We start from the raw sequence: 144,179 nt of genomic DNA, 5'->3' as shown, positions 1-144,179 counted from the left end.
GTGTCTAATTCTGGCCACCTAAGCATGTCTTATCAGGTGCTGGGTCAGTGCTAAATCTTTAAAACTTGAAGGGCTACTATCTACTTGATCAGTAAATTTTAAAATAATGATAACTATTTATTGCCTCTAATATTACAATGATGACTCATATTTCATAGCACTTAAGGGGTCACTGCCTTTTCTCATAATGCCCCTGAGAGGTAAACAGGGAATGAATTATTTTCCCCATTTAACAGTTAAGTAAAATGAGGCTCAGAAAAGTTTAATTGGTTTGTGACCACACAGCTAGTATCAGAGCTAAGATTCCAACTCAATCTCCTATCTACCACATCCATTATTCTTTACAATAATAATAATGGTAATTATAATAATGATGGTGATAGTAGTAGTATCAGTAAGCATTTCTATATTGCTTTATGTTTTACCAAGAACTTTGTATAGTTTCTGTCATTTGAAGCTGAAAACAACCTTGGGAGATAGGATCTATTATTATCTCCATTTTTTATGTGAGAAAATTGAGACTGAGAGATATTAAATGATTTCCCTAGTGTTATATAGCTAATTTCTGAGGTTTAATTTGAATTCAAATCTTCCAAACTTTAATCCAGTATACTATCCAGTTTATGAAAAGTCTATACTTTACCAATTTAATTTGAAGTTTACAACAGTGGCTATAAAATTATAAATTCTGTCACTTCAAATTCATAGCACAAAGATCACATTCATCCTTTTCTTTAAAAAAAGTAAACATTAACTGTGGAGCAATTTTTGAAATTTTATAATAAATTGATTTGATGTTAAAGCTATTTTTCTGCTCTTTGAGAGTGTCTCATATCTTGGGTTATGCTCACTTTAGGACACTACAAAGACACTAGTTTTGTCTAATGATTTATTGAAAGTAAATTTTCAGTGGGGAGACTACTCTAATGTAACATAGACTCCTTGCTTTGCACATAAAGCTAGAAACCATGTTAGTTCTATCTGCATAACTAGTTAATTTGATGTCTACTCTGAAGTCTTTTTTTGTACACTTGTCTATCCTAGTCATATGACACTTATAACATATTCTCAGGATCTGTTTTTTAGAGCATGCTTGTGAAACCAGCCAAAACAAGATTCTATGTAGATGGAGCCTAAAACAAAAAAAAATATTTCATGATAGGTAGATTGTTGCCCTTTCTGACCCATAATATTAAGTAGAGTCACTGCTCTAAGGAATCCTAGTGGTAAGGGGAAATGACAAAGGTTCAGGGATATTGCTTCTCTTCTAAATCATCAAAAGAAGACTGACTTAGCTTTATTCTGCCCCAAAATGTGTGAGGCAACAACTAGAACAATTTGGGTTTGAATCAAAAAGACCATAATAGTACCTATGGCATTGCTAATATTAATTCTAGCTTGAAAATTTCTTGACTAAAAGCTGATTGAAGATTTTAATATATTTCCTACTAAGAGTACTACTCAAATGGGATTATACTGTAAAATAGAAGACTAAATGGAACCTTGAATATTATGTCATTTAAACCCTCATTTTACAAATAAGGAACCAAAAAGACCAGGGAGAAAAATGATCTATTTAGGGTCCCACATGTAGTAAGTAGCAGAATCAATGTGAACACATGTCCATGGGATGAAAGAAGATGTTTGAGTCTTTTATGTAGATTTTTTTTTCCTGACAAATTTTTTTTTGCACTGGAAATTATGAATACTCAGGCTGGTGTCATCACTGTAGTAGAGAAAGAGAATGGGACCTTACTCCTCCAAAGAAGATCAATGATCTGCTTAGAACATAATCTTCCATGAGTGCATACAGAATGGAATATCTTTTGACTTGACCACATTCACATTTTAATGAAAATAAGAACTTAAATATAACACTCCCTTAATTCAATATTAGCCTGCAATACTAAACTGTATTTTATGGTAGAAAGTCATATATAAACTTATGCAAACCTTAGATGATCAAGTTTCATTCTGGTACAAATTTAAATGGATTAAGGATTGCTTTTAGCTATGAAACAAAACAACTTTTATGAATAAAAATTAAGTTTGGACTCTCTGTGTAAAGCTTAGAGATATATGCATACATCAGTTCAGCAACTGAATATTTCTATTCTTATGTTTATGAAGCAAAAAATACTAATTCCTTAGTTAATTTGATGCCAGGAGGTAGAAAGCTTGTTTTCAACTTCTATCACTTCATCTACTGCTGGAGAGTAATCAATTGACTATGGCAAGGAGAGAATACAGATGATGCTCACTATGCCTCCAATGAGGCAAACATTTTTGTTTCAATTCCATTTTCCATGCTGATTAAATGAAGGCTCTAGCCAGCAAAGGTTTTTTCATCAGGATTGCTCAGATTTATTAAAGGATCCACCATAATTAGTTCATTAGATGTCACTGAGGCCTCTATGTCAGTTGCTTACCATAGTAGAGTAAATCCAATCTAATTTGGATTTTCATTAGATTAAAATTGAAAGGCTCACAAATCATCATCTTTTGATTTGGCCTTTGATGATCCTCCAGTTTTGTCCTTCTGAAATTGGGGAACCATTAAGTCCAGTCAGCCAATAAGTAACAAACTTTGAATTCAAAATATGGGGATACTCAGTTCTCTAGGGGAGGGGCCTGGAAGGAGAGCCACCAAATATAATTAATAAGAAGAAAGAGCAACAGAGATTTGATAACTTGTAAAAATTACTTGCCATAATATGTGCCAACTTCCTATAGCAAAACAAATATTCCAAGGGAGGAAGATTTAGAATATTCCTTAAAAAGCATTCCTAGTTGCCTGGGTCAGTCATAACTGAAAGCTTCAGCAAATAGCTCCCAATTTAGCTCTGACATTGCTTTCTGCAGACAACCCTGTTTGGGGTGTGTGTTTGTGTGTGTGTGGGGGGGGATCTTCACATTCTCTGAATGTTTAAAATAAACACATATAATAAAAGAGTGCAATTGCTGGGCAGAATTTTGGCTGTGGAACAAAAATTTTATCAACATGGGATCTGCATATGACAGCCAGAACTCTCTGAGTTTGTCACTGCACGGAAGATTTATTTATTTTCTCTGTGGGTGTCTCGGAATGCAATAGACCCTCACTGGCAGGGGAGTCAGAGGAAGGTACATTTCCTCCCCTTCCCTATCTTTATTGCTTGGTTCCAAAGTGTTTCAATTAACTGAGTTCTTTCAAACTGCAGTAGGGATATCAGAAGTGCCATCTTTTAAAACACAAGTTAAAATGTCCAATTATATTATATTGCTCATACAAAATGGACTTTAATGACAATATAGATAGAGCAAAATATTTTCTGAATTTTTTGCACCTCCTCCACATACCAAATACAGAGTTGAATCAATAAAAGTAAATCATTATTAAAGATGAAATGATTCCTCTCCCACAAGTTCTTTGTATATTTCATTTAGATTTCATGTGTCCCCTACTCAATAGTGTCTTCTACCTCAAATTGATTTAAGGCAAAAGCTCTTAACTGGTAGACCATAGATTGCTGTGGGATCCATGAAGAGATTTCAATGGGGAGTGGGTTCTGTGAACTTGGAAAGGGAAAAAAAATCTTTATTTTTACTAACCTCTGGTTGAAAATGAGCATTTCTTTGAATAATTTTAAGAATTCCTATTTTAAGAAAGGAATCACAGACTTTATCAGATTTCCAAAAAGATTTGTGACAAGCAAAAATGGTTCAGAACCCAGTGTAAATACCTGAGAAAATACCTGTAAAAAACCCTGAGAAAACTTGTGTGAAGTGATATAGAATGAAATGAGCAGAACCAGGACAATTTATGCAATGACCACTATCATGTAAAGAAAAACAACTTTGAAGACTTTGGACTATGATCAAAGGAGTGAAAAAATATGTATTTAAAAAGAGTTCTTCAGAAGTATGTCTCCCCCATTGTGGCAAAGAGGTGATTGAACAAAGTCACAGAGTGATAGATTCAAATACATGCATGCAGTGATTTGTTTAGCTTGACTATATGTATATTTGTTATGAGGCAAGGCTTCTATAAAGGGCAGCTAATGTGGAATAGTGAATTGTAATATCAATGCAAAAAATTTTGAATTACCCAAGAAAATATTAAAAATACAGAGAAGAAAATAAAAATAAGTTCAGAAGAGGAAAGAAAAACAGGGCAAACTCTTTATCCTGTGTTAAATTTAATATTTGCTTAAAAATTATACAGAACAGTTTCATATACCCTCATCTTATATGTTATTCCTAGCCTATTGAAATGTGTGTATCATTATTATTATTAAATTAATCTGTAGGTGGAGGGAGACAACTAACCTGGGACTTTGCAAAAAACTTTTTAATAGAAAATAGGACTTGGGTTGACCCTAGAAGGGATCCAAGGATTCCAAGAGGTAGAGATAAAAAGAAAAAAATGTTCTGGCCTTGGGAAGGGGCTGGGAAAAGATGCTCTTACTTGCAGCAATATTGTAGAATGGTCTATTGTGATAGACTTGGCTACTTTCAGCAGTTACAATAATCCAGGACAATTATGAAGGACTTATGACAAAGAATGCTCCATCTCTAGAGAAATAACTGTTGGAGTCAGAATACAGATGAAAGCATATGATTTTTTACTTATTTATTTGTTTTTTAATTTGTGTTTTGGTTTTATATAATTATTTACTTACAAAGATTAAAAATATGGAAATATATTTTGCATGATAATAAATGTATAGATGAGATCAAATTGCTTGCCAGTTCTGTTGAGGGCAGGGAAGGGAGAGAGGGAGACTTATGTGGAAATTTGTCATTTCATGTAATTGGTAAAAAATAAACACATAAATGTTTGTTGATTGAATGAATAGACAGAGGCAATTAGTCATTCAAAGAAAAAAGAGATACTCTTACTTGAATGTAACAGTCTATGAAGACAGACACAAAAACTTCTTTTCCTATACTCTCTGCTCCAGATGTTGTGTTTCCTATATGTGACATTGCCTCTCGCTTCTGCATCTTTGTCCAGGCAATCTTCCAGACTAGAATCTTCTTCATCTATACTTCTTCAAACCCTTAACTCCATTATAGTCTCAGTTCAAGTACTATCTCTTACTAGAAACCTTTCTCAATATCATCAGTTGTTATGGTATCCCTCAGCCCACAGATTAGTTTGTTTTGACTCTGTATGTATCCTGTATTTACTTAGCTCTTTACTATGTTATGATGTTTGCCCCAAGTAGAAAGTAAGCTCATTTTAGGCCATAGATAGTCTCATTTATAGCTTCATTTGTTCAGGATCTAGCAAATTTTAAGTTTTTTAAAAATTAATTTCTCCTTTTTTCTACAAAAGAGGAAAAGGAACAATAAAATATCAGAGTTAGAGACCCCCTGCTGTGCACATTGGCAGTTGGTAGCAGTTAGAAGGGTGTGGATGAGGGGACTAATTTAGTTGGAGAGAGTTGTAAAAGGCCTTTGGTCTTTGGCTCTTCTGAGGGAAGGTTGTGTTTCTAGCATTCTCTCTGGTTGGAGACAGAGAATGGAATTAAGGCCTTAATAGCCTTATTGATTATTAATAACTTGGGTAGATAAGGTAGATAGATAGTGCTTATCTTATTAGATAGCCAGAGTAGGATAATAGGCAAAGGCTTTGGCTTAGCAGATGATACTGCCCACTGAGGCAGATAGATTTAGGTTTTGTTTTTTTTTAATAGAAATTTAGTTAGGATTGGGATCTGGGGTATAGTTACAAGCTTTTGTAAGATTACTTTAACTTTCTTCCTTCCTATTTCCTATCCATATTTCCTAATAATAAACTAAGTGTTTTCATTTAATAAATTGAACACTGGTGTTTGTTCAAAATTCTACCCAACAAAATTTAACCCTTCACAGCCTGGCGAGCCAGGTAAGACTTTGATTAATCTATTGATTTTCTGTTCTTTCCAATATTAGGAAAAAGATAGGAATGTAACCATGGTGGTTGATATCATGGTATGGATATTGAAGGAGGTAGTGCCTTTTTACCTCAAATGACTCCCAATGCCTGGGACTTTTATTGAGATTTTACATCTCACAATTTTGGATTGCTTCCAGTTAATACTGCTTATGGGAGTATGTGTTCTGTCAGGATTGTTTCTAAGATACCAATTGTATCAAGTATTTAGTTTAATCCTTACTAAGAAGAGGAAAGAACTGAAAGAGAAATTAATGGGAACTAAAATTTTATATCTTAAGCACTTCATCTCGCAATTGACAAAAACTATTGCTCACCAAACTGAAACTATCTCCAAAGTTGAAGACAGTATGTCTCAAACAACTATAACAATAATGCAGCAAAATGAAACTATCTCGAAAATTGTTCAAATTGAAGATAGCCTCTCTCAAATGACTAAAATTATAATGTGTGAAAATACATCTCCAAACAACTATCTCCAAACAGAATGAAATTTTCCCTCAGTTTACTAAACTTGCCTCTTTATTATTTCTAATTTTCCCACCAAGGTCCCTGAAATTAAAAGCCAAAAGAAAGAAGATACTAACCCTAGCCTATTCACTTTAAGAGATGAACCAACTCCAACCCTAAGAAGAATGAGTTAGCAACTATTAGGCACCACAAACCATTTACCATTCAGGATATAGAGGGATTTAATCACACAATTCCTTCTTTTCAGAAGGAGCCTATAGCTATGATTAAAAAAAAAAAAAAACTAGAGAAGACATGTAGGCAATTTGATCCAACCTGGATTGATTTTGAATATCTTAAAGATTACTTACTAACTAAAAGGGAAATGGATTAATTATCAAGCTTACCAATGGGGGGGGGGAAGTGCAGTTCACTGGCCTGAAAATGACCTTCATTGGGACTTTAATGATGAATCAAACTAGCTAAGATTGTGCCAAGATAGGGAGGCAGTTCTTAATTCAATGAGAGCTTGTTCAGATAGACCTGGAAGCTGGAAAAATTTTTTGAAAGTTTAAGCAAGAAATGGGAGAAAATCCTTCACAGTTCATGGACAAACTTATAGAACTTGGAGGAAGATACATAGACATTGACTTAACAAGAGAAAGGGATATTAGACAATTGAGAAGTCAGTTTGTAAAGAATTGTTGCAAAGTAGTCAAGGATTATTTTAAAACCAATTGCCCTAACTGGATGAATATGGACCTTGGCGAATTAAGGAGAGTGGCAATTTATGTTCATAATGGGCATGAAAAGAAAGATGGTGATGATAGTGATTTATTGGATGCATTAAGAAAGGAAAAATTGAAAGTCTTGAAAAAGGTGATACTATTTTTTGGTTAGCTCTTTGCTCCTGTGCGAGAATATACAACACAAAGAGAATATACAAACCAGAGGCAAATGTGTTACTTCTGAGGAAGAAGTGGACACCTGATGCTGAATTGGAGATGCTGGAATCAAATATTCAGCAATTTTAGAAATAATGGTGGGAACTTTAGGAATAACTTTTCTAGAACCAATAACTATTCTTGAAATTATGATAACAACAGAAATAATTTCAATTTTGGAATTATTGGAATGATAGAAACAGTAACCAAACTGAGGCAAATGACTTGTTACAATATACATACATATATGTGTATATATACATATACATATATACATACATATATGTATATATATATACATATATATATATATATATATAGTACTGCAATGGTGTACATTCACATAGTAGTCAAAATGTAAATCCTCCTCAATGAGAGGAATCTCAGAGGAGTGCAAATGGCCCTTTACCAAGGATTGCCAGGGGAGAAAGGACTCTGCAATCAAATAGTGAAACATTTGATTTTCTAAACCCAGATATAATTTCACTAGTTATCCCAATATATGCTTCCCTAGATTGCCATGAACCACATTGTAACATAGTTCTTTGCTCAAAATGATGTCAAAAATGTTAATGTTATTAATGTTTTCTTTAACACTAATTTCCAGAGTTTTATTTTATGGTCTAGGAACTATAGGTGAAATGTAAAGACTTACAGGTGATACAGTTTATATAAAAAACTTTCAGCAAACAGAAGCAACTCAACCCAACTAGGAAGGTCCATTCCAGATACCTACCATTGAAAATGATTAGCTGCTTACATCAAGGACAAGACTACAGATACAACTGGACACTGTTTTTAAGGACATTTAAATTCAAGAAGATTACAAATGGACAATTGGACAATTAGACAATATTTACAAGAACACTGGATTACTACAAGGATCACTACAAATGGGAATTATTTTAAGGATATTGAACTTTGTGTTTAAATAAAGGTTTCTCCTTACACAAAGGTCACAAATGGAATGGAATGTGTAAGTGTGTAATTTGTTATGCTATATTATCATGTTATTTGTTATATATTATGTTATATGATTTATTTGTTCTATGTAGAAATAATTATAATAATAGTGGTTTTATCAGATTAAAAGTTATAGATATAATATACTTTTATAGAAAAAAAGTTAAAATTAACTAAATGATAAGTAAATGGTAAAATGTTGTAACTTTTGAACAAGATCCATCTCAGAGGGGTATATATTAGATGTATATCTATTAGATGTATTTAAATTGCATATATAAGGTAAATATTAGATGTATATAATGTATGTTTAAGATTATTGTTTATTTTTAGAGGTATATAATGTGTATAGAAGGTTCTTGCTTTTATTTTTATATTTTATATTTCATTAAAAACTCTCTTTACATATGCCCCCTGAGATCTGTTGAGAGACCTGTCTCTCCAATGGATCTTTCAAATAAAACTATCCTATACTCTATATTATAAACAAGGAGAAGTAAAGAAAGTAAAAAGCAAAACAATTATAAAATAAATAAGAACCTTCTATATACATTATATACCTCTAAAATAAACAAGAAGCTATATATACATTATATGCATCTGATATTTACCTTACATACACAATTGATATATATAATATATATATATGTATATATATATATATATATACACACATCTAATACAAAGTATTTGATGTAATTGTCTGCTTAATTGAACTGAATTAAGCCTTTAAAACAGGCTAGTAGATAGTGGTTGTAAATCCCTCATGATAGTTATCCCATTCTTGGTTATTCCTATTACTCATTCAAACAAAATCTAACCTTCCTCAAGTTTCACTAAGTGTGTTAGGGGTTATTCAGAACTGATACTTGCAATCACATGAACACATATACATTAATTACTTGGCACAGTGGAAAGAATGCTAAGCCTAGAGTCAGGAAGACCTGAGTTCTAATTTAGCCTCAGAAACTGGCTATGTTTCTGAGCAAGTCAGTTAACTTCTATATACCCTTGTTTCCTTAACTGCAAAATGAGGATAATAAGTGTCTATTCTCAGGGTCATTGTGAGGATCAAGTGACACAATAATTATTAAGTGCTTTGCACAATGTCTGGCACATACAGGGTGTTTAATATATATTTATTTCATTCATTATTTTTTACTGTGTTTAACAAAGGCTTGCAATTACAAGCTTTAAATTGAATAGCTTTAAGTTCCTTTCTTTAGATACCTTGTGGATGCCTATCATACTAAATCACAATGGTTCTTAAACATTCGCCATCTTGCTATCAGAAACAGTAGAAACAATAAGACCAATAGCTACTAGGTCAAGGGAAATTCCCTCTTTTTTAGGATCTTGTTCTTTAATTTCTCTTTCTGATTCTCATTCCCCTGTGTCCTCAAAACACCACTATATCACTTGAAACCAAAAATCTTACATGTATGCTACTTTAAAAAAAGCAAGCAAGGAAGCATATCTTAGCAACTCTGGTAACTTGTCAGAAAATATTGTTTCAAATCAATAGCTCTCCAACTCACTTAACCTTTGATTCAGGGCAAGAAAGTCTAGAGACTCTCAGTTTCCCAATCTGTAAAATGAAACTAAAAATAACCTCTTAGCTTTCTTTCCTCAAAGGACTGCCATTAGACTCACAGCATATAATTTAAGGGAAGTACTTCGTAAATTATAAAGCACTACATAAATTCTAGTTATATTTATATGTTAATATATTATGTGCTCGCCCCCATCAATTATGAATAAATGTTTCTTTAGCATGAAAATGTCCCCATAAATACCTATCCAAGATGTCAATAATTTAATAGATTTATTTTAAGGATTTGACTGAAACTTAGAGAATGTAAATGACTCGACTATGATCACATAGCTAAGGACCGGGGCTTGATCAAAACCATGTTTTTTGCCCAACATTAGAATTTATTTTGCCATGTTACCTTTATATTGACGTCCTATGCTAATAATAATTGAGATGAACTTTCAAGTTAAAGAGAAAAGAATAGACACCTTAGTATATTGGATTAAATAGATATCAATTAGACACAAAGTTCTATGGCTCAGTAGTGGATTTTGTTAGCCAAAGAAATCTTGGCTGATGTTTTATTTGGACATTTTCCAGAATACTAGCTAGTAACTATATGAGTTGCTCACCTTTAAAAACCTAAAATCACTGGCTCTAGAGATATGAGAAGTGCAATTCAATCCTAGTTCTTCCATTAACTAGTGGCATGATATTGCTCACTCCATTTGCTTTCTTTAGACTTGTTTTCCCTCTAGATAATAATGGAGTTCATTTAACTAGATCAGATGTGTTAAATATACTTTGCAGGGACACCACTTTCAAGTGCAGCTGAAACTAGATTTAAATGTAATTTGGAAATAAATAAAATAGAATAAAACATAGATAATGCTGAATGTAGTAATCTAGAAAGGATTCTTTTGTATAGTTAGTGGCCACATTTCTACTTGAGTTTGACACCACTGAACTAAATGACATGTTATGGTTCTACAAGATCTAAAATTTTATGATTCCATAGAATCATGATGATATTACATACAGACCTGTCAGTACATTTCAAAACAGTGAAATAGCCTTTCCTTCTGAATAATGGCAAATGCCTAGAAACTTTTTAAAGCCTGTTTAATTAATCAATTCAAAATGCTGTTTTAGGAGAAGCATGTTTCAAAACTGCTCCCAAGACATTATATGGTTTATGGATTGTGGCAGAGAAATTGTGTGTGTGTGTGTGTGTGTGTGTGTGTGTGTGTGTGTGTAAAGAATAATGTATCACAAATGTATACTATAAAACAGAGGCAGTTCTTAATGTGAAGAGTTCAGGATCTGTTCCCAAGAGTATTGTTAGACTCATTGCTAAAATCTTCCTGTTGTGTTAGGACCCAGTATAATCAGAGCCATCAGTTAGCTAGAGCCAGAGCTTCTTCTCTTTTAGACTGCTAGCTCCTTGAAACCAGGGAAGGAAATTTGTTGTTCTTTGTATCTTTGCTCTACTTTGATAGTGCCTGGTTGACAGTAAACATTTAATTAATGCCTGTTACTTAACTAATTGACTTTTTTTTAACCCTTACCTTCCTTATTGGAATCAATACTGTGTATTGGCTCTAAGGCAGAAGAGTGGGAAGGGCTAGGCAATGGGGGTTAAGTGACTTGCCCAGGGTCACACAGCTGGGAAGTATCTGCGGTCAAATTTGAACCCAGAACCTCCCATCTCTAGGCCTGGCTTTCAATCCACTGAGCTACCCAGCTGCCCCCTTAACTAAATGACTTTTGAAGTTACACAAGAAGTATTATGATTTTACAGTAGCAAATATTTCTGTAACTTTTTATCTCAGAGATTTGTCCAAAGTTCAAAAATAGTCACATCACTAAGGTCAGAGGCAAGATTTATTCAAGAGTACAAACACTTTAGTTTATCTACTACATTGCTTCCTTATGCATTTATTAAGGGATATTAAATAATATGTACAGTTATTTCATTACTTCTGGCTTTATTTATCACCACTCTCTATTCCTCAGGCTTCTTGCTTGCTTGCTATTTTTCCATTGTTGGAGAAAGCTTTGTGCTGAATTCTATTCCCCTTGCTGGTGGCATCTCTAGCATAGACCATCATTTCAGAAGGGGTCCCAGACATCACTCCTGGCCTCATTCACTTTTCAAACTTCTCTATCTTCTCATTAGTCACTATTTTCTTGCCAACCTTGCCAGACCTTCCAAATCTCCTTTATATGGTATCTTTTCCTCTAATAATGTAAGTTCTTTAAGAATAAGACTGTTTACTTGCTGTTTGTACCCAACACCTGTTGCTGGAAGTTGATAGACATCAAGTCATTTTCCATTCTTTCTAATAAATTTAGTTCCTGCCCTCTATGTTTCTCTGCCCTAACCTTTGTCTTTTTTACACTCCTGGCCTCCCTTTACCTCATCTTCCTCAAACTACTCATCTTTTTCTCCAGTTTCCTTCAATCATATTATGAGGCTAGTTCAACTACTTTTTTTGATCACTGAGTATTAAAGCTGATTGTATTTCATGATCTCAGATGCCAATAATCATTATAGAGCTTCCTTCTCAGTATGAGGCTTCTGTGCAATGTGAGCCTCTGTCCTTTTGTTTTCTAGAGACCGAGACAAAACTTCTCCTGAATTTTTTACAGGCCTAGTGTCTAACCTTGCATCAATATCACCAAATATGAAAGCTGCTTTAATTTGGCAGTGCTTCTTGCATCTTCATATAATTTTTCCATGATTTTTGTTTTCCTTACTGGTGCATGAGTTGCATTATCCTCATGATGGTACTTCTGCATATGTCATCATGAACACTACAAAACCAGATACCAGGGCTCCCATGAAATAATGCTCATTGCCTTTGCATGCACAATAAAACCAACATCATAAACTAATTAACCTCTTCAAGGTGAACTCATGAGTGAGCTTTATGTTGAGCTCTAATTTCCCTATACCTTTTGTGTTCATTTTTAGTGAGAATATAAATACCAACAATAATGAAGTGATTTAGTGTCCCTAATAGTGGAGATTTTTGAATATGACTCTAACTCTTAGAGGACAAAGAGTTGATTTTTATGATTGATCTAAACCAGACATAGTAAACATGCAACCTTTCACACTCCTTTGCTATTCTGAGTTAGACACCATTAGTCTACACATTGTAATTCTTAGCATCTTTTGATCTTTTTTCAGCCACCCTATTGCTGCCCACTTCAGAAGCAGAAAATCTCCAGGTAGGACGGGGATTATCCTGTATTATTCTTTTTTTGTGGGTTGCCATGGATTTTTATCTAATGCCCCACCTACTGGTAATGAATCTCTACTGACTTAGCTAGTGTGGTATAGAGAGAGCAGACATACTCCATTACTAAGATCAGTGTAGAAGACTGATGATTATAAATGGTATACATAATACTTTAATATCTGTGTATTACTTTATTTTCTCTCTCTTACCACATGAATTTTCACCAGAACATGAGGTAATGTTATTCCCATTTTATAAATAAGGAAATTGAGCTTGGAAAGTTAAGTGACTTGTCTTTGGAGATATAACTGATACACAACTAATGCTGGAAATGGGATCTTGTCTGAGTTTTCTTGAAAAATAATATGGTCTTGCTATTTTACTTTTGTTTTGTATATTTAATACTTTATATCTCCATCATGTTATTCATTTGAATACATGTATATTTATGCACACATAATGTACTACAAAATGTGCTCTATCTTTCTCTATTAGATAAAAAGCATGAGACATCATCATTCTTATTCAAATGGTGATGGCATACTACTAAACATTTTAACCCACAACATATCTTGTAAAAACATTGATACTTGGAATCACTGAATTATCTTTCTTACTCATATTATCTTCAGTATTGTTATTCCTAAATAGAATACAATGATGCATCTGTTGGTTTCAAAATATTTTTTAATAAAAGAATTCTACCTCTTCTCTTCCTATACAGTAAAGGAATAGATGCTAAAATAATGATGCCATAAAGATTATGTACATATAAAAGAAACTTTTCCAGTTTAAAGATAATCTATAGTGTGAGATAATGTACTATTGAAGGGAGCAAACATATTAGTCTTCTTGTAAAGCTAAATTCTTGAAGTATACTGAAATTCAATATATTTTACTTTTTTTCCTAACCTATTTCAATATGTTTAAAATTTTGTAACTGAAAAATTATATCTCTTATGAAGGTTGTTGCAGTATAAAATATACTGATTTAGAATTAGGAAGATTGGATTCCTGTCCTACCTACTTGTTACACGTTAACTTTTCTAGACCTAATGCCACTCATTTGTAAAATTAAGAGATGGGTAAAGATAATATTTAAGATTCCTTCTAACTATAACTACCATGGTCCTATTAAGCCTAGTTTAGTACCATGCACTTGGCAGATATTTTATATGGAATTATTGGACTGGATTGAATAAAATAAGGAAGACAATAACCAAAAAGTGTAGAGAGACACCCCCCCCTTTCTTAGTTACTTAATAGAAAGACTGGAAACATAGATAAATGACCTGCATTAATTCAGACTGTCTATATAGATAGGAAGGAAACAAACATTTCTTAAGTGCCCACTATGTGCCAAACACTTTTCAAAAATTATCTCACTTGATGCCTACTCAAGAGATACTTCCTATTATTTTGCTTACTTTTTTACTTGAAGAAGCTTGACATGGGACAGCTGGGTGGCTCAATGGATTGAAAGCCAGGCTTAGAGACAGGAGGTCCTAAGTTAAAATCAATCAAATATGGCCTCAGACTATCAATACTGTGTACTGGTTCCAAGGCGGAACACTAAGGGCTAGGCAAAGGGAGTTAAGTGACTTGCTGAGGGTCACACAGCTAGGAAGTGTCTCAGGACAGATTTGAACCTGGGACCCTCTGTCTCTAGGCCTAGTTCTCAATCTACTGAGCCACCAAGCTGCCTCCAGGTAAGAGTTTAAAAAAAAAAAAAGAAAGAAACTCGAAGTAGACAGTTTATCTGATTTACCTAGGGTTACTGAGTAGTAAATGGCTGAAGCTGGATTTGAACTCTTGTCTTCCTAAATTCAAGCCCCTGGGTTCTGCCTAGCTGTCTCTGTAATAAGAGATTGGAACAGCTTATTAGCTGTGACTTGGGAAAGAGGGACCTGATAGCTCCTCATTAGACAGTAGTGGAAGGCGAGGTAGCGGTCAGCAAAAAGGATCTATTTAAGGAAGTGCTATAGATTCATCAGCATCTGAGATTGCAGAAACTGGGTCCTTGAGTTTGGCTAGAACCACAGGACTGAGGGAAAGCAGTGCTCTGATATTTGACCCTGAACCTTGACTGTATTCCCCAGTTCTCTGGGTTTGGAATCTGATACTCCTCATCCCTTGTTCCTTTTAGCCAATCTTTTGGTTATTTCCCTGGTGCTTTCTGTGTATGTTTGGAACCTCAAGGGGCTAATCTTGACATTGTGTCCCTAGAGGAAAGTAATCTTTAGGGAAACACTTGTCTAGAGTATATGTGAGTTTCAGGAATAGTCTGAACATTTTTTTTTTCTTGCAGCATTGCTTAAAGTCAGGGGAGCTCCTGACACTAAAACACTTGCTTATTATTTGAAGTGTTTTGCATAAATAGCTGGTCCTTTTCAGCATTCATCCTCTCTTGGTTTACTTTAACAGTTCCTCTCAGTGATATCTGAAAAACCTATGTTTTTTTTTCCATTTCACAGAAGGAAGCATTCTAATAGTGATCATCACAGTGGCAGTCCCACTGGGAAATTAAAGCTAGGGGCTTATGAAGCAGTGAATCAGAGATGTAGCTTTTTTCTGATTCTGGTGGTGAAGACCACCTGTGGTTTCCCTGAAATAAGTGCAGGCTTTTTGACAGTTGCTCTTTAAATGCAGGATTGGAAGATCCAAAACAGCTTGAATGGGGCCCTGGAGAGCAGCAATATAGGTGTCTAAGGCCACCAAAGGCCATCCTGACATTAAGAGCCTTACTTCCAGTAAGCCTTGTAGAGCAATCGACCCCCATGCTTGTTTAGGGGCTAAGAGGGCATTTGATAGAAGGGGTTGGAGTGGGTCAATAGAGGAACTGTTAAGAACACTGTGGGTAATTTGGTAGCCTCTATGGACTCAACTGCTATAATGAATCTTGGTTTTCCTTCCTTCTTTATTTCACAACCCAATGAACTTTGTAATCTTTCTGCAGCTACGTTAAGCAAGGAGTTGCCAACTGCAGGTTCAAATATATATTTATTCCTTTAGGCAATGAAATCAGTGCTCAGAAAAAAAAAATATATATATATATATACATCCAGTTAGGCCAGTGGTTCCCTAGGACAGGTAGGTTCCTAAGTTTGATGTAGTTTATTCTTCTACCCTGTAACATTCAACGCACATAGAGAAAGAAAAAAAAATAAATTGTGACTCCTCTTCAGATTACTGAAACTATGTATCTGGCCAGAAGAGAGAGATACATTATTAAAGTAGTTGCAACAATCTACATTTTTATACATCTTCATTCATTTAACAAATATTTTTATTAGAAGAAATAGATGATATCTTATATTCCTATAGAGCTTGATTTGTTTGTGTATGACATAATTTCATTCCTATGGTTAGCCAGTGAATTAGATATTATTATCCCCATTTTATAAGAGAGAAAACTGAGATGTCTAAAAGTCTAAAATGACTTGAAGGCGGTTGAACCAGATCTAGAACTTAGAAATTCACTTGGTTTAGATTTCTTTCACCTACACCACATTGCCTCCAGATATCCCCCTCACCCCCATACATAATTTATTCATGACAACTACATTATGCTGAATAGATGCTGAACTAAAGACTACCTTCTATTATATTTTTCTGAGTCAGAATTGTGCATTAAGAGTCCTTTAAATGAAAATCATTGATGCAAATCATTTATGGAAATTTGGGTGTTAATCACAGTAATTTTTTTTAAAAGTGTGAATGTTTCATAATGGCATAATTAATAATCACAAGAGATCATTACAACATGGGTCTCAGAATGCTGGTCTGTCATCAATAACAGAGTTTAGTATACCCGTCACAGAGAAGCATTTTGTTTGAGTGAAAACTTAACTGCCTGAAGGCAGTTAATTTTTAATGAGTAATGAGCCATCCCCAGAGGACCACTTTTCTCATTAGGTCCCTGGAATCATGACACTGTGAAGGCTTCTTGGGACACCATTTGGGGGTGGTTAGTGATTTTCATGTATATTTTTCCATTGAATGACTTGCTTGATATATGTGAAAAAAACAGTATTAGGAATTTATTTAATCATATCTGAAAACTTTCCCTAAAATTGTAAAGCTTGTGAAATTCATCACTATAGGGTGATAGTGGAAGTTCATCTAGGCATTTTGTCAGGAACAATTTGGTGAGATCTTGAACGGAGTGAATGCTATATTAACATTAACAGTTATAGTAACTGACTTTTGAGATTTTTTGTTATTTCATTTCTGGAGAGGTAACCCTGATGGTGATAGTCTTTTTCCCATTTTAAGATAAATCCATCTATTCAAAAAGGTTCCGGTGACTGGACATGGTGGCTTATGACAACAGTAGCCTCTTTTACAGAGGCCATTTGAGAATTCTTAGCCACATAAGGCTAAAGCAAAATGGGTATCCTCAAAAGGTCAGACACCAATATGGAGACCACAAGGGAACAGAGTGTTACCAGACTATCTAAGGAGTCTCCCTCTCTCTCTCTCTATCTCTAATTCCTTTCTTCCTCCTGTTTGTAATTCTATTGCATTGTTTTGTTTAAGATATAACTTTGTGATTTTTAAGTTCATATATTACTGGATTCAATATTATTCTGCTTGAACTGAAGGTTGATTGAATTTATTTTGAATGTACTGAGTTTTAAAATTCTGTTGTTTTTCCCCTATAACTGTGTTGAACAAATATTGTTGTGAATAAGCCCATATATGAAAAAACAGCTTTTTTCTATTTTGCTGAGGATAGATGGACTTCAGAACTGGTTATAATTGTATTAACAACCTTTGGAAATTTTAATGTGCTAAATACCTCAAATGATTTGATTTTAAGGGTTTTTTAAATATGATTTTTGGAATTTTTTTTAACAATCTGGTTATTTTTGCCTGCCCCTACCACGAGGTAAGGCCCATTAGCTGAAGTGAAATACATTTTATAAACCCCAACCTTCCCACATGTGAATGGAAGTTGGGCAGTTAATCTCAGGGCATTTGTACCCTTAAAAAGCCTCCAAAAGGAGCACCCCTTTATTTATACTCTTCAGCTCACTACCTTACTTGCACCAGAATGATATATAGATTTCTTGATTATGTTCTTAACCGTAGATGAGTTTTACTTTGTTTAAAAAAAAATATATATATATATATATGTTTATTACCAAGGTTGAAAGATTGCTATGTTTGTAAAAATTGTGACAAATGTCCATCAATTCATAGGTTTTAAAAATGTCATACAGCAACTTATGTGAAATATGAAAGTGTGTTTGTTTGCTATTGTAATTAATTGGGCTATTGAGAATTTTGGGGATTTTGATATCTACATATTTGTCCTACTGTATTTTTAAAGATGAAAAAATTGTTAACCTTGTTCAATTCATTTGCCTTCTACTCACAGTGATCATGGCCAGATACAAAGAGGAAATGAATCTCATTTTTTGGTGAGAAAGCCTTGTATTTTATATTTTCTTAACTGACACAGAGTGTCAATGATTGTAAGCTATATTTTTGAATTTTTTAAAGCTCTTTTATTATTATATTTTTCTTGCATGTGCAATATACTTTTTCAGTTTTTTTTTGTATTAATTTTTCTCTCCTTTTTATATTTGAAGCACATGTCACCAGTATTAAGATTTTCTTTAACCTTTTGATTTTTAAGTTTAAGATACATTTGCTAATACGTGCCCTAAAAGGCTTGTGACTATAAAAATGATGCCACTAATTATTTAAATAAATTATGGGACTTTGCTTAATGATTCTGTCTGATTCCAGGACAAGAGATACACACAAGAGCCATTTCATAGGGCCAAAGAAAGGCCAATCTAGGATGGATTGATGCACTTCTAGGCCAATACAAAGGTCTTGAACCTAGTGTGAAGACTTGAGGTTAATATGTTAAACATGTGTTAAGACATAGGCTTTCCTTGTATCCACACTCACCCTGAAGATACTCACAGACAGTATCCCTGAAACCTTGGCTCCTATAATCTGGTCCCCTTTTGTGCCTCTCATAGTGTGGTACCTTTCTGTAGTCCTGGCACTGATTGGGTAAATGCATCATTACTTAGATCATTTTGATTGGGCCCTGATTGAAGGACCTGTTATAGATTTATTTTTCTTCTACTTGGAATTTTTACACATAAGACTTTGATAGTCTATATTTTCATCCAGAAATTTTTCTTTTCTTTTGGATTTTCTGATGTCTTTTTAATATCTCTTGCCAATTGAGTCATATACCGCATACCTCAGCCATGCATCCCTAAGTGATCCTGTTTTTTTTTTTTTGATCACCCTCTTAATGGGGGGAATGTAAAAAAAATCATTATTTAAATTGCAAAGTTTAAATTCCTTTTGAGAAGAATTTTAGGTAAAGAAGATGCTACCTCTCTGAATCCAGAACTGAACTGTTGGAGAAGCCACCATGAAGAAGCCTCCAGCCCACAAGTTGCACAAAATTGAACTTTGGGGGTGTGGTTGATTGAACATTTATTTGTATGTATACTTTTATGCCAAAGGGGACTGCCCCCTAACGGCTTTTTGTCAATGTGTTCAGCAATTATTGGTTTTATTCTTTTTTCTCTTATCCTCACACTATTGTAATCTTTTAAGTTTATTATGTTTTTATGATCCTTTTGGGGAAAAATTAATTTTTCCAAAAATGATCACACAGGGAATGTAAAAATTAGACTCGAATACAGGACTACAATCCCCACGAGCCTTTGCTCCACTTCCCCAGAATGCCTTGTAATCTCACCTGGGCTGAGATCCAGAAGGTATTTATGCTGATTCAAAGGCTTTTGGGGTCTCTCGGCTCTTTTGGACTTCTGTTTTGGAGCAGAGGCGTCTCTTCCATGATGTGAGGTTATTTTGTCTAGGCCTCTAGCCTAGGCACATGTTTCTTACTTGTATATTCTTTAATCTTTAACCTTTAATAAACCTCTAAAAAATATAATACTTCTTGCAGAGAGAAACTAATTTCTACCTGCCTAAGTCTCCCCATATTCCTAAATTTTAATCTTTACAGGAGGGGTAAACAAACCCAGTTCAGAAAAATGGAGCAGGTGCCCATTATTATTACTATTCTTCAATATTGTACTAGAACTACTAGCTAGAGCAAAAACAGAAGAAATTGAAGGAATTAGATTAGACAACAAGAAAATAAAGCTATTGCTCTTTGCAGATGATATGACAGCATATTAGAGAGTCCTAGAGTATCAACCCAAAACTTATGAAATAATGAAGCACTAACAAAGGTACAAGATATAAAATAAACACACATACATTATCAGCATTTCTCTATACTAACACTAGAGTCCAATATCCAAGAGAGGAAGAGAAATCTCATTTAAAATAATTATAGACAATATTAAATATCTAGGAATCTACTTGTCAAGACAAACTCAGGAGTTATATGATCACAACTACAAACACTTTTCACATAAATAAAGTTACCTCTAGACAACTGGAAAAAAAAAACATTAATAGTTCATGGATAGGTTGATCCAATATAATAAAAATAAAAATTCTATATAAGTTAATTTACTTACTTGGTGCCATATCAAACTACTAAAAATATTTCGAAGAGGTTAAAACAAATAATATCAATATTTTTCTGGAAGAACCAAAGGCAAATTATATCAAAGGAATTAATGGGAAAAGAATATGTAGGAAGGTGACTTAGATGTACTGGATCTCAAATTGTATTATAAAAAGTAACCATCAAAGCAATCTGGTACTGACTAAGAAATGGAATAGTGGATCATGGAATAGATTAGGCATTCAACATCTAGTAATAAATGATCATAGTAATGTTGTGTTTGACAAAAACAAAGATCCAAGCTTTTGGAAAAAGAACTCACTATTTAACAAAAACTGCTATGAAAAATGGAAAAGAGTATGGTAGAAACAGGCATAATCTAACATTTTATTCCATATGTCAAGGTAAATTGAAAATAGATAGGTGATTTAGAAATAAAACGTGATATATAAACAAATTATGGGAGCTCAGAATAGTTTATCTGCCAGACCTATTGATAAGGAAAGACATTGTCTAAATAAGACCTAGAGAACATTGTAAGATAAAAAATAGGTAAATTTGACTAAGTCAAATTAAAAAGTTTTATACAAGCAAAACTAATGCAACCAAGATTAAAATGCAAACAAAAAACTGGGGGAAATTTTATAGCAAATGTCTCTGACAAAGGCCACCTTTCTCAAATTTATAGAGAACTGAGACAATTTTAAAAGAATTAAAAGGATTCCCCAATTGGCAAATGGTTATAGCATTTTAACAGGCAATTTTCAGATGAATAAATCAAGATTATATTTAGTTATATGGAAACAAATATTCCAAATCACTAATAATTAGAGAAATGCAAATTAAATAAATTTGAGGGTTGACCTCACATTTATCAGACTGGTCAATATGACAAAGAAAAAAATAAATGTTGCTGAGTATGTGGAAAAATTGGGACACAAATATACTACTGGTGGAGCTGTGAAGTGATCAAATTGTTTTGTAAAGGAATTTGGAACCATGTCCAAATGGCCATAAAGCTGTATGCCCTTTGACTGAGCAATAATACCACTAATAGAGATTAAAGAGAGGGGAAAAGGACCTAGTTGTACAAAAATATCTATAGCAACGCTTTTTCTATAGTGTCAGAGAACAGGAAACTGAAGGGAAGTCCATCAGTTGAGGAATTACTGAACAAATTGTAGTTCATAATTGTGTAACATAATACTAGTGTACCATAAGAAATGATAAACAAAATGGTATCACACCCACAAAAAGCAAAGAAACTTGGAAAGATATATTAAAGGATGCAAAGTTAAGTGAACAGAACTAGAATGTTGTTCACAGTAACAACATGAGTGTACAATGAGCAGCTATGAATAATTATTATCAACAAGGCAAGCATGCATGACAACTCCAAAGGACTGACGACAAAAACCCCCACCCTATGCACTGCCATAGAAGTAACTAATAGAGTCATGAATTTTTCACTAGTGTAAGCAATATATGCTTCTTTCACAACACAATGAACATGGATATACGTATTATATGATAACACATGTACAACCTATGTCATATTACCTGCTTTCTTGGAAAAGGCAGGAGGGTGGAAGGGAGGGACAGAATATGGATTGTAAAATGTCAGTTTGGGATTTGGCCTTTGAGTAGTTGAGAGGCTGGGGGAGACAGAAAGAACCAGTCACACATACACACACACACACACACACACACCCCCCCCCAAATAAATAAAGGGCTAACATGGGGTCCCAGAAAACCACCTTAAAATGACCTTTAATGCTCATAAAATACTTTAGATATATTACAGTTTTTTATTTAAAAGAAAGCCTTAGAAATTAAGCATCATTATTTTATTATCTTACAATCATTACAATTATTTTACAACAACTATATGGCTTAAAGGATAGAGTGCTGGACCTGGAGTCAAGAAGGTCCAAGTTCAAATCCAGCCTCAGTATCTTCTTTGCTGTGTGACCCTGTGCAAATCACTTAACCTCTGATTGCCTGACAAAGGGATCCACTAGATCCACTGGAGAAGGAAATAGCAAACCCTTCCATTATCCTTGCCAAGAAAACACAAATAAAATTTAAAGAAAATTATGTTATTAAAATATTTTTTAAAAAGAACTATAAGTTTTAAGAACTATAAGAATTTCTGAAAAAGGTGGTAAAATTCAGACAACATTTTGATCTAATAAACTATTCTTTTAAAATGGAAAACATTATGGAGAAGTTTGGAGCTATTAAAAGAATATTGCAACTTAAAACAAAATAAAAAGAACCCTGTACTTTGGGTTCATAACGAATCAGACACAACTAAACAAAAACAACAAAGGTAAAGAAAAATTCAGTGACTTACTCAGGATCATAGACTCAGTAAGTGTATGAAACCATAAATCTATGATGACAGCACCTGAGATACTTTTTAGTATTCATTTAAGGCTAGAGTAGAAAAAAAGGCTGAACTTCATCTCAGGTCTTCCTGATTACATGTTGAGCCTTTTATCTAAAATGCCATCTATCAGTCTAAATGAATTTAAAAGGTATCCCTAGTATCGCAGCATCAAGTAAATGCCTCAATATTAAAAACCATTAAATAATGTGTAGCAATAGGAGAGAGAATTTCTTACAGTGACAGATTTGCATTTCAGTTACTTCTGCTCAGTGACAAAAACATGAGATGATATGCAATCTACAATGATTTACAAAGCGGTGCATCATACTCAGTAATGGCTGTAGTGGGGTGAGGATGTCTTGAAATGATTTACAGCCATTTGTCACATTTTGAAACAGTTCCAAAATAGTTTGCTGACATGTACTAAAGAGCTTTCAATGACATCTGAAATGGTTCATTTGTTATGTCAACTGGAAGACATTAAATGATATCTGAAAATCATTTTAAGATTTATTGAAGTGATTGAATATATCCCTTAATGGTAATTTGGCACACTGCATAAGCAATATTATCATTAAGAAAGATAAGAAAATCATTTCATCACATCTTAAAATTATTCCTATCATTCTATGGCTGTAACTCCACCGCTTGAGAAATCTATCACTTTAGGGTGACACTGGAAGTTCAGCTAGACCTCTTGTCAACATCAAATTAGTGAGAGATAACTTAGAGGCATTTAATAGTATATACTTAATTTAATAATGCAGAAAATTCACAGGGCCCTGGAGCTTAGCATAGCTCCCCATAAGCATTTGTAAAGAGCTTGGAAAACTATTAGGAAATATCTAAATTTCAGTTATTAATAGCTACTGTTAATACTTAGTTGGGCAGTGAGGTGGTATAGTGAAAAGAGGGCCAGGCCTAGAGTAGAAAAGACTCTCTTCTTGAGTTCAAATCTAGTCTCTGACATGTTCTATCTAGGAGAACTTGCGAAAGTTACTTAATCTCCTTTGTCTCAATTTCTTCATCTGTAAAATAAGCTGAAAAAGGAAATAACAAGCTGCTCCAATATCTTTGCCCGAATAGGATCACAAAGAATTAGACATGGCTAAAATGACTGAATAACAACAAATTCGTACTGAGCAATTTGGAATTAGAGAATTTACACCTTTATTATAATTTGATTAAAGAACTGAGTAAAGAGCTGCCCTTTTTCTTTGTGTTCTCATTATTTCCCCCTCAAGATAACTATATTGCTTAGTATGGTCCACTTAGTAATTTAACTCAACTTTTACTAAAGAGACGAAAATGCTTGTGACAAAACTTAAGGTAGAAAAGCAGGATGGCATAGTAGAAAGAGTTTTGGAAGTGGAACCAGGAAGCTTTGGGTTCAATTCTCACCTCTGATCTATGCTGACTACATGACCCTGGGTAAGTCCCTGCCCTGGGCAATTATCCAGAACTATAAGATGACTCTTTTCATTGTTAGAGAGACCATTCTTATTTGGAAATTCCCCATACCAATGAAATCCCAGGACTACTCCTTATCCTAACACTTAAGATAATGCATTTTAACATTTTTTGTGCCATGTGGTATTTAATATTATACTCATCTATATTATAGAGAATCTGTGAAAACTTGTGAAAGAAAAACAAATCCATTAACCATGGTGCAGTCTCTATGTCATTTGCTTGGCTTATTTATAGGTGTAAATTTTCTAACAACAGTGTTCATTTTGATGATACCTAGCAGCTATGACAAGCAAATGACAGCTTTTATTGTCATGAAAGTGATCTGCCCTTGGAGTCAGAAAGAGGTGAGGGTAAATACAGCCACACCACACTTACTACCTGTGAGACCCTAAGCAATCTTTCAGCCTCAGTTTCCTCATATGTTAAATAGGAATGGAGCTTAATAAGAAGAATAATAAGGGAGGAAGAATACATAGTGGCTAGAGAGCTGGCCTCAGACTTGGAAAGACCTGTGTTCAAGTTCTGCCTCCAATGTTAATCCACGGACAGTATGTCATTGAGCAAATTGTTTAACTTCTTAGATCTATAGGCAATTTCCCAAGACCTTAAATTGCTGAGAATATGCTAATCTACATTGATAGAAATGGTGTTCTTAACTGGAAATATCCCACACCAATGGATTCCTGTTCAGCCCCAATCTCTATGTCTAATAGTACTCCCTCCTTCTCCCCCATCATATAGAGCTGCTGAAAGGATCAAATGAAGCAACAAAATAAAGTACTTTGAAAAACTTCAGGTGCTTATATGAATATGCTATTATTGTTATTATTGTCTGTTTGAATGCAATAATAGGGAGCTAGCTTCATTCAAACTTTACATATTCTAACCTCATTAGCTCAGGGAAAAATGCACTAATAAATAATTAGCTTCGACAATGCAGTATTAAAAGGCATATCAAGATGTTAATAATCTTTCTTTGCTAACGCTTGCTGTAGACATCAACACTGTTTAGTCTCTAGTGATGATTTCATGAATGCCATATTTCCAGGTGACAATGTGCCTTATGTTGACCCCCATAAATAAGTCTAATTATACCTTACATGTATGTAGCACTTTGTCTTATACTGGCATTTGAAGATAGTGTAAGTATTATAAATTTACAAGGCTCAGATAAGCTATGACTTGACCAGGGTCACTAAGTAAGGGTCTAGAATCCTGCAAATGCAGAACTTTTGAGAGCAGCTTTCTTTCCATCACTTCACACTGCCTCCATTAACTTTATAAGTCAATTTCATATGTGATTATTTTTTTCTCTGAAATGGCATTCTCAAATACCTTGTATTCAGAAGTATAACTAGTAATTCAACTCAGCCACCACATAATTGCTATGCTAGGGTCTGTCATCATGAACCTGGTAGCCTCTGACATATTCTCTGCATTATAGAATGGATGGTATGTGCCTATTTGCTTTGTAATGGAAAGCTTTTGATTTCTTCCTCTATTTTCTATTGAATCTTAGAAATCATTTTCCTTGCCACCACTTGCCTATATTGTTTTTATAGTACTTTCCTTGTTCCCAGTACCTCCACAATATACTCCAGACCACCCATTGCTTCTTTTTGCTTAAATACAGATTAATAATAGTAACAGCTAAATTTATATGGTTCTTAAAGTTTGTAAAACACTTAAATGTAATCTTATTTTGTCCTTATAATAACCTTAGAAAGTAAGTTATATTATATTTTTCCATTTTATAGATGAGTAAACCAAGGTAAGAAACATCTTAGTCATTTCCCCATGTCACACAGCGTGTGAGGGAGGGTTTGAACTCAGGTCTTCCAGACACCATATACACTGTTCTATTCATTCTACCAACTGACTATGTAACTCCCCTGGGGCTCAATAAACTCTAGGAGCTTCTTGTTGCTTCTAGGATAAAGAGAAACTAGATAGTTAGTTAGTTTTTTAATGTTTACCTTACATCTTAGAATCCATACTATGTATTGGTTCCAAAGTTATAAGGGCTAGGCAATGAGGGTTAAGTGACTTGTCCAGGGTCACACAGCTGGGAAGTGTCGGAAGCCAGATTTGAAACTAGGATATCCTGGCCCTAGGCCTTGCTTTTGATCCACTAAGCCACCAGCTCTGTTCAGTTTTAAAAGCTGCATATAATTCATCACAATCATGATTTGTATATTATTTTTCCTTTTTTCCTGTTCCCAAAATATACACTCTGGCCTTTCTATTTTTCCTACTATTCAATATGCCTTTCATTTCTCTCTTACCCCAACTCCCTCTATAGGCTTGGCAGGGATTTATTCTTTACTCTTACCTCATAAGGCACATCTCTTCCTTTAAAATATTGCTCAAGCATCATCTTTCACATGAAATCTCTAGAGATCCCCAAATATGCATGTATTAAAGAATTTTGTATACATTTGTATTCATTTCCTTTATATTCACATTGTATATATTTTTACATGTGCTTCTTGTCTCCCCCTTAGAATATATAAGCTCTTTGCAAGAAGAGATTGTTTCATTTTTAATATTTATATGTCCAATCCATACTGCATTGTAGGTGCTTAATTTAACATATTTTATTAAATATTCTAATTTATTAATATTAACTGTCAAATATGATAATTTTATATCAACTACATTATAACATATTTCAATTCCTATCTTGTTACCTTGCATTTTTGTTCAATGTTTGATGTATTATTATATTGTTTTTATTATGCTTATTCCACCATAAAAATCATGTCGGAAGTTGTAGTAACTTAAAAATTTTTAAAAAAGGAAATGCTCCTGGTCAGCCAGGCATTCTTTATACTGATTACTCTTTTCCTGTGAGAGTTTTAACTTGAGTGTGTCTTTTTCGGTAGTTTTGCTCATAAAATGCATGTAATTATTTAAGGAAAAGTTGGTGTCTGAGTTTTGTGAAATAAACACATTTTTCTGCTGTTGCCGCGTGGCAGATAACACTTGTCAGAGACTTTCTTTTAATGGGCTGTTGTGCTTTAGGGGTTCTTTTAATTTTAACAGGATTAATAAAAATGACTTTAGAGGGGTTTTGATGTAGCTCACAAATGAGAAGGCAGCTGTGATTGAAGCAGAGTCTCAGCAGTAATTAACCAGGCTTACTGCTTAGTTTGTGACAAACAAAGTATGGCATCTTAGATTTCTCTTACTTATATTGGAGGTAAAGCAATATACCTATACCTCTAGCCATACTTAAATATGAAGCTGACTTCAACAGTGATGGAGAAAATACAATCTGGCTCTTGTAGGAAGAACATGTTCTTGGTAGCCCATCATTTGATGACTCTGTCACTGAACATCAAGTGCAGACACCCATATGCTTGACATTTTTACATTTTCAGAAGAATAGATAGCACACGTGGCTCCAAAGGGTACTGAAGTTGAAGGGAACATATGAGAACTAAAAGAATGTGTGAGGATTCATAATTTAAAAAAAAATATAACCCAGTCGAAGTGAGGCCAAAAAAAAAAAAGTCCAAGCACCCAAAAATACACTGCAGGAAATCCAGCAAGGGAGCTTCTACCACTTTATTCTACAATTACTTTAGAATTAATATAAAATAGAACTATTTTATTCTCATACAATTTATGGAGAGATGAATAAAGAGGGATGTAATGAAAATAAAATTCAATGGTTCTCTTTGTGGTGGCACAGAACTGAAAATTGAGCGGTTGCTCATTAATTGGGGAATTCCTAAAGAAGTTGTGGCATATGATTGTGATGGAATATTGCTATGCCATAAGAAATGATGAGCAGATTAATTAAAAAAAACATGGAAATATTTATATAAAGTCATAAAGAGTGAAACTAGCAGAACAAGAGAATATTATGTAAAACAACAGAAATATTTTTGAAGAATGACTGGTGTATGTCCATTTCCACAAAAAGAACTCATAAATAGAAATAAACAAGATATAGTTATTGAATATATACATATATATATATATATAGACATATATGTACATCTTTTGGCAAATGATTCTTTCTCTACTTTGGGAAGGGAGGGAGGATGGGAAGATGGGTGCATTTATCAAAGGCTTTTTATTTGTTTTAATGTAACAAACAAATAAATAAATATAAAATAAAAAATATAAATACAATGAAATTGTTACCAAGTTAGAACTTGATGTTCTAGTTAGGGACTGAATATTGTAATGAGAAGGAACCTTGTCATTAAATTTAGTACTTTGACAGATGTCAAATCTTGTCTGTGACAATTTCTTAATAAGTAACTGACCCTTGTCGAGATTAATTATCTAATTGAAAGAATCCCTTTTCTCAGTTATTTCCCACCCAGTATGATGGTATGACTTTTATTTTGACTCTGAGGAAGATGTAAGATCTTAAGAACCATACTCCAAAATCTAAAATGCAAAATTTACAAATGGTGTAATCATTCACATTAAAAATAAGGACCTGAACAACATTGTGTTTAAGGACATCAACTAAGATGTGTAAAAGATAATTTAATTAAACAACTTCAGTCTATATTCACTATTTTATGCTTTGAATAACTATATTCTTTGCATATAATCCTATTAAGACACTCAGTATTTTAGTGATAAATTAAAAGGAATAATCAATTTTAATTGATTGAATATATGATTAATCAATAATCATATTATGAGTAAAATCTTTGAAATGCCTCGGCAAGATATCTTTGCTGAAGGAAGTTGAGGGCATGCATCCAACATTCAGGAATGTGTCCAAATGTTATATCTCAGTTGCTTTTGAAGCTACAAGAATGACCTTGACTTTTACTATATTGGAATGGATCATTGCTTCATAGAATATACCTTCTTAAAAAAGAGACCTCTGGTTTCCCCTTCTGAGAAGAGATATTCAGAAAATCAGACTCTTTTTAAAAGGGAGGGGGCTTGTGCAATCTGACTTTATACATACCATAGCTTAGCTTGGGTGGGCTTAGCTGGGGTGGGCTTGGACGCTGACATTTTATAATTTAGAACTTTCTAGAATAAATGTCAGTATGCTTCATACTTGCTTCTCAGTATTTATTGTTTTTATAGAAGTGAGGGAAACTATGGTCCAAATCCTTAGCTAATTGGAGGAACAAGTAATGGGCACGTTCAGGGTTCTATTTATCTACATGCAACATCAAGAGAATTCCAAGATCTCTAGCTCATTGGCTGCAAACATTGCTATCTTTCTCTCTAAATCTGTCTATATATATATTTTCTAAGGATAGAAATATATATATATATATACATATATATATATATATATATTTCTCTATTTCTGTTTTGGTTGGTCGCATTTTCATTTTGATTAAGTTGTTATGGCCTGGCCATAAGCACAACATATTTTTCCAGGTATTTAAAACATTATTTCTTCAATGACCATTTTGTAATCCTATCAATATGGGTATTATGTGTGCTCTGACATATTACCATCTCCATTCCTCCAAAATTTATCCCTTTCTCATTTAACTTTCAAGATATCCTCTTTGAACTTATTTTGGATTCATTTGTTTATTTTTAATCTTCATTTTATATAAATTTGGATAATTCATATTATCAAGCAAACAATTTTCCTTTCTTTTACCTTTTTTTTAGTTTCATTCAGGAAATTTTGATATTTTGATATGATACAATTTTCTATCGTACTAGTATTAATAGATTCTAAGATTTTTTTCTTTGACCCAATCATTATTAAAGGTGCAATTTTAAACTTTACATTTTCATTTGTTATTTCTTTCAAATAACTTTTAATATGATGTTCTGTAAGTTATATGTTTAGCATTTGTTTTTACATTTATTTATAATTTCTCCATACCATAGTAAATGCTATTTTTTCATAAAGGTAGCATGAGGTACAGAGAAATATAATATTTCTTAATCCTTTTAGAACATAAAGGTGTCTTTCAATTCTAAACTCTCTCATATTTTGTTAAATTCTGTATTTTCCACTTTGTTTATTACTATCAGATTACCACCTCTAAGAGAGGTTAATATATTATTCACTATTTTTAAGTCCAATTAACTTTTCCTTTATTATTTTAGATGCCATGCCATTTAGTGCACATGTTTAAAATTATTCTAATCCCTAAGCATAATATGGTTTCATTGTAATTTTTTTTGCTTTGTTTGAAAGAATTTATTCAATTCTTACTTTTTTAATTGAATATTTTTAACTGTTTACTATATTTCTATTATAATAATAAGTGCTATAGGAGATATAAGAGAAACAATATACTTCCTTCCACAGAATCTAACAATTTCAGAGTTAGATGAGAGTTTTTATATTATCTGTTCTAACCTGCACAAGAGAATATGCTCTAAAAAGTTCTTGAAAATGATTGAGACTTATTTTTTAAATTTCCACTGATTAATAAGTTATTCCCATCTGATGCTGACCATTTCACATTTAGTTAGCTCTAATTGTTGGAAAGGCTTTCCCTCAAATGAAGTCTCAATTTTCCTTTGTTTGACTTTTATCCATTGCTGCCAACTCTGATCTCTTCCCTTAAGTAGAAGTCTATAACTGCTTCACATATCCTCTTGAAATGAGGTGCTCAGCTTTAGAAGAGACAGACATTATTTGAATTCAGCACAAGTTTTACTGAATTCAAATGTGTTTGTGTCTATATATGCATATATTACACTAATATCCTATTTACCTCCCTTCTCCTACAGAGTAGGCTTCCCTTAATGAATCAAAAGAATAACTTCTTTTTAACTACCATATCACTTTCTGTTGATACATGTGGGATCTTAAGTCCATTAATTCCCTTATATCTTCAATTCTAATGAACAGACATCAATCTATGAATTTTTCATTTGAAGTTTTTAAAAATCAAATGAAAAAGTATAGGACTTTATATTTATATCAAACATGTATTTTTTTCTATTCAGTACAATGCTTTAACTTGTTAAAAATGTTATGCCCTTGAGTTTCTTGCCATCATATTAGGGAAACAAAGGTATGAGCAGTTAAAAACAAAGAAAGTATAAGATAATAACCTAATTTGAACTTTGTTAAGCAACAAAAATCATTCAATTGGCTCAATCTATGGGTTTATTTTCTTCTTTCATGAGAAAACTGGTCTAATTGATTAATTTTTATCAAGTATTAGAAAATATGCTTTATACAAAAATACTTTGGCTGGTGGTGAATCTGGATTCATTTTTCAGTTCATCAACAAGATGGCACTTTGATAAATCATATATCTTTTGGTTCCTAAAAAGGCATATTGTGACAGCTTTCATCACAATGTGATATAAAGAGGCAAATGAAGCATTGCCTCCGATTATGTCAGGGCATGCTAGGTGATGGAGCCTACTGTGTTGTAGAGGACTGAGATGAGCTGTCACTTAGAACAATGTTTTCATTGTTCTCCTCTGATTAACCCATTACTGTAACTTTTTCATCATTCACTTATGAACCAAATGTAATTTATGTCCTACTATTTTCAAAATGGTGGGATAAGTGAGAAGTCATATAGTAAAGGATATAGCCCAGGTAATGAGCATTGCAAGAAGGAAATGAACTGTTTATTTGTGTATATGTGTGGATGACTTGGATTATTGATCATGGAAGAGGAGAATTCCAATTGTGTACGATGGCTAGTCATTAATTTGCTGTGTAAATGAGATAATTCTTTTTAGAGCATATTAGAAATGGAATCAATCAATTCAAATCCCTTCATTTTATAGGTGATGAAGGTAAAAATGAAGTGTTTTAACAAAGGTCAGAGAGTGAACAAGTAGTTGAGCTAGGACTACTAGCTTAACTCAGACCCATGTCACCTTGTGCCTTGATTACTTATAGTAGCCTCCTCATTCTTCTCCTTGCCTCAAGGTTTTTCCTTCTTAAATCAGCTTCATTACAAGTTTGACTGTATCATTTCATTTTTCCGTTAAACTCCAAGTGCTACCTATTGACTATAGGAAAATAGACAAACTAATCTATTTGAAGTTTAAATCACTTTGTAACCCAATTTGAACATATCTCTTCTGGCTTTGTAGTAGTAGCAGTAGTAGTAGTAGTGGTAGTCATAGTAGTCATAGTTGTGGTAGTAGTAGTTGTTGCTGTTGTTGTATTGTGGTACTGGTTGTGGTAATAGTAGTAATAGTATTCATATAATATTTTAAGGTTTGCAAAGTGTTTCATTTCATCCCTACAACAACACTGAAAAGGTTATTATCCCTATTTACAGATGGGTAAACAGAGGCACAAGTTATTGATTTATCTTCTCCTACGTAAAGTTTTTTTTGTTCTTTACTATTGAAGATATATAATTATTTTGTTATTACCATATAGAAATATTTATTTTATAGTTTTACTGAAGCTATTATCTCTACTAGTTTGAGACTATTTATATATGATGTATATATATATATATATGTGTGTGTGTGTGTGTGTGTGTGTGTGTGTATGTATGTGTCACAATGTCAACATGTTGTTTTCCTTAATAAAATGGAAACTCTTTGGTGGAAGGGATTTATTTTTTTATCCCTAGAATTTAGTATAGGGCCTGTCATGTATTAGATGCTTAATGAATGATTGCTATTTAGTTCATGGTTTTGATTCTCAGGGCAGAGCTCTTTGAGTCTACAATATTTTAAGTGTCTATTGTAAATAAGTGACTGAAACATTTAAGGCCATCTATTTCTATGTTAAATCTATAAGATAAGAAATCTGACAATAAGTTTTTAGATGTTGTGGCTAACATCTTGTGTTTGTTCCATAAAATTCCTATTTTTTCCACATCATGTTGCTAGAATATATTTATTACAGGATGTCTCTGAAAAGATAAAGGTGGCATGGTATAATTGGTTTAGAGTGATATGCAAAATCATGAAGATGTACATACAATTTCTGCTTTTGAGAGATACTGGTTGTTGGCTCTGGCAAGTCACTTGGCCTTTCTGTACCACAAGCACCTCCCCAAATTGCAGAGAAAGTATTATTTTGCATTGTTAGTGGAATTTCTTCATCTGGAGTTACTTATGCCAATGAATCATAGTTCCCATCTATCTGTCTTATCTATCCTATCTATGATAAATAGTAGCAATCCTCAAAATGCATGAAGAAAAACATGGGAAGCTCTCTTTTTGAGCTAACTAAAGTATTTAGACAGTTTCTTATTGAAATAGAATATAGTACCTTTGTGTGAGTGGGATTAAAATACTGTTGGTATATTTATGTATACACACAACTGTACACACTTAGGTCTGAATAAATTGGATTATTGACCATGGTAAAGTGGAATTCAGCATGAGTAAAAAAGCTAGTCACTTATTTGCTTCATAAATAGACTAATTCTTTCCAGAGAATATTAGGGTTGGAATTGATCTGTTTTAATCACTTCATTTTCCTAGTGAGGAAGATAAAAATGAAGTGTTTTGCCAAAAATCAAACAATGAACAAGTGGCTGAGTTGGACTACCCAGCTTAATTCAGGCCCAATATCGCTTCTTGCCATAGTCATTTCAATAAACTTCCCATTGGGCTCTATGCCTTAAGTTTTTCTTTCTTAAAGAAAGAAAATTCTGTCTCCTTACAAGTCAGAATAAGTTGAACAAAATGAGGTAGAATTTAAAAATCTTTGTTCTTCTGTCCATTTTTGTTCTTCATCATGTAAAGGCATTAACTTTTCATAACTTCAGAAGAATGAAAATTGTGCAACACCAAAATTTAATGCAAGTACACCAATGTTAGACACCAGCATTGACTTGTGAACATAAGGCAAGAGTCATGAAAAGCTTTGATGTTATGTATGATGAACAAAGGAAGAGGATTTGTCATGGAAGAAGAATAAGGAATAACAGATGACTAGCTTAAGTACTACACAGACATGCACTAAATATTTTAAAAGTTCAAAGGAAGACCTCCAATACATTTCACATTTCCTTAAAGGCAGATGTCTAGAAATACATGAACCAAAAGCACAGAGGGGGAGAAGGTGTGGACAATCTATAGGAATGGGGGATAGTCCCAGATACAAGATCATGGATCCCTCAAAGCATCAAGTCCACTAGGTGATATGAGGAGGATTTTCCCCTTTGCATTGCTTGTTCTAACAAAGATGCTAAAGGTAATGGATGACTTCATACATCCCAGTCTATTTTCCTAGGCCTTGGGCCAATAGATTGAGGCTTATTTCCAATGCTGACATAGTCATTTTCTAGATATTGTATAGACTCAGCTTTCTATAGATGAGGGCATAAAGGATGTGAACCAGGTAAATTGCTTGATTACAGTCTTTTTGCACAAGAATTAATGAGAGAGGCATATATTTACTTTTGAATTAAGAACTATATATATATATATATATATGCATATATATATATATATATATATTTCTCACTATCAGCTGTTAAGTGACCAATTTGGGGGTTATCTTGTACTGTCTTTAGGAGAATTCTCCAATGTTTGGATAAACATACAAGCATAGTATTATCCTAAATACAACATTTTTATTCTCACAGCCAAAACCTCCCTATTTGTTTTTTTTTAATGCAAAAACCATAAAACTTCAGAATTATTTGGACTCCCCCTCCCTACTAACCACCCAATCTTTTGGTCTTTAAAATCAAAAATAAATTTTCTCAGCCATTGCATGAGATGAAGACAAAAGGCTTGTTCTCCCAGTAGCCAAAATGGAATAAACAAAAATTCATTGCAAGTACATGGGCCAGAATAGTTGTGAAGGTGGGAGAAAAGGAAGAATCACTTAGGAAGATAAAATGAGACGCATATTCAAAATTTCATTGTTCTCCCTCCAGTTTCTCACTGAGTGTAAGGAAATATATATTTTAGGAAACTTTGAAAAAATTGTAAATCATTATCCTATACTTAGATTTTTTTGAGTTTCAGAAACAAAAATCAATTATTGTGTAAAAATTATGTAAAAGGAGCCTGTCGGTCATGAACATGGGCCCAAAGAAGTAGAATAGAAAAATATATCCTTCACTTCCATTCATAGACTTGGCTAGATACCAGGATTTCTAAGACTCAGAGAAAGGATGCTTTATTGCTAATACACATTTATATCAATGCCTTTCACGTGAGAAAGAGCACTTAGTAGATATAGCATGCTTTCAAAATAGGAAATGTTATTCTTGGATGTTATTGAATTTTCTGATAATCTATCTTAAGAATAAAATAGCACCTTAGTTCCAGTTTCTAAAATAAAGAACTTGAAAACAGAGGACCTAATTTCAAATTCAGGAACTTCAAAATGACTTATATGTCCTTAGGGAAGTTACATAAATCCTTTAGGCCTCAAGTTCTCTATCTGTAAAATAAGGCTTAGAATTAGAGACATTGTTAAATTCTGATTTCACCCTATCTGCTGTCTTTTTAATAGGTAGTCATACAAAGCCTTGGGTCTCACCTAAATTTCATGAAAAATTATTTAAGTTGTTACCTGATAACCAATATTTTAAGTTGATTCATACCTTCTTTCTTTCCCTTTGTCTTTCCTTTAACTCTTTCTCTTTTCCCTCCTTTCTTTCTCTAGCCTGTCTTTCTGTATCTAGCAATTCAAATGAACAAATATTTTGCAGCTTACATTCATTTAAAAAAAATTCTTACCTTCTGTCTTAGTATCAGTTCAAAGACAGAATTGAGGCAAAAGTCTAGACAATAAGGATTAAATGACTTGTTCAGGGTTATACAGCTAATAAATGTCTGAGGTAAAATTTGAACCCAACTCTTTCCTGTTCTGAGCCTGGTCCTGTATCCACTGTGCTACCTAGTGATCCATGCAGCTTATAGTCTTGGAAGAGTTGTCTGTACCACCAAGAAGCTAAATGACTTACTTAGTATCATATGGCCAGTATGGATCAGAAGCAAGACTTGGACCCAGGCTATCAAACTTTTGAGACTGGGTCTATGCTAGTCTCAAGAGTCAATCTGTGAATAAGCATTTAAATATGTCCCAGATATTAGGCATTATGCTGAATGCTATAGATTACAAAGAAAAAACAAAATAATTGTCTCTGCTCTCAATGGGTTCACATTCTAATAGAGAAGACAACAGGTAAATTATACATTTTGTTTACATATGCACATGTAAGGACATATATTATGAGAGAGAAGGGAGAGGGGAGAGGGACAGGTAGAGGGGGAGAGAGAGACAGAGAGAGAGAGAGAGAGAGAGAGAGAGAGAGAGAGAGAGAGAGAGAGAGAGAGAGAGAGAGAGAGAGAGAAAGACAGAGACAGAGACAGAGAGAGAAGGTAGTTTGATAGGGGAAGTTAGAGTGAAAATCAAAAATCTCCTTCAGAAGATGAAATTTTGACTGTCTTGAAGGAAGTCAGGGAAGTAAAGAATATGAGGAGATTTCAGGTATAGAGGTTGATTATTGGAATATGGGAGATAAAATGTCTGTGAAATTGGATTACAGAATTTGTGGAGAGGATTAAGGTATAAGAAGTCTGCAAAGTTAGGAAGGGACTAAGTTTATAAAGAGCTTAAAATGCCTAACAAGACTTTATATTTGAACATTGGTATGATAGGGAGCCATTGGAATTTTTAAATTGAGGCTAGGAGGTAAGGTAGGGAAGTGACATAATCAGACCTGTGTTTTAGGAAAATCACTTTGGCAACTGAGCAGAGAATTAAGAAGAGGTTTGAGGAGATGAGATCAATTGGAGAACTACTAAAAGAGATCAAGTGAGAGGTGATGAAATTTTGTCCTAGGGTGATAGTTGTGTGAGTTGAGAGAATAGAATTTAGAAGATGTTATTAATGTAAAAACTATAAGAATGGATAAAAGAAAGGGTATGTCGGATGAGTAGAAGAGGGTCAAATAATTAATCAACAAGTATGTATTAAGTTTTCTTTGGAACAGTTGGAGATTGAAATGCCAATAGGGAATCTAGTTAAAGAAATTCAGGAGGAAATTATTGATGTTTGACTGGAGTTCAAGAGAGACACTAGGACTGCAAATAAAGATATGGTGATTATCTGCAAACAATCATGGAATCCATGAAAGTCCATCAATTACTAGGTAAGATTATAGATGGTGAAGGCAAAAGGGTCCTGGATGGAATCATAGGGATACCCATTGCTTGTGTACATGACATGGATGAAGAACTAGTAAATGAGAATGAAGAGAAATAGTTAGGTGGGTTAAAAACAAACAAAAAATAAAGGAGAGAAATGTGTCATGCAAACCCAGAGAGGAGAGGATATCTAGGAAAGGGTAATCAAGTGTGTCAAAGACAGTAGAGAGATCAAGGAGAATGAGGAATGAAGAAGGTATTTGTCAATTAAGAGTTAATTGGTAATATCGGTGAGGTCAGAGGCAGATTATAAAGATTTAAGAAAAGAGAGAAGCGAGGAAATGGCCTGATTTAGTGCAATGGTTTTCTCTTGAGGCAGGACAGTTTTGTTTTTCTTTTTATCCAAAATACCCAGCAGAGTCACTGGCACATAGTAAGTACTTAAGATGTCTTTGTTGACTGAATTTTGCTAATAGTTGTGGAAGAGAGGAAAAATCTCAAAGAAGAGCTAATGTGGATGGCAGGATATATTGTGCGCTGTTTTCAGGTGGGAAAGATATGAATGTGTTTGTGGGTATCAGAGAAGGAACCCATAGCTAGGAAGATGCTGAATAGATACTGACTTATACTAGGTTTGCCCTTCAGAAAATATCATCTAAGAAAGAAGCACTGTTTCATTGTTTGAAAGAGGCTAACATTCTCATTCTCTTCTCATTCTCTTCTACAGGGAGAGAGAACAATGAGGGAACCTGATAAGTTACTTAGTTAAAAGTCCTGGAGAAGTAAAGATAGCCAATGGCTTTTTTGAGTGTTCCACATTTTAAAGTAACTGAATGGACTACCATTTTGATTATGGTCCATACATTTCAAATTATATTAAATAGTGATGATACCGGTCAGGTACTAGGTGCAATAAAATCATAGCTTTACTGGATTACAGGATTGCTATTAAGTACATTTCTAAGTCATCCAAAACTCAGTCTCAATAATTATTATTGAGTAAAAAATTCAAAATAGTCCCAAATGAAATCAGATACTGGTAAAATAATTTACTTACATAGTAGCCAATTCAGATAACATTTTTATTAAAAATCCATTATCTGCATCATCACCCCACCACCAATAACTCTTCTTTCTTCCAAACTTCCTTCATGTTTATCAGGACACCACCATTACCATTCATCCAATTACCCAGGTTCAAAATCTTGCTGTCATCCCTAACTCCTGATCCACATTCACCACACATATAGAGTGAGTTGCCAAATATTATTTTTTAATGTTCATTATGACACCCATATATCACCATGGTCCAGGCCATCATCACCACTGGCCTAGAATGTTGCAAAAGCCTTCTAAACTGGTATTCCTACCTCGTCTCCCTCTACTCCAAAGCATTTTGTACTTAAGTGCCATATGGAATTTTCTAAATGTACATAGAGGAAAGGAACCTTGAAGGAAATATTGAAAATTCATGAGCAGAGGGTAGAGGACTTCAGTAGTCATTTAGATACTCTCACTGAACACTATTTTGATCCCAAAGTCAGCTGGACAAAATAGATTCCTGAAACATTGAGCAGAGTGGCCCTGAGGAAGAAGACTCAGTTATGTTCATTTGGATAACTGTGTCATGTTCTGTAATTTATTTTTTCTTCTTTTTTATATTTCCTGCTTAGATTATTTTTAAAAGCTCAGTAATAAAATTAATATCTTATTGCACTTTATTAAAATGGGACTCATGGTTAGTGATTAAAGTGTCTTTGTGACACTTAAAATTTCCCATCTTTTCATTTATATTCACACAAGATCATTGAAATTTATTAGTAAGGATAGCCAATTAGGAAAGCATAATAAGTCAGCCCGTAAGGTATCAGTTATGTTTGCATTGCCTACCGAAAAAACCTTGCTAAGAAAGTACCAAGGGACCCTGAGGTGCTAATGTCTAAGCCCTCTACTGCAAACCATTCTATTTTAATACTGTACTGTCTTCTATATACACACACCATAATCCTACCATACTAGGTTTGTTGCTATTCCTCAAATACAAGTCTTTTCAATAACTTCCTTTCTTTACTTTGGCTTTCTTCCACATTTGGAATGCTGTTTCTTCAACTCTACCTCTTCAGTGTCTTGGCTTCCTGTAAGACCTAATTCAACTACCTTCAACAGGAGACCATCCTTGATCCCCCCAGGTACTAGTGCCTTCTTCTATAATGTTACCATCCACTTATTCTATCCCTCATTATTTATATCTTTTCTCTTTCCCTCTTTAAAATGTAAGCTTTTTTTAGGATAGAACATAGTTTTTTTTGTTGTTGTTTTATCCCCAGAACTGAGCATAGTGAATGCCTAATAAGAGCTGCTTTATTATTTGATTACATAGTATTAACCTAGGTAGGTTACCTAGGTGTCATAGTAGATAGGCTTTAGGGTCTAGAGTCAGAAAGACTCATCTTCCTAATTTCAAATCTAACCTCAGACACTGGTTGTGTTACCCTGTAGAAGTCACGTAAGCCTGTCTCAGTTACCTCATCTGTATAATGAGCTAGAGAAGGAAATGGCAATCCAGTATTTCTGCCAAGAAAACCTGAACTGGGTTATGAAGCAGAAAAATGAATAAACAACAACATACTAGCCACTCTGGAAATTTAAGAAAAATACAGGACATAGGTTTTGCCCTATTACTTAGAGGTACTCCAAATGAGTAGAAAGTATTAGATTTGGAGATAGCCCCACCTTGAGTTGAAATCCTGGCTCTTCCTCTTCCTACCATGATTCAATGACACTAGAATTAGAAGACCTGCTTATAACCCTTCTTCTGATACTTAACTGGCTGTTTATAGTAAGTCATTTTAGTGTCTTCATCTAAAAGTTGAAAAAGTTTAACTAGGTGGTCATTAAGATTGATTCTAGTTCAATTGTCTCATTCCATGTTCTTCATTAAATAATTTCATTTCATGGCTGTTCTTTTGTCTCATTGGAAACTTAGATAATTTACATATATATATATATTAATGATAATTTTCCTATCAGAACAGTGATGCTATGAGAGTCACTTAAAATAATGCATAGCAAACATTCTGAAAACTAGCTGATACAATAAGATAGTTTTGGATTCCAGGGACATGTGTTCCAATCCAGGTTCTGAAACTTACTCCCTATGTTACCTCTGGTAAGTTATTTCACCTTTGTCACAATTACATCATATGGAATATTAGGGAGTTATATTGATTAATTTCTGAGGATCCTTTTAGTTCAAAATCTATAATATAAGCCAGTGAATTGTCTAAATTGTTTCATCAGGGCATGTAAAAGAATGAAGTAATTATATTAATTTGTTTTTGGAATGGTAGGAGGAAAATTCAGTTATTCTTGCCATACAGAAATATTTAAAGGACTGAAATTCTATGCTGTATCTTAGGGTAGGCATCCCAAGTCTATGAGCAACTCAAAAATTATACATTTTGATTCATTCCCCATGCATCCTTTTCCTGTTATTTGATTTTGGTCATGTTACAGTGTTGCCTTTCTCAAAATTATGCCTTACAGGGCAGATTCCAGAAAGCCATATGCTCTAATAGGAAACAGACAAGAAATGAGAGCAGATCTCATTTCCTTCTACAGTCAAGAAATTAGGAATAATTAAAAATGTGAAACTAGTCTCATCTCCTCTGCCCCAAAGAATCTTTTAAAAAATTTCACCAATGGAGAAACTCTGAAGGAGAAACATTCTTCAAGTTTAAGCTTTTATTATTGACTTTATTAAAATGGGTGCAAAGGTAAAAAGTAGTTTGTGTTTATTGAATGACTTTTTGCATAGATTGTAATGAGGGAATTTTCTTCCATCCTGATATACTGACCTTTCTTGTTGATTGACTTAAGATTCTTGGATTTAATGTCAGATGATGAAACCTGAAGGATTAAGTAGTAACTCTGGGGCTAAACCTGGATGCTCTGTGTCTGTAGATAGATTTCAGGGGTTTGTGAACTTAGATGAGAAAAAAATATAACTTTATTTTCATTAATCTCTAGCTAAAATTGAACATTTCTCTCAATTTTAAATGTAGGCAACACACATTATGCTGAAAAGTGGCCTTTAGCTATCACCAGATTTCCAAAGCTGTCCACTTCACAGAAAGGGTTAGAATTTGGTTAAGGTATTTGGATTTGATTCATAGCCTTCATTTTAGAGAGAAGAAAACTGAAACCCAGAGGCTCACATAGGATAGTTGACTTGCCAAAGGTCACATAGCTTATTTGTCAGGTAGTAAGAGGAATCTTGATTTCTAGGCCAATGACATTCATGCTGTATTGTTACAAAACTTCTAGAACCAACTATTTCTTTCACATATAGTGTTCTATGAATTACTTTGGACAACTGGGTCCTTTGCCTAATACTAAGGTGACTTGGAAGTTCTCAAATTGACTAGATAAAATCAGATTATGCTGCCCCCCCCCACTTTAATTGGTTGTCTGTAAGTGGACTACAATGTTTCATAGTTTGTTTCATAGTATGGATGCATTTTTAATGTTCACTTTTTGTGTTTTTAATTCTATATTTTCAAAGAATTAATACTATTAGGTGTGAGATTTAAAATGGTTGAGGTCTTAAACTGTAGTGAGTTAAAATGGTGGAAGATATAAATTGTGATAGATATAAGAGAGGGTGAGTAAATTTGACCGCAGAAATATGTTTCTCTACAGTGTCTTGGGTTTTAAATCAAATATAAGGTGGTCACCAGGGAAATATTCCCAATTATTCAAATACCCAAGTCAATTGGGTTTTATAGAGATTTTTAATTAATAATACAATGAGTAATCAAAGAAAAGAGAGAGAGAGAGTAAGAAAGGAATAAGTATGAAGGGCCTCAAGCCAATATGGCCTAGACCTGAGTCTTAAAAGAGAAATCAGTCAGTTTTTTAACACTCACCACAAGGTCTGACTAAACAAGGATTCTAGTAACACCAGGCCAGGGTCCTTCCTCAAAGAGTCTTCCAGCCAGAGATTGTTTCAAAGGGCCACTTTCAAGAGCCTCCAGAGCTCCTACCTCAGAGGGACAGAGCCCCTCAGAGGAGCTCCTCAAGGAGCTCTCCTTCAGAATGAGAGTCAGAAATTGAGAACCTGAATGAGATCCAAGCTCTTATTTTTAAGGGCAAAATCTCCTCTGTCACCTCCCCTAAGTCCTTACATCTACCAATCACTGTAGATGTTTCTAAAGGATCACCCATTTTGAATTCACAGCTGAGTAGTTTCAATCTCTTTAGTAAGTCAGGAAAAAATGCTGCTGTGTCCACAAATTTCATTAGAAAAACCTCTGAATAAGTTACCACCCTTTTAGGTTTAAGTAGTTCACAAGTTGCCCCACCTTTATAGGTACTTAGTATCCTATTGTATCAATTCTAAAACAGTCATGACTCAAAGAACTTCCTGTCCCTTCCATAAGCATGGATCAAAGTATTTTCATTGTTTAGCAAGCCGTTTTCTGTCCTAAAGCAGTCTTAAGTATGGTGGAGCAGGGACACTCCCATAACTAGGAGCCCCCACACTCAAGTAGAGTTCTCACCATCTGCTAGGGAATTTTTTAAAGTAGAAGATTCCCCAATGGGGGAAACCCCTAACATTCATAAGTCTGAGAAATTTTGAGGTTTACATAGGAAAGCTAGCTAAGTGGTTCAGTGGAGAGTGCCAGGTCTGCAGATGGGAGATCCTTGGTTCAAATTTGGTCTCAGATACTTACTACTTCTGTGACCCTGGACAAGTCATTTAACCACAGTTGCCTCAGTTGCTTAGGCCTTACTGCTTAAAAATGAATTAATTTTACTCCAAGGAAATATATTTAAAACGTAGATCTTTTTAAAAGCATGCTTTTATTACCCTTAGAAATATTGCAAAAAAAATGTAGAGTATAGTTTAGGGATTTTATTCTTATTTCTAGAGGGCCAGAGTATCTTGTAGCCTATCAGAGCAATGATGAACTCTGATAAATACATAGATATACTTAGAAATAAAGTTTTTCAAGAATAATATGAATTCACAAATGTCAGTCAAAAAAATAACAGTCATTTGTCATGCCATATATCACATTAAAAACCTTATTAAAATTAAAAAATATGTTATCCTTTTGATTACATGTAAAAAATTTAACATTTAAAAATTTGAGTTCCAAATTTAATTTTTTTATTTCTTTCCATTTTTCATCTTCCCCCTCATAGAGAAGGGAAGCAATCTGACATAGATTATACACATGCAGTTATGCAAATTGCATTTTTGTATTAGGTTGCGAAAGAAAATATACATAAAAATACAAAAAAAAGAAAAAAAATTAGATATGCATCAATATGTATTCATCCTTCATCATTTCCTTCTCTGGAGGGAGATAGCATCATCAAGAAAAATTGAGAAATTTATCAGAAATATACCGAGTTAATGGTATAGAACTTGATCAACAAACCCAATGACAAACTTTTGGGTTATAATCAATGTTAATCTTTAGAAAAAAAGGATTATTCATCAAAAGAATACTTGATATACAATTCAATAAAGGTTAGTACCATGATAAAGAATTAAGGAATATCTGTCAAAATTTTGTGAATTCAAAATTAAATAATCTTAAATTGTAACAAAAGGATATATAGTGTATTAGCCTTTTAACTGCCAAAGGTTTTTTGGTTTAATCATATCCCACAAAATTCAGTTTGCTTAAATTAATTCACACACTGTTTCAAGGACTCATTCCTTTCACTGAAGGAGAAGAGTATTACTCTGTGGCTTTTGGTTCTAAGACCAAACCATTTCATTAGCTATTAGTCAATTTTCTGGTGATGTCTCTTCAAACAGGCTAGTTTTCTTTTTGTTTTAATTTATTTAATTAATTAATTTAGAATATTTTTCCATGGTTAAAAGAATCATGTTCTTCCCCTTCCCTACCTTAACCCTTAACCCCCTCTCATAGCCAATGAGCAATTCCACTGGGTTTTACATATATCTTTGATCAAAATCTATTTTCATATTATTCATAATTGCATTGGGGTGAACATTCAGAGTCTACATCCCCAATCATATCCCCATTGACCCATGTGATCAAGCAGTTGCTTTTCTTCTGTGTTTATACTTCTGCAGTTCTTTCTCTGGATGTGAATAGTGTTCTTTCTCCTAAGTCCCTCAGAATTATCCTGGATCATTGAATTGCTGTTAGTCAGGCTAGTTTTCAAATGAAAGATAGAGAAATCACTTTATCTATCTAATGGTAAGACATACAAGAATTTGTACTCTGCTGGCATTACCTTCAAAAATTCAGCATAACCTCTGGCCATAATGAGGCATCAGAATCCAACTTTGGAATTATATTACCTGGATAAAGTAACCAGACTACAAATTATAGCAAGATAGATCAGAGTTAGAATAGAGTGCAAAGTTATTAGTTATATTACTTAATTTTACATTGAGGAAATAAGGTTCAGATATTTAAGTTACTAGACTAAGGTAATATAAAGATAAGAACTGGTAGAGTCCACTTCTTTACCACTACTATCTGCTTCATAGATAGACACTTTTCAACTTTAATCAACTTGATTTTTTGTTTTTATCATTTAAACTCAGTATATCTGACTCCCCATTTAGTATACTCTCTTCAAGACCATGTTTTGGAAATTTTTATATTGTCCTGAAACAGTTCATTTTGTAATATTTTATATTATCATGAAATTAATTAAAAAACAAAACAGTTAATCTCTATTCCTCTTTTCTCCATGTTCTTGATTCAGCAAGAGGCTTGTCTATCTCTCTATCTACCAATCTTTTTAGTTAATCTGTCACCGAGATTTAACATTGGCACAGGCAAGGACTGAACAAATCCTCAACAAAGAGTTGGCAAAAGAAACTTGGGGAAGTAGAAATGGGAGAATGAAGTCCAAAGGGAACAATAGGTGGCTTTAGAAGTCATTTCTAAGAATATAACTACTGTGTAACAACAACAATAACAACCACAACACTAAAAGTCAGAACATTTGGTATATGCTCCAAACAGTTATCTAACACAGGCCACTAAATAGTCCCATTCCTTACTACTATTTTCTCCTTTTTTTTTAATCCAAAAAAAGGTCTAAAATTGCCCCTTGGCTTCTATGTTCAAATGTGCCAGGCCTTTCATGAGAAATATGAGGATAAAAGAGAGAAAGAATTAACAAAAGCCTATACAGATTTCTTTTTAATCCTGAGTATGTGGTGTCTCTAAAATTTTATGGTAGCTACATTTATTTTAATAGGTATGGATATTTCTATTTGTAAATAGAGATATCAAGCATTCTTCTCCTCTCCTGAATACTTGAGTAAATAGCAGCATAATCAGACTAAATGAAACAATGTGTGAAAGGAATAAAGAATGTTGACTGATTGGATCCCCAAGGGGAAGTGTTTTTTGGAAACTACGCCTAATAGAGGACAGCTACATAACATTATAGCCCTAATCTGCACCATCTTTTCATTCAGCGCCCCTAAAACATTTTAAAGCTGTGGAATTCAATGAATACATAGCTAAAATATCACTTATATTCAATACAAGCCAACTGATTGTCATTTAATTTCAAATAAAAACTAAAACATGTTTTATCAAATGTTTGCTTTAATATTATTTTCTGCTTAATTGATAAAATTGCTTTATTCTTTTTTCCTCAGATTGATGTTTCCTTTTCTATATACTTTGTATAGAGTATAGATTTAGAGATGTAATTTTTTCATGAAGTATTTTTTGTGTTAAGAGAAAGTAAAATGGACACAACAGTTCTATTTCTGTAGTCCTAAGAAACCTTTATCAAGAGAGACTGCCATTCATTCATTAATGCACTGTTTTGTCCACTTTATACCATTTAGAACCAGCAAATTTAAGTTACAGTCAAGTGACCCAGAAGGACTGGTAGGTGGCATAGTGGAGAGAGTGTCAGGCTTGGAGTAATGAACACTCATCTTCCTGAGTTCAAATATGTTCATAGACACTTACTAGTAGTGGGACCCTGGACAAGTCCCTTAACCCTCTGTTTCAGTTTCCTAATTTCTAAAATGAACTGGAGAAGGAAATGGCAGCATCTTTACCAAGAAAACCCCAAATGTTGTCACAAAAAATTGGACATTACTGAAATAACTGAACACTAGTGACCCAGAATGGTACAATAGCTTCTCAGGTTTTGATCAAGGACAACTTTGAAAGTAATCACACAAATGTCACAATATTTGACTTAAAATAATTTTTCTCAAAGCTAATATTTGATCCTTTAAATCCCAAGGTCCTCAGTAAGTGAAAGAGAACAATATTAGTTTTAAGACCACTTGAAAAGCTTTGCTCTGGACCTGATAATCCTGAACATGACTTCTCCCTTAGCTTTGACCTCCAAAGATGAACTTCAGCCTTGAGACTGATCTCTTTGGAACTGCTCAGCCATATTATACAGCTGGACCATTGGTCCTTCTATCAACAGACATCTGTTCCCAAAGATAGGGTGAAAAAAACATGAGCCTTTGCATTATACCTGAAGAAGGGAAAAATGAACTTGAAGTCCCCATTTGTTTTTTTTTTTAATTGATATGATATATTGTTAGCATTTTGCACTTGAACTTTTGCAAAATGCTTTACAAACATGATTTCATTTGATCCTCACAATAGCCCTTGGAGGTAGGTTGGTGCTATTATTATACCCCTTTTATAGATGAAGAAATGGAGATAGAAATAGGTTAAATGAATTAACCAGATCACACAGCCACTAAGGATCTGAGGCAAGATTTTAATCTTGGTCTTCTTGACCCAAAGTCCAGCACTCTATCCACTGTACCCCCTAGCTAATGATATCTTTTTCATCCCTATCAGGCAAGGGACCCAAAGACCTCATTGTCAGAACTTTCAGCAAAGCAATTTGTGGATTAACACAAGTTTTGAAGACATCATAAAGTTTTGAACTCCTGTTATATTTTTATGCTTTCAGGAATTTCAAAAAAGCCAAAAACTTCAGGAAATCAGGAGAACTATGTCTACAACCAAGAATCAACTACCCAGCAAAACTGACTATAGTCTTACAGGGGAAAGTATAGTCATTTAACAAAATAGAAGACTTTCAAGCATTCATAAAAAAGACTGGATTCAAATAAAAAAATAATGCAAAAAAACCCAAAACAAAACAAAACAAAACAGAACTCCAGAGAATCATCATAAGGTAATTAAAAAAGGTAAAAAAAACCCCAAACATTTTTAAAGGGACATAATAAGTTCAAATGATTTGTATTCCTATAAGAAAAGATGATATTGGTAACTCTTAAAAATTGTTATTTTCATCAGGGTAGCTAAAGAAGTATACTAGAGTGTGACAGAGGCTGGCACTAAAGAAAAGTGCCAGGCTGAAGAGTATGTGGAACTGATCACCTCGATGGGGGAGGGGGTGAGCCCAGGAGATGGGAATCTGGAGGAGCAGAAGATTCTGGCTGGTAGAGGAGTTGCGCTCTCAGTCTAGAGAAGCTGAAGTGAGAAGGTAGAATAAGACCTCTTCCTGAGGGTTACCTACTTTTCCTGCTTGTGACTAGAAATCCTTCCCCCCAACATTTCCAAATTGAAAAAAGACTATTGAAGAGAAACCTGAGAAAGGCAATTTGAATCTGTCAGACTTTACCTCAGCTCCTGTTGCCTGCATCTGAACTGTGGCCAAGGGGCCAAGGGCCAAACCCAGGGCTAGTCAATCTGACTTTCTCTCAGGGGGCTTAGTCTGCCAAGGCCTGAGTTCCCACCCAAACTTGAGGAGAGAGGAAATGGGTTTTAGATAGAGAAAGGGACCCCCTTTTCCCACTTTCCTTCCTCATTCTTTCCCTGCCAGTTATTCCTTTCTTTACCCTTATTGAGTTGACATTAAAAGTTATCTTTTCCCCAAGCTGTGAATCAAGTGTGAGTGAACAGATCAAGGGGAGACCCTTTGGTCTCCAGTAGTGGAGGGGGGACAAGAGGAACAAGAGCAAATATGGGAGAGCAGCCATAACTAAGGAAGGAAGGCAGAAAGGGGAAAATCTTCAAACCCTCTCTCCTCTCTCTGAGTCAACCCTAAACATCAGCTGACCTCTCTTAGATTCAATTCCATTTACAATCCCCCCAAAATGTTTCTCCATTATATCTGCTGTCTCCCCTGAACCCCACTTTGAGAAAGGGAGCTTTCCTGTCTTTTCCTCTCTATTTTGAAAGAATGAACCCCTCGATTTCAAGAAGGAACAGTGACAGACTGTATAGAATGAAATGTCAAAAGATACGTGTATATGTATATATATATATATGAAATATATATGAATAACTAGGGGTAAAAAGAGGATAATACTAAGATAAATGGGAAATGAGACAAAATGGGACAAATTTATATTTCATAAAGAAGCACATCGGTGGAGTGGGGAAGAATACAATACAATGGAAGGGTGAAAGAGGTTGGAGAGGGGTAATAGTTAATTCTTAGGCACATTAAAATTGACTCAAAGAAGGAAGAAAAATCAGATACATTGAGGCATAGAATTATGTGCCCTATAGAGAAGTAGAAGGTGGGAGAGAAAGTATAAGGGAGGTTGTGTTAACTGAAAAATGTAAAATCTGGAAAATGTAAAAATGATAATGCATTATAAAAAACCCAACAAGGAAAAAAAAAACTGTTTTCAGTCAATGTATAATAAATGCTATCTTTTCCCCACAATTCATATACTTCTCTTATTCCTCCTTCTGAAAACTCTGCTTTATTATTTTCAGGTGACTTTCATCTGACTACACCCTATCACCTAAAGTTATAATGTACTTCTTTCAAATTTAAACTTATTTGCTTTTTGGAAATTAAGGGAGGAGGATTGGAGAGAGGTGGTTAGGAGAGGAAGTGGGTAGTCTAAAATGTGTCAGAAAACCACTCACATTTCGATAGGAATCAGTCTTTTATATTGAAAATGATTATATTTATAATCCTCATAATTTCACATATTTATGTTTCTAGAAGTGGTTAATGAAAGCCCTCAACATGTTTTCAAATCTTTAGACCTGGTTTAGTAGAAAAGGCATGCAACTGATTTCCTGCCTTCTCTCAGAGGAAAAAGAATTAGTGGTCATAAAAGGTAATTTATGAGCTAACCCTTCCTTTTCATTTGTATTGCACTTTTCCTCCTATTTATATTTAATTTGCTGAAGTGTTCACAAAACGGAGAGATGAGAGTGTATGGTTCTCTTTTGGGCACCAGGCCAGGAAGCTCAGCAGGAGAAACTTAATTTTTAAATTTAGTTTTAATTGAAATGTGATGCCAGAGATGCAACAAAATTCAAGTAATGGAAATGAAAAAATCAAATCAAATCCCAGGGGAACACAGTCTTAAAGTTTCAGACAAGAGAACACTAGGGCAAGAATATCAGAGTGTTACATTATTTTCCTCCTCACGTTTCAGTGATAAAGACACAGCTGTACATTGACATCTGTAGCAAAATTATAGATACATCTAAAAGATGTTTGAGATAAATGCATATATACTTATGTATCATATTACTTCTATTTTGAAATAGAAAACATATTAACTATAGAATGACAATATTATTAGATCAGCTACATGCATCTTGCACTTATAATTTTCTAGTCACATATCTAGATTATATTTGATTCAAGTCAGTAGTTGACAGGAGGGACACAAACAACTCATCTTCAAGAAATTTTACCAGTTGTCAAATCTTGCCACCTCTATTTCCATAACATCTTTTCAATTGAGTCATACGCTCTACTTATATACCCACCACCTTATTTTAGAACCACCTCACTTGTCATCAAGACTAGTGTAATTATCTCCCAATTGGTGTCAACATCTCAAGTCTATCCATCCTCTAGTTCATCTTCCTCAAAACTACCAAATGAATTTCCTTAGGTGCAGGTCTATCCATATCACTACCCTTTTCAATAATCTCTAGGATTAACACAAATCCCTGTGTTTTACTTTTTAAATCCTTCATGACCTAGCCCAGTCTACCATTCCAGCCTTATACATTATGACTCCTGTTAGTCTCTACAATCTATTCAAGTTAGGTGCGTATATGTTCTGAACAAATGACATTCTATCTCCTGTGTCCAAGATGTTTTTGCCTTGATTGGATTCCCTGCTTGGAGTACAATCTCTCCCCATCTTTGTTTCACAGAATGCTTCTCTTCTATCAAGATGAAGCATTTCCTTTTACAGGAAATCTGTTCTGTGTTTAATTACACTGTATTTATTATCCATATATTTATTATGTATACACTCAAAAATATTTTCTCCTCTGATAAAAGGTCATTGAGAGTAGGGGTTGTTTTAGTTTTTATATTTGTATCCCTATATAGCAAGGAGATTCTCTTTGCTGAAGGCATTACTGTGTAAATTTTGTAGATTCTTCCTGAGTGAATGGGAACATGTTCCTTCCCAGAAATATTGCCTGGATCCTCTTTTTCGGTTTGGAAAATTCCTTTTATATCCTTCCAGAACACTGGACCATAAAAAGGAAAGTAGGGATGCTAGTAGGTACTCATTCCCTCTTCGAGATCATCTCTCTGCCACTATCACTTTGAGGTTTACTCAATTGTGCTTTATCACATTATTTGTTGCCTTTTGAAGTCCCTATTGGCCCAAGAGTCAGTTCCAAGATTCTCTTAAGGAGTTCAATACTTGTCTATGGTCTTCCTCTCAACTCTAACCCTCTAGCATCATGCAGAGGAACTTCAGTACAAATAGTGAGATTCTCTTGCAAATTCTGGATTATTAATCCCCATCTATTCTCATGATGTGTTATTTCATCTTTTCTATACTACAGCTACAGCCATGGAAAGTCATGCTCTTCATCTGTCAATCACCCATAACTATTTTACCTTTTTAACTTTTACCAAGTTACCCAGAACTTGGAATTTCTTCTCTAAAAGCTATTACCTATCCTTTTTTTGTTTCTGTTTCCTTTATTTTAAACACATTCTTTCACCTCACTGTAACCATTAGTCCCTGTTGCCTCATCTATACTCCTTGTTTATTACTTTTACTCTCATTTTTTTCTCCTTTTACAGTATTGATTCTTTTTAAGGAACAGTTCAAATATACATTATCCCGTAAACCTGAAACATATTGTATATATCTAATTAGAAGAGTATCTTTAAGGATCTATCCAGTCAAAATCCACTCCTAGTCAATAAAACAATTAAAAATGTGGGATCTTGTATCATTTTCATCTTTTAATTAACTCCCCCAGAAAAAGGCAAAGTCTTGGGAGACTGGTTTCATTTTCCTTCTAGTTGATTTGAATTGGGTTGTGTGATAGTTGAAATGAGGTCTCCTTTAGAAAAATACCTTATAAAAGCTTATTTGTACAAACAAAATATTGTACAGAGTATCTTCCTCAGTAAGTCAATGCAATACTATAATATTTTCTTCCTCAGATCAGTTTCAAAGCAAAGTTTCACTGTATTTGGTGCTCCAGTTAGGAAATGAGACTATATTGCCATGTTTATCTCAGATGATCAAAGATTAAGAACTAGTAGAGACTTCAAATTTCATGTAAAAATAAAGATTTACTTATATAGCATAAGAAATTCAAATTCAATTTATTCACTTTCACAAAAACACTGAATGTCAGAGATGGGAGAGGATATAGTACACCCTACTTTATGCACAGATGAGGAATCAGAGATGTAGTATAGGGAGTTAAGACTTAATGCCATGTCTCATACTCTCCACATTTTCATGGTTGCCCTCCTCTCTAGTTCAGATCCTCACCACTTAGACCACTTCAAAAGCCTTATAAATTGCCTCAAATTCTATCACCAACTACACAAATATTGTCTCCTCTGTCTAAACCCTTCTACACAAGTTCAGGAGGCAAAATTGGAGAAATCAACAATATACATCCCAAAGAAAACCATGAGAAACAGTTTAATCTGAAATATAATGATTAATCTTTATAAAAGGCCAATCAAGGGCTTAAGAAGGTAACACTTGAAAGGAAGGGTTCCCAGGTTCCCAAGACCATCAGAAGAAAAAGTGATTGGTTGATATGTTGTTACTTTTCAAGCACTCCAAAAACCTCAGGTTATTTTTATTCTGGAAGTCTAGTAAAGTGAGTCTGTGAAATTATCTGAAAAAATATCTTCAAATTTCACAATTATCCTTGTTTCTATATCTCACACATTAGTCAACTGACTGACAATACCTTTTGGTCATAGGTGCTCAAATCACATCAAAGCATAATTGTCATTTAAGTAATTGTCTATCCTTCTAAAAAGAAAAACTAATATTTAACAAAATGGATATCCCTGCTTTCCCTATTTAAATAGAATGCCCTCCTCCATCTGTTTCTTGGATTCTTTGGATTTCTTTACATTCCAGCTAACATCTCACGTTTTATAGGAATCCTTTTCCAGGCCTCTTAATTCCAAAGCCTTGCTTCTGTCGATTATCAGCAATTTATCCTGTAAATAACACAGTTGAACATAGTTATTTGTATGCTTTTTCTCTCCCTCATCCCATTAGATGTGAACTTCATGAGGTAGAAACTGTCTTTTGCTTTTCTTTGAATCTCCAGATGTTAACCTAGTGCTAGGCACATGACAGGTGCTTAATATGTATTTATTGCCTGCCTGCCTGAATGTTCACAAGGCCATAGACAATTCTGAAAAAGGCCTCAGGGGTATATTCAAATGTCCTCATCATATAGGTGAGGAGTCCAAAACCCTGAGAGGTGATTTAAAAAAAAATTTTTTTTAATTTGAATCCAGGCTCTTTGACCCAAAATCCAGTGAAAAAAAATTTTCACTGCCCCTAGCTGCTTTTACTTAGTACTACACCATAATTATTGAAAAAGAGTAAAATCCATGGAAATTTCTATTTCAATTTGTCACTTATATAATTTCACTATGGCATCTCCAACTTGGTGGAATACGAAAAAATATAGTGAGGAATCTTAATTTTAGTCAAACAGAAACCAAAAAAAAATCTTTGAATTAATCTTTAGTTTGCCTGCTCTTGCTACCTCATTAATCCTAAATGGTGTCAGTCAGTCGAGTCTAATAGCTGTGAGTGTTACTGCCGTGGTCAGTTCTAAATTATAGTATTGATTAATTGATTGTCTTCTTCCAGTTGTGAATTATATTAGTGCTGGCTGAGGCTGCCTGGCTTGGGGCCAGGGCCTAATTTCCTATGGAAGACAACAAGCAAATCTACACTTTCACTGTTGTGGTTAAGTGGCTGTTTAGAAGAGTAAAAGCTCTGGGAAGATTGTCTGACAGAAAGGAATATGCTAAATATAATGAATACCTACTTATTGATGGCCACTTTCCAACACAGAGAAAGCGTGAGGAAGAAAGCTGGTCAGGATTCTGTCTTTCTATTTCCCTACCTCAGGCTTACAAAGCCATCTGAAACAGTTGCTCTGAGATCCAGAAAAGGGAGCAAAGCTAGATGGTTGGGTTTTATAGTGAGCTAGCATATGGAGCTGATGCGTGTCCCTTTGGTCAAACTGTAGTTGGTCAAGGTGCCTTCAAACTAAGAGAGAATTAAGAGTGGGCAAGAGGCTCCTTTAGGCTGTTGGCACTGTGGTCTAGAGAAAATTTCAGCATTCCTCTTGCTCTGTGCTTGGCACCTGCTGGGTTGTGTTTTATTTTTTGGGAATTACTGACAGATTGCAAGGGAAAATGAGGAGAAATGGAATATTTCTTCTTTAATGCTATGCTGGAAGGGACAGAATCTCAGAGTTGGGAGCACTCTGGAGATCACCTTTCCAAATCATTCTAGGCAAGAATTTCCTCTATAATTTATCTGGTTAGTGGTGAAGCAGCTGTTATTTGAAGTCTTGTTAAGGAGGTTGTAGGACAGTTAATGGCCTCTAGGGGAAGCCCATTCTAGTTTTGCATACCTCCTACTCTGAGGATGTGTTCCCTTATATCAAGCCTAGACTTTTCTCCATGTAACTTTCACAAAAAGCTCTTAGCTTTGTGCTTTAGGACCATGCAGAATCATGTTCCCATTTGACAGCCTTTCAAAATCTAAAAACAACAACAAATAAATCCCTACACAACATATTTTCAAGTCTTTTTTCAGTAGATTAAATGTTCCTCTTTTCTTTAGGTGGCCCTCTTTATGTTATACATTTCAAGGTCCTCACCTTCTTGGTCTAGATGCTTTTGAGATTATCAATTTTTTCACTAAAATATAGTATCTTGAACTAAATTGAGTGATCCAGATGTGGTCTTATCAAGGCAGAATTTAGTGTTAGTATTACTTTTCTATTCCTGATCACTATGCCTCTCTAAATATAGCCCAAGATTGCATAAGATTTGTGGGGTGCCATATTACACTGTTGTTCCACATTGAGATTGTAGTATACTAACAATCCCAGAATTTCTCAAACATTACTTCCCAGTTGTCTCATCTATTTTCTATATTTGAAGATTATTTTTGAATCCTTTACTTTCAACCCTATTCAATTTAATCTTATTAGAGGTCTCCAATGTCCTAGCTTATCAAGATCTATTCAAATTTGGGTTCTTTCATCAAATATGTGGACTCTCAATCCCGACATTTAACCATCTAGAATTTGATAAGCTTGCCATCAAAGTCTATATTCATGTCATTGTTTTAAGAAAAATGAATTGGCATTAAACCAAATACATATCCCTAAGGGCACACCATTAGAGACCTCCACTGGAGTTTACACAAAGACATTATTGAATACATTTGGATCTAGTGATTCAACCAGTTCTGATTTCATTCCACTTGAACTGTGTTTAGTTCACTTTTTGTTTCCTTTTCCACAAAATATCATGAAACTTTGTAAATTAGATTTTCCTTCAAAATAAAATCCTTCTTTCTCATTCTAGATGTATTTTACCTTACCTATTACAATCATCTCTTTCTTAAAAATAGTGATTAAGTAGTCATTTCCAATTTCATATGAAATTTCCAGGAACTTTTAACTAAAAGGTAAATAATCTCAAATAATAATCGGATGAAGTGATTATTCTTCCTCTCTCTAAGAAAATCCAACATTAAATAACTGAATAGCAATATTTGTTTGAAAATTTTCATTACATTAACCATTATAAATTAATGATTTTGCTACACATGTGAAACTTTTTTTTTCATAAGCAAGCATTTTTTTTTTCTTTTCTTAGTTTTGCAGTAGCATGCAAGAGTAAGCCCATATTTCCCCCCTTTACAAAGAACCTAACAGTTTTGGCGCTTTTCTGTTTAAGTTTCTTAATCCAACGTAAGAGTAAATCAAGATTAAAATAACTATTTTTATTAGAAAACCTAAAAGTAAGAAGATTGTGAAACTAAATGGCTCAGTGGATATAGCACTGGTTCTGGAGTCATAACTATATAGATGTTTCTTTATGTTGATTTTGTTAAAATAAACAAGTTAACAAGTAATTCAATAATTTCTTGTTCATCACTAACCTTTAATTCTTATGACAGATCAGGATAGTCTACATTTGTCTATTTTTATTGTGAACAAGTACTTTGAGTACACATCTGAAAAAAATTCCTTTTATCATCCTCATCCTGTTGTCAAATATGAATGCCTTTCCATAGGTTCAGGATCCAAGCTATAAATTTAAATTTGACCTCTGAGCCCATACCTCCCATATGGTCCAGGTCTTAGAATCAGATTTATCTGCTAGGTTTTCAATAGTTTATGAGGAAGCAAGACCCATTTTTCCATGATGTATAAAGAAAATGGATTGCCATATCTTTGGACTACTATTTTGTTTCTGGGACCTTATATTAGGTCTAAATTCTTATAAGGGATCAGCATCATCCCAGAATCTAGGAAAAAAAAAGTCTGGAAGAACATATACAAGTGTGGATATAAATCACAGCGTTATAACTATGGTATTTGCCTAAGGTCTTTAGGAACATGTTTATGTTCCTAAAGCAGAAACTAAAGAAGCAGAAACTAAAGTTCCTCCCAGTTCTAAATCTATGCTCCTAACAATCTTCTGGGTAGACCTGCCCTGTGATTCCCCCCAGCCCCTGCTTCCTATGGAATTATATACTTTGAAAATGAATCAATCTTGTGAAATTTACTTTTCCTAAGTCTAGGGAACATTTTGGGATGTGCTTAGCTTACATCTTTTCTATCATAAATTCAAAGATGGATTGCTGTTTCCCCTAAAAGTTTGTACCATTTCCTTTTTTCTCTTACAATTTTATTTCATTTTCTCCCAATCACATAAAAACAGTTTTGAACATTTTAAAAAGAATTTTGAGTTTCTAACTCTCTCTCCCTCCTTCCTTCCTTACCTTTCTGCTGAGATGGTAAGTAATCAGATATAGATTTTATATATGCAATCATGTAAAACATTTTTTATATTAAACCTTTCGTGGAAGGAAACTTGAAGAAAATTTTAGAAAGAAAGTGAAAAAAACATGTTTTGTCTATATTCATACTTCATCAGTTCTCAGGAATCAGATGGCATTTTTTAAATAATGATTCCTTTGGGATTGTTTTTGATCATTGTATTGCTAAGAATAGCTAAGTTGTTCATTGTGCAGTATTCCTGTCACTGTGAACAATGTTCTTCTGGTTCTGCTTATTTCATTTTATTTCTGTTATTTTTTCTTTCCAAGTTTTTCTGAGCTCTTCATTCTTGTCATTTCTTATAGCACAATCATATTCTAATATAATCATGTAACATAATTTTCTCAGCCATTTTCCAATTTATGGTATTCCTTCACTTTCCAATTCTTTGCCCCCTAAAAAGTGCTGCTTTAAACCTTTTTATATTTATAAGTTCTTTCATTTTTTGTTTTTTATCTCTTTGGATTATAAACCTAGTAATGGTATTCCTGAAGCAAAAGATACACATTGTTATATAGCCCTTCGGGCATAGTTCTAAATTGCTCTCCAGGATGAATTGATTCAGTTAATAATTCCCCCAATAGTGAATTAGTGTCCCAGTTTTCCCACATCCTCTCCAAGTTTTGTCATTTTCCTTTTATGTCGTAATAGCCAGTCTAATAGGTGTGGGGTGGTAGCTCAGAGTTGTTTTAATTTCATTTCTCTAATTAACAATGTCTTACAGCATTTTTGGCATCAGTATTCTTTGTCTGAGAGCTGTCTGTTCATATCCTTTAAACATTTTGGAGAATGACTTGTATTCTTATACATCTGAGTCCTTTCTATATGTATTTGAGAAATAGAAATATGTCAGAGAAACAGAACTAAATTTTTCCCACTTTTGAGGTCCATTCTCTATCTACTGTATCATTTTGCTGTACCTCATGTCTGTGTGTATAGGTATGTCTATTTATGCTCATAAAGATAAAATATGTACATACATATTTTATCTTCCTATTCTAAACCAGAAGGTTTCCCAGGGAAAGGAAATCATTCAAATTAATTATATTCTTTGGTCCACATAACATCTAGTTCATAGATAGAGTATATTGTTTATAGTGTTGTTCAGTCAATTTTGAGCTTTGTCTTACTCTTTGAGATCCCATTTGGAGTTTTCTTGGAAAGATTCTGGAGTTTTCTACTTCCTTCACCACCTCATTTTACAGATGAGGAAAGTGAGACAGTGTTATTATGATTAAAATTCTTGAGAAACTATATTAATTTATAATTATTTATTAATGAGAGAAAGAGAAAACTACATGATCATCTGGCTATATCTAATATTATGAGTTCGTCATGCTTTTTTTGCCTCTGTTCACCAGCCAAAAGTGGCCACATCATCAAGAATCTCCAGCACAAGGAAGTTAAGAGCAGAATGCCCCCCAAAGAGACCCTCCTGCTTCCTTAGTCCCCTCTCTTATAAAATCATTGAAATCACTCTTCTGGGTCTCTCTGGTTGTATAGACTTAACCTCCATCTGGGTCATCTTCCAGTGCCAGGAATCATACTGGACTAAATTCAACCTCTTCTGGGAGGCCAGGGAGCAACTAGGCACTCAAAGGGTGGGGCTGATACTGACCAAAATGCATAAAGTTTATATTACATTCAAACAGGGTTACCTGACTTGCAAGTTTTTGGACTCCAGGTTCAGTACTCTTATCTACTACACCACCTAGCCTCCCCCAAAAGATAAGAGAGCCTAGTATAGTATAGTATAGTATAAGAGAGCCTATCTCGGTCAAAAGTCCTAGATCCTCTGTTATTCTTGGGGACTCAGGTATAAGAAAGAAAGAAATAGGAGCTTGCATTGTAATGGAGAAAGACAACACAAAAGGGAGAATAGGAAAGGACTTGCAAAGGTTATTAAGACAGACAACTGGTTGGAAAAGGTGAAGTGACTTAAAAGGTCCAGAGCCAGGTTCTAGGACAGCAAAGAAGAAATCTTTGAACTAAATAGGCAGTTAATTTAAACAATTACTTATTTAAATTAAATATTTTAATGACTGCTACATAGCTAAGTGGATTGAGCCAAGCCTGGAGCATGGACTATCTGAGTTCAAATATGACCTCTCAGACAGGTAGTAACTGGGTGACCTTAGAATAGCCACTTAAGCCTGTTTGCCTCAATTTCCTCATGTTTAAAATTAGTTGGAAAAAGAAATGGCAAGCCTCTTCAATAATCTTGCTAAGATTCTCCAATGGGGTCATGAAGAGCTGGACACAATTGAACAATGGCCACAAAATATTTAAATACTTTAACAATAATCATTTAGAAGTATAGAGCTTAAAGAGACTTCCATCAAAATTCCTTTGGAGATTTAAAAAAAAAAAAAACTTTGGCTGTGAATACAACCAAGGTGGATGGACAGATTGTTCCAACAACTAAGTTATAAGTAAAATGAATTAAGTGTCTATTTAAAAGGTGCTACAGCTATAATGTCATAACTTTGGTCAATCTCTTTGAACCAACACATGTAAGTGTTTGAAGCCAAAGAACTCAGTAAGGATCCCACTGAGTTCGCCACTTCAGGTCTTGGTGTCTGCATACACAATTAACCTTAATTAAATTAACTTGTCCTTTACCTGGGGTTTTCACATTCATGCTGTAATCAAAGATCTCTAATAAAGACCTGGATATGTCACTGCTGTGTATAAGAATGATGATATCACTGCATCAAAATAACTTGAATTGGGCTCACTTAATATGGTGCTTCCTTTAACAAACCTGTCTTATTTCCTAAAATAGTGCCAGGCATAATTTTATAAACAATTCTGAAATACACCTTGAAGGACCTTTAGTAGCTCACTTCCTAATTGACTGAATTCACAAAATTAGCTAAATTCCAGAAGGTTCCCCTAGTTCTGGGGAAACATTTATAGGCACATAGGCATATAGCCTTATGTTTTGAATATACATGAATATCAGATGTTATGTTATACACATAACAAATTAAATGACACTTACCAACATAAGTAAAGGCCTAGAATGATATCTATGGCCTGTGGTTTTCTTGTTTTTTCTCCCCACATATTATCAATTGCCAAAATAAGAAATTACCCACAATTTTTTACATTTACCAGAGAAACCAGTAAGGTAGATATTGAAATTAGGTGAAAAGAGAGCTTACTCAACTCAATTCTATAAGATTAGTCAAGAGCCTTGATGGAAAAATTTTACTTCATCATCACGGAACATATTTCTAAAATAAAAATAATATTTTTGGAATTTTCTTTTTAGTACTCATATATATGCTCATTTGATTAATATTTGGGCATCTACCATTACAGGAATAGTGTTTACTAGGATTGACCATTTTGCCTTTCTCTGAACATTATTTAGAACAATTCACTCTAAAAAGTGACAGATTTGTTCCCAAGACCTGAAAGTTCCTTGTACCTCTCCTGAGGCAGGTGCCTGACTCACCCACATGCAGTCCAGTCCCTTTGGATTTGTCAGGTGCCTTCAGGGCTTCTCAAGTCTTCACACCTTGCCCTGTCAACTAGATTCATTTCCACACAAGGATGGGAAGGTGGTGCTATACCAAAGAACTAAATATTATCCTATCTGTCTATGGCACAGCTGTTAGCTTTCTTTTGTTAACTCTTCAATGTCCTGGAAATGACCCATTTTGTCTCATGACCCTGAACCTGAAATAATAGGGTCTAATACTGAGTCAGGCTGGACCCCAAAACCTAATGTGGAAGGAACATTCTTAGTCTTTATAAAAAGTATAGACATGATAGGAGTGTTGAAGAGGGTGAAGGGTGTAACACAGATGGAGAACTAGAAGAAACATCAGAGGTCATTTGGTCTAATACTCCCATTGTTCAGATGAAAAACCCAGGCTTAGGGAGGTTAGGAGACTTGACCAAGGTTAGAGTTATTAGAAGAGGTACTTTTTAGCTAGTTGAATTGTGCGCCAGCTATGGGAGGGAGTGGGGGGAGGTGAGGGAATGAACATGATTCTTGTAACCAGGGGAAATTATTCTAAATTGACTAATTAAATAAAATAAAAAAAAATAAAATTCACTGGAAAAATTGTAAAAACACCAGTAAAATAAAAAAAAAGAAGAGACACTTTTTGAACCCATGCCTCCTGCAACCACATTGTACCTTGACTCATTTATTGTCCCTGCCTGTCTACAATGAGTTTATAATCTTGCAGAGCAGATGAAGATCAGCAATTTTCACTTCTGAGGACACTCAAATTATCGGTGGCTAATGCCTAGGGAGCAGGGGTAAATTTACAGGTCTGCCAGCTTCCAATTCTAAATTCCAATTTAGAATACCTAAAAGTGACTAAGAGAGGCACCTTAGAGCATGTAAATAGTGGTGCTGCACTCTTCCTTTCTGTGTGTACAGGCAGTTAATAAATTACTAGTTTCTAGGAAAAAATTACCATTCTGGCTTCTTCTTCCTCTACCTCCCAAATGGGAGCCATTTACTCCTTTGCACTGCTGAGGCACAGACATGTTCCTGGAAATCCCAAGGCATTTTCCAACAGAATCACTAAATCTCTGTGTGGAAAGTAACTTCAAAGGCCAAGCGAATAAAATCCCATTGAAACAAAAGCCTTCTCTATCACATATGTGACAAATGATCCTCTTGGCTTTGCTTAAATACTACTCAAGGAGGAGAATCCATTCTCTCATGATCCATTCTCCCTGTGGATGTGCTTGAATGTTGTATAGTAAAGAGTGGTAGGGAGATCTAAATGACTACCATTCCTGTTTTACTTCCAGGGAATAGCAGATGAAATTAGCTGCCTAATCAACAGTGAGGACATGCTTGCTAATACTTCCTTTATATTGCTAAAGTGCTTTCAGGTTAACAAGGTCTTCCCTCACAAACCTTTTCTGCAAGCATCAACAGCAGCTAGAGCATCTGGAATTCCATGGAGCCTTTTGCCCATGGTCACATACATAGCAGGTTGTGTGTTAGGGCAAGAATTCAAACTCAGGCTTCCTGTCTCCAAATTCAGTCTTCTTTCAAGGAAACAGCACTGCTTTTCATAGGGAAATACTTCTGAATCCCTAGGAATGGGTTTTGGAAGGAACTTTTTTTGTAACAAAAAATTTGCTTGTAAGAGGAAGATTATGATAGAGGAGTGAAAAGAAAACAAGTAAGACATGTGAAGGAAGGTGATGGGTAGCAAAATAAAAATATGGATAAAGAGCAGTAGTTCATAGGAGGAAAAGCTATTTCTGGCCTGAGACTGGGTGACTTAGTGGGACAAAATTAGGGAAGACTTCCTAGAGGAGGTTGCTTTTAATTTGGACTTTGGGGCCTCAATTGGGCAGAATTGTTTATTTGACAAAACATTAAATGTATCAAGGTCCAAATGAGAGGACAGTCAGTAGTTCTAACTTTCATCATATATGATTTCTATTGGTAGAAGTATTAAAAAGTAGAGATGACAATCTGGTTACACAATATTATTTTGTTAAAGCCAATTCAAATGTTCTAGCTGCAAAAGAGTATTTGTGGGCATAATAATTTTCAAATCTTTTTATCAGACTATTTAAATAGCATAAAATTTAAAAAAATGAATTTGAGGTTACTATAAAATGTGTATTTTGTTATTAGGTCATTATATCTAAAGTATTTCTATGAAATAAGAGAAATAACCTACTAATGAAAAGCTTAAAAGTTGATTTTTCAAAAATAATTTACTCCATTGGCTTAGATGTACTTTGCTAGTGCTATAAATGTGGGGAAAACAACTGTTATGAAACTGTTTTTAGAATAGTAATATTGTAGCAAATAAAATGTTTATATTTTTGAGTAAAGGGAATATTTAAGGTAATAAGATACTACTACTAAAATTCAGGTCAAGAAACCAAATTATATAACCTGAATGCATTGTGGGATAGTCTGTCCTTGGTTAATGTACTTTATAATTTGCAAAATTCTCTACTCTGGTTGCTTATTTATTTTGTTGCTTTATTTTGCTCATTAACAATAAATAGCTTTGAAGCTTCCAAGCTCACCGAAATAGAGCATATATTTGAGACTGCTGCCAAGGGCTAATAATTTCATAGCAGCAGCAGCAGCTAAATGCAATCAACCTTTACATCTACAGGCATCTGCTGCTTCCCTACAGCACTTTAACCCTATAATAGTTTTCTACATTTATTTCCCACCTTCCCTTTGTTTTTGTGTCCCTTGCCGCCATCTAGAAATTGAAGACTATCTGTCCTAAATGTCAAAAACCTTTTCTAGTATTTCTATTTTTCCATTCTTTTCGGCATATTATACTTTTACCTACAAGAAGCAAAACACCACCAATAATTTTAAAGAAAGCAAGTATATAATATAAAAGAGAAATGCCAGAGGGGATAAGTTTGAGTGATTCCAAGGTCATTTCATTTCCATTTCAAAACCTGAAAGCTTTTAAGGTATCTTAATTTGTCCCCTAAAATCACCTCCCAGACAAATAAATAAAAGAGATTTATACATAATTAAGACTTATGCTGTTCCAGAAATGGAGAAAATTAAATGCTAAAAATTCAAGTTGAATTGTCCTGCCTGTATCATAGAAGCTAGTTACACATTAAGGACCCTTTTCAAGATCTTAGTCAAGATGATCATGTATTTGAAGTCAGAAGACATAGATTTGAATTCCTCTTATGTCCCTAATTAGCCTCATCTTGGTCATCTCAATAGTTATCTCTAGCCATCAGTTTGCTCATCTCTAAAATGAGTATCCAAGATTTGACAACCATTAAGATCTCTTCCAACTCTAAATCTATGATCCTATGGCTATCCTATGGTGTTTACTCAAGTACTTTGTCCTAAGCGTTTCCTCCTGCAATACACTTAATTTTCTTTCAGTTTTTACAGAACTAATGAAATGACACATTCAGACAAGCAATGCCATGACAGAGAAATAGAATCTACAAGTTGGAGTTCTTGAATCACAGTAGGGAAGTTAACTAAAATATATTGCTGAAGGTCCCTTCTAGAAGAGAACAGAGAAACCCCTGACTGGATATGCATAGGAAGATCTATCTCTTGACTAAAAGGCCCATTTTAAAAATACATCAAAAATGTGTTTTTTGAAGAGAACAATTTTACCAACTTCCAGACCCCAGAAAATATTTTACCTCCCCCTAAACGGCTACTTTTCCTGTAAAGTTACATTAATGTGTAGAAATGTCCCCAATTATCAAATCTCAAATAAAAGGATAATCTAAATAAAGCAGCTACTTTGGGGAAAGTGAAAGTTAGTAAAATTACTAAAACTACTTAAGAGCAAAGTCTGCTTTTGTTTAGGAATTCAAAGCCCATACACAAACCCCACTATCTTTGAAAAGTTATTTGTTAGGCTTTTGTTTTGCACTTCTTTTCTCTGTATAATAGGAAGGCTTTGAAATTCTTTCCTTTGAGCTATAGACTGGAAAGTAACTTAGAATTGCAGTTTGCATGATTTGGAACAGTATAATTTTCTCTCTTCTCCAAAACAATAACCAATCACAGAACATAGGACCTTGTGCTCTTTTATATATTACAATAACATAGTTGTTCAAGTTTAGACAAATGATATTCCTGACAGAAAGTATCAGGTCTTGGTCAGCATTCCTCCATACATTTGTTGCCAACTTTTTCTTCTCTTTTTGCTTTTATAATTTCCCTTTCCAAACACAGTCAAAACCATTGAACCAACTGACTCTGCTCAGACAACCACCTGCTTCAGGCCATTTCTATAAGTCCTCGCCATAAATTTCACCCATCTGTTATTATACTTTAATCCGCAGGCTGGTTAAATTTAGTCTTGTTTTGCTGAACTCAATTTTCAGAGACCATCTCTTACCTTTCAGGTCCTAATGATAATAAACAATAGCAAACATTTAAATAGTGCTTCAGGGTTTGCAAAGTGCTTTATAAATATTATTTTATCCTTACAATCAAGTTGGGAAGTAGGGGTTATTATTATTTCCATTTTACAGATGACAAATTGAGGCTGAGAGAGGGCAAAAGACCCAAGTGCTAAAGGTCACATATCTAGGAAATAGATGGGCTGTATTTAAACTCACATCTTTCTGACTCTATCTTGCTGGCTTATTGGCAAGGTAGGGAGAAAATGGAAAATGCTAGGGGATCTACAATCCCACTGATTGGGGAGGGGGTATTTTAAGAGGTTGCATTCTCTTTTAGCTATCAAGTTTCTTCATTGTCTTGAAAGGAAGAAACCTTAAGCCTTTGTTAAGTAGCTCAGTTGGATTGTTGCTGAGTGGGAGCTGCAGGCTAAAGTTTCATGATTTCTGGAAGGGCCTCTGTAGTATACACTCACATTTTATAACATACCTCATCCTTTGAAAGCAATTCACTCTTAATTATCAGCCATCCCATACCTTGGGCTGCCCATCCATTTGATTTCTTATGTTGTTTTAATAAAAACACATGGTTTTGCCCTGTCAATCCCCTAAAGGCTATGTTTCACTCTGAAGACAAAAGGCAAGGGACTAATTGATTTGGTGGTTGTCAATTGTAAATATCACACACACACACACACACACACACACACACACACACACACACAAATATAATAGTCTTCTTGAAAATTCAAGTGTTAGATCATGTCATGTGGATGTTCTGTAATAACCTGAAAATTTAAATCAACTCAAAGTATTAAAACTCCACTTCTTTTTTTCTGTGATTTGAGGAAAAATGGAAGAGAGTAAAGGAGAGGGGGCATGGGATTCTAGAGGTACACTTTGCCATTCCAGACAACTGGACCATGGCAAAGGAAGGTAATAGAATGAAACAAACAAGAAAAGGGAATGTTCTTAAGGCACAAACTCTATTTTTTTTTTCTTGCTTTGTGCCAAAGATTGCAATGATGGCTATGGCAGAGGAAACTAAAAGAACTAGCTGAATCAATAACTTCTCAGTGCAGAACTGGCCATAGATGAAGTGTAATCTGGCCAGATAGAACTCATAGTATTTACAGATGTCTATAGGAAATGGCTCTGAGAAGATCTGAAGGTTTCAATTTACTTTGGTCATAAACCAACAGTTTGTTATTTCTGTTGGGAAGTAAAAAAAATTTAAACATCTCTGAAATAGACAATTATTTAAGGTGTTTTTATATCAAGGTTAAGATGCTCTGTTTCTATTTTAAGAAAAAGAATAAATTTGGTGGTTAATGTGTTCCTCTTTTGAAAAATTAGTCCACATTTAGTATAGATTCATTAATTATAATTAATTATCACTATATGTGTTTACTTCTGCTATGGTCGAAACCTTGATGTCTTGGAAATCTTTCTATTATATACAATGTTTTTTTTCCCAAATTATAACAATTCTGCCTTCCTTGAAACATCTTTTTAGTTATTCTCTGGCTTGAATATGTTCTATTTCTCTGTGAGTTCTTTTTATTTTATTGAAATTCCACAGTGATTTGTTTTCTAGAAAATATCTGTTGATATGATCCTATCTGATATTATCATCCCCATCAGAAATACGAATTCTCTATATAAATGAAATTATGAGTCTATTTTTAACATATTAATTTAACATTTGCATAAGTTCCTTAGAATATTGAAGGTAGCTGAAGATTACATACTAAAACATTTTATTAATGACCTTTTATGGAGGTTTATTTCTGTTTTCACAGGGTTTTTTTTTTTGTTCTCACATATTCATAGATCTTGAGAAAACAGGTATAAAAGAAGTCCCTTGTTTTACCTAAAGCAGTAGGTAAAAGCAAACACTTAAAAAAAAAAACACTTTGAAACACCTACAGGCGTGTGTCTTGTGAAATTGATTGCCAAGTCCTTATTTCATGTACAGAGTATATAGTAGAAAGCCAAGAATAGATCAATAAGAGTGTGGTGTTTTTTAAGCTTTCCTTTGTCAAAGTTGGTAGGCCCCCAAAGTGACTTATAGCTTTGTTTTTTGTTCTCAGAGCTGGTTACAATGCTAGTGTCATTCTTTATATGTTTCTTTTGAAACAGATTGAGTGGTTTGGAGATTTGTTTTCAGGGGAAAAAAATCCTGCAAACATCTTCAAAGCTGCCAACAGCCCAACTAATAAAACAGAGTGCTAAAAATGCAACCAAAGAAAAACACAGCATAGCTATCAATGAGGGAAGCCATGATCTTGGTTAGCAAATTCCCTTGGATTTCAATATTCAGAAATATATCATTATACAAAGGTGAAAGAAGCATATGCTATGTGCTGCTATGAACTTTCCCTATATATACTTTTTTTTATTTTAAAAGTTGGAACTTCATAACAAATATTTGAAACTACTAAAAGAGGAATTTGCTGTCTAGATGACTTGTATACCCCAAAAGAAGTTGTTCTTGGGGATCAGGGAAGAAGATGGATCCAGGCACATGTCTTAGATTGGAAGGTACAGTGGAAAGGGCACTATCCTTGAAGTCAAAGCATTCAATTCAGTGAAACCATTTTGTGAAAGACCTAGGTGGTCAGAGATTCAACAGGATTAGAAGAGAGTGACTGGCTGTGAGTGACATCAGAAAAAAATATATACTGCAAGAACCTAGGGCATCTTTGAAGGAGAAAGGACATATATATATTTCAAGAATAAAAATTAGTAATATTGATCAGAATTTCCTATAGGCTTAACTTGATCACGATACTAAATGATTGCTTTATAATGCTAAAATTATGTTACTCATTACATATTTAACAAATTTTTCCTCTTTTGCAATGTCCTTTAGGATAGGTAAAAAGAATGGAATAGTATTTGATGATGTCAGGAATTTAAAATAGGAAGGATTTTAGAGACTACAATCTAAAGAGTAGCAGAGTAAGAATGGGACCCCGAGTCTTAACTTTTAGCTCAAAATTCATGCTTACTTCATTAGAGTCATATTTCAATTGGTAAATAAGATTTTTCAATGAGATTTTTCTTTTTAAAAAATTGTCTAGGTAGGAATTATATACATTTGATATTGCCTTTTTTCCCTAAAAAAAGCTAGGAAAAATATTAAATCAAGAGAATCCTATCTCTCTTTCAACCCATCGGTGTCCATGTAACGCTTTTTTCATTGAAAAGGAGCTTTAACTTGTGATTTGCCAACTTTGGGACATCCAGGTAAACAACATAACCTATGAAGAGTTTGAGAATTGCCTGCTGATTCCAAGAGGTCATGAGTTGCTCAGTCACATAGCTAGTATGGGTCAGAAGAAATATTTAGGCTAAGATCTTCCCAAATCCAAGGATGACTTTCTTCCAAGCCATTCTACATCTTTGATTCCACCAATTCTTTTTTTTTTCTTAGATGATATTACTAACAATAAATATGAACACGGTCTTGTGACTGCCACCTAACAAGGTCTATAATGTATTTAAGAGCCATTCAAGAATCAAATTTTTATTTTATGGGACATTTAATTATATTCTAACTCTCTTGAATGAAAAGAGGATTTCTCAATGGAAAACATGAAATTACACAGCTATGAGTGAGCAATGGTTAAGATACTAAGAGACACCACTTAGTTCAGCTATTTTGGTATTAAAAAGTTTGGTAGCAATAGATGATCTAAAATCTAGCACAATTTTTACTAATAGGAGAAACATAGATCTCTATTATACTATATTCATATTTCCTCAGCATGAGCAGACACTTCTTTAAATATTTAACCAACTTTCCCCTCTCACTTCTTAAAATTTTATCAAAATTTTATCAAAAGCTGAATAGAGACTTTGTTGGACAAAGATTTCCTGCTTATTTTAAATATCAGGAATTCTGGACAATACTGGTTCAATAAGTCAGATAATCAACATGAACTTGAGTCAGTCATAGGGAAAAGGAAGTGGGAGAAAAAAATTACAAATGTTAGGGGGAAATATGAGAGCAGTCTTCATTTCTAAAAATGAAGCTGAATCTTAGAATAATACTACAAATCCACAGACACAGAGGAGGTATGGTGCTAAGGTATTAGGCTAATGAGCTTCTCAGCAATAGATATCAAATTTATTAAAGGGTTTCTCATAGTTGGTTACAATTGTTTTCAGACCTTAGAAGCCAACTCCACTCTGATGCTCCACTGCTAACAGCAATTCCTGATTAATGAAAAATCTGTTGAAGATATAATTCCTACTTTCTTTTTTTCCTTGTTTGTTATGACAAAAGCCTCAATCCCAAGGGCTTTGAATAAAATGATGAGACAAGAAACAAATGCAGACTGTTAAAATGCCTGCTTAGAACAGCAATCTTGCCACTTATTATGAAACCAATAATGAAATAATCATCTCTCTTAAGAGACTGATAAGAAAATGAAAGCTATAGATGGATATTTGGGAAAACATTCATTGAGGAAAGAGAAGACAGGAAAGAAGAGCAACCGCAGAAAATCAACTGTTAATAAATATCAGAGACTGCAGACAAGTCAGAAGATAAGCAGTAGCATATGTGCCTCCAGCTAGAAAATTAAATCATTTTTCTCAGAAATGATGCTGATAAGGCCCCCTCCTCTTCACCAGGCAATCATTTTATGTTTCATATTATTTGAAAAGAGCTTGATTATTTTCCTTTGAATGAAGCCAGATTGATTCACATTTACCTGTCAACAGAATGTTCACTCCCTCTGTTTTGCTTGGCTACTTAAAGGCATATGACCTAACTACAGCATTAGATAGACAGACCAAACCTGTAGCTGTATATAACTAAGTATTGATGCGTGACCGGAAATGAAGCTTTGCATTTGTTCCAAGCCAAATTATATGAAATTAAACCTAACAGTCTTTTAAATATGGCTTCTTGTTTGAAATAATCGAGAGAGCTTGGGCATGTTGCTTTATTCAAGGTCAGATAAAATCTTAAATATCACATCCAGAGGGAAAGGCTGCACATGAAAATGATAATTATGCTATTAGAACCTTGGATGCAGAGGAAATGAATATGCACCTCTTCCCAGAAAATGATCTGTAACATAGTCTTTCCTAGTCTTTGTAAGCCTACTGAATATCAGAAGAACTGAATACTACTTGAACAATTGGAAAGTATGGGGCTAGATGCACAAAGATTATATAAACAACTTGATTTATTTACCAGCAAAATGGAAGGCAGTTAAATTTCATTATTATAGAAGAATTTTTGGAAGTAAAGGCAATAGCTACTGGTGCTATATAGGGTATCTTGGAGAGTATGTTATGTATTATAAGCTCCCTCCTTTGTGAAGATAACAAAAGTGATGTCCAGAGAGTCAATGATATAGATCAACATAAAATGAAATTATCTGCATATTTCCCAAAATATCCAGGAAAAAAAATGACTGTGAACATCTTGTCTCCCAGACTTTTAGGGATCAATTGTGATGCTGTAGGCAAATTGTAGTTCAGTTGTATCTAACTTTTCATGTCCCCAGTTGGGTTTTTCTTATCAAAGTTACTAGTTTGCCATTTCCTTCTTCATTTTATAGATGAGCAAACTGAGGTAAATAGGGTTAAGTAACTTGCCCAGGGTCACATGGATTTAAATTCAAGAAGGTAAGACTTACTGACTCCATGACCAGCACACTATGCACTGTATAATCCAAATTCTCCCTGTTGGTAAATGTATATTGCCAACCTTAAATTGCCATGTAAATCATGGGTATTAGCATTTGATGCTGAGTAGCATCAATAACTGTACTTATATTGTGGAAAACCCGAGATTTTTTAACTGCCATTCATTAGATGAAAAAACCTGGAAAAATAATTGGGATTTTCTATGGCTTTTTTCCATGATCTTGCACTATGGAGATTTATCCACTTTACTTTTAAGATTTAAAATTTCAGGTTTTTTTTTTCCAGGTTGGATGTTGATACAAATTTTTTTAAACATTATTTTATTTGGTCGTTTTCATACATTATTCACTGGAAACAAAGATCATTCCCCCCCCCCCCCCCCCCGGCTCTCCCTCTCCCATAGCCGATGCATGATTCCACTGGTTATCACATGTGTTCTTGACTCTAACCCATTTCCCTGTTGTTGGAATTTGCATTATAGTGTTCATTTAGAGTCTCTCCTCAGTCTTATCTCCTCCAAACCTGTAGTCAAGCAGTTGCTTTTCATCGGTGTTTTTACTCCCACAGTTTATCCTCTGCTTGTGGGTAGTATTTTTTTAGATCCCTGCAGATTGTTCAGGGAAATTGCATTGATACTAATGGAGAAGTCCATCACCTTCGATTGTACCACAATGTATCAGTCTCTGTGTATAATGTTTTCCGGGTTCTGCTCCTTTCGCTCTGCATCACTTCCTGGAGGTTGTTCCAGTCTCCATGGAATTCGTCCACTTTATTATTCCTTTTAGCACAATAGTATTCCATCACCAACATATACCACAATTTGTTCAGCCATTCTCCAATTGAAGGGCATCCCCTCATTTTCCAAGTTTTGGCCGCCAAAAAGAGCGCAGCTATGAATATTTTTTTACAAGTCTTTTTGTCCATTATCTCTTTGGGGTACAAATCCAGCAGTGCTATGGTTGGATCAAAGGGCAGACATTCTTTTATCGCCCTTTTGGCATAGTTCCAAATTGCCCTCCAGAATGGTTGGATCAATTCACAACTCCACCAGCAATGAATTAATGTCCCCACTTTGCCACATCTCCTCCAGCATTCATTACTTTCCTCTGCTGTCATGTTAGCCAATCTGCTAGGTGTGAGGTGATACCTCAGAGTTGTTTTGATTTACATCTCTCTGATTATAAGAGATGTAGAGCACTTTTTCATGTGCTTATTAATAGTTTTGATTTCTTTGGCTGAGAACTGCCTGTTCATGTCCCTTGCCCATTTGTCAATTGGAGAATGGCTTGATTTTTTGTACAATTGATTTAGTTCTTTATAAATTTGAGTAATTAAACCTTTGTCAGAGGTTTTTATGACGATTGTTTCCCAGTTTGTTGCTACCCTTCTGATTTTGGTTACATTGGTTTTATTTGTACAAAAAGTTTTTAATTTGATGTATTCCAGATTATTTATTTTGCATTTTGTAACTCTAATTCTTGCTTGGTTTTGAAGTATTTCCCTTCCCAAAGGTCTGACATGTATACTATTCTGTGTTCGCCTAATTTTCTTATAGTTTCCTTCTTCATGTTCAAGTCATTCACCCATTTTGAATTTATCTTGGTGTAGGGTGTGAGGTGTTGATCTAAGCCTAATCTTTCCCACACTGTCCTCCAATTTTCCCAGCAGTTTTTATGAAATAGTGGATTTTTGTCCCAAAAGCTGGGATCTTTGGGTTTGTCATATACTGTCTTGCTGAGGTTGCTTGCCCCCAGTCTATTCCACTGATCCTCCTTTCTGTCTCTTAGCCAGTACCAAATTGTTTTGATGACCGCTGCTTTGTAATATAGTCTGAGATCTGGGACTGCAAGACCCCCTTCCTTTGTATTTTTTTTTTCATTATTTCCCTGGATATCCTTGATCTTTTGTTCTTCCAAATGAACTTTGTTATGGTTTTTTCTAAATCAGTAAAACATTTTTTTGGAAGTTCCATGGGTATGGCACTAAATAGATAGATGAGTTTGGGTAGGATGGTCATTTTTATTATATTGGCTCGTTCTACCCATGAGCAGTTAATGTTCTTCCAATTGTTCAAGTCTAGTTTTAGTTGTGTGGAAAGTGTTTTGTAGTTGTGTTCATATAGATCCTGTGTTTGTCTCGGGAGATAGATTCCTAAGTATTTTATTTTGTCTAGGGTAATTTTGAATGGGATTTCTCTTTCTAGTTCTTGCTGCTGAGCTGTGTTGGAATTATATAGAAATGCTGATGACTTATGTGGGTTTATTTTGTATCCTACAACTTTGCTAAAGTTGTTGATTATTTCAATTAGCTTTTTGGTTGAATCTCTAGGATTCTTTAAGTAGACCATCATGTCATCTGCAAAGAGCGATAATTTGGTCTCCTCCTTGCCTATTTTAATGCCTTCAATTTCTTTTTCTTCTCTAATTGCTACTGCTAGTGTTTCTAATACAATGTCAAATAATAGAGGTGATAATGGGCATCCTTGTTTCACTCCTGATCTTAATGGGAATGGATTTAGTTTATCCCCATTGCAGATGATATTAGCTGATGGTTTTAGATATATACTGTTTATTATTTTTAGGAACGACCCTTCTATTCCTATGCTTTCTAGTGTTTTTAGTAGGAATGGGTGTTGTATTTTATCAAAGGCTTTTTCTTCATCTATTGAGATAATCATGTGGTTCTTGTTGGTTTGCTTGTTGATGCGCTCAATTATGTGGATAGTTTTCCTAATGTTGAACCAGCCCTGCATCCCTGGTATAAATCCTACTTGATCATGGTGGATGACCCTTCTAATCACTTGCTGGAGTCTTTTTGCTAGTATCATATTTATGATTTTTGCATCTATATTCATCAGAGGAATTGGTCTATAATTTTCTTTCTCTGTTTTTGGCCTGCCTGGTTTTGGAATCAGTACCATGCTTGTGTCATAAAAGGAGTTTGGTAGAACTCCTTCTTTGCTTATTATGTCAAATAGTTTGTATAGTATTGGGATTAACTGTTCTCTGAATGTTTGATAGAATTCACTGGTGAATCCATCAGGCCCTGGGGATTTTTTCTTAGGAAGTTCTTTGATGGCCTGTTGGATTTCTTTTTCTGATATGGGACTATTTAAGAAAACTATTTCTTCTTCTGTTAGTCTAGGCAATTTATATTTTTGTAAATATTCATCCATATCACCTAGGTTGGTATATTTATTGCCATATAGTTGGGCAAAGTAGTTTTTAATGATTGCCTTAATTTCCTCTTCATTGGAGGTGAGATCCCCCTTTTCATCCTTGATGCTGTTAATTTGCCTTTCTTCTCTCCTTTTTTAAATTAGATTAACCAGTACTTTGTCTATTTTGTCTGTTTTTTCAAAGTACCAGCTTCTAGTCTTGTTTATTAGCTCAATAGTTCTGTCACTTTCGATTTTATTAATTTCTCCCTTAATTTTTAGGATCTCTAGTATGGTTTTCTTCTGGGGGTTTTTAATTTGTTCATTCTCAAGTTTTTTGATTTGCATTTCCAATTCCTTGGTCTCTGTCCTCCCTAATTTGTTAATATATTCACTCAGGGATATGAATTTTCCTTTAAGTACTGCCTTGGATGCATCCCATAAAGTTTGAAAGGATGTTTCGCCGTTGTCATTTTCTTCAACGAAATTGTTAATTGTTTCTATGATTTCTTCTCAAACTACCCGATTTTGGAGTATCATGTTATTTAATTTCCAATTAATTTTTGATTTGGGTCTCCATGTACCCTTGCCGATCAATCTTTCAATTGCCTTGTGATCTGAAAAGGCTGCAGTTATTATTTATGCTTTTCTGCATTTGAGTGCCATGTTCCTATGACCTAGTGTATGATCTATTTTTGTGAATGTGCCATGTGGTGCTGAAAAGAAGGTGTATTCTTTTTTGTCCCCATTTATTTTTCTCCATATGTCTATTAACTCTAATTTTTCTAAGATTTCATTCACCTCTTTTACCTCTTTCTTGTTTATTTTTTGGTTTGATTTATCTAAATTTGATAGTGGTTGGTTCAAGTCTCCCACTAATATGGTTTTACTGTCTATTTCCTCCTTCAATTCTCCTAGTTTCTCTATTAAAAATTTGGATGCTATACCATTTGGTGCATACATGTTGATTAGTGATATTTCCTCATTGTCTATACTCCCTTTTAGCAGAATATATTTACCTTCCCTATCCCTTTTGATCAGGTCTATTTGTGCTTTGGCTTTGTCAGATACCATGATTGCAACTCCTGCCTTCTTTCTATGATTTGAGGCCCAAAAGGTCTTACTCCAACCTTTAATTCTAACCTTGTGAGTGTCAACCCGTCTCATATGTGTTTCTTGAAGACAACATATTGTAGGGTTTTGGGTTCTAAACCAATCTGCTATTTGTCTACGTTTTATGGGTGAGTTCATCCCATTCACGTTCAAAGTTATGATTGTTATTTGTGGATTAGCTGGCATTTTGATATCTTCCCCTAGTTCTGACCTTTCTTCTTTAGCTTTCTCCTTTTGAACCAGTGATTTACTTTAGGTCAGTCCCCCTAGTCTCCTCCCTTGAGATGCTTCCCTTTCTAGCCCCTCCCTTTTTATGCTCCCTTCCCCTCCCCCCTCCTCTTCCCTCCCTTTTTGTACTCCCTCCCCCCCCCTCCTTAATTTTCCTTTCTTTCTTGCCCTAATGGATAAGATAGAATTCAGGATCCCACTGGATCTAGATGTTCTTCCCTCTCAGATTTGATTTCACTGAGAGTAAGGTTTAAATAATTCCTCTTCATACTCTCTTCCTCTCCTTCTCATATGAGAGTTCTTCCCCTCCCCTTCCCATGTGTATCTTTATATGGGAAAGATTATTCTATTGATTCCCCCCTATTTCTCGAAGTTAATCTTAGTATTATCATGGTTCCCCCCTCCCTTTTCCTTTTTTTGCCCCCACTTTCCCCAAATCTTCTTAATGCCCCAATCTTTCCCTATGCATGTTTCTTCTAACTACTCTTATGATGATACAATTTTTGAGAGTTACACAAAACATTTTCCCCACATATTAATATATATAATTTGATGTAAATGTAGTCCTTATAGAAGAGAGTTTGACTTAAAGAAAAAGATAAGATTCATCTCCTTTTCCCTTTCTTTCATATTTACCTTTTCATGTTTCTCTTGCTTTCTGTGCTTGGATATCGAACTTTCCACAGAGCTCTGGTCTTTTCTTAGCAATTGCTTGGAAATCTTCTATTTTGTTGAATGCCCATACTTTCCCCTGGAAGTATATAGTCAGTTTTGCTGGGTAGTTGATTCTTGGTTGGAGACCCAGCTCTCTTGCCTTTCTAAATATCGTGTTCCATGCTTTGCGGTCTCTTAGTGTGTTATCCGCTAAGTTGTATGTGATCCTTATGGGAGCCCCCTTATATCTGAAGCTCTTCTTCTTGGCTTCTTGTAGGATTTTCTCCTTTACTTGGAAGCTCTTGAATTTGGCAATTACATTACTAGGGGTTGTCTTTTGGGGATTTAGTATAGAAGGTGTTCTATGAATCCTTTCTATTTCTATTTTGCCCCCTTGCTCCAGAACGTGAGGGCAATTTTCTTTTATAATCTCCTGTAGAATAATATCGAGTTTATTGTTTATCTCTGTTTTTTCTGGGAGACCGATAATTCGGAGATTTTCTCTTCTCCCTCTGTTTTCCAGATCTGTGACCTTCTCAGTGAGATATTTTATGTTTTCTTCTAATTCATTAATTTTTTGGGTTTGCTTTATTGATTCTTGCTGTTTTATTATCTCGCTTTCTTCGAGGTGCTTAATTCTGGTCGTTAGGGACTGGTTTTGCTTTTCAGCCTTGTCTGCCCTTCTATTGGATGCTTCGAGTTCTTTTTCCAATTGAGCATTCTTATCTGTCAGACAGCTGATCTCTTTCTCCCATTTTTCTTTCCAGGTTTCCATCTTTTGGATAAGTTCCAGTTTGAGATCTTCCAGAGCTTGTTGATAGTTTCCATTTTGGGAGGCGTGTTCTGAATATTTTTGGATTTCCTCCTCATTCTCCTCTTTTCCTTGGGTACTTCCACCATAAAAGTTTTCAATAGTCACTTTCTTCCCTTTCTTCCTGGAGGCTGGATTTTGGGCCATGTGAGCCATACCTTTGGTGGTTTTATTCCCCTTTCCTTTTTGGTCTGGGATCTGGGTTATATGGGCGGTTTTTCTGTGAATTTAGGTTGCTTCAGACTAGTTCTTCCCAGCCTCTGAGGTTTCTTAGAGTGCTGGGTCCCTGATCACAGCCACACTGCCCAGGTGTTCAGCTCTGCCCAGATAATCAACGTGTGGTCCGCCCCTGGTGTTAGCTCCGTGGAGATGTTCAGCGCAGCCACCCCAAGTACAGCTCTGCTGTAGTGCTGGATTCTCCAGTGAAACCGCCCTGAGACGTTTTTTCCTGGCAGTCCCCAGATCCCAAGGACCCTGGAGTGCCCCCCCCAGACAGAGACGTTCCCCACTCACTCCCTGTCCCGGTAAGCGCTCAGGTAGCTCACTCTGGTTTAGTGGGGGTAGTGGGGTGGGGGAAGGGTGGCTCAGTTCACTTTTCTGTGCAAGATTTTCCTCCTTATTATAGTGTGGAAATGTTCAAACCCCACGCACCTTCGCCTCTGTGGAGTACTGGGAGTACTGGGGTGTCCTTCTGTTCCTCCAAAGGTGATTTTTATGCTCCTTTGATGTAGTCTATTTCGTTCGGTGCCGGGGAGAGGAAGCATGTGGCGTCTAGATTGCAGCCATGATTACCCGGAAGTTCCATTGATACAAATTTAACATTCATTTTCTGATATTTTGCAATTCCTGTTTTTTCCCATCCTCTCCTCTACCCAAGCATTATACTCAGTAATAGCAAAAATGTACAGCGATCAACTGTGGATGATTTCACTATTCAACTCCAAGGTTCTCATAATGAAAAGGCTATCCATTGCCAGAGAAGGAACTAATAGAGTCTGAATGCAAATTGAAGCACACACCACTCTTCATTTTTTACTCCATGAATTTTTCTCTAGGGTAAGTCATGTGTCTTCTTTCACAACATGACAAACATGGAAAAATACATTGTATGATATACAACTTATTTCACACTACCTACCATCTTGGCTAGTGGAGAAGAGAGGAAAAGAACATGGATTAAAAAGGTCAGAACAGCTTATTAAAAGTAGTATTGACTCATAGTCTAGCAAAAATATAATACATAAAACAAAAAAAAGGGAAAAATAAGCAGCATAACAACGCTGATGGAGGGCTGTCATTGACTCTAGGATGAGGATCTTATGTTTTGCTTCTGACATGTTCTTCTTGAATAACTTTGGGCATCTTGTTGGTTTTTTTTCCCTACTCTCTAAAACTAGAAACTTCAGATATATAGTCAGCTTTTATTGTTATCTAGTTTCTGAATGTAGGAATTTCCTATATCTTATTTTAAAAAATAAAATAAAATAAGTCTGGCCCTAGTTTGTCATCACTAAAAAAGTATCTTCTCTCAAGTCTTGTAAGTTTTGACAGCTTCAGCTGAACAACATTGTTCCCGTCTACCAAAATATCTGCATTTTTCTTTACTTGGATAAATATCTAAATTGTGTTATCCCCACAGTATTATTTAAAAGAAATACATCACATACAACATCAACACCAAATGTAATAACCTGCCCAATAAGAGAATTTTTTTCTTTGTGAAAATGGAACACAAAATGTAAATTATTCACACTGCTAAAGAGTCGAAACAGCTACAGCCTGTCAAGGGCATGAGAGAACAATTAGCCACATAATGGTATCAGAGTCCCAAGATGTTAGCAGGTCAGAATTTCTTCATGCTTAAGAAACAAAAGTGCTTTCTAAAGCCTTTACATAGGAGAAAAATTTTCTCAACTACTCATATATTTCTCTCCATTTGTATATGTTTCTTTCAAAATGTATAGACAGAAACTTGCCATGTATCAAGGTTTCACTTTTCAAAGACTGCCATCCCTCTACCATTAAAAAAAGTTAAATGACCAGGACCACAAGAGTGATATTTAAGGTTTCTTTCTTTTTTTATCATTGATCTTATAATCCACCCTTTGCCCTATTCTTTAGGTCACTTCTATTTATTTTATCTCTTCTATTTTAACTTTTCTTTCTTGCTGCTATAATATCTTTAAAATGTCCTTGTTTTTCTATTACTTTTTTCTGTAATAAGTCCTTACATTCATGATTACTTTCCTATGATTTCATTTCTCATTTGTCCTCTTTCTTATACCATCCAGAATATAGTGATGGGGCTTTGGGAGAGTCAAGTCAGCAGTTACTAAATGCCATTGGTTTAAGGTGGAAATACAAAGACAAAAATAATGCTCTAGCTCCAAAAAGGCTTAACCCCAATTGGAAAGAAAGAAAGGGAGATGGGAAGGATTTAGAACTCATACACAAATGAATAATGCAGAAAAATTTAGGAGGGAATTGATGCTGGTAACATCTGGAATTAGGTAAAGCTTCATAGAGGCAAGATAAGAATTCTGAAAGGTAAAGATAACCCCTAAAGGCTGAGATTTAGCATATAAGTATAAGAGATGCAGTGCTGAGTTTAAACCATCTTTCTTTGTCATTTAAAGCATTTCACAATATTACCCCAAATTATCTTCCTTTACTGAAGTTACTCTGATAACTTTGATGAATACAGATATTCAACCTATTGATGCTCTCCTTATTCCTCTCCACCTCTTGTCTGTAAATTAATAAAGCCTCTATCGTAGACCCAATTAATGTTCTTGGTGGACTTTATTTGGATCTCTAGACACTATGTGGCAAATTTATTTTCAGTTTTATTTCAAATCTACATGCAAATTTATTTGAAAAAAATTAAGGGAAAGTAGTCTTTTATTTTGTCTAGAGTATCCAGTTGATGTTTTTGTTTTTTAAAATAAATTGGCATCTGTCTGCATTGGTTTAGGGGAGCCAAATTTTGATTTCTAGGTCTGGTTTCTAGCTCCAGGATTGTCAGGGTCAGAGTCTATTTTCAAGCTATGTCTCAGGCCTGCATGAAAGAAACTTTAAATGATTCATGTATATAGCACCAAAGTCTTTAGGCAGCAGGTCAAGTGCCACATAGGAAACCAGGAACAAATAAAGATGGTTAAGATTTGTAGGCCTTATGTGATAATGAGTGCACAAGGGAAGCACAAGAAAATCTCTTAAGGTAATTAGAGGAAGAATGGGTAGTGGAATTGGATGTTATAGAAGGAATATTGTACAGAATAGATCAATCTGAGAGATTTCTTGAGGAAGTGGTTTAGTGATTTAATAGTTTGCATTGTATATGTCAATTATTTCTGAAGTAAAAGCTAGTATTTGAAAAAAAGGTAAGAATTATTATCATATCCAATCATTAAACAGGATCCAGTTTTTAGTTTTGTGATCCCAGGAAACTAATTATTAAGATCATACCTTCTGACCTGGAAGGGAACTTCGGTCATTTAAGTTCATACCTTTTCCCATTTTTATATATGTGGAAAATGAGGCACACAAAAAGGTATAATGATTGCTCAAAGTTACACAAGTAGTGAGTAATAGACCTGTGATTGGAACCCTGGTTCTCTGATTCCAAATCTAGCTCTTTTGCCTACCTCCATGCTATCATGCTACCTCCAGGAAAATCTTAGATATAAAACTATTTTATTATGAAAATGGTGAGATCATGTGGTATTCCAAGAGGAAATGCAGGGACTAAGAATTCTATCCATCCATACTCTTGGAATTTTGGTATACTTGGTTACTTATGGAGATGAAGAAAGGACACTTTGGTTCAAAAGAATAAATGATTTGAAATAATAATACTAGGACAAATAGAATGCCAATCACTTCATTTTGAAATTGGTGTTCCCCACTTTGACCATTTGATCTAAGTCAAATTTTAATCATGACAAAATATATTGAATAAGAGATGTTTGAACAGACAGTAATAAACAGCACCAGAGAAAAGACATCTTATACACACACAGTTCTTTAGAAGCTAAGGTTAATGATAAAGATTTTTATAGTTCATTGAGCTGAAAAACTGCCAAAGGTCAGGTCAGAGTAGGAAACCCCCCCATCAAATTTCAATAGCCATCCCATTGTCCTTGAAATCATAAGAAATGAGCAAATTGTGGAACATATTACTAGATAGAATTGATAATAAATGACATTAAATAATTGGATTAAAAGATTCTTTCATGTATGGACAGTATAGAAAGTGGACAGGACAAATAATAAGAAGTAGAAATAACAGATGGATAATTTTAGTGCTACACAGGAATATAAGACAATGAATTATAGATATTGATGATGATAACCAAGTTTAGCTAACATTTATATTATGTTTTAAGGTTTGCAAAATTATTTATAAATATTTCATTTTATCCTCCCTATAACCCACAAAGGTAGATGCTATTATTACTCCCATTTTACCATCCTATATGTTAGTCATCTCTCAGATTTGTGTAATTTGCCAATCTGACAAATGATCTAGCTTTCATCCAAGACATGAATAAAAATACAGGTGTGAGGACTATTCCCACGATACTCTACTAGAACCTAGCATTGAAGTTGATATTGACACATTAAAGAATATATTTGTTTTTCCTATAGCTCCAATTCAACTATTTGATTATTTAGTCCCCTTCTCTCTATCTCATCTGCTAGACTAGAATGAAAGGCTGTCAAATGATCGCTAAAAGCTAGCTTTGTTATGTCTTTGACACTGTCCTGATCTATCAACAAAATTGCAATGACAAAAAGGAGTTAGAAGAGTCCTCCATATTTGATTAAGCCAGGGTAGATCTAAGTCATCATTTTCTTTTTCTAATTGCTAATATCATTAAAATTTTGTTAGGGATCAAAGTTATGTTCATCATTCTATAATTTATAGACTGCATCTTCTTCCTCCCCACCTGTTTGAAAATCAAATTCAATATTATGATGCATTTTCCATTATCTGTGAATAGGCTCAATAATTTATATGTGAGAGTTATACTAGTGTATCTATATTAGCCAGGAAAAAAGTACATGGGTTTATCTGTTCAAAGATTTTTATAGCAGCATTATGTGGAAAATTATATGTAAGAAATGTTAAAGAAGAAGGGAATTCTTAAACTTTGTTATATTGATTTGGAATATTACCATGAAATTGACTAAAAAGTATACAACATACAAAAAAATCTGAAAATATTGCAAAGTTAAAGAAATAATGAGAAAAAATGACTTGAATTGTATAATCCTATTAGAGAAAAAAGAATAAAAATGAATATACAAAGGATGGCGGTGAAAGTTACTGAAAAAAGTGACTATACTTTGTGTATTCCTTTGATAGTCAGAAGCATTTGATTTCCAATTTAGATTTTAATAAAACATATAATTTAATTGAGAAAAAGACATGTTTTTCTAAGCACTTTGGGGATTTTTGAGTCTCAGCTCTAGACAAGGGAGTGGATAGAAAAAAGAAAAGTCTCTTATGATGCAATTTTTGTATTCTATTGAGTATTATATTTATACTGGATAGATTTCATTTGTTTGGGAGCGAGGCAAGAAGTAGTAGATAAGTCAGCCCTATAAAGAAACCATACTCTTACTTCAAGAGAGCATCAAGTAGAATGGCCTGTTATACAAAAGCCTTGTGTAGGGTAGCTGCTAAGCCCATCCACCAAAGAAATGTTATGAAGATACCATCTATTTTTTCTACCCAAACACTGGACTCCAACTCAATGCCCCTCTATAGTGGGTTAGGAAAAAGGGGTAAGAAATAAATGTTACCACATAATACATGAAAGAAACTATTTTTTTCAAAGTGATTCTCTTTTTAAATAGGAAATATTTTGTTCCACATGTATCTCACATTACATGATAAATACAGTTACTTTCACAAAAGGAGAGCCTAACTTTTGTCAGTTCAGAATGAATAGAGGAACTTCTTATCACCAGAGTGCTTTTCCTTACTGAAAACAGTGACATAGTCAGAGAAACTTATTTTGTAAGCAACACACAATATTGTCAGATTCTTTTAGACATGTGTCAGGAGCAAGAAGAAAATGAAAGTGAAAGTTGAAAAGAAGCAGCATTCAAGACAAATGGGGAAAGGGAAAAGGAAGTCAATGGTGACAAGTCTCTGAAGACTTCAGTTTTGATGTCAAAGGCTCTTTCATCTTTAACTCAAATAAGGAAAAGAAGGAAGTCAACTGATTTAGTCAGATTACTCTTGCTAGAGCCCCAAAGCCAACAATGTCATAGACCGTGAACCGCTTGTTTTATTTTGATCAATCATCTTAATAAAATAAAACAAATATGAGATTATGGGAGCCTTTTATGGAGTAAGTGATAGGAAAGAGAATTCCCAGAATCTAGCCCAGAGCCTTACATGCAATGAGTTGTTACTAAATTCTTGGTGGATTATATTAGAAAATCAGAACAGAAAACTAGTCCCATTTGTTAGTGTGATTGGGGAAGGGTTAGAAATCTGAATTCAAATCTCATCTGACCCCACATTTCTTTATAACCCTGGTCAATTGACTATTTTACTTCTATATGAATAGAATTTTTTCATCTGATAATAAGAAAAATTATATTTTGCCTCTAGTTTGTTTCAAGGATTGATTCCCCCCCCCCTTTTTCTCTATCTCTCACTTTCTCTCTAGCTCCATGAATAAAATTCATTGTACATAGGCCAAGAAATTTCTTACCAAAAAAGATAACCAGTTTACTTGGGCCTAGGAAGACAGACTCTTGTCAAAAGAATTTCTACCCTAAGGTATATAACAATGAATTGTGAAAAAATTTTTCCTTTTTCCATATTTTGTGCTTTTTTTCTCTCACTAGTGCATTGCTGGGAGGGAAGATGGATATCTCCTTCTTTCCTTCCCATAGGAACAGAAAGTAGTGACTTGCTAAAAGTCAAACATAAGGCATATGTGGCTCATGCTTTCCCAACTGAGCCTGCCCGAAGTTCTTACCTTCTCAGTGTTGGTTCCCTTCTGCTGTCATCATTTCCCTTTCTGAGCATGGATCAGAGATTGTCAATTCTGCACATGGGCATTTCTCAGTTTGGGTCTTTGAATTCTGTAGTTTTGAATCTGAATGTTGGGCATCAAATACTCAGAAGGAGAATATTCCCTGAATAGTACTTTTCTTGGAATAGAAGGAGGGCTGTAATTAGAAGTATCTTCAACTCTAAAACCAAAGTCATGCCAGGAGGGAAAAAGAATTTGGTTGTACAAATCTTTCATGATATTTCCGTGAGTTGCTTGAGTGGTGCAGTTTAGAGATGAATGAGGGATATTTATTTATTATAAAGAATTTTTATCTTCTAAGCATAATAAATATAATGGGCTAAAAAATTCCTTACCAAACTAAATAAATTGTTGGTGTGTTTATCATGGATATAAAACTGAAAATTTGGGGGTTATAAATTTGCAATTGATAGGAATTACTGTGCATGCCATTCATATTGGAAACACTCTTTGTAATCTAAATGTTAACATATTTTCATTGAACCTATTAATGTTATTTCAATGATTGTTATAACCATTTCCCCACATAAAAACATAGAATAAGAGATGTTTAAAAGAAGGTTTTATTTGTTTCTTTCAAGGGTCTGGAATTTTAACAGTATAGATCTTCCCTTTTTCCTATTCAGATCACAGTTTTTATTTTGTACCTTAGTTGATGTCTTCATGAATTGTTTTGAATTGCAAAAATAAACAAAACTAAACCCTATCACCCAGTGGCATGCCTCGTGGAATCATGCTAGAGTAATGGTGGTGAACCTATGATATGCCTGCCTGAGAGGGCACTCAGAGACCTCTCTTTAGGCATGTGTGTGCTGTCGTCCCAGCACAGTATTAGCCAGAGTTCATTACCAGAAAGCTAGATGGAAGCAGGGCTGGGTTGCTACCCTATCCCTCACCTGAGGTCATTTCTTACATCACCCTTTCTTCTAAAAGATTCGCCATCAGTGTTCTAGAGTATTCCTCTGAAAATGCTAGGTTCATTTAATTTATTATTTTTTAAATTACTTTTAACTTTTTCTGATTTATTTTTGGTTTCATTTGATTTAAAGTAGGTCACTCAAAGATGTTTGATGTAAGGATCAGTTTAAATTGGGAAGATATTTAATCTATGAATGAATGAGGAAAGGCTAAATTTAATGGAATCTGGATCAATTAGGTAATCCCTGGAGGCTGGAATTTCTCTTTTTTGTTTTTAAAAGGGAATTTTGTTGTTATTGTTGTTGTTGCAGGGCATATATTATGCCTGGTTTTAATAATTTACTTAAACCTAAATTAAAAACAAGAAATGTGGAATTGCTTAACCTGCATCACAGCTCCTTCTCTAGTTCCACACTATGAATTTGATGATGATTCACATGAAATGTGAAAAGCAAAGATTGTAGTCTTGTGTCAGAGTAAACAATATCAGGAGAACTAGGTGTTGTTTTGATTGTTATGACATACATTGGAAACTTAAAAACTGCATTATCATGAATTATCATTATGATTATCATTACCAAACATATATATATATATATATATATATATATATATATATATATATAGTGCCCATTACATGCTAGGAAGGTTCCTTAGTGTATTTCTTTATAATTATCATCTCATTTGATCTTCACAACCCTGCAAGGCAGACACTAATATTTTCTCTATTTTAAATATAGGGAAACTGGTGCAAATGGAGGTTAAGAGATTTTCCCAGGATCACATAGCTACTGAGTGTCCAGGGCTGGATTTGAATTCAGATCTCTCAGATTTTAGGATCAGCATTATATCCACTGTACCACTTACCTGCTAATGGATTATTATATTATTATTACTTTGAGGATTCAGCATTCCTGAATCTCAGTTTCTCCTTTATAAAATGAAGGTTTTGAAACATTTGATTTCTCAGTTTCCTTTTAGCCATGCCATTTGTTTGCTCCTCTACTGCTGATATTTTTCTCCAAGAATAAATGTGTTTACTGAAATAATTGGATTTTTTTCTTTATTTTAGTCATATTTAACAGTCAAAGACTATAAAGATAACTCTTTGGGTCCTCTTCCCTTTCTATCTATCTATCTATCTATCTATCTATCTATCTATCTATCTATCTATCTATCTATCTATTTTTAAACATGTTTTTTTTAATTTTGAGTTTCAGATTTTTTACTTCCCTCCTGACACTCTCATACCCACTCAGAAAAAAAACAAACAATGTCATATCAATGTGAAATCATATAATTCAAGTATAACAAGAAAATCACATGCCAATTTGCACATAGAGTACATTATTTCTCTCTCTGGAAGTAGATAGCATTTTTTTTATCCTAAGTCCTTTTGGACTGATTTGGATCACATTGTAGTCAAGTCTTTTATAGTTAATTAACATCAGAACATTTTTGTTAATGTGCCTAATGAGCTCCTGGTTCTGCTCACTTCATTTTGCATCAGTTCATATAGATATTGCCATATTTTTTCTCCGGAAACTACCCTCCTCATCATTTCTATTGGTATAATAGTTTGTAATAGTATATATATTATGCACATATATTATAGTAGAACCTATCATAATCATATGTCATAATTTGTTTGCTCATTCCCATGATAGCTATGACATGGTAACTCAGAGTTCTTTATGTTTTCTTTCTTTCTTTTTTAAATTTAATTTTAAATATTTTGATTTCTTCTTCTGAAAACTGCTTGTTCATATTTTTTGACCATTTATCAATTGGGCAATGGTTTTTATTTTTTATAAATTTGACTCATAGAAAGGAAGCCTTTATCAGATAAACTTAATGTAAATTTTTGGTATTACTTTATTAAAATGGTATCTTTTAGCAAACTATATTTACCTTAATTTTCCCTTTCAATTATATTAATTTTGCTTTCTGAGATCATGATTGCCACCTCTGCCCTCTTCCCTTCAGCTGCAGCGTAGTAGACTCTTCTCCAGATCTTTATTAGAACTTGGAGTGTTTCTTTCTCTTCCAAGTGAGTCCCTTGTATATAACATATTTTAAGATTCTAGCTTCAAATTAATTATGCCATCTAATCCCATTATATAGGTTAGGTCATCCCTTTCATATTTACAGTTATGATCACTAACTGTGTATTTCCTTCCCCCTCTCTCTGTTTCTCTATTCTGTCATTCCTCAAAAGTCTGTCTTGTTTCTGTCCACTGCCTTCCATGAACTACCTTCCCTCTTATTTTCATTTCCCCTATCTTTTATCTCCTTCCTCTCTTATCTTCCTATGGGGTAAGATATATTTCTGTACCCAATTGAGTATGTATGTATGTATGTATGTATGTATTTTTATTCCTTTCTCTTTGAACCAATTCTAATGAGAATAACATTCAAGCATTATCTACCACCTACCCATTTTTCTCTTCAACTATAACATCTCTTTGCTGTGTGCCACTTGCTATAATGAAATTTGGCCTATTCTATCTCTTTATTTTTCTTCCTCTCAGTGTATCTGTTTTTCTTACACATTTTTTTGGATGATCCTACTCATAATAACTGACTCACTCACCCCCTTGCACTTAAGGTATTTAGACTCCTTGTTGCCCTAATATTGATACAGTTTTTAGCAGCTACATGTATCATTTTCACATATAGGAATGTAAAACAGTTTAACTACATTGAAAATATAATGATTACTCTTTTATGTTTACTTTTTTATTAGTCTCTTAATTCTTTTGTTTGAATGTCAGGTCAGATTTTCTATTCAGCTCTGATCTTTTCATCAGGAATGCTTGGAACTTCCCTCTTTCAATAAATATTAACTTATCCACTGAAGAATTATACTCATTTTTGTTGAGTTTGTTATTGTAGTTTGTAAACCTAGTTTCTTTACCCTCTACAATAATCCATTCCAAACCCTCTGATCTATTATTGTGAAAGCTACTAAAATTTGTGTGATCCTGTTTGTGGCTCCACAATATTTGATTGTTTCTTTCTGGCTGCATGCATTAGTTTCCCCTTGATCTGAAAACTGTTGAATTTAGGTATAATATTTATGGGAATTTTCAAGTTGGAATCTCTTGAAGGAGATGGTTATTAGGTGTGTTCAACTGTATTTTATCCTTTACATCTAAGATGCTGGAAGTTTTCCTTTGTAATTTCTTGAAATGTTATTTTATGCTCTTTTTATCATAAGTTCAATAATTCTTACCTTATCGCCTTTCTTCTTGATCTATTCTCCAGGTTACTTGTTTTTTTTCAGTGAAAAATTTCATATTTCTTCTATTTTTCATTTATTTTTACTTTATTTATTCTTTCTTTATGTCTCATAAAGTCATTACCTTCCATTTGACTAATAGTAATTTTGAGGAATTATTTTCTTAATGTGCTTTAGTAGAAGTAAAGAGCTTCATAAAATGCTCTTCTTCTATTTGGTCAATTCTGCTTTTATAAAGATTTTTTTTTCTTCAGTGAATTTTTTGCACCTCCTTTTCCATTTAGTTTATTCTACTTTGACAGGAGTTTTCCTTTACCATTAGGTTAATTCTATTTTTCTAAGTGCTATTTTCTTCAGGAATTTTGTCCTTCTTTTATCAAGTTTTTAATTTTTTTCATAATTTTAATTTTGAATCACTCTCAAAGATATTTATTTGAACATAAAAATTGATAAATATTCTTAAAGACACAACTACAAATGCTAGAGTCATTGTTAATGATTAGAAGTCAGATGGATTTCATCAATCAAAGCCCTTTAAAAACCTTATTAACATTTTTAGGAAATCATCTTTTTGAGAAAGGTGAAAAAACCCACTTAAGATTATTGTTACCTGAGAGAATTAAAATACCTTATCCCATAGGAAAACATATTAATTTCAACTAAAGATTTAGATGTTTAAAATGTTTTATATCTAGGCATCCTGTATCTTTACCCTACTTGTGATTAAATCTAACTATATTGCATACAGTGAGGTGACTCCATCTCAGCTATCAATTGGAAATTGTCTTTAGAAAAGGAACATTTAGTAATCACCTACTATGTACTAGGTATTGAGCTATGTCCTGGGGAATATAACAGTTAAAATTAGTTTCTCTGCTAAAAGTATTATATAGAGGTTTGTTAAAGATCAAGAAATAAAGAAAAATACAAAATTCAGAAAGCACATGCCTAGGCACAGAGGCCATTCATAGCCACTTACTCTACATCTCGAGAGACATGAGTCTTTGGAAGCTGAAGCAGGAAGAGAGACCTCAGTAGGCTTAATAGCCAGTTTAAATAGAAATTTTGATCTCACCCAGGTGGGGATCTCAGTGAGATTAGAGGGCATCTTGGGAACTAGAGCAAGGACTTCTGGGGATTGAAGTCCGGGGTTCAAATTTCCATTTTTACAGGAATAAGAGGAAAGATAAAAGACAGTTACTTGCCATAAGAAATTCAAAACACTTATACTCATCACCCATAATTCCATCACCTCTTTTACTTCAAATTGTGAAGAATTCTTTTCTGACTATAACCTCTTATCTTTCACTTTTCCTCTTGACCTCATTCCCCTGAAACCTAGTAACACATACTTGATAAATGGTTGGGTTTATTGTTGTTCTGTTGCATATAAATAGTATATTTCATTGTAGAACAAGAAATACATTAACACTCAGTACTAGACAAAATTAAATAAATTTAAATAAAAGTTCTATAAAGGGTTCTGAATAATCCTACAGAAAAATGTATACATTTTATGATAAATACCTAATAGTGCTTTTCAACACAAGGCTATTAGAATTGTGCTCATGTAACAACAGCAAGAGCAAGAAAACATTTAAGGTTTTCCCCCAACGTTTTATTTGTGCAAAATGCTACACACAGCTTTGAGTTTCACTGGGTATAAATATTGATCTCATTATTTGAAAATGTCTTCTAAATGAAACATATCACAACTCATCCATTCCTATCCATCTGTATAATTCCTTTCCATATACTTCTTCTTATTCTCCCATAAATTTGCCAGAGATTGTTTATCTAATATTCTTGGGACTCTCTTGATTGTTAATGGCATCATGAGGATACATGTTGGGCATTCTGCCTATTAATTTTTCTTCACTTGCCACTTGATGAACCAATCTTTTTCATTGCTACATTTTCATGATAACACCATCACTAGGCATAATGTGACTCATTTTCCCAGAAGTGACTCAGTATTTCACAACCTCTAAAACATTTATGATTCCTACAGCTAGGTGATATAGATGGCTACTGAATAATGCAAATTAATTCAGTGTAGTTTTGCAGATCTCTAAGGGTGGCAATTTTGTCTAATGGGAACTTAATAACTCATATTAAACACATTACTAATCTGATGCTTTGCTTACAGTAAATTAGAACCAGTGAGATTATAAATCACTTATTTAAGGGTGGGGGGAGGGAAAGATAAGCTCCTTGAATTAAATTGGAGTTTTCACTTAACTGAATAACAGCAGGTAGGAAGAAGTCTTGTTGTTTCCAAATGAGTTCCAATCAATTTTTGTTTTCATGTTTGCACATTAAGTAAACACATCTAATTCAGGCAGCATCTTTTCCATAAAACTGCAATAATCTGAAGATACTGGTCTAGGAGGTAAGCAACTGACTGTTCACATATGAACTGATGTTAATCTTTTTTTGTGAATAGAGTTAATATTTACATCATATATATACATATATTTGGATTAATGTGTGTATATGTATATATGTACATATATATGATTCCTGCTCGATTTATTACAGAACCAGACACTTTACGGTTGAAAATGATTCTAACTCCTCCCCAAGTCATAACTTCTTTCTAAAGTAAGCACATAATTGCAAAAGGAAACCATGAAGCCAGTCTGGCATTTTGGTGTGACACTGAGGCAAATGCAATGGATTTGGAATGAGACATCATTTGGACTTTGAATCATTGCTCTAATAGTTACTAGCTTGTGTGTCTTGGGGCAAGTAACTTTACATTTTAGAACATCATCTATAAAGTGAACGCGTGCTTTGGATTATATGTCCTCTAAGGCACATTTCAATTCTAAAATTATATGCTCAGACTTCATATGATATATGAATAAAATCCCAAACTGGATATTTTGAGAAATATAAGAACTGAAGTAATGGTTTAAGCATTATTAACCTTCTCTTTGTCCCCTCAATTCTGACATCTGCAAGAGATGTCTACAATGTCAAGTTAATTGCACAATCTGCGATCTTCACACTCCACCAGATAGCCTTTCTCTCAGTTCCTTAAAATTAGTAATCATGGGGCAGCTAGGTGGCTCAGTGGGTAGATATCAAGGCCTAGAATTGGGAGGTCCTGGGTTCAAATATACCCTCAGACACTTAATAGCTGTGTAACCTTGGGTAAACCACTTAATCCCAATTGTCCTGCCCTTACCACATTTCTGCCTTGGAACTGATACTTAGTATTGCTTCTGAACAGGAAGGTAAAGGTTTTAAAAAAAGCAGTAGCCAAGTCGGTATAAACATTTAACCTTATTTTATTTGGTACCTTCAATTTACCTGATTCCAAAAACAATTCTTAAACAGAGATATTGGCTGAGGATTCATTTAGTTTCTCAGTTATTCCCTTTTCATCCCAGCCACTAATTTATGCATAGTGGTCCCATGCCTTCTCTAACCAGGTCTTCTCTATTTATATTTATATCAACTTTGTTGTTGTTATTGTTGTTGTGCTAAGCCAATTCAATGAGCATTTATTAAACACTTTATTCTTTATAAGGAAATATGTTGAGGGCTAGAGACATGAGAACAAAAAATAATCCTTAGCCTTATGGAACTTAAATTTTACTGGGGAATTTCAATGTGCACATAGAAAAACATACAGTACATTTTCAGATGAAAGAGAATACTAAGAAGGATAAGGAAAGGCTTCCTGAAGGAGGTGGCATGAGCTGAGCCCTGAAGGAAGTTATGAACTAACTTTTAAGAGGTGGAGGCAAGGAGGGAAAACTTTACAGGCATGCTGGACAGTCTTTGAAAAGGCATAATATCAAATTGAATAACAAATTTGGGTAATGGCAAGTAGGTCAGCATGACTGAATTCATAAATAGAAATTATATGAAATAAGCCTGAATATGTATTAAAGAGATTTAAATTTAATATCAGCTGAGAAGTTTATACAATTTCCAAAAGACAGTGTTGAGGAAAACCTTGAAGACTATTGTGTTGGGGAGTAGCATGCATACATTTAGATATCCTATGTAGTCCCTGAAATGTGTTTTTTGAATTATTTTTTTATTCGAGTTAATTTCTTGCTTGTGCTTGTCCTGCTCTCCTTGCTGGGGAATTATTTGGAAGATTCACATTCTGTGGCTCCCCTAACTCCAACAAATAGTCTCTTGGTTTGTCCCTTAATGTAATACTATTTATTTTCCTGTTTTTGCCTGATCTTTCTGATCCTTGCCACACATTTATTCCCGGTTTCCAATTGTTGCAGTGTGTTAATTATATTTGCTTCTTCAGACCAAATAAGACTTTTTTACCATTCCTCATAGGTACTGTTTTCCAACTCTTTAATCATTTTTATTACTTCTCTGAAGATCTCTGAATTCCTCTCATCTTTTAAATGTAGAGAACAAATCACTACACAGTTCTTTTATAATGGTTGAGGACAAAAGATAATCAATTCTGATATTTTTGTACTTATTAGTATAACACACTTATATTGAAAATCTCTGCATCAATTAAATACTCTCCCTGGGCCACTGTGAACCTTATAAAAAAATAAACCTAAACCAACCAATCAAACAAACCAACAAACAAAAACCACTTTTCAGCATAATTATCAACTCTAGGGAGTCTGTCCCTTAATATAGTATTTAATTTGTCATTATATTTAACAATCTCATTCAAAAATAGCATTTCCATAATATTCTAAAGTCAATTTGAATTCTAATCCTTTCAACCTTCATCTTTTTTAGACAATAGAGTATTGGAGACTAGCAATAAAAGTTGAGATTTTTATCATGCCTTAATGATTACTAAGTGCTCTATATGCATTATTTTTAACCTCACACCTATACTGAGATTGACACTACAAATATTCCTATCCTTATTTTATGATGAGGAAACTGAAACTTAAAAATGTAATAACTTGCCCCAAGTACTCACAGCAGGGACATGTTGAAAGTAGGATTCAAATATGTAAGCCAAGAAAGCTCATGTAATGTTAGGTGACATTAAGAGAGGCTTACCAACTTAGAATAAAAAGCAATAGTTCTAGATTCTCTCTTGTTCAGGCAACTGTGGGAATGCTATTAGATTTTGGATGCCAATAAATCAGTCAAAAACATTTTTTTGAATATTTACTATGTGCCAATAAGCACTGTACTAAGTGTTAGAGATACAAAGAAAAACGAAAATATCATCCCTACCCACAAAAAGCTTCTATCCCAAAAGGGGTAGATTGTATCAAAATAATATTTATATAATACATAAATGGATATAAAAATGTATAAATGTTTACATATATTCATGTGTTTATTATGTATCGATTAAAGAGAGTCCAGAAAATACAAGGTAGCCCTAGAGAAAATTGTCTCAGAAGGCTGAATGTATGAATCAGTTGATAAACTAGCTCTAGCTCAGGACAACTTCTATACACCATTTCAGCAAGGAGGGGATTTCAACTCTGGAGTTAAGCAAAATGTTACTCAGGTGGTAGAAATACAGGAAGGTGGACAGGGCCTTGCAAGATACAAAGGTAATTAGAAATTATATATGAATATAGTATAAATGGAATATAGTTGAAGGGAGGAGAAAGTGTTAGAATCTGGGAGGAGGAATGGACACTCTCCTGGATTTGAGCTGAGTCTTGAAGGAAGCTAGGGAAGACAAGGGTAAAGATGAGGAGACCGCGCATTCCACACCTGAGGACAATTCAGGGCAAAGGCATGCCTGGGATGCATCATGTGTGAGAATCACAATTGTAGATTTTGAGGGGTGGAGTAAAAGAGAAGACTACAAAGTTAGAAAGGGATAAGATAAAGAGGAACATTAAATGGCAAACAGAAAAGGTTTTATTTGATCCTGGTGGTAAAGGAAAAAACCTCTGGACATTCTTCAATAGGAAATTGACACAGTCAATTATGCTTTATAAAAAAATCAATTTTGTAGCTGGAGGATAGATTGAAATCAAGAGAGATGGGGTAGGACAGCTAGTTGCTTAGTGGATAGAAAATTAGGCCTGGAGATGGGAGGTCCTGGATTCAAATTTGACCTTAAACACTTCCTACTTGTATGCTCTTGGGCAAGTCACTTAACCCCTTTTGTGTAGCTCTTATTGCTATTCTGCCTTTAAGCTGTTACTTAGTATGGCTTCTAATACAGAAGGTAAAGGTTTTAAAAAGAAAAGACATATATAAGTGAATGTTCTAAGTTGTCAGTCAATATGTATTATTATATATCAATACTTACTATGTATCATGAACTATGATATGCACTGGGAACTTTAAAATAAATCAATTCAATAGATTACTTTCTAGTCCAGTATGGTTTCTATCAGGGATCCTATTCCAGAGGATTAACTTTATATTTGTTTAGCTGAACTCATTGGCTGAGAAGAATGAATAGCTTTAAGTATCATTATTCAAGGACAGTCTTGGGAGGAGACATACTTGGGGGACTAGTCAGTCTGGGATAACATGGTAAAGTTTTTCACAAGTCATGTGTTGATGCAAAAGGCAAAAAGAGACATTAAAGTAATTAAAGACTCTAGCAATGTTAAAAGAATTTTATATCAAATGAATGCATGAACAGGAGCATTTCAAAGGCAATTTTTGCTTAGGAAAGTGGTTCATTTTCCCCCTCTGGCAATTCTAATGTTGTCTTCTGGTTTTACAGAACAATACTACTGGTTAAAGCCCCAGTGATGCTTGAAACTTGACCTGTATTTAATATAAATAATGTTTCACATGTATATCTTGGTTTTTCTGTAGTCAAATTTATTGAAGGATTTGACTTGGAGTTATTTGAACTGATACACACTAAAAGTGTACTCAAGCATCAAAATGAGTTTCCCTAAAATCTGTAAAATAAATAAATGGAACTTAAGAGAACAAACATGGAGGACCTAAAAACATTGCTCCAAATCACCAACATATATATTCTGGTTATTCAAAAGGCATTTGAACATAACAGAAAGAAAAAAAATATCCTGCCTAATTTTACTTTTCCTTGGGTGAGGAAAAAAAAGAATATTTCTTTTCCTCCCCTCCTATACCTGTTAAAGGCAAAATCTTATTTTATTTTTTTTTGATGTCTAGCCTCTTTTCCCAGAGCATCATCTTCATCTTTTAACTCTTACCTAGAGCTGCTACAGGAATGATAAATGACACCTGAGTAATACAAAAATACAAAAGAAATCCATACTTTTATCACCCCAAAGGAACTGTTCCTTCCTGACTGTCACAAAAGAATCACTCCTATTTCCAGTCCAACAGGTTTTTGCCCTCCCCCTGCTTGCAAAGGAGAAGTGTTAGGTATCCCAGATATTTGTTGATGGACATCATGCCTCCTCCAGCTGTCAGGAACACAGCTGTCCTGTTTCCTTCTGAGTGATCAGGGCTGCTGATGCCCTCTAGCTAGCATGTTCTCTGATAAGGTCCAGTGGAGAGAGGCAAAAGAGCTGAACACTTGGCTTCTAATAGTAGTGCAAAAACAAATTTTACAACAAATTGCATTTTCAGGGCTGCCTGATGCCACACGATTAAACGGGCTGAATTTGTTCTGGTACACTAACTTAGAAGACTTCACAATGGAACAGCTTTCTCTTGGTAACTGTTAAAACAATTCATAGAGAGTTTTTACCTCTAGTACAAATAAGGAATGAGGGTGGGAATGAGGAGGATCAAAGCAAGAGAGGAGAAAATGCATACCTCTTCCTTTTTTTGAAGGGTTGGGGAACTATGGGCATAGAACTTTGAACATACTGTCATAATTAGTGATGAGTTGGCTAATTTTTGGACTGTTTTCCCACCACTCTCTCTCTCAGTCTATGTTAAAATGAGTGGCACCAAGGAGCAAAATCAGAGGGATATATTTGTACTGAATATTGGTGATGGAAAAACAAACAAAACCCCCAATATCAACAAAAAGGTAAAAATATGAAAAAGAAATGATAAATGGACTTAAAGAATTGAGGATCAGATTTATTAGAATTGTTTAGCATGAGTGAGGAAGGGAAAGGCTATATCTGTCACATGAGAGAAAATTCCAAGACAACTCTTCAAAGTTAGTTGCCATATGCAAATTTAATTCTGAAAGTGAAGAGAAAAATGAACATCACAATTTTTCCTTGTGGACTTTTCAAATTTTCATGGAGTATTAACAATATCTCCATTCTCACAGGTAATAGCATACTGTAATTAAGGGAATACTGAGTTCAGATTAAGAGGTTCTGATTTCTGACCCTGGCTCTTCCAAGAACAAGCTAAATTAATTTGGGGAAATAATTTTCATCACTAAAAAATTCCATTTTATCATCTGCAAAATAAGACTGTAGCATTGTAGAGCAGAAGGACTTTTAAAGAAGAGGGATGAATCTTCTTATGCCCTGTAGGACCTTGAAAACATCATGTAATTACATATTTCTTGCATCTCATTGTCTTCACTTACAAAATTAGGAAGTTGGACTATATGATCTCTAATGTTCTTTACAACTCCAGAGACTATGACTATATTTGATCCTTAAAGATAATTCCACATTGTCCTATGATGCCATGACCTGAGAGATAGGGAAAACCAAAATGATGCTTCTCAAGAATCTAGTTGAAATGAAGGCAATATTGATTTCATCTAGGAATTATAAAAATCAATAGGGTCATATAATTAGAGAATGTACCTAGTTCATCCTCCATATTTTAAAGCTATGGAACTGAGTCTCATCCAGATTAATTTAATTTCTCCAGATGATACAGACAGTCAAATGCAGAGGAGGAATTTGAATGAAGTGCCCTTTATGCTGGGAGTGAAAGCGGGGAACAAACAACCTCCTATGCACCAGGTCCTATGCTAAGGACCTTACAAATATTATCTTATTTAATCACTGTACAACACAACTGGGAATCAGTATAATTGTGATTCATCCTGAGGAATAGCTATCTGATTCTCTATCTAACTATTTCTCTCTCTCTATCTCCTTATATACATATATGCAAACACATATGCATCTATATACACAGACATACAGATAATAATAATGATAATAATAATAATAATCTCATCTCCAAATCCATTAGCTTCTTCCAGTTCTTAGATCTCAACTTTTGTTGTAGATGTCCATACTTTACTCATTATCATCAATATACTCATCATTACACATTATAATTGTGACATCCATAAAGTTTAAATTTCAAATTTTCTTCCATAATCAATATCTCTTGTTCTTCTCTTTTCTTCCTTGACTCTCTCTTAAGTCTATTCTTTGGCCTCACCACAACTTCTTTTCATTCTTTCTTCCTCCATTTTCTCAGTTGCCATGGACTTACCTTTTCCCCGTCTTGTTATTGACTCCATAGTTAAACAAATCATCTATATATAGTCCTTGATTCTTGAATCTTTCACTCTTGTTTTCTCCCATTCACACATTGTCACACAACCCTGATTTGCTCTACCATTCACCCTTCCACTTGTATCACAGAATTTGGAAATATTACTGAGGGTGTTACAGCACCATGCTGCTAATTGGACCAAATAATCCAGAAGAATACTATGTTCTATGTATTGTACAAAGGGAGAAAAGGAATAGACCCTTCCCTATCCAGGAAAACAGCATGTACATATGTACAAAATGTAAGAACTTTTGGGGGGTGAGTTACTGGAAGCTGGGGTCATGAAGGGACTTATGAAGAAGGTAGCATTTGAGCTAAATAAATTATGACTCGAAACACTCTCATTTTAACTGTGCCTTTCCTAACTACCAATCTTTTCCTTCTTCTTTGATTGATAATTTATTCTAGTCACCTAAGTGAATGTCCCAAGACTTGTCTCCTCTCTTCAAGGTCTCAATGCCACTTTTGAATCTTATTGCTTTCAGCAGATTTTCTTGTTTCTGACTTTACCAAAAATATATAAATATGGGTGATCATGAGATCCCTTATCTCCCCTAAACCCTTCCACCTACTTGCTCTGGATTCAATAAAGGAGTTCAAATCCTACCTCTGATTCTTACTTACCTGTATGACCTTGAGCATGTCATTTACTTTCTCTGTCTCTCAGTATTCTCACTATCATTTGAAAGACTTGAACTTGTGAAATTTGGGCTCCTTTTCAGCTTTAAATATATTCACCAAATGTGCTTTATTTTAAAATATTTTCTCCTTTATTATATTATATTACAAAGAGATGTCTTTTCCCTCTGACACAGTCAATTTCTCATACCTTTGCTCCTGCCAATCCCTGTTTTTTAAGGATGATGTCACATTTATCAGTTCCCATACCTTTACATTTTTTACATTACACCTTACATACACATTTAATTTACTACTTCCTTTCTCTGCTGCTTATGAATATGGTTATGTCTCTGTTATCCTTTAAAATCCTTCCTTTACCCTTGCTATACCCTCAGGTTGCCATCTTATAACCATCCCCTTCTTCATCACCAACCTCCTAGAATGAATACCTACACCACATTTCCACATTATTCATCTACTTCTCAATCCTTTGCAGTATATTTTCCAGTCATACCACCTGATTGTTCCTCAATGCCATCAATGACCTCCTGATTGCTAATTCTGAAGTCCTTTTCTTAGTCCTCATCTTGTTCAAGGCTTGTGGAATTGTTTGCTTCTTATCCTGAATATTCTCTTACTGCCTGACTGTTTCTTCTCAGGTTGATCATGCACCCCCTTTCTCTGGGGTGTGGGTATACCTCCAGGTTCTGGCCTTGACCATCCCTTCTCTTTTCTTCCTTTTATCTCAGTGAGCTTATCTGTACCAGTGGTTTCAATGATCATCCTTCCCAGATGACTGGCACACAAAGTACCTCAAGTCCTATTCTTTTTCCTGAATTCTGGTTCTGTTTCATCAACTGCACTTGTTCCTGGTGGATGTTAACGTTGGACTAATTTGGACAAGTGATCTCCTTAGCCTACTGTATTACAAAGTTCCTGACCCCAAGAGACCTGCCAAGCATAGCCTCCCAAGCAGCAAGGATTATAGGCCTATGTCACTAAACTTGGTATTGTACTATCTTCTTATAGTTATTCTTTTAATATTTTCTCCTTCTGACCTCCTTCATACCTTTAAGTAGAATGCAAACTCCCTGAAGAGGAAAATTATTTTCTTTTTGTGGGTTTATTAAGTTCCCAATATAAGAAATTCTTATTGAATTGAATTAATGATATGAAAGATACGCACTAGAATAACAATCCATATAATTATCCATTTAAAACTGAAATGGACCTTAGATGTTAATAAATGGACTAATGTCCTGATTTACAGATTTAAAAAATTGAGACTTAAAGGGATAAAGCAACTTGCTATAACTTGTAATTTTAAGTGTAGGATCTGAACTCGGGTCTTATCAATTTCCAAGTCCACTATTCTATAAACTAGATGAAATTTTATTTGTATTGAATTTGTCTGTTGATTAATGCCAATGATTCTTTGAGTGTAATTTTACCTTTAGGCATTTGCTAGTTGATGATAAGAATGGAGAATACCCTCAGTTTGATTTATTATAAATCCCTATAAACCTATTGGGCCAACTCATCTCAGATATGATAAACCTCTTGCCTGAGGTTTTAAAACAGAACTCTAAGGTCTTTGCAAGTTCAGAAACAAACATAGCTGTTATAAGAATCCTAATGCTGAAAATCCTTGCTAGATGTTAAAGCTGAGATTTTATCCCTTGGAGAGTAAGAGAATAAATAAGCACTCTTCTCATTTCCTTTTCTTAGACTAAGATGATACTGAACCAACAGGAAGACCTCCAGGGCACTGGGAAGATCTCTTATGGAGGAGTAATATGGGAAGACAGGAATAAGACTCTCAAGAGGAAGAAGTGTTCAAAAATTAATATCTGATAGTGTGGGGGTGTTGGTGGTTGCCAGGTGGCTCAGAGGATTAAGAGTCAGGTCTGAAGATTGGAGTCCTGGGTTCATATATGGCCTCAGATATTTCCTAGATATGTGATCCTAGGCACATCTCTTAAACCCCTTATTTGATCTTTTGTTTTGGAACTAATACACAGTATTGGTTCTAAGATGGAAGGGAAGATTTTTAAAGTTATAATCCATGCTTCAAGGAGAAACACAAACTAATGAAATCATAGATGCAACAGATGATCAAAAAAAACCAGAATCGAGGTGACTCTTCCAATGTCTTTAGATTCTTTTTAAAACCAAATTCTTTAACTTGGTCAAATTGATTCTCCTATAGAAAATAGGATGGGCATTATAATTCTAAATAAAACACAAAATAGTTACAGCTGATAACAAAGAAAGATTCTACTAATAGAATTTCCTTCTTAATTCTGAAAATTCCCCATTAACTCAGTTTGGGATTCTACCTCTTCATTGACCATTTCTTCTTCAAATGTTCAATTAAGTGCAATTTGCTATTTCTCATTTCAATTGTTGCTCATCTGACAATTGCATTAATTTCATGCATATATGTTGACCAGTTCTACATTAATTGTAGGTATATGTATAGCTATATCCTTATATGGTGAATTACAAAGAAAGTTTGTAATGGTTATTTAAGCTTTGATGCTCATTTTTCTGTTTTTTTTTTTAATTGTGGTTTGGAGCTAGTACTCTGAGGCTGCTTCATTTTTTTTTGGAGGTGTCTATTTCCATCAACTTCACAGTATATTCCAAACCTCTGTGATGGTGTTACCAGCATTATTCGTCTGGCCAGGGAATATAGGCAAATAACTGCATTCACTACTGATATGAATGTCAGCCAATTATAGCTCAGGTTACAAGGCACACTACTGTGGGCCACATGAAGCACTAGCTCTCTAGAGGCAGCAATGTACTTTCTTTCTGGCATTTTCTTGTCTTTCCTTGAATCAAAGGAACTAAACAGGCCTTTTGGTTGTCTTGTTGGCATAGCTCATATGTTAAGTAATAAACAATATTAAGAGAAATGAAAGAATTAGTTACTGTCTTTGTATTACATTGGCTATAAATTTGGTTTTTACATTCAATTAGCACCTTTAACACAACAAATTCACTGCATATAAATATTTTTTAGATTTTTCTTATTAATTGGCAACATATGTTTGAAAGTAAATATTTGTGAATAAGACATTTAAAATATCTGAGATTTTTATAAACATGGCTTTCAATGTCCTTTTAAGTGACCAAACATTTTTAAAACTTCTGAAATTTACAAATGGGTACTACAGACTGGCACTCCATTGGTGATTTTTGATTTTAGAAATGAATTTTCCAAATTATTTTGTTTGGTTTAAAAGAAATAGGATTATGTTTCAGGGACTATGTTGCTCATTTCTTAAGAAAATATCAAATTTCACAGGCAATTTAGTCCTTAATGACAATGCATCTTTTGATGTTTATTAAATTAAAGGACTTGAGATAGCCAGGAAATGAAGGCTAAAAAGAGTGACTTATACATTTGTGCTAAAACTAATTATTTCTTAAATGTTTAAAGCATCTGTTCAATTTACATTTAGGCAAAGGCATCTAAAAGCATTTTAAATCCTTGTCAAGGATTTAAGCTATAAAAGAACCCTCTTTATAGGCAACTAGACAAAAGATTCATACTATAAAATAGAGGAAAGACAAAATATCTATATCACAAAGAGAACAAAGGTATGCTGCTCAAAGGACCACTCTTTGTATCATCACCAGGTTGGACACTAGACTCATGAGTTTTGAAGTGCTGCAAGAATAGGTAAGGTATTGGAATCCAAACCCCTGATCCTCAATAGCAGAAGTGCTTTGCAAATGACTTTTCAAGGACTGGCAATAGCAAATAGACTGCTAGTTTTAGTCCTGAAATTTTATGTTCAAACTGGACATGTTTCAATTTTAAAAGGAATTAGGAAGGTAGAGAAGGTTTCTGCTCCTCAGAAGCTCATTCAGTATGTGTATTTATACATGAAATTTATGAAATTTTCACCTCATAAAACTAATAGAAGAAACAAATGCTGAGGTGACATTTTCCATAAAAGATGATGTTGGGGTCCAGAGAGAGAAACATAGACAGAAAATACTCCAAGCAATCAGGAGGAAAAGACTTTGTAAGTTGCAGAGTCATAGAAGAAGGTGACATCTTGACATGGCTCTGATTTCCAGTTTGTTTCCCCAGGGACTTCAAAAACTTTTCCCTTAGGTGAGATCTGGCCCTCTCTTGATATGAGTTGGGATTTCATTTATCCCCTAACTAAAGAGTTTACTGAAAATTCTGAATTATTTAAAATATTATAATCTATTTAAAGATTTAAATATAAAATTGCTGTTTCAATTGCATAAATGGTTGATTTGCAACTTGCTATTTGTGATGGTCTTTGGTATTTGGTGGGATAAGCTAAACTAACAGTGTAAACTATCAGGTAAGTCACTTTCCTTTTGAACTCTACATATTGTAGTCCTATACCAGAGGCATTTGAGGGGATAGAAAGTCATAGTTCTATATGTATAAATATAGTTCTATAGTCAACACTCCCCTGAGAAACTAAAAGGAGGAACGACAATCCTCTGAGCATTTGTGGTGTCTACCTGTCTCTTTCTACACTTTTCCATTTCCCAATTCCACCAGCTAGCTTACTGTCAGCTCAGACATAACCTTTGGGTCTCCCCCTCTCCAGATTCTCGAGATTTAGCCATGTCACCTGTAATTCATATACACTTATCCAACTCTATTGACATACAAATGTTTATGGACACATACTTATAACACTTTTGTAAAATAGATGTTTAAAATTATCTTTGAAAGAAGCTAATTGTGGAATCTCATTAAAAAAAGAATTTTACCTGTTCATTTATCTGTTTTCTACATTCACAGTTTTCTCAAATGGGAGCACACCTGTAATGATAAATATTACAAAATATTATCAATTAAATTTTACCCATTAGGATAACTGAAGTACCACTTCCCAACCTCCCTCCCTCAGCCTTCTATGTCAATGTTCTTAACCTTTTTCTTTGTATGTGTGTTATATACTCTTTTGAAGTATGGAAAAGCCTATGAATCCCTTCTCAGAATAATATTTTAAATGCATAAAATATATTGGGTTACAAAGGACTCCAATTAATTTTAATGTTGTTATCAAAGTATTTAAAATAAGGTCATGAACCCTTAGAACCATTGCTCTAAGTTGTCTCTGGTGGCCATGTACTTTCTTCACATTTAATTAGGGCTTGGAAGCAGAAAAAGAGAATGTAAGGAAATCTTTACATATATTATTGTTTCAGTGACCTAGTACAAAACTCCTCCAACATTTCATAGGAACAAACTATTCTTATTATTTTAACCTCAAGCCTGGAGATTAAAAATCAATTTCAAGAATGGTAATGGTAATGAGGAGAGGAACTAAATGATTGGGAGGATCCTCATAGCTTACTTGGCTTTACAAGGGAGAAGAGAGTCATGAAGAAGTAGCTTGCCAAACACATCTCCCAACCCTCAGGTAATTTCTGCAGATTGTCAGGCAGGAATGCTAACTACTGTTCTTCCAGTCAACTAGTTTGGCCTCCTAGACTAATTCCTTAAGGTTCTTGCACTTTTGGTTAAAAAGAGGCTTCATTAAAACTTCAAATTGCTATGGGATGATATAGACACTAGAAAACCCAATTAATTCTTTGGTAATGTTTGACTGTAATAATGTTTTGGAGGAAGTAACTACATATTTTGGGAAAAGTACCTTTATATGTTGATGCACTTAGAACAGCTGAGCACAGCTCAACACATGGCCACTAATCTGGTTAATCTTATTTTGCACAAATTCCATCTGAGAACATTAAACTGTAAAATGAGGAGATTGTATTTAATGACCTCAAAGGTCCCTTCCAACTCAAAATATGTGACCCTATGGCACCAGAAATTTTAAGAAATGAAGGAGATTTAGAATTAGCTAAACATAGGGAAGTCATCTAGTGCAACTCTTGCATTTTGCAGGTGAGGAAAATAAGGACCAGAGAGAAGTGGCTTGTTAAGGGTCACACAGACATTCAAATGGCAATTCCAGGATTCAAATTTAGGTCTTCAAACTCCAAATCCCTTTTTATTATGTTTTTTTTTCCCCATTGCACAAAGGTTTATAGTCTCATCCTATAGTATGTGGCATAAAATTCTCCCTTATCTCCTTATCTTTTCTGTTGAATCTGACTTTATCAGTTCATTGGATCCACAGTTGTAGGATAGAGTTACAATCGACTTCACTAAAGTAAAGAATTTCAATAAAAATCTTCTGGGCACAGGAATATTTTGAGTAAAGCCACCAATGGATGGATTTAATTTTTTATTCTTTAAACTATTGCTTTGACAATGCATGAACATAAACTGTACCAAATCAATAAGTCTTTCTAGGAAAGTTGGATGGCAGTTAAATGGCTGGAGATGGAGACAAGGAAACTTACCTTCTTGAGTTCAGATTCAGCCTCAGGCACTTATGTGTGACCCAGAGCAAATCATTTAACCATTTGCTTTAGTTTCCTCATTTGTAAAATAAGCCAAATAAGGAAATAGTAAATCATTCTAGTTTCTTTGCCAAGGAAACTCTGAATACAGTCACAAAAAGTCAGACAATTGAAAAATGACTGAACAACAGAAAAGTTTGGAGAAAAATTGGGAGGCTAATGTCAGTTTAAAATATAGCTAAAAGCAAATATTATTTATATTGTTGATCTCATAAATACTCTTTGGCTAAAAATGGCATGCCTTTGGTAATAAACAACACTTAAAACTAGGTATGCATTTCCTACAACATGGGAATGGGTGATGTTATTCATAATGAGATTTTCAATTATGCAGCACTCAAAGAAACTTTTAAAAATTTATTTCAAAATGTCAAAAATGTAGAAATGAGCACATAAAATTCATACCCATGATACTATTTTGGCACAATACTAGAAAAGAGTTCAATAAATCAAACTCCTTCTTGTAACTGACATTTATGGGTCTCTGCCATATATTTTCTTAATATCCTGCCTAAACACTAGAGCAGATGAAATATGTGTAGAAATACAATCATTAACGACAATGGGGTGGGGTAGGTGGAAGAGAGCACTTAAATATCTAGCTTCAAAACACTAACAATAATAGATAGTTTAAAAATTAATGGAAGTTATACTGAGTTGCAATTTGGGTCAAAATGTAAATTCAGGGTGATGTTTTCTCCTTTTAGTAACCTGGGAGGTAAAGGAATTTGTTTCTAGACTAGCATACATACTGGGTTCATTTTACAATACAATAGTACAATTTTAAAATTGATGCCTAAACTCTTAATGAATATTTGACCAATAAAGCAGTGTGGATTAATAATGGTATAGCTTTCATAATTATTAGGGCAATTTCATCCTGCTTAGGGTCCACATTGTTAAATCATAGCTTACTCTCTACCCAGTTATCCAAGTTATAGTGCAACGTTGCAATCATTTCTACTTAAATGATACCTAAAGAACATTGTGAGCTAGCTGTGAAGAATTAGTACCTTATTATAGATCTCCAAGCCTACTTATTATATAAGATCCAAATAAGCAGATACCTCAGGAGTGGCTCACGGAATAATTAAGCAATAAAGCTGAGTGGGGGATATGGATATCAACATGTAATCATACACTCAGGGAGTTGTACGGCACAAGGCAGGATGTCTAATCCCTCAGAAGTGTGATTATTTCATGAAAACCCCACCCCACTGAGCTGCCTTATTGCCGTTGTAAAAAAGTATTTATTATAGGAAGTTCTTTTGTGCTGTAAGAAGATGAATTCCACCCTTCAGAATGTTAAAGAGCAGTTTCACTGGAGCTGTGGAGTTCATACAGATTAATTTACCCCTTTAGAATATTCATGAATCAATCAGAATGCTCTCTAAGCCTATGCAATTTTACCATTGTAAAATAAACTAGGTACATTCTGATGAAACAATCTACTCCTTGCAAGTGCTTTCATTAATTTTCCTTAAAGTATTTTATGGATCTGGCTGTTATCAAAGAGCATCTCAACAGCTAATGCAGGCTCAAATCCACTTGGGTAAAATGGGAGCATTGCTACCGACCCTTGGTACTGGAGAGGAGGCAGAAAACAACTAACCTAAACTGGTGCTGGTGTATTGCTAATGCAAATGGAATACATACAGTTTAATTATAATTGTGTATTAATGGAAGAACTGGGAATTGTAAATGGAATGTCTCTGGTGTAGCCTCAGACTGAGTAAATTACTTCTTCATTGACCTTGGACTTTTATTATCTCAATGTCCATTTCCTCCCTCTCCCACTACCTCTCTACACCAATATACCACAGCATTCTGCCTCCATCAATGTAATGGATGCCTCATATTAGAAGGTACCATGACTCTAATGGCAACAGTAAGCTCCACAAACATAAAGGCTAAAAGAATAAATGCCTTTTTTATGAAACTCTACAGTTCCTTTCCCATTAGTAGTTTTAACTGTCCACACTTTGTCTAAATGGCAAATTGAATTCAGACAACTGGTCAATCTGGAATTGCATTGTTTAGCCCTAAACTTTTTGACTACCTGTTTTACCTCTTTGTTTTCTCATCTGTAAAATGGGAATAACAACAGGACTTATCTTAAAGAGTTATAATGTGGATAAAAGGAAAAATACTTTACAAACTCTAAATCATTATTTAAGAGGTTAGCTGTTGCTTTTTTATTATTATTATCATTTTCCACTTTCCTTTCTTATATCTGAATTCCACTTAAAGTATAATCTCTTTCAGGGGAGGGACTATCGTTTCCCTCTGATTATCTCCAGTACTTAGCACAGTGCCTGGAAGATCGCAGAAACTAAATAAATATTTATTGAATTTCATTTATTGACTAGCTATTAAATAGAATAAGCCCTGTACAGCTTCAAGTCTTGCCTCTAAGTTTAATGTTCTCATCTGTTGTATAATTCTATATATTATTGTTTATTATATTGTAATGAGAAATCAGAGGAGTTGGATTTAAATCCCACTTCTACTACTTATGACCATGGTGCCTATGGGTCTTAGGACCTCTCTGACCCTTTGTTTTCTCCTCTTTAAAACTAGAGGTTGTTCCCTAAGATTTCTTCTCCTCAAAATCCATGGTACTAATAATCCATGGTATAGCAATTATATTTGGTTTTTGATTGATTGCCATAGTTTGGATGTAAACTTCAGTCATCTAACTGTTGCTTTAATTTTTTTTTCCTTTTATCTCCTAATTTTAGCTTTGCATACACAAAATCTGCTCTTGATCCAATATAAAGCTGTGTTTTATGGGACTGTGACCTTCAGCAAGGGAAAGCTATTAATTAGGGCAAATTAATTAATTGGGGCCATGTTTACACTTTCATTGTCAAGGAAAAACATCTGTGGGTATTAAACTGAAATCTCCTTAACTTGCTATAGTCATTAATACCTATCAGTAAGAAGGACTGTGCTTGAATTTCAAAAGTGTGTGTCAATAGACTGTCTGCATTTTACTAAAGGGACTTGTGTCTTCAGTCAATATTTTACAGGAAGACAGTTCTCAGGGACCTCATAATTGATTGTCCACAATCAAACTACAAATAGGACACTACTTAAAGAATTTGCTATTCTCTTATGTTAACTTATGTTTTATGTTAGCTCAAATGTCATAATGGTAGCTTGAACTGCATTCTAATTTTATGCTTTTGACTTAATTTCTGAAGTCTGAAAAATCTAAGTAGAACATTTTCAAACCTCAAACAAGACAAAATATCTACTCACACATACCTGCTTGTATACAAGAGAACACACACACACACACACACACACACACACATACACACACATCCTTTGTTTCTGACTTTGAAAAAATATATTTACAAAGTCTTCCAAATAATGGGATTATAGATTTGGAGATGCAAAAGCCTTCAAGGAACCAGGGGAATTAAAGAATTTAAATAAGATCACAGAGGTTAATACCTATAAGTGTGTAAATAGCAAATCCTCTACCTAAACCTGCTTTCAGACTTTAAATCTAGCACTCTTTTCATCAAACTAGTTTAAAAGAGTAGTTGATGGTCTGGTAGATAGAAAATTGAACATGGAGATCAGATCTTGGTTCAAATTCTGTCTCCTTACATGTGCAGACTATATGACTATAGGCAAGTCCTTTAGCCTCTGAATTTCTTAGGCTAGTCTTGGATTTTAATTTGCAGACAATTTGTAGATATGTGTCAGTGGAGGGAAGTTCTATAGCATGAATTCCCCATAGTAATGAAATGACAGACCTCCATCAAAACAAAATATAGTTTCTGTGTATAGCCTCAGTGTCTGGACTAAGCCCAAAGGGCTTAATTATTATAATGTATCTTAATAATGTAGAACACTTAGTTTTACTCAATTATTATTGACCAGTTGAAGAAGAGATAAGCTAAGCAGAGGTGGAGCTGTGCTGAAGCCTTTCAAGTAGTTTCCAGGGAAACCATTTCCTTAGTCAAGTTCATGTTCATTGATTCATTTTTACTCAGGCTTTTATAGAGAAAAAATTGTCAGAAAGGAAAATAATGGGAAAAATTTAAATAATTAAAATGAAGATAAATTACACCATATCCTGCAGATCAGTATTCCCACATATATCTAAGAATCTTACAAATAGGTGCCATTTGTCACATGGGTCGAGGAAAAGTATCATGTGTCAGCACAAATTTACCTTTTCTATTGGAAAAACCAAAGTAACACACCGGTTAAGTATCATCACAGGCAAGTTGCTTTGGTTGTCACATATGTAAAACTGGTATTTGTTGTTATTATTGTTTATATCCTACTCTTTGTGACCCAGTTTGGGGGTTTCTTAGTAAGGATACTGGAGTGGTTTGCCATTTCCTTCTTGAGCTCATTGTACAGATTAGGAAATTGAGGCGAACAGGATTAAGTGATTTGTCAAGAGTCACACAGATAAAAGTGTCTGAAGTTGGATTTGAACTCTTGGTTTCCTTTTCTGTTTGGTCAATTCTACTCTTTAAAGAGTTATTTTCTTTAGTGTTGTTGTGGTTCTTTTTTGTGGGGAGATAGCGGGCATCATTTGTATTTAATCCATTCTACAAAGTATTTTTCTTTGTCACTTTCTGTATTGTAGTTTTTAGATAGTGGATTTCTTCAGTAAAATTCCCCCCTCTCCCATTTATGAGTTTCTCTATTAATTCCCTTATTTGTCTATATCTCTCTATATATTAATTTGTGTATAAATATAATGCCACATCTATAGACTCATCTTCTTGAGTTCAAATCTGGCCACACACATGTACTGTCTGTGGCCCTGAGCAGGTCACTTAATCCTATTTTCTTCGGTTTCTCATCTATAAAATGAGCTGGAGAAGGAAATAGGAATTCATTCCAATAGCTTTGCCAAAAAAATCCCAACCACATGGGGTCCATGAAGAGATAGATACAACTATATAATAACAAATCATCTTTATATTTATATCTATAATGTATTTACCTTTGATTTCTTCTGAGTAAGGAAGAACTATTGTTTAGAGTCTTAGCGAGTTATCTGAGACGCTAAGAAGTTATGTGACTAGTCTAGAGTCAGAGCCAATATTTAGCTCAGCTAAGATTTTTGATTCTGTCTTCCTGAGTCCAATGTTAACTTTCTATCCAATATACTATAATGCCTTCATTATAAAAACAAAAGTTGTGATATTAAAACAACTATTTTCCAATTAATCCATAGTGACTTTAATGGATTTTCTATTAAGAACTTGCTTGTCTCTCTGACCTTTCTTCCCACCTCTGCTGTAAGCTCCCTTCTTTTTTCCTTTTGTCCTCGACCATGATTTTAAGGAAAGGAGGTACTAAGTATACCAGTTTCCATATAGTGATTAAAATCCAGAGCTCCAGTTAGCAGTTTTTCTTGCCTAGGTCAACAACGTTTGTGAAGGGGTGGAGGGAGATGGAGATGACAGTCTGTCTGCAGTTACAGCCATACTAGGAAAGAGGACAGCTTAATCCTAAACCCAGGCAAGATTTAGGAAAGAAATTGAGTCCATACACAAAATGACTTGTGTATGAACGAGATTTAAGTGAGACAGAGAGGCACAAAGTTGTCAGCTTCACTCTCTCTTCCAGTCTTCCAAGCCCAGAGGCAAGACAAAAGTTTGGATGGCTGGTGATGGCATGGGCTGCAGTGTATGACCTGGAAATATTCTGTGTTCAAGCTTGAAGCTCCCCACAGTGTTTACTTCGGCTACTTTCAGGCTATTCAGAAAAATTGTTCTTGTCTCTTCATTTATCTGCCGGATTCTTTATATGCTTGATGTAGATGGCCCTCTAACTCCCTGAGAGACTTGTGGACTAATCGGCTATTCTCAGCCTGGTTTAGCTCATCAGCCAAGACGTTTAACAGGTGTCGTCTCTGCATATTACAGCCTCTTGGAGCCACAAGTAAGAACTGATTGCCAGGTGGGCACCAAAGGTGTCCTGAAAGGGGCTCAGATAACCTCTATAGCAGAGACATTAGTCCTCCTCGAACACCCATATGTCCCAAAGTGATGTATAGAGCTGTAAAAGGCCACGTAGCCAAATGGATAGGGAATCTGATTCCAGATTAGAAGATTGAGGGTTCAAGTCTTTTCATGGTCATTTTCTCTCTGAAACAAAGTAGGCACCTAAGAAACTGTTGTCTGAGACACACACATATGTGTGTATATATACATATAAAATTATATATGACAAGGAACTTTCACATAGTTTATTAAATCTGTTATTAAATTTACATGATAGTAAGAACAGCTCCCTGTTTGTATTCCCTTCTTAACTTCTTTCTGTTTTCATATAACTATTTTAAAATATTTTACTGATACTATTTTTAATCAGATATTTCCAATTAAGGAAGAAATAGTTACTAAAGATGATCAAGACCTGAAATAGGATATCTTTACAGGTTGGCTTTTTTATTCTTATTTTATCATTTGTAGCACACAACTATTATTTGTAACTAACAAAGACAGTGCCTTTAAATTTATCATAATGGATGGATACTCTGTGCCAAGGGGAATTGTAGCACACTCAAAACATGTTAGCTCAATACTTACTTTTGGGTATTGAAAGCAAGCATGATTTTGATTTAAAGAGATTAGGAGAAGTCTTATAAAAGTCAGCGTTTGCCTTTATCTTTTCTTAATATTACTTAAACACTTCTATTTTTCTCAGTAAAATCAATCAAAGCATTATTTAAGCAAGGCCAATATATTGATTTGCCTTGTAGGAGCAAATCATAATTAACTGAGAGACGTTTACCAAGTGACAGAAAATAACAGGATGAAATCTGTGTCTGCCCTAAAAAAACAATACATACACACACACCAGGCATTCTACCTAAGATTTCCATCTATATGGTGGATGATCTAATTACACTCCCCCCCCAAAGAAAACAGAAAAAAGCAATTAATCCTAGGTAGCAATGGTAAATAGATTTAATCATTTTATTACCTACAGCCCCACATGCTGCTTTCTAGACTTCTTTAGTCCAGCCACACTAAAGCTTGCAAATCCTCATCTCAACGATCATTATTGTCTAGCAAAGAAAGTTATCTGGGTAGATGAGCTAGTTAAAAATGCTTGTTTTTGCAGTTCTCAGCTTCTTATCACCTAAGGTGACATGTATATAGAAGAGGTCACTAAGATGGGCCAGGTATGATTACTGGACCTTAAAAATTTAGAGTCTAATACCTTGGAGATTTAGTTTCTCTATATCCCCTCTGAACTATATTATAGAAATCTGTTTTCCAGAGTAATATTAGCTATTTTAGACTATATTTTTGTTAATGAGACAGGAAGAATTTCTGATTCTAAAATAGATTTCTGTTATAAAGAGCTCGATCATAAGGAGAACTATCAGAACCTGAAAAACTTACCATATTTCAAGTCTATGGCACTTTCAGATTCTTTTATACTTACATTTTTTTTTGAGAAAGATGTGTGCAAAATAATGAAAAAGAAAAAAAACAAAAATAAAAGTATTCAATTCTCAACTGTCACTGCTTTCAACTACTGTTGAAAAATCTTTAAAAAATAAAATAAAAAGTAACATTCTAATCTTATTTATAATACTACTTTGCTACTACTCAGTGTAATAGTATTTAGTTTTCTAATTTTGAAGCTTAATTCAATTTTATTAAGGGTATGTCCATATTGTAACATTGCTCCTAATTGATAGATGGGATAATTTACTGTCTATGATTCCTTTATGTCTATATTTGGTTATTTGCACAAATATTTTTTTAAAATTCTAATCTCATTTCTTTTCCACAAAAAAGGTTTTCCTCCAGCTTTTTTCCAAGAGGAAATAACATAGAAAGTTTTAATGAAAACTTAGGGATAAAAATGGATGGCATGTGATTACCACTTGATGGATATATAAATGGGAAGAGAGGTTCCCTATAGAAAAAGATTCTGGCTATTTCTATTTGTGGATATAACTATTCTGATTCCATTATCTTAGGATACTGAAGAGGATCCTAAATAAGGTCAACAATCATGCATGAGTTCAACCTAACTATTTAAACAAGAAAAACCAAATGGATGAGAAATCCATATTGTCCAGAGTACCCTGTGCAAGTTAGATAAGCAAATCATCCTAAGATCATAGGTCTAGAGTAAGGAAAGAACTCAGAGGCCTACTAATCTAAGAGACTAATTTTAGAGAAGAGGAATCCAAGATCCATCAAGTTTATTTGACTTGTATGAAATGATATGGGTAGAAAGCCCTAATCAATCAATAAACATTTTTAAGTATATACTACTTGCCATACATTGTGCTAAGTTTTGAGGATGCAAAATAAAAGGCAAAAGATAGATACCATTTAAAAAAATTATTATTATTATTTGCCACTTACATATACTAACAAATTTCCACATGGATGTTCCTGAAACTCCTTCCTTCTCTAGCTTTTCCCAGAGTTTAAAAGCAATTCAATCTGGGTTATTCATGTGTTATCATGCAAAACATTTCCATATTATTTATATTTGTAGGTTACTAATCTTATAAAGCCACACCACCCAAGCATATGCCCAAATAAATAGGTGAAAAATTGCCTGATTTCATCTGCATTCCAACTCCAACAGTTCTTTCTCTGGAGGTGGATAACATTTTTTTTGTCATAAGGTGATAGGTACTATTCTAAAAGAGCTAACACTTTCGTGGGAAAGGCAACATGCAAACATCTATGTATAAACAAAACATGTAAAGGAATTAATTGGATGTTATCAATAGAAAAAAGTCACCAGCTTTTTGGGGGACTAAGAAAGTTTTCTTGCAGAAATTGACATTTTAGCTGGGAATTGAAGGTATCCAGAAAGCCCAGGTAGTGGAGATGAAGAAAGAGGATACCCCAGGCAGGGACTATAAACCCCTGAAAATGAAGAGTAGGGAGATGGAAAGAGTACACAGAACAAAGTAAATGTAAAATGATGGTAAAGGGGGTGGGTGGATCAGGTTATTAGAGATTTTAATATCAAGTAGAGGACTTTATATTTTAATCTGGAGGTGACAGAAGACATTGGAGTTTATGAAGAGTGGCATAGGACAGACCATAGTGGCAATGGGAATGGAGTAGAGTAGAGTGGGGTGAAGAACTTATATGAAGGAGAAAGAACAGCAGAATACTGCAATAATGCAGACATGAGGTGATCAGGACCTATGCCAGGATAGCACCAATGTCAAAAAAAGAGGAGGTATATAAATAGATGAATTTAAGGTAGAATCAACAGAACTTGGCAATAGATTTAATGTGGGGCCATGGAAGAGAAAATGAAGAGATGATTATTCTTAGATTGTGGTTTGGGTGCTACCCTTGACAGTAATAAAGATATTATGAACAGGGGATGTTTTAGGGGAAGATGTTGAGTTATGATTTGGGTATGTGCTGTACCTGTCCTTTGATGGAAGAGGAAAGTTTGTTGGGAAAGGGACACCCTTTATTCAAGGACCGTTCTCACACCTGGTCATATCCTTCACTTCAGTTATTGGAAAACCTGTAGATTAACTTGATTACTCCCATCAACCTAATCATAATTATTTAAACCTTCATATCCCAACTTTTCAACAAAGCACCACCCAGATCTCCTACTAGCCCCAAACTTTCTTTTTTCCTCAATCTTTTCTTCTCCTATTCCTTCCACTCATTCGCTATTGCAAAATTATGGTTCATCTCAGATGATAGATTCCCTGACTATTTTTTCCAATATTGGCTACATCCTTATTCCTTCTCTTTGGCTCACTGATTGATGAAAGGAAGTTGGAATACTTCTTGTTTCTCATTGCCACTTCCAGGTTCTTCCCCTACCTCCATCACTCAGTAACCTCTCTTCCTTTAAGATTCATGCAACTTTACCTCCTTTCCAATCAAAAGACCATCTAGGAAGTATAGTGTATACAGTGCAGGGTCTGGAGTAAGGAAGATCTGAGTTTAAATCAGGCCTCAAATAGGTACTAACTGTATGACTCTGGATAAGTCACAACTATTTGCCAATTTCTTTATCTGAAAAATGAACTTGAATACATAATGGTGAACCACTACAGTATTTTTGCCAAGAAAACTGGAGTGTGACAAAAAAAGACATTTCAAACAACAATCAGCAATAAACTGATCATAACCCTAGTTGCTCTGGTGTATCGATCCTCCAGGTCAATCATTCCCTTTCCTTACTCAATGAATTTGGTACATAGCTCATATTTTTTCTCTCTTCCACAACTCTTATATTTATATTAAGAGACTTCACCATACATGTTGACCATACCTCAAACATTCTAACCACTCATGTCCTTAATCTCCTCTCCTCTCATGAGCTACTTTACCCTATCTCAGTTGAACAGAAAGATGGGCAAGTCCTTAATCTTGCCATCACCCACAAATGTACCACCTTTATTTTAAAAATTTCTGAAATCTCCTCATCCAATCATCTCCTATTTATTTTTCGCCTTTCCCTCTGCCTTCTCTTACGAAACCCAACTCTTTCCACAACATTTTCGGTAGTCACTTGACCCCTCAATTCTCATCCAGACCCTCACCCCTTTTCTAACTATACTCTTCTAATACCCATGTTAACCCCTTCATAAACCAATTGAACTCTATTCTCTCTTTCTCTGTAGAATTCCTAGCCATATGGCTGATGACACCCTGTCAAGCCTCAGCCTTAGAAAACTCCCACCATTCATAACCTTAACACCTATTCAAGTGCTACTGAATGAAAATAGTAGAGAGCCCGACAAAATGCCCATTATTAGAAAGAATGATATGAATAGAGATTCAGTAAAAAAGACTGAGAAGGCATAGTCAGATAAGTAAGAAGCAAACTAGTGAGGAAACAATTAGAGAAAAAGTGAGATTTGAATCCAGATCCTATGACTTTTGATCTAGTAATCCTTTTGGTATATCATTTTCCTCCATTCAGTATATATCTCTTAGGTTGTGGATTAACAGAGATAAGAAATAAATTAGAGAAAGGAAATAGGCTGCATTGCCTTTGGTCTTTAAGGACTTCAATTTTTTTTAAAAGAGCCCTTTCTACTTAGTAAAATATATTCTGGTAATTCTATATAGATATGAGTTGCAGAATACTACAATCTTTGAAGAATTAAATGTGAGTCACTCAAAAATTGATCTAGAAGTGAACATTGGCATATAAGATAGAATACAAGAATTGTGAAAGAAAAGTATTATGAAGGAAGCCTGAAGATTACCCTAAAAAATGGACCAAATATAAGCCAATAATATCCAATCAATTTTGAGAGATCTAGAAAATCTAGAATAAAGGCATCTCTATTGAATTTCTGAGAACACCTGGACAGAGGTCACAGAGGAAGAAAAAGCCTCAAGTTGTCATATGCCCTATAGAAGGAGATTCACATTGATGAAATCACAAATTGACCAAAATATTAAAAAGAGATCACTTTTGCTTAAAGTTATTAATGAAATTACATGTTAACACATGTAATATTTTGTATTAATTTCTAGAAATATTTCCTCTGCCTAGCTATCATTATTTTTCCCTTATCTCTTAACAGTTAAGAAGCTCAGTATTTCCTCCTTTTTGGTAATTTTTTATTCTCTAAGGAAAGGTGATAAGTGGAAAACATTATTAGCCAAATTTTCATCTCTACTTTTCTATATTTCCTATAACTCACAATCCTATTCTATATTTAAATAAATATATAATGTGAATATGGGTATATGTGTGTATATACATATTTACATTTATATGTGCATATACCAAACATCATGATTGGCCATATTATTATTTACCTGTACAGTCTTTTATAGTGGAACTATGAAATTTATTTGGTTAAAAGAAAGTTGGAACCCTCTCTGTATGCTATGATTATAAAACTACATTGTCTCATATTCAAAATATATTGCAACTTTCTTGTCCTTTAGAAAACCAAATTTTTTTTCAAATATAGCTGTAGCAAAGTTATTAAGGGATTCAAGCAATTTTTATGAATATATAGATATCTGAAGTATACAACTAGAGGATGTAAAACAAATTTTAATGAGGGAGAAAAGAATTTGTTAAATATTCATCCTTCCCTACAAACAATTTTTCAAAATTTCTCAGTGCCTACAAACACTAGGATTCAAATACACTTCTGTTTTATTTACAGGCCTTATTACAACTACCACTCAAGTTAGTGACATTCAATTGGCACATTTATAAGTTTAATTTAATTTTATTAAAGCAATATCATTAATCCTAATGACACTCATATCTTCAAAGAATACCCATTTGCAAAGACTGTCCTGGCCATTTACACTGAATGGTTAAATAAGAAACACTTCACTGCTTATTGTATATTTCCCAAAGAGCTGATGTTAGCAATACTTTCCTTCTGAATAAATATGGGGAGAATATGCATGCTAGGCTATTTAGTGCCTTTCTTTTATATGGCTTTCATATGTCCTTGTTTCCTTAATGTTGTTTGTATAGTTTTATGCTTTATTTCATATATGTGTGTGTAGTACTAAATTGATAGACCACTAATTAAGCTCAGAGAGAGAATAATAAAATTTAATATTATTGGGGAAAATTGAAGCTGTAGAATTTGTTCCCTTTTCATTTTACCTACTCCTCAAAACAATTACTAATGAAAAAAAGAGAGGGTAAAAAAGAAAAAGCACGGTAAAAGGTTGTGTATGTGTATTCATATGGCATAACACCAGCTGGTGGAACAATGCTATTATTTCCAAGGATTTTTAAAGGGACACAAAAGACTGTGCTTCATCCTAACTTAACTCCACTATATTTTTTATCTAAGGGGTGACAACAAATCAGAATCCTTGGGGCCATTAGCTTGTGATACCTAATATTCTTTATCTGGGCACAAACCATTGGGTTTGAAATGACAGAGTTGTTATTGCTGTTTTTTGGTGGGTTTGGACTCAGGATGCTAAGCTAATTGCTCAAGTCTTTCTTTTAATCTGCCTTTGTAGCTGAGCTTGAGTATGGATTGCCAGGTACTGCAACTGCCCAGAAAAGGAAGCCTACAATAGCCCTTTGTTAACTGGTTGGCAAATGGAGAATGCTATCACACAAACACTTACTTAAAATTAAGAAAGCAGCAAGAGGATCAAGGGAAAGGATCAAATAACCCTTTAAGCTGCTACAGTCTCAGGTGATTACACTAGAGTTCTTTTGCATTCAGAACATGTTTTGGCTTAATAAAAGTTGATAAATAAAGACACTGAGAGAGAAATGTGCTTAAAATCATCACACTCAAAGGGTTGTGCTCTGTCTCTTTGAATTAATTGCTCTTCGAATAATTCCAATTCAAATAGAGTATTACACAAACACACACACAGAGGAAATAAACATGAAAGGTAACTTGGTCTCCCTACAGAAATGAATAAAGTCTGAACCTGTGATTTTATTGCTTTAGGGAACTCCTGATTAGGTAAACACACAGAAAGTTCAATTCAATTTGATTTCAATATTTATCAATTTCATGATATTTAGATAAGAGACAGTCCCTGTCCTCAAAGACATTATAGTCTAATAGGGAAATAAGAGAATATATAATTAAAGAAAATTACAGAAGTGCATTAGAGTGCTGCAAAACAAAATGTTATGAGAGTTCCAAAAAAGATTATCTGCTGGGGAGGTTGAGATTTCATGAAAACATTAGCATTTGAGTTTGACTTTAAAGACTAGGAAGGAATTGAACAGATGACTGGGGAAAGTGTGGATATTGCTGACACAAGTAAGGGTTTGTAATTTCTCAGATCCATTTCAGGATAGCCATGTAGATAAAATGGAGGGTCGATTGCCAATCAAGGATGTATGAAAACATTGTCAGTATTTCAAGGCTTAGGAAATTTGGTTTGGTGGGAGTACACTCTGTGCGGAGGGGAGTAAATGAGTTAGCAATGGCAAACACACAGGTTTCAAAAGACAGCTACACCACCAAAATGACATACTTTAAAATTCGAGAAAGCAATGGAGTATTGGCTAAGAGTTAGTATTACCTCCTGGAGATTCTCTTCAAGATAGGATTGCATGCTAACAGAATTCACTGACCCCAAAGCATAAATAAATCACTGCTGTAGGAATTTTGGTGTTGCTTGAATGGTTAACATAGAAATACTAATGCCCCCCTTTAGTTTGATAAATTTCTCAGAGAGAACATCACACTTTGGTGACCATAAGTTCTTATAGTCAGGTCAGGTGACAATTGTAAACACTAAATCTACATATGTTAAGATTTTAACAAGTACTTTCCACTGAACCCATGGTTAACAATTTTGACACAGTGCCTCCTTGACAAAATTATGAGATGAAATTTTCATTTTTTGCAGCCATGTATCAAGTCATTTCTTTCAGAAGTAAACTAAGATGATAAGACAATTTGCATTTGAAAATGGAAATTACAGCTGGTGCCTTAGTTTCCCCCTGCCACCATTAGCCTATCATATTTCCCAAGGTCTCTCTTACTGAAAAATAAATTGGATACATATTTTTAAGTTGAACACTTTTCCCAGCCCACATGTGGTTCAACAACAGCAGCCTGGAGAAAATTCTTCAGTTTTATTTTTTGCATTGATCTCTATTCTTCATCACTTGAGGGTACAAAATCAGTAGGGTGATTGAGAAATATGCAGTCTTTTTTTTGTCAGAAGTTCTGAAACAGATTCTGAGTAAAGGACGAATTACATTTGAAATTGATCTCCTTCTCCTTTCTCTTACCATGTCTACAGAACTCTGATATCCCATTTCATCCTTTATACTATTTATGATGGGAAAAGAAATAGAAAATCAGACCTGAAAGCCAGTATTGGCTTTGTGAGGCTAATAGATACTGAATGGAATCAAGATGACATTAAACTCTAGAGCAGGGATCAGTAACTCTGTGTATGGGTGTGTGTGTGTGTGTGTGTGTGTGTGTGTGTGTGTGTCCATGACCATTTCAAGTGATGTGTTGTCCCCTCCTTGAACAGCTGATGGTACCTACATCTAGCTGTTGAATGAGTTTATTACTGTGGCATTCATATCTTGGAAGATTTCTCTGGAAATATGTTCCAAACTTGTTCTGCTTCGTTTATTTCAGAAGTAGCAATTTGGAGTTAACATTGCCTTTAGAAGCTCATCTAAATTTAGGGACTGAGTCAATTGTGTTCCTTGCATAGATAAATATCTTTTTACAATACAGGAAATAAGATGTCAAGGGATTGACACTGTAGTATTACCCACATTCATCTTTCTATTAAACAAATGTCCTCTTCAAATTTCTCCACTGAAGAACCTAGTCTTGGCTTTGTTCTGTCAATCCAATAAAAGTGGATTTAAGATTTTTTTTTTGGTATATCCTCACCCCGAGCACAGTGCCTAATACATAGGAGATGCTTAAGAAATGCTTTTAAAAAATGAATTGTCATACACCTTAGTGTATTTTCCAGTCAAGCTTGTCTGCTTTTGACCCCTTCCCTCCATATATTTCCTAAAATGAAACCAGCCTGTCTGCTTTGTGGCAACACTTCTTTCTATTAAATCTGTTTCATCTCCTCTAAGAATGGTATACATGTATTTGAATAGATTCATAATAAATGTGAAACACATTATTTTGAAATAGTAAATAAGAGAAGCAGTTAATATTTACATGGTCTGTTAAGGTATAAATAGTATACATACATATGTTTACTTGTATGTATGCATGCATATGAATGGATGAATATTTATATGCTGCACATATGTATATTACTGATATCAAATGATCATTTATTGTATAGAATACAGACATATATATATATAGATGAAATATCATTTGATACTCATAGCAATAGTTGAATGTGCCTATTAAATTTTAAATTATACTAAAAAGTCTCTAAATTTTGAATATATTTGACCTAATGATATTAATGTGATGTTCCAAATAGTGTGAATATTAAAATATGATGCCACTTCAGGGAATACATTATTTATATTAATCACAACCTAGCTATGTATACACCCCAAGGAAGTCAAAGAGAAAAAGAAAATCACATCTATGTCTCAATATGTAACAATGATATAAAAAGATAAAAGTTATTTATAATTTTAATTATAATAATAAAGATATGAAATAATTAGCCTGGCAAAATCAATTGTTAGTTAGCCTTTGAGTCAGAATGATTTTAACTTTTGCCTCTAACCTATATTGACTAAGTGATCTCAGGCAAGTCACTTAACTTTTTAGCTATACAGAAAGCTCTAAAAGAGTAAAAAGTTCGAGACTAATACACTGTGGTATAATCGAACGTAATGGACTTCTCCATTAGGGGCGGTGTAATGTCCCTGAACAACTTTCAGGGATCCAGGAGAAAAAAAACACCATTCATAAGCAAAGGATAAACTATGGGAGTGGAAACACCGAGAAAAAGCAACTGCCTGAACACAGAGGTTGAGGGGACATGACAGAGGATAGACTTTAAATGAACACTCTAATGCAAATACTATCAACCAAGCAATGGGTTCAAATCAAGAAAACATCTAATGCCCAGTGGACTTACGCGTCGGCTATGGGGGGTGGGGGGGAGGAAAAGAAAATGATCTATGTCTTTAACGAATAATGCTTGGAAATGATCAAATAAAATATATTAAAAAAAAAAGAGTAAAAAGTTCAAAATTGTTGCAAATTTGCCTCCATAGAATTTTCATACTTTGCCAATAAAATCATAGGTATACACACAACAAAACAAAAATAATAGAAACCCTACAATATTTTGCTTAGAATGAATCTAATTTATTAAATGAATAAAGTTTTTCAAATAAGCAGAGAAAATCCAATTTTTGACTAAAATATGGGAAAAATTCCATTAGCATGGTCTTTGAGCTGCCTTTCTTCAACTTAAAACTGTAGTTACTTTGCTTCTAATTATTAAGGAATTATATTCATGGTTTGCATAACTTTACATGTTTAATTTATATCACAATGATTACCTCTCAAAGGATGGGGAAGGGGTAGGTGGGAAGTGAGAATATGGATCTTTATTAGGAAATCATTTTTAAATTAAAATAAAAAATAAAGACAGTTATAGAATTCTAGAGTTGAGATTAAGTTCAACTCTTTCATTACACAAATGAAAAAACCAAGATTTATAGATGATTTGCCTAAATTATATTTGTTTGATATCTATATTATCTATACCAATCTCTATTCCTATATCATCTTCCTACCTCCCCTCTCCTTTCTTTATGTTTATATTTACAATTTTTACCATTTTTACCATAAGCTTCTTAAAGACAGGAATTTATTATTATGTTTTGTTCCCAAAGAACAAATGATAGAAGTAAGGGCACAGGGCCAAGAATAAATAGAAAAGTGGTACAGTCCTTTGAGAAAAGTGTCCAGAAAACTAACGCTAAGAAACTATGATCAGAAGAATATAAGAATCAACAAATAGATTTTTAAATATACATTGAAATCAGAGAAGTTATGGGTTAATTTACTATTATGGAAGAATAATATGATGACACAGGATGATGGAAAAATGGAATAAATATTAATCTCTCATTTAGTCTTTATTTTTCCCTACTAAGGAAACCGATCTTTAGACCTAAATTCTATAATAAATATAATAGACAGTTAACTGAAACACAAGATCAGCAAGATGATAGTGAAAGAAGAAAGCTATCTTCATGATATGAATCAAATATATCCAAGTACATTGCAAGTATTTGTTATAAGTGTGGTTGTTGATCAGTTTTCCGTGGTCCTTGTAAAACGATAGTGAATGAAAGATGTTCCATTAGACTAGACAAGTTAACATATAGGTAATGACAGTGATTTTCAAATGTTGTATTCAGACAATGGTAAAGTGATCTCGACTTATATTCCTTGAAAATTTCTATACTGTGAATTTTTTAAGTTTATGAATATTTACAAAGATAAGCATTTTCATTAAGAGTAAATATGGATTTACTCTTTGAGTAAATGAGATCATGTTTTACTTTGTTAATTTTTAGTTTGCTTTTTTAAAAATGACTTGACTGGTACATAAGAATGATGTAAATATAATATACTGGAATTTCAGAAAGTCATTTGATCACCTTTCAAGATATTCTGTTAAACACGATGAACAATTCTTGTCAGAATGAAGAGGTAGGTCGATGAATGTCAATACCAAAATTGTTTGGATTATGGACTCATGTGCACCTAGTGACAGGATAAATGCCCTTTGATAACCAGTCCCAATCAAAATAAAAGAAAATAAAAGTTTTATGGAACTGATAAAAAGTAAGGACCCTGGATTTTTGATGGTTCATTTCCTTCTGATTAAATATAGCAATGTTTCCTTTGATCTTCAGAGTTGTCATTCTAACAGTTTCTTAGAGAAAACAATCTTATGGGAATGTGGTTAGGTTACATATTGGCCAAATCCTTTCCACTTTCACACTTATACATTATTAAAACAATAACATGAGCTATGTATACAAAATTGTAAGACCTCTTCTATATTTTAAGTAGATCTTAGAAGTATATTCACTTGAACTTGTATGTAAAGTACCTTAATTGCAAATATAACATTGCTTTGAGTTAGCAAAGATGTCTGTAATATTGACTGAAGAAGGCATTTTAGAATATATACATAAGTTCTTGGTTGAAGATTCCTTCTCATTTTTTCCAATAAATCAAACAAACCTTTATACAGTAGGTTATTTGACAGGGAAAGGAAAGAATCTTAAAGATGTAGTGGATTCAGAACTGGTTTCACTAAAATTCATGATTAACATCTGGATGTCTCAGAAGCAATTCAGGGGAATCATAAGCAGGTGTTTCTTATTGGATAAATCTAAGTTGAGGTATGTAGACATTTGAAAATAATTCACTGTCTACATTTTTCTTAACAGCCCTGTTAAGCCCTTCATACCATTATTTCTTTTGCTGCTTACTCACATCTGTGCTTATCTGAAGACTTCAATAAATGGGTTGGCTGTGGAAACTCAGGAAATACAGAAAAAAATTAAATGACTTTCAGCCCTATGTGGCCCATTTCCTCTTCTGAATGAATGATGGTGGGAAAAGAGATGAGAATGCAAAGAATTGCAAAGTTATTTAACTACCTATAGATATGAACTTAACTGTTGGTATTCTAATTGTGAGATCCTTGTGCAATAACAAACAGATTGACATCCACTTGGAAAAAACAAATGACAACAACATTGATATTATGTAATTTGAAAAATCAATAAAGAAAAGAAGTGGCTACTAAATGGAAGAACAGCTCAAATTTTTAGGGAGGCAAATGAATGGGGTTGCACATTTGATTTCATTATGGGGATATAAGACACATTATGGAACACCTGGCAACAAGTCAAAATATAATTTCCATCCCAATTGAATTTCTCCCGTCATTGGAGTCTCTGTCACCAAATATCCCTGAGAAGACAATTTCCATATTTCCCATAGCTTCTGTTAGAAAATTTACCACAGTTTTATGTCTATTCTAAAATGCCCATTACTCAAAGACAGGTTATAAAATCCTGACAAAGATCTCTTTCTCTCATGTTTTCCTGATATAGATGAGCTTTTGCAGCTCTTTAAAGAAAATACATATCAGTTAACTAGAGCAACTGCAAGAAGTAAATAAACAAAGCCCAAGTCAAATACATGAGAAGGCTTTGCTGTGTGCAAACAGACCCAGAGAAAAACAATGAACATCTGTAGTTCAATGCCACTCAAGCATTAATTTGCTTTTAGGTTTTTGAGAAGAATAAAAATTGTGCTTTGCTTGGATTTTAATTATGTTTTAATTTAAATTTGGATCTAATTATTGCTGATTTATTCTTATCCATCCCAAGGACATACTTAGCCTAGATCATTTCATTTCAATAAATACTTGCTTTTTCAACTCAAAGAAAGACACCTCAAATTTTTCTTTAGCTGTATAAGTGAAGGTGCAGGATAATAATATTTCCCAAGGATGTAGTGAATTTCTTCCTCCCCTTTGCTTCATACAACCATTAGCTTCTTTCAAGGGACAGTATGTGTCATCTCCTACACAAAACCTTTCCTTGTCTCCCCAGTAGTTAGCAACCTCAGTCTCTCACTGATATTACGTGGATTAATTTTAGGTGTACATCTTGAGTTTTTTACCCCTACATTGAATCTTAGCTCCTTGAAGGCAGGGAACCGTTTTGCTTTTATTTTTCTCTTATTGTATTGCCTCCATGTAGTAGTCAATAAATGCATGGTTGATGAATAAATCTGTTTGAAATTCATAGAATTAAAAACTGACTGTTTTTCCAATCCCATGAAAAACTACCAGGAAAGAAAATTAGAACTTGAAAATTAAAACAGCATGACTTTGAAAAAGCATTAGACCCAGCAAGCACCCAAAATGCTTTCTCTGGATCTTTATCCTTCCTCATCCTCCATTTAAATGAATTTATGTAGTACTTAGAGTACATGATTTGACATTGCTCAAAGGTTGATTAAAATATGCTAAATACAATTAGTCTAATAAATTTTATTGGCGGCAAATATTATACTAAAATTTTTCAACTGGCCCAGGCTTCATATATTACAAAATATATGATGTTTTCCTGGATAGTATAATTTAACTGTCCATTCTGCATGGAAATGCACAATGCATACATTAAGAAGTGGTGTACTCAAAGATAATGAAAGAAATACTTTAAAATTCTTTTTCCTTCTTTCATGCAGTGAAGATTCTCTTTGATGCTTTATTCCTCAAGTGAAGACCTGGTAGGAAACTTGTTACTAGAATAACTTTCCACCAGAGAGAAGCAATTACCTTCCATACAAATAAGAATAATATTTTATTTTGAAATTATAGAACAACACATAACTCTCTGGTATTTTTGATCATACAACTAACTGTTGAGCTTAGTAACTAGTTGAAACAATATCTAAACATGTCCTATTAAATGTTCCTCTAAGAGCCCTCTTGCAGTCATTTCTTCCTTTCCATTTCTAGTAGGAGGACTCTGATTGAGGAGTTCTAAAAAGAGATTATTAGTTTTCTTGATTCTAATATTTTATTCCCTAATACATTCTACACAATTTTACAAGCTGAATCTTCACAAAAAATCCACATCACTTCCTTGCTCATAAACCTTCATTAGGTCCTCATGTCTTAAAAGACAACGTTTTGAAGAATTTGTTTCCTATAACTTAGTCCTAAACAAATTTTCCCACCTCCTTCCTTGTTGCAAGTCCACAAGTGACCTCTGCTGGGGTTATGGAACAAAAAAAAGTAATTTTCCACTTCCCTTCACTGAGGCAGAGGTTATGTGAACTAAAATGAAAATTCTAGACATTCCTCCACAAAGACAACTCCACAAATCAAATCATATTAAAATAGTTGGTACTTTTGTCATACAATATCCTAATTTCATAGAAGATGAAACTGAGGCACAGTTAGTTGCCCAAGATAATAGCTATTTAGTGAAAAATGACAAGAAGAATTTATTCTCAGAGATATTAGCATTCTGAATCAGAGCACTTTCTACTCAATAGATGTACTACCTACCATGTCAGGTATTATCAGAATATAATAGTTGATATTATATTTGCTTTATGACATGACCTGTATTATTGCTTCCTAAATCATAGACCGTTAATGTTAGAATCAATCTCAGACCCTCCTTGTGCTCCCTGCCATCTGCTTCAGCCTTTTTGTGGCCTCATCACTTCCATCCACGAAGTTGCCTCTTGCTCACCTTTACTAAGTCATTAGATAATTCCAGAGGAGGCCGCAATGTGTCTGACAAATTGCCCTACAAACCTGGCCACCTGGGGATGCAAGGCCCTGGACATAGCAGTGCTTGAGGTGCCCGGCCTGATGAAACCTCGAGAGATACTTGGGCACCAAGCCATCAAGGGGTATTCCGATTGCTGGCTGCCTCCACATGGCCTAGGAGACAGCTGTCCTCACTGAGACCCTGGTGGCCCTGGAGCTGAGGTGCAATGGTCCAGGTGCAACATTTCACTGAATGTGAAGCTGATGACACTGATGGAAAAAGAGTCTCAGGACTTGGGCCTCCCTTAAGAGGGCCCCTTCAAACCCGACCACTACGGCTACTGACTGAGTCCTGGCCAGCCCAAAGGCTCCAAGAGACTAGCCACATTTTCTTGCCTATCCAGCCCTTCCTGCACAGGGTAATAAATGGCATCTATGTTTAAAAAAAAAGAATGAATCTCAGAGATTGTCTAGTATATTCCTCCCATCTTTACTCTCTCTCTCTTTTTTAACAGATGTAGAAACCAATACTTAGAGTATTGAAATGACTTATTCAAGATCAAAAAGAAGTTGATGGCAGGGCTATTATTTAAATCCAAATCCTTTAACTGAGACCATTGCTCTTTCTAGTAGGTCACTTTGCCCCTTTCTTTAGCTTTTACATTGTTAATGAGCTTGTTTATTCCCATATTAGACTATATGCTCTTAGAGTGCCGGGTCTTCATCTAAATTTTCTACTTCTTCCAATGCCTTAAACATAAAACTCCATATACAGTAGGTAAATGAAACAAGTTTGGTATATTTGCTCTTGCATTAATCTGTCTACCTTTTACAATAATAGAATGCTATACAATTAAGTAAAACATTTAAAACTGACTTCCCTCAAAACCAATAAATTTGGAAAAATAGAAAACTCTTCCTTTTTTCTTTTCAAATGAAGGTTCAAAGAAATGTTATTTATAGTGAGAGCAAGACAGGAGGATAAAACGTCATTTCACTATTGGTGAATTTTTGTGTGAAGCTAGATACTAAGAAACCACCTGCCCTCAGGAACCTTGTTCCATTTTATTTTATTTAGTTATTTATTGGGAAGCTTCCATTTTCAAAAGAGGAAGAAGGCTCACATGTCTTGTAGAATTTACAGCTCTCAGAGAATTCAGTCAATGGTTCTTTTTTGAAGTAGGCTTGCCATTCATAAAGAGTAGAGACAAAAAAAAATAAAGAAAAAGGCTAAGTATGGGAAAAGATAATAGAAAAAGATTGGTAACTGCTCAAAGCTCCAAGATAAACAAAACACACATAAACATTAAAATTTCTGACAGCTGCAAGAGCAAGCATCTAAAATGGCAGTAGCCAATACTATACAACACTAAAGCATGTAATTTACATCTTAGTGAAATTAAACATAGTATAATAGCTTAGCTTCCAGGCAACAATACTATTAAATTTGCAGTAGCGAATTATGACATCATCTGAAACCCCAGCACACACATTGGAAACCAACAATTATGGTTGTTAATGTGTATGACTGTTCTGGTTAGTTTTTCATTTAATTCATTGCAGGGTCCTATTAAACAGATACATACGTGTATAATGGAAAGTATCATTGTCTAAGGGAGCAGAGTCACATAGTGGCAAGAAAACTGGTCTGAGGATTTAAGTTCAAATCTTGGTTTTGCCATTAGAAACATTTTTTGGACCTTAGCATCCTCATCTCTAAAATAAAAGGTTAGATTGGGTGGTGTTTAAGGTCTGTTTCTGTTTTAATTACCCTATCTGCAGAGCAGCATGCTATAGTGACATTTCAGAAATATAGATAATAATCTATAACTGAAAAATATTGAGATTAGATAATTGTAATTTTAAAAACCTTGGACATTTTTACATTTGAAAAAACATAACTTTGGGAAGGTCTCTAACTAGATATTACTGCCCTCTTTTGTATTCTGCTTTCAAATACAGCTGAACTGTATCTTACTCATAGGAAGACACTGCATTCATCTCACTTTTGTCCTTGTGCTCTTTATGCTGGAATACACTCCTACCATTATTTAACTGTTTCATTCCTATCTAACTTCTAAAACCAATTCAAATAGCACCTCTCCTATGACTACCCTCATTCTGTCAGCAACAGCTTTCCCCTTTGGACTTGATATAATGATCCTCCCTGCTCCACCACACCTAATTCCTAATGTGTATAACTATTTAACTATATATGTATATACATGATTTAAAATGATATTTCTGTTCTTATTTCCTTCTTTAAAATAATGGCTACCTCTCTTTTTTACCTTATCTTCATTTTCAGACATATCTCTCTCCATCCCTTCCCACAAAGATATCTATAAGAAAGAATAAAAGCTCAACAAAACTAATCAGAACATCAATAAAATCTGACTATAAGTGAGAATCCATAGTCAATATATCATGGGAAGGAAAAATGTACATATCTTTTCTTCTCTTTACTTTGCAACTAAACTTAATTATTTTATAATTGCAAATTGTTGTTTTCCTTTATTTGTTCTTTCTTTTTACATTGTTGTAGTAACTGTGTATAGTTTCCCTTTGGTTCTGTTTAACTTTTATCTGTTCATGTTTTTTCATGCTGTGCCCTATTTCTCAAATCTGACATTTCTTTCAGTGTGATAATATTTCATTATGTTCATGTGCCACATTTATTTGTCCATTGTTAAATCTATGGACCTGTGCTTTTTTCCAAGTTCATTGACACCAAAGAAGTGCTGCTATACATGATTTTTTTAAAAAAATCTATATATCTTAGACTACCTTAGAGAATGTACCTACCACATATATCTTTGGGGCAAAGGGTATGGAATTTCAGGATGGGGGATGAAGTAAGATTGCATAAGTACACATGAGACTAACCAGTAATGACACCCAAAATTATAATAAATAAAAATTATTTTTACTTCTTTTTCTAGGACAAAATGCTTCTCCTCCCATACGCCACCATCAATGAAGTTTGGATATGAATAGGAGGGCCATCCTGATCCTGAAAAATTCATGGCAGGTCTAACATATAGCTAAAATCAATGGTCACCTATATGGTGTGATCACAGAGATCTTCATGAGCTAAATTATTTTCCCATCAGTTTTCCTATAAGGTAGTCTTTCTTTTTCAGAGAGTGTCTTAAAATACATACATATAATCTAGAAAAATAGTCTACCAACATTTTTGGGTAAGTTAGCTATCTTGACATATTAAGGGAATCAGAAAGGAGAGGGAATCATTTTTGGAACATAAGATATTACTTGAGGAAAGTCTTGTAGGTAATATTCTTAAAAGAGTCACATTGAGCTGGAGAAGATGGACAAATGAGCAACTGAAGGAAAATAGAACCATAGGAAGTTACCAAGGGGGAAAATTGTTTTTCTTTAGCTTCAAAATTCTGCCTAAAGTATTTTTTCTCTCTCTTCTATATGCACGATTGATCTTTTAAGGGAGAGGTGACCTAGGATCACAAAGCTATCATCATATTGGGTTTATGCCTTTGACTTCATTCATAATTTAGCAACACTGAATTGGATAAAATAGAAATGAAATTGTACTAATTTCTTGGGAGAGAGTATCTATTGCCTTTCTTTGAAATAATTTTCAAGTCTATTTTCATGGGGTAATTGACATTCCTTGACTTCACATTTCAGAAGGGAAATGAAGATAACAATATCCAACTTGTTAACTAAGAACTCTGGGCTGAATAAAACTAGATTACACTGTTTATACTCTAAATTTGAAATATCGAAACATTAAGAATAGCGTGATGCACAAATTCCAGATTCTCGACACTACCATAAAGTGGATATATTGAAAATCATGATTCACATAGTAAAACAAAACAAAACAACTTACAACATACTAAAATCACCTATTTCATCCTCCAGGATTATAACACGTTGAATGTATTACCCTTTCTCTCATCACTGGTATGAAGGACTGAGATTAGAATGGTTCTACCATAAAGGTCAATTCTACAATAAAAGTCATTGCAAGGAAAATGGCCCTAGTTATCTCCTTCAAGACTTACTTTCTTCTTATTTGTGTTTCAAAATGGCAAGTTTTTTGGGAGGGGGTAATTCTTATGTTTATGTCATTGTTACCTATTGACCATAAATATTTCAACTCCTAAGAATGAATATGAAGTACCATTTCTTAGAGACTTTTATTATTAGAATAGTTGGTGAGACAAAACTGGAAGAAGCTAGATTTCCACAGCTTTGTCACCCATCAGTGTCTAGGCTTGCCTTTCAATGCTTTTGAGAGAAAAACATAGAAATAATAGAGATGATGACCACAACACCCTCCAAAGAGCTTACAATCATGGTTATACTCTCTTCTAATATAAATTGACACAAATAAAGAAATGGAATATAGATAAATGAATCATGGAGTTAATTCTTTGGTTTTCCCTCTACCTTCACTTTTTCACCACAGCTTTTATTCTTTAATAGCCATAGATACTGAGACTAGCGTTTGCAAAAGCTAGTGAGTTGATTAATAGGTATTTTATACATCTGGTATTTTCTCATAAAAGACTAGGAAACTTATTTCAATTATCATACCACCAACAAGGATGCAATCTGTTCACAATGGCTGTTTACGAATGGCTGCTTTGGGTAATGGCTGTTTTCTTAGCACGGGAAATGAAATATAATATTATTAAACAGAGATATGCAGAATGATGTGTCAACGTATCCATCTTCCTGATGTTTATAGGCCTCATTTTTTATAATGTTTATTTTATTTTATGAGACCAAACGTTAAAATATCTCTGATTTGAAAGGATCTAATTTCTTTTATTCTGTTTTTAATGTCCTTGAATATTAACATTCTCAAACTCACATGCAATCAGTTTAAGAAACCTGTGGTAGGTGCTTTATTAATTCCATTCGGATAAATGTGCCATAATGGGAGAGATAATAAAAGCAAGAAGTTTATCTTTGTAGGAGCGAGGGAACTGGTTTTGGCCAGAAGGCTAAGCAGTTTCCATTTTTACAGACCACCTGTGACAGTACTTAAAAGAGATTATTTTTTGAAACTCTGGCCTATTGTGTTATGGTGATATGCAAACTTATAAATGTGAATGGAAGGAGTTGTTTCATTCAGAGGGAAAAATGCTCCTGTCAACTCAGTGGGAATATATAAATGGAGAGGATGGGGTGGAGGGGATAACAAACACTTATATAGCACCTACTATATGCCTAGACACTATGCCAAATATTTTTTTATAAATATTATCACATATTATTCTCACAGCAACATTGGGAAGTGAGTTTTATTTAGTATCTCTATTTTATAGCTGAGAAAACTGCGGCAAATAAAGATTAAGTGACTTTTCCAGAGTCATACTGCTATTAAATATCTCAGACTGAATTTGAACTCAAGACTTTAGGATCTTGCTTCCTGACTCCTGGATGTCTGCCTAATTAAATGTGGCTTTTCCATTCTACAGTTTATTATTGTTTATTTCAAAGGATGAACATGACAAACAATATCACGAAAATAATAGCTAAAAATAGTAATAGCTAATATTTATAAAGCACTTATTATGTGGCAAATATGAGCCTAAATGCTTTAAAATTTTTTCTCATTTGATCCTGACAATTATCCTGGGAGACAGATATTGTTATGATTACCATTTTGCAAAGGAAAAACTGAAAAAAAAAAGTTATATGACTTTGCCCAGGATTGTAGGAAAAAAAAAAAGATTTGTTGTTCTTTCTACCTCCAAATACACTCCCTTTTTAAAGAGAGAGGGCATACACCAAATCCTCAGAGGGAACTGAACTAGATGAAATTAGTTTTAAGCTTCAGTGTAAATGAAAGTTAACTAGGAGAATGAATTTTTGAAAGTTCATATATTGCTAAATACTACCGTGGCTTCAGGCAGAAATTATGTAACATTTTCTTGGGGGGGATAAAGTATTTATACATCAAATTGGTTATTCTATTACTGCATACATTGCAGCTGAAATAGTCTACCATTTATTTAATGTATTATACAACCTTCTATTGAATACTTCTAAGCTTGAAATGCTTTCTTTCCTTCCTTCTGTGTCTTGAAATCTCTAGCTCTCTTTGAGGCTCAACTCAAGTGTTGTCTCTCCACTATGCAAGGCCTTTCCTGACAACCCACCCCCGGATGTGGTCTAGAATGCTGTTGTTCTTTGAAATCATTTTTTAAGTCTTTATATGTATTTTGCATTTATTTTTGTTCAAATTATTTCCTCTTGATATCACTCCTTTAGTTAGGTAATTTTTTTTTCTTTTAACTCATGCCATTGTCAATGTCAAGAATACATACTAGAATACAGGACAAATTTAATACAAGTATATGCAATTGATCAAGTTATTTTAACTAACAGTTGAATACTATCAGTACTCTATTGATTAGATGATAGGTTTGTCTCTTAAAATACCCTTTAAATTTTCTAAAATATGTTTTTCTGGATAAAAGTATGTCACTAAACAGTTTAAATAAACAGTTTAAATAAAATTTAAACTGTTTAAATTACTAAATGTTTTTCCTGGTACCAAAATCAATGATTTCTCTATATCATTACTTGACTACTTCTTTGGACTCTGTTCTTTTTTTGTCTCGGGTGTCTAATGCTTTGCTAAGGTTATTGCCTCCAAATTATGGAATCTTCATTCAAATCTTTCATCAAGACATCTAATAGAGTTTTTGTTGTTGTTGTTGTTGTTCTTTTTCTCAGGTGTTTCAACTCTCCTCAGTTCCTGTGGCCCTTCTTCTCCAGGCTTCTATTTGAAGTCATCCCAGACACATTCTCTTCTGGAGCTCAACTCTGGAATTCTCTTGCTCAATGGTATATTTGTATCTCATTCTTTTCTTTGTTTGCTTATTTCCTCAGGCTCAGATTATTTATTCTATGAGAATTTTCTTGCAGGAAAGTCTTACTTTTCTTCTCTTTCTGTTTTTATTGATGATGTTGTTATTTCATTTGTATACTTATTTAGAATAATTCTACAAGTTTTGAGGTAATGGTGGAAGTAGGCTTATACATAGAATCTCACTCAGCATTTTGTTAGAACTAAAGGAGAAACTTTCACACCTCATTGTTATAGTAAGTTCGATGTAATATTTTCCTCTCTCAAATTTATTTTTATTTGCTTTATCATTCATAAAACTTTTACATTTTCAAACTTCTAATTAATTTTTTATCTCATAATACAGGAGAAAAATCTGAAAGAAAAAATTCTATGTAGAATACTATCTTGAAATTTGTAGATGAATCAGACTAAGTTGCTTAGTAAACATGAAAAAAAACTTTTAAAATATGCAATGGGTTGAATTCATTAAATCTATTGGGTGTAGCAATTTAATGAAGCAAAAAATACTAATTAAATTATTAAAATCTGGAATGCAAGTAGTAATTAAAAAGACTGTTGCTATGCAACCAGGAGGCTTTCTATAAACATTCTGCAAAAATATATTGGTTAAGTATTCTGGTATTTTTTCTTGACCTTTTGTGATCAAACACCTGCCCAAAATGAGAAAATGTGTGTTTTTGAGACTGATAACATTAAAAGCATATTCTGGATTTAAAAAATTATAATTTGATTGGGTTAATCATTTTTATTTTATTCAAAGGTTAGGTATAAGGTGTTCATGTTTCCAAAAACAAAAGTATATATGATTAGCATGAAGGAATCTTGACAGCCACTGAAGACCATTTCTTTAGTGAATGAGGGATATATTTACTAAGTTATTTACAAATATATGGGAAACATATTTACTGAGGACTACTTATAGGTAGGGCTGATTAGTGCAAATAATGAATCCTGTAAAATGGTTGAATGTTTTAAATGTGTACCCTTTCAAGTTAGTAATTATGTAAATCACAAATTGGCCATTTCAATTTACATAATGCCACTATTTCATCAGCTTTACTATTAGATCTAATGGTGATCTAATTATTCCAGCCTACATTACATTCTATGATGTACATTATGTATTATTTTTAATGTATGTAGACAGTGTAGTTTCACTTAATATTTAGAGCAAAAATCTCATCTTTGGACAATTTTGACTTCTCAAATAGCCAAGGGGTTAAAATTCAATAAAAATGTCCAAAGCCTGAAGAAAATCAAACAAAACTGGGACCTGAGCAAATCCATCAGCTCCTGTGTTTGAAACTGAGGATTTCCTGAAGGTTAGTTAATTTTTTGCTAATGGGGAAATTGCTCTGATTTGTACTAACTTTAAATGACTTTTCTGCAGGCAAACACCTGGAGGCAATTACTTGTAGATGCCTGCTTGCAAACATGGGCATATTGTAAGGGGACTGTTCCATGTGTCTGAAATAAAAAAATAAATAAATGTGCATGAGAAGCATGGATCAGGGTGTTAATGCTTCCCCTTAGGAAACCTATGCCTCTCCAGAGAACACTAAGAGGTTCAGACACTAGAATTTACCACTAATAGTTGTCTGAAAACAGGGATAATATATGTTGAGATTTTCCTAAAGCCTTTCTGGCAAAAAGCAAAAGACCTGATTCATAGTGATGGCTCAAGGCTGGCCCTAGAGCTCTGGAGAACTCTGGTCAAGAATGGTGACAGAACATTAATACTTGGTGGCCCTGCCTTGACCTTGACTATAAAAGGGTGAAATAAAGTTAAAAATAATGTCTTGAATAGTCACATAAAGGTATCATTGGGGGGGGGGGGTCCAAACAACCTTCCTAAAGATTAGAAATGCCTAATCCTTCCCTAGGGATGTGGGGGAACTTCCTAAGGATTAGCCTCCACTGCTTTGGGAACAAGAGAGTCCCTTCTCTGTAGGTCTTTAAAAGCTGGGTGACAATCTGTCAAGTATGTTGTACAAGTTTCTTTTCTGAGATCCCTCCCAACTCTGAAATTTTATAATGAAGTGTTAATAATTCCAGATTATAATGAAGATTTCTTTACATGTGTGTTGATAAGAGGGAAAAGAAGTGAGGATGAAAATGGAGTGATCTAATAATTTCTCTCCCTTGCCTTTTTGTGTAGGTAAACAGGCACATTCGTAACACAAATACTCTTTCATGGGTTCACAAAGTTACTTTTCCTTTGCACTGGTGGATCTCCAACTCACTGTCCAGGGAGCAGTAATGTTTCTGAGTTGGGGTTTGGCAGATTTAGGCACTGTCACAATGCAGAGGAAGAACTTGAACTCCATGCTGCACAGTTCAGGTCTTGATGGCTATCACAAAAGTGATAAAAGTTCCAAATAAATGCAAGTAGGACTTGGGCTAATGTCATTCCTCAGGCATTGTGGTGATGCGCAGTTCTTAAGGGCTGAGTCTGTGGAATGTGATTTCTGTCAGGTCCTAGAGAGGCTTTGGATATCAGGTCAAGAACAAATTGTGTGTAGCTCTTCTGAGGATCAGACCAGTGAACTGGTGAACTCACTGCCACTCTCTGGTTATCTTTCAGAGGGATATATCTATACACACACACACATACATGCATATATACATATTTAGGGATAGATATCTACATAAGATATAGATATGGATGTATAGATTAGATAGCTATATAGATAGACACATCTGTATCTCTCTATATTATATATAAATAGAAATATATTCATATATTTAGCACAGCTACTCATGGATGTCATCTACAAAGGAATGAATAGACCTCAGTTTATATAAGTGAATGGATTCTCAGTTATCTTTGAAGCACTAATAATACTGGCCATTCAGTTCTGACAGAACACCCAGCTACAAGTGAGCCATAACCCTTTAAACCAAGCTCTGGATTTTGTTTAAATTCAATTCTATCCAATTCTATAAATGTCAAGTACCTGCAAGGTGCTTCTTCTGCACCTGGGAGATCCAAGGTTAAATATGAAGAACAGTTCATTTTCTGGAAGAGCTTGTAATGTATTGAAAGGTACATTTATCTCCTTAAAATAATTTTTCAGATAATATAAAGAATAGAAATAGCCTAACCTCTTGGCAGTCTTATAGCTTTCTAATTAGGGCAAGAAGTTAATGAAGACTGTTACGGTTTGAATTAATTGTGTGCCAGTTTGCTTTGCTCTGTTCCACGTGTGACTATATCTCTAATCCAATGTAAGCAGTATTATGGAAAAGAAAGCTTGGTCATGTATCACCGTAGCAAAAATCTAGCCTCAATGAGAGTATTTTCCCACTATTCATCTGTACAAAAGAGAGCACACTAATAATCGCATTCCTGATGCAGAAATGCCATATGTGCATATTTGGAAGTGAGTTTTTATGGTCTATCAATAGCTAATCAATCAATCGATGGACAGTTATTAAATGTTTACTAGATGCCCCACTGTGTAATGACAGAGCACCCTGTAGTACTCTTGCCAGTCTCCTACAACAAACTCTTCATAAAGAATCTACCCCAAAGTGCTTGAAGCTTTCCTCTAGATTTTTATTTCCACGAATAGCAGTGCAGTTCTTAGGATCTCAGTTCTTATCTGTTCTCTTGCTCTTGTCACATAATTATTTCTTTCCTAATATATATGTGTTGGCTATCTTTCTCCCTACTTCTTAAGATAAAGCCTACTTATGACCACTACATGTTTTTCCATTGGGTCTCCTGCAATTTTTATTATTTGGAAATTGTAATTTTTCAAGATTCATATATAACCATACAACATAACTAGAAAATGATCTTGTTTTTAAAATGATCCTATTCATCAGGGACTAATATATATATATATATATATATGTACATATATATATATACACATATGTATAGATATATAAACACATAAATACATGAATTCCTTAGTACAGGAGAGCAAAATATTCTCCTGGAGAGTAATTTCTGCCACCTAAATTCCTTTGACTAGGGTTATATATCAAGATAAAAAAGGTTAATTAGTATCAACTATTGGGCAATTGCCAGGTTGAGAGCAACTCTGCAGAACTGAGGGAAATACACATACAGTCTCAGAGGAGGCTGTTTGTCTATATTCTATATTGGAGAGAGAGATGAATAGAGACAGAATGTCAGATGATCTGGGAAAGAGAATATTTTATTTTGAGGTTAACTTTTGTGAACTCTAAGTCTGTTCAGAGTAAGGGTATCTCCTGATAGTTAATCTCAACAGAACAATTTGGTGGGGAAGGAGGTCTCAAATTAATTTCATCAGAATGTCCAGTAGAGGTAGAGGTTTAAAACAGTGGATCCCTTTCTCTATGGAATCAGAGTAAGTTTGTCTTTATTTATAAAACCCCGTGGGGCCATTTTTCTTTGACTTGTAATGCTATTATTTATGGATTGACGTTTCCTCAAAGAAGTATATATAGGATTATATCTATATCTCCATATATACTTATGAAATGTATATGTGTATATACACACACACATATACATATATGCATATGGCAGCTAAGTGGTTGAGTGGATAGAACAGTGGGGATGGAATCTAGGAAGATTTGAATTCAAAGCTCTCCTCAGTTATTAAGTTGTGTGAACTTGTGCAAGTCACAGCCTTTGTTTGCCTTAATCTACTAGAGAAGGAAATATCAGACAACTTTAGTATTTTTGCCAAGAAAATCCCATAAACAGTAATGGCATATTATGATCCATGGAGTCACAAAGAATCAGACACAATTGAAAACCCAAATGGTAAAAATATGTGTATATAAGCAAAATTGCACACACAAAAAGGAAATGGGGCGTGATACTTAAAAACTTCATCACTGACATAAAAATATAGCAATAAATGATCGTGCAATTTTATCCATGTTATATCGTTACAAAATATGTAAATAATACAGTAAATAGTGGCAATGTCCTGGCTTTGGGCTAAAGCTTAAGTCTTCTGCAACTTGATTAGTCCAAAGTTCCTGGCCTGGGGGCATGGGAAATAGCATAACTGAAAGAGTAGTGTTGGTGGCACAAACTGCCCTTCTCCACTCATAGCACCTATTTTACTAGACAATATACAATAAATATGGCATTTCATTTTAGAAAAAATGTTAAAATAACTTTTATTGATGTCTTATTACTTATCTTATCATAGGTATCACTCTATTTTCCTCCTCCTTTGTCCTCTCCCAGAGAACTATCCAATATAACAAATAGTACTTTATAAAGAGGAAAAGAAAATAAGCATAACTGATCCATACCTTTTACATCTTATATTTATGACATCACTTTTTCTTGTTTTTACTATCGCTAGTAAATAGTAATTTACTAATTACTAAATTAAAATGACTAATTACTAAAATTACTTATTACTAAAATAAATTACTATTTATTATCACTTATTTTACTATTGCCAGAATTTATGGAACTGGCTCTGTCTCCAAAAAATAATAATGGGAAAGTAAATATCCTTATTGATTCCCAGTTACAGATGATATCTAATGTTATTTTTAGATAAAGTTTTTTTATAATTAAAAATATCCTTCTTTGCCTATGCTTTATAGGATTTTTAGCATAAAAGAGTGTTTCCTTTAATCAAAGCCTTTTTTCTGCATCTATTAAGATGATCATGTGGTCTTAGATATTTTGGTTTTTTAATATGATAAACTATTTTGATTATTTTCCTAATATTGAGCTACCTTTGCATCCTGGTATGAATCTCACTTGGTCATATGAATGATTTCTAGGAAAAATGCTATATAAACTTATAGAATTTTTCTTGAAAAATTTCAGTTAATATTCACTAATGAAGTTGACATATTGTTTTCCTTCTGAATTTTATATTTGCCACATTTAGGTACTATGAGCATTTTTATCTCATAAATGGATTGTGCTAAGGTATTTTCTTTCTTAATATTGGAGAATAATTTGTGAAGTATAGGTGTTAATTGTTCTTGAAAAATTTGATAGAATTCTCAAAGTAATCCATCAGGTCCAGCAGTTGTGTTCTATTTCCTTACTTTTTGGTATCTCCTTTGTAGCTAGATCAATTCTCTTTTTTCTGAGACTGAGTCACTTAAAATTTCTGCCTCACCTTGTCATAAGTTGGATATTTTCTACTTTTGTAAGTATTCCCCTATATCTATTGAGTTTTAAGGGTTGTTAATATATAATAGCACAATCTGATTATACTTTTTTCTTCTGTTTTTTTTTGTTATTATTTCATCTTGCTCAATTTTTTGTTGATTTGTTTTCTTTCTTCTTTTTAATCAGATTAGCTAAAGGTTCATCATTTTATTAAACTTTTCTTTACAAATACTTGGAAATCTTCTATTTTATTAAATGCCCATACTTTCCCCTGGAAGTATATATTCAGTTTTGATGGATAGGTGATCCTTGCTTGTAGATCCAATTCTCTTGCCTTTCTGAATATGATATTCCAACCCTTGTGGTCCTTTAGTGTGGAGGCTGTCAGATCTTGTGTAATCCTGATTGGTGCTCCTTGGTATCTGAATTATCTCTTTCTGGCTTCTTGCAACATTTTCTCCTTAGCTCAGAAACTCTTGAATTTGGGAATTTGGCAATTACATTCCTGGGGTGGTCTTTTGAGGATTTAATGTAGAGCATGATCTATTGACTCTTTCCATGACTATTTTGCCTTCGTGTTCAAGAATATCAGGGAAGTTTTTTTTTTTTTTTGGATAATTTCTTGTAATATGACGTTAAGGCTTTTGCTTTTTGTTTTTTTCTAAGTTTTCAGGCAGACCTGTGATTCTCAAATTTTCTCTTCTGGACCTGTTTTCAGATCAGTAATCTTTTCAATGAGATATTTCATGTTTCCTTCTATTTTGTCATTCTTTTGACTCTGCTTTATTAATTCTTCATGTCTTGTGATATCATTAGCTTCTACTTAATGAATCCTAGTCTTTAAAGACTGGTTTTCAGCTATGATATTTTGATTTCCTTTTTTGGTTTGGTCTATCTTGCTTTTCATTGCTTCTAGCAGGTCAATTCTGGTCTCCAATTTGCTTATCATTTCATTGATTTCTGGGCTTCTTTTTCCAAGTGGGAGATTCTATCTTTTAAACTGTTATTATCTTTTTTAACTATTTCCCATTTTTCTTACCAAGTTTCTTCTATTTTCCTTACTTGCTTCTTGAACTCCAATTTGAGTTCCTAGAGAGATTGTGACCAATTTCCATTTTTTTAAAAGTTTGCATGTGTTTTCTTATTTGTCACCCTCTGCTGTCTCTTCTGTAGTCTGCTGTTTTTCTCCATAGAAGTTATCAAGATTAAGAGGCTTTTTCTTATTTTTTGGTAGTTGTAGATTGAAGTTCTCAGCTATTGGTGGCAATTGTTGTGTTACTTTTTTTCTTCCCTTCCCAGCCAGAAGTCTCAATGAGGAGGATATGCAGCTCTCTCCATATCAAGATACTGAGTGGTTTATGCCCTGAGGCTATTTTTTAGTTTCCACCAAGTCTGCTAGGGCAGCCTCTTTCTGCCCTATCTCTGCACCAAGCTCCGTGTTCCTCAGCTTCCTCAGGCCCCAAGTCTTGATACACACAGGGGTAATTCTGTGGTCTCTTCAGCAAGCCCCCAAGAACCTAGAGATTTCCCCATGCTTGCTCTGACTCTGGCACTGCAGATGGAGTGGGGGAAGGATGATCAGTTCACATTTTGGTAGGTACAATTTTACTCCCTTATGTGGAAATTCCCAAACCCTGCCTACTTTCAAGGCTATGCTCAATGTATAACCCCTTCACTCATCTGATTTTTATTTTTGTCCTTTTGAGGAGCTTTATATGGGTTGATTGTGAGGCAAAGAAAACCCTTGCTTCTACTCTGATGCCATCTTAGCCTGGAAGGTCTTTATTAATCTTTTCAAAGAATCTACTTTTGTTTTTATTTTTCAATTTTTTTTGCTCTACTGTTATCTTATTTCCTTTAAAGTTTAATGACTCCTCTTTTGTGATTATTCAAGGTTTACTTCTTAGCTATACAATGATCCCTCGCCTATTGTGGGAGTTATGTTTCAGAATCCCCACAAAAGGTGAAAATCTGGGAAGCAGTAGTCTTATATTTTTTATTTATTAATATTTTAAGACTTTATAAACCTTTCCCACTCTCCTATAATCCTTTACCACACTCTTATTGACCTACAGTCACTGAGCTAATCAGCACTCAGGATACAGACCATGGCACTGTGGTTGGTCGCACGTAATTCCATCAGTCAATAATGTGTTGGGATAAATGTAATTCCATGATATAGAATGATACATATATTAAAAACCCTAATACAGTAAAGCCATGATAAATGAACCTTAATATAGCTAGGGATGACTGTATTTTAAAATGACTATTCAGGATCTTTGAAGGGTGGAGTCAAGATGGCAGCATAGAAGCTGCAAAAGTTCAGACCTCTGAAAACCCTTCCTTACTGATTACAAACTAAATACTCCTAGGGGACTGAAAATCAAACCTAACAACAAGACACAGCCAAGGAACACTCCTCCTGGACTCAACGTAAAAGGTATGCCCCCCAAAAGCCAGAATCTGAGAATACTCTGGTATAAGGGGAAGGAAGAAGGAAGGTCCTGGGACCCCTCTCACACTTAGAGCGATAAGTTTCCAGTGGCAGCTGGAACCTCTGGGAGGGCAAAGGCACTGGTCTTGAGGAAGTATATAGCAAGCAAACTGTGCCAGGCAAAGAGCGTTCAACATAGGTAGTGTGGAAGCAGTTAGAGAAGAAATGTAGAGCAGAAGGCATAGTTGCAGCTGCAGAAACACTCCATATTACTTCCCTCCTTCCTGAGGTTTTGGCCTCATGGCACCTACAGCAATCCAGCTGGACTTAATCCCATCAAAGCCTCCAGTAGGCAGGTAAGCTCAAGATCCAACAACCCCACAGACTGCACTGAGAGATTTACTGACAAACTCCAAGGGTAAAGTCAGAAAGAAAAGCCCCAAACCACAAAAAAATGAGAGAAGCAAGAGCTTATACAACAGCAGGGAGTAAAGAAGGCACAAATATGAGCAAACAAAAGAAAAAGAAAAAAGAAATTCCAATTGACTTCTATACAGGCAATGAACAATGAGCAAATGGTACAGAGAAGGATGAGGGAACTCCAAGCAAAAAAACAGAAAACCCAGTAAATTGGGTACAGGCTCTGGAAGAATTAAAAATATAATTCAAAACACAATTAAGAGAGGCTGAAGACAACTGGGAAAAGAAATTAAAAACTAAGGTAAGTCATCTGGAAACAGAAAAAAAAAACCAACAAGAAAATAGTGTCTTGAAAGTGAAAATCAACAAGCTTGAAAATGAATCAAAGGAGATGAAAGATGAGGCAAAGGAGATCAAAGATGAGGAAAAGAAAATGAAAGATGAGGCAAAGAAGATGAAAGATGACCTCCAAAGAAAATCAGACCAAAAGGAGGATGACCAAAAAGCCAGGGATGAAATCCAGTCTTTAACAACCAGAATACAACTAGAAACAAGTAACTTCACAAGGCAGTCAGACATTATAAAACAAAATCAAAAGAATGAAAAAAATTGAGGAACATATGAAGCACATCATTCAAAAAACAGAAGATTTAGAAAATCATTCCAGGAGAGACAACTTAAGAGTCACTGGTCTACCAGAAGACCATGACAAAAGAAAAAGCCTGGACATCATACTATAGGAAATTATCCAAGAAAACTCCCCCGATATTTAAGAACAAGAGGGAAAAGTGGAGATTGAAAGAATCCACAGAGCACCTCCTATACTTAATCCCCAATTTAAAACACCCAGAAATGTTATAGCCAAATTCAAGAACTATCAGACCAAAGAAAAGATATTATAAGCTGCCAAGAAGAAGTCATTCAGATACCATAGAACCACAGTGAGGATCACTCCAACCATTTTGGAAGGCAATTTGGAACTATGCCAAAGGGCGCTAAAAGACTATCTCCCCTTTGACCCAGCCATAGCACTGCTGGGTTTGTACCCCAAAGAGATAATAAGGAAAAGTCTTGTACAAGAATATTCATAGCTGTGCTCTTTGTGGTGGCAAAAAATTGGAATGAGGGGATGCCATCCAATTGGGGAATGGTGAACAAATTGTGGTATGTGTTGGTGATGGAATACTATTGTGTTCAAAGTTATAATAAAGTGGAAGAATTCCATGGGAACTGGAATGACCTACAAGAATTAATGCAGAAAGGAGCAGAACTAGGACAACATTGTACACAGAGCCAGATACACTGGTACAATTGAATGTAATGGACTTCTCCATTAGTGGCAATGCATTGATCCTGAACAACTTGGAGGGATCTATGAGATAGAATACTATCCACATTCAGAGGAAAAAACTGTGGGAGTCGAAACACAGAAGAAAAACAATTGCTTGAATACCTGACTTGAGTGGATATGGCTGGGGATGTAGACCTTAAATGAACATCCTAATGCAAACACCAACATTATGGAAACAGGTTCTGATCAAGGACACATGCAATATCCAATGAAATTGCATGTTGGTTGTGGGAAGGATAGTGGGAGGGGAGGGAGGGAAATAATATAACTCTTTTAACCAAGGAATAATATTCTAAATTGACTATATAAATTAATTTTTAAAATGACCTTTCAGTTCACTAAACCTTTTTCTCCTATTTTGTTAATAAATATTTGTAGGAATACTACTATAGCTTTAGCTATAGCTCCCAAACTCTTGCTTTTGTTTAGTCATTTTCATTTTCTTTTAAAAAATCATTGTTTCTATGGTTAGTTATTTTACTCATTCATCACGTTTCATTGTTAAGTCTCTGGCTGGATTTTTGTCTTTTATTTGTGATCCCTGAAACAATGACCCTTTAATTTGACCAATATTTAAAGTTTGCTTATGGAAGTGGATGCAGTGGGATTGTAACTTTCAAGTTACTATGAAATGGTGTGGTTTCTGCATTCTTGCTGTTTCTTGAGAACGAAATATCATAGAAGCAAATTCAAAACTTGAACTGTGCTCAATATGTTCCTTGACATATCAATTATATTGGAACAAATCAACATTTTCAAAACAAACATTATAGCAGAACTGATTTTATTATATAATTTTATTCATTACTTTTATGATGATAATAAAGGTACTTTGTTTATGCTTTTTAGCATTTTATTTTAATTTTTTGTATTATCACATAAAATGTATTTCTCTATTCCATTTTTGTGAGTAATCTTATCAAGTCAAAACATAAATCCAAATAAACAATTGCAATTGTATGCTTCAATCTGTATTCCTACTCCAACAATTCCTTCTCTGGAGGTGGACAGCATTCTTTGTCATAAGTCCCTCAGAACTGTTCCAGATCATTTTATTGCTGATAACAGCTAAGTCTATCACATTTTATCATTCCACAATAATGTTGTTACTATGTACAATGTTCTACTGGTTCTGCTAATTTCACTCTGCATCAGTTCATGTAGGTCTTTCCAGCTCTTTCTTTTTTTAAAATTTTTATTTAATTTTATTTTTTTGGTTCAATACTCACTTTATTTCCCTCCTTCCCCTCCACCCACCCTTCCCGCAGCCAACACACAATTTCATTGAATATTACTTGTGTCCTTGATCAGAACCTATTTCAATGATGTTGTTTGCACTAGGATAT

Source organism: Monodelphis domestica, chromosome 7, assembly GCF_027887165.1.
Source record: "Monodelphis domestica isolate mMonDom1 chromosome 7, mMonDom1.pri, whole genome shotgun sequence".
Taxonomy (NCBI): domain Eukaryota; kingdom Metazoa; phylum Chordata; class Mammalia; order Didelphimorphia; family Didelphidae; genus Monodelphis; species Monodelphis domestica.
This window is presented reverse-complemented; position numbering follows the sequence as displayed.